The 144,179-nt window shown below is 38.5% G+C and overlaps 3 protein-coding genes across 10 annotated transcripts; 1 reads left to right on the top strand and 2 right to left on the bottom strand.

The window, feature by feature from the left end:
• Window positions 1-3,235: 3,235 nt before the first annotated feature.
• ARHGAP29 (Rho GTPase activating protein 29) lies at window positions 3,236-51,321 on the bottom strand. Of its 7 annotated transcripts, none has more exons than XM_030953126.1 (23): window positions 51,204-51,321; window positions 48,202-48,547; window positions 29,413-29,556; window positions 22,100-22,196; window positions 21,689-21,761; window positions 17,834-17,894; window positions 17,211-17,348; window positions 16,859-16,923; window positions 16,296-16,406; window positions 16,118-16,198; window positions 15,642-15,830; window positions 15,272-15,409; window positions 13,805-13,995; window positions 11,832-11,998; window positions 11,196-11,321; window positions 10,929-11,027; window positions 9,250-9,413; window positions 8,827-9,015; window positions 8,548-8,685; window positions 7,394-7,626; window positions 6,335-6,641; window positions 6,061-6,166; window positions 3,236-5,108 (listed from the first exon to the last, which is right to left on the bottom strand). In XM_030953126.1, exons 2-23 carry the CDS (start codon window positions 48,461-48,463, stop codon window positions 4,213-4,215), a joined length of 3,975 nt encoding a protein of 1,324 aa, XP_030808986.1. In that variant the 5' UTR covers window positions 48,464-48,547; window positions 51,204-51,321; the 3' UTR covers window positions 3,236-4,212. The 7 variants fall into 7 exon arrangements, with proteins under 7 accessions (XP_030808986.1, XP_030808985.1, XP_030808988.1 ...); XM_030953125.1 differs by having other exon boundaries at window positions 6,061-6,169; XM_030953128.1 differs by having other exon boundaries at window positions 6,061-6,169; window positions 9,250-9,374; window positions 11,196-11,324.
• A 22,761-nt stretch (window positions 51,322-74,082) lies between these two features.
• ABCD3 (ATP binding cassette subfamily D member 3) lies at window positions 74,083-101,379 on the top strand. Of its 2 annotated transcripts, none has more exons than XM_030953443.1 (23): window positions 74,083-74,513; window positions 84,340-84,376; window positions 85,387-85,488; window positions 86,949-87,037; window positions 87,911-87,980; window positions 88,726-88,823; window positions 89,391-89,514; window positions 90,443-90,499; window positions 91,612-91,754; window positions 92,076-92,145; window positions 92,577-92,646; window positions 92,768-92,865; window positions 92,944-93,035; window positions 93,504-93,592; window positions 93,668-93,740; window positions 94,438-94,501; window positions 94,859-94,936; window positions 95,028-95,093; window positions 95,196-95,285; window positions 95,502-95,621; window positions 96,012-96,116; window positions 97,454-97,510; window positions 98,313-101,379. In XM_030953443.1, exons 1-23 carry the CDS (start codon window positions 74,401-74,403, stop codon window positions 98,388-98,390), a joined length of 1,983 nt encoding a protein of 660 aa, XP_030809303.1. In that variant the 5' UTR covers window positions 74,083-74,400; the 3' UTR covers window positions 98,391-101,379. The 2 variants fall into 2 exon arrangements, with proteins under 2 accessions (XP_030809303.1, XP_030809304.1); XM_030953444.1 differs by having other exon boundaries at window positions 85,390-85,488.
• Window positions 101,380-109,214: 7,835 nt separating this feature from the next.
• F3 (coagulation factor III, tissue factor) lies at window positions 109,215-116,273 on the bottom strand. Its single transcript, XM_030953925.1, has 6 exons — window positions 116,086-116,273; window positions 115,093-115,207; window positions 113,090-113,274; window positions 112,517-112,698; window positions 112,252-112,411; window positions 109,215-111,155 (listed from the first exon to the last, which is right to left on the bottom strand). Exons 1-6 carry the CDS (start codon window positions 116,150-116,152, stop codon window positions 111,007-111,009), a joined length of 858 nt encoding a protein of 285 aa, XP_030809785.1. The 5' UTR covers window positions 116,153-116,273; the 3' UTR covers window positions 109,215-111,006.
• Between the last annotated feature and the right edge of the window lie 27,906 nt (window positions 116,274-144,179).

Raw genomic sequence — 144,179 nt, forward strand, 5'->3', positions numbered from 1 at the left:
AACCCAGCAATGAGTTAATCACTCCAATCTCTGGATAAACAAGCACAAAACAGTAGAAACACATGGCATACTTTCTACTTCTGGTGTAATTCAGCTCACTTCACATAAACACCGTTCTGTCATCCAGCTGCATAAGGCCTGAGAAGCAAGGATTTTCCTAGCATTCACCTTCCTCAAACATTTAACATTTTGGAAGATTTAGGATAGCTTTTTCTTCTACCTGTGAGTCAAACACTTTCTAAGGGCCCTTTGGATCTCTAAATTAGAAAAAGAATTCCTTCCTCTCTCTCTATGAATATAAACAGGCATGCAGATAAGAACATTTTATTCAGAAAGGCTTGCCTCCAAACAGTCCTCCTGTAAGACTCCCGTGAATATTCTAAATAACACCATTTGTAAATATCAGACAGTCCCTGTCCCTCCCCCCCTGCCCTTACTAATGGGAAGCAAACATTGGGTTTGCTCTATTTTCCCAACATATTATGTGTATGTGGGCAAGTGGGCTGGCCCAACAAGAGCAGCTCTACAGTGAAACTGTGGGTGCTGAGGACCAAGGATCCATGCACTATTTGCCTAAGGGTTACTTCAGGTGAGCTCCAGGCACTGATTGAAGGTGCAATAGCAGCTGCAGCACATCAGGTACGGTGCTGAAGCACACGTTCCAGTTTAGGTTCACCCAAACAGAACTAACTTTGTGTGATCTGAGCCCGCTCTGTATGGTGAGCTGCAGTGTATGTAGCGAAGTCACTCAGAAAGTACAAACACGCTCTGAGCTGGGTTACCAACGTTGCCATACGTGCACTGCCTGCGCAGAGCCTTTCGTGTCAGCTCTCAGATTATCTCCATTAGGCCTCTGCTACACGGAAGCTAAAGACTTCATGGATTTGCAAGAAAAACACAGACTTCTTACACAGAAGCAACAAAAACCTTGAAAACTTACCACAAAAGCTTACCTCATCTGTGAGAACTGCTGAAAGAGAAAGGTTTCTGAAGGAATGTTCAGCTTGGCAGCAAAGAAACACATATCCTAGGCACAGTTAGCAGTCGCAGAATAACACTGCTCAGTTGTAAGTAGATTGTTTTAATCCCCTGCTTGATACAGAACAGCTCCATCTGCGAGTTTAAGGACTCGTGAATAAAAATCCTCCCAAATATCCAATATGACCTACCCAAGCACAATCAAGCCTGTACCAGGATGCAGATATTTCTGTATTTCTTCAGTTCTGAACAAACCCCTTGTTTGAGAAGACGGTGTCAGAAGGGTAGTTCTGGTAGCCTCAGAGGCCTTACTAAACAAACAGCTGTCATGACTAATTAGGTCAGCAACTTTCAGAAGTCGGTACTCTGCCAAAGCTTTAAGAGGGATGAGGCAGTGCATCATGACTTCAGAAAATGCAATTACCAAACAAATCTGACTGCAAGAGGTTTCCTCCCCAGAGTTCAAGCTGCCGGTTTCTGGCATTTTGTGTGATCCACAGCCTGGCACCTGGGGCAGGTGGGTAGGATTGCTGCACCTCCATTGGAGTGAAGCCATTTCAAAGCAAGAGAGAGGAAAATCTGCATCTGAACCAGAAGAAACAACAGGGGCCAACCGAAACATTTCCAGTTCCAAAGGAAACCAAGTCTTTTCCACCAGGCGTATGGCTCCGCTGCCGCGGCCGCCTCCTCATCCCCTCAGGCGGCCGCCTCCTCATCCCCTCAGGCGGCCGCCGGACCCTGCTCCCTCACAGGGCGGGCGAGGCCTCAGCGTACGGGCCGAACACAACACGGCCGTGACGCCACCGCGCAAATGTTTACGGAAATTGACAAGAAGTCACAGAATGGCCTCGAAGCCGCGTGTCCCAGCCTCCCCCGCCGGCCCCGGTGTCCCGGGCTGCAGGGCAGGCTCGGAAAGAATCCCCGGCCCCAGCCCGCAGCCGCCACGCCGGGCAGCAAGGTCGTAACACTTACACAGGCTCCAGAGGTTTCCATTTCCAAAGTCGTGCCCTTGCTACTTCGCTTGTATTACATAAAAACAGTTGAAGGCATTATAAAGCTGGGACATGTAAATCATCTTCTGCAATGGATGTTTTCCCTGAAACAACATGGGTTTGTAAAACACCTACAGATGCCCACCCACAGGCACCGGGCCCTGCTCGCCCCATTTGCACCTGCGGCACTGTGGGAAACACCTTAAAAAGAGCAGAAACCCTCAGGACTAGCAAAAGAAGGAAGGAAATGTTATATAAAAAGGAGTATGGCAAGAGCCAGTAATAACTGGTATTATGACTTGAATAAGAAATGTTTGTCTGTTTCTCACAGGTCAGTATTCACTGCTGTAATTCTCTATCTCAGGAGCCTGCTCTGGGGAGTACTAGAGACCTCCATCACAGTAACTGAACAGATTATTAAATTAAGATATTGTTAAATTGAGAAGTTTCATTAATTTCTTAAGCCATTACCATATCCAGTGTTAGACATGCTGAAACAAATATAGCCAGACAATACATTTAATTGATAATTCACAGATTATTTTGCTATTTTGTGGTCCTAATTAATACTGATCCTTTCACAACTGTGCTATGAAGTTACGCTACACTGTCTTTAATAATTCATTAACCAGTTGTGTGGGGTATACACGTCCACTCCTCCACTGTCAAAGTAGGACAAATTCCCATCTATGGCAAGAAGCCTTTTCACATATTTTGTTCTGCAACTCCCAACACCAGTCTGGCCAGACAGCAGCATGTGGGGCTTTTAGCTTCTCTGTAATAAGAGGCAGATCCCCAAGAAATGACCTCAAGCACGGCCAGATCCATCCAGTGATAGAATGACCTTGCCAAGAATGCAAGTCCTGCTTCTGTGGAAATGTGACAAGGAATCAAAGTCCAGCATTGTGAGTTTTAGAAACAAAAATCAGATTATGTCCACCAAACAGAGTGTGGGATTTTATCTGTGGTGTTTTGGGAAGACTGGCAAAGGTAACGGTGTACTAAAGTCCAGTGTATTTCCTGTTGCAAAAACAGAAAAGTGATTCTTCACTGTTGCCATCCTTTGAGAGTCATCCTGGAGCTTACATCAGTAGAAAGTACCATGCTAAAACAACTGTACTCTATAGTATGCAAGAAAGGGTCGTGCTAATTGTAATCCCATAAAGAAAAGCATGCCACCCCCTAGTCCCAGAAGGCAGATGGAGGAGAGTACTACACTTGCAAAGGCCAAACATCTGTATTTTAATAAGTTAGAATAAATCCAGATATAGAAGCCATAGAGTCACTGAAATGTTAACACGTTAATATATTTTAAAGCAAATATAACACAGTGTACACATAAAAACCATTTAATACAAAGTGAAAACCATTAGATGCACCTACTAATGCTGATTTTTGGTTATTTTTATCTGTTTCATGGAAACTTGGAAACAAAGCTCTTCATTTCAGTTACACCAGGGTAAGTGGTAAAACTGATCTATAGCAAGCAAATCACTGCCTTGTCATTCACCTGGGAAAGTCAACACCAGGGCAACTGAATGTGTCCAGAATGGCACCAAAGTGAAACAGGCTGTGCACATTTGCCCCACTCACTAAGCTATACAAGAGATCAGATGTGAATTGACTGCTGCTTCTGAACAGTAAAGCTCAGTAAGTGCATCCTTGCTGTACAAAAAAAAATAAAAAGATTAAAGTGACAACATAGAAAACTGGCAACAGATAACCATGTCTGCCTAAAATATATACATATGATACATAACTATAGCCATGCTGGCCAGTATGTAAGCCTGTTCAAGAGCAAAGCTTTAATTGCACAGATTAGAAAAATAAACAAATGCTTTTACAGAGCAAAGCACAAGCTTTGGTTTATGCTTAGACAGTGAACATTAAACCTTCCATTTTTATTATAACATCTATTCAGAAAAATAGCTGTTTCTCTATGAATAAGCACTCCATTCCACACAATGAAATGAAGCTCAAGGTCTTATTCAATGAACCCATGTGTCTAGACTGGGAATGTATTACATCTTTATTGAAAGCTACTGAACTACAAAAGGTTTGACTTATTTCATTCACAGTTCCCCAGGCCTCCCCCCATTTTTAAAATGCTGCATATATAAAAATAACTCCAATATGGCACAAAAGTGGGATTCTCAAGGGAAGGCAAAGGATAAAGGGGCAAGGGGAAGCCTCCACTGGGCAACATCAAGAAATTGCATATAGTACAAGAGGAATTTGCACCCTATACAAAATGAGCTTCCCTGTGTTCCAGTTCTTGGATCCTTTTTGGTCTCAGTCTATGGTAAGCAGGCTTCAGATCTGTGGAGTGACTATCCTCTGAGCTAGATTTCTGTTCATTTGTGTTTTGTTCATCACCTGACAGAAGTGCAGAGCTCTTAGCCAGTTTCACAGTATTATCCTGGGGGAGCACAGAGCTAGCACTGGTGGGTGCACAAGCTTTAGCAGAAGAACCATCTCCATTCTCTTTTGATTTGTTAGAGGGTGGTTTATAAAATGTCCCTGGGGGTGGTTGCAATGTTCTTGGTGGCCTAAAGGCAGCAAGAGGATTAACATCAGGACCATTCTCTTCTGCTGCTGTCCTTCCTGACCCAACAACAGAATATGGCTTATTAGGAAGAATGGCTTTAGCTGGATTGTTACCAAGGCTGCTTGATGATGATAAAGCACCTACAGTTCCACTCTCGAGTGCTCGGATCTCCAGGGGCACATTAGTCACGATCATTGCTGTCCTTGCTGTGATATCATACTGTTTGTACTGCTTGTCCCAAGTTTTTCGCAGCATCTGGCTGTCATAACAAGGCAGTCTGCAGCAGGTATCAACAGCAGGGACTGCCTTCACCTCTGAGACTTCTTCAATAGTGGGGCTTCTGCCCAACTTCTCTGAACTTATTGCCCCTGCATTTCGTGAATTCCTTTCATTCAAAACACAGGGAGGCAGTATTCTGTCCACAGGCAGGCTGACCGGGCGAGATGCTGCCTTTGTCCTTGGAGCCCGCAGCGGAACTTTGCCCATCTGACGGTTGGGTTTTACGGCAACTAAGTTCATTTGACAGGGGTCTTCACCTACAGAAATGAATGGATCATTGTCTTTCTCTGAAGCTGGACTCGCAACATCACCTAGAAACACAAATAGATGTGACTGGATCTTTTCGCCAAGAGAAATCAGCAAGACTTCAATGACCCATTGCTAGTCAGTATTTTAATGGGATAACAGTTTTTACGGATATCTTGTATACATACTAGCAACAGCCTACTCTAACCAAATGTAAGCATTTCACTAGCAGTAAAACACATACTGTACAGCTGTAACTAAAGAGAAAACACAGACACTTCACTTTCTGGCTGGTGCTTTGCCATCCCTGAATATTTTCAGTTTTAGTATGTTTCAGGATGTCGCACTGTTGATGTACAGGACATGACTGAAGTGGTAACATTAGATGAAAATCAGCACAATTAAAAGGGAATATGTACAGTTACTCCTAAATGAGGTACATTAAATCATACCTACATTAAACCAAACCCCTGCAGTAGCATAGGCAGATAAACAGAGAAAAAAATTCAGAGTTAGAACAAAGTTAGCAAACCTGGGATTTTTTAAGCAAAAATACTGATATCCAAAATGCTCTGATGATTCTGTCAGATAATTACTCTTTCCAGAGCCTTCTGGTGTAGTTCCAGTGAATGGCAATGATACGTATTTTGGGGGCACAGTGGTCAAAATACATAAATTGCTGGGCATTAGCTTACAGCCTTGTAGTGGATTTCAGAAATCAGTCACAGCATAATTAGGACTGTTTTTTGTTTGCTTTTTTAAAACAAGGGAGAAACCTAACCACTGTTATACTCTCTTACCAAATACTTCAAGCTCTGATTCCATAAACACAGATTTCTTAAAAGCATTTAGAAAGATTTAATTTTCTGTTCCTATTAAAAAAATAAACAGTGTATCAAACAGCGATGAACAGGTTTTATCACTTGCTTATGTCTATACTGCAGACCTACATGCACTATAATCTAAAGCATCCACGGCTCCTTATTTACCCATACCCAGATCTAACAGTATACTAACCAGTTACAGATTTATCTGCTTCTTCTTTTGTATTCTTGCTATTCTTCGATTCCAAAAAGAGTGCAGCTGTTTCTGAAGCTCTTTCACATGGAACTATTTGCATACCCTGCTAACAAAAGTCAGAGCAGAAGTAAATGAGAAGTCAACAAAAAAGGCACTCCTTATCAAAAAAAACCCCGAAAGACTTATTAGAAAACATGCTCTGGAATGCTCCAGAATTTAACAGAAGTTAATGTGGCACAGGTAACACTGTGGCAGCAAAAGAGTCACTCACTTCCTTTACAGAAACAAATGATTTCCTCTGCTGCTGCGGCTCCCTCTCATCTGCTGATAATGCAACTCTGACCGTACCAGCTGTTTCTTCAGCATGAGAAGCACTCAGAAGTGGTTTCAATGAGACATCAAATATCTTTTCATAGTATGTTATGAGCAGCTCCACTACCCGGGCCTGATAAGGGTAGTCCACAAGTGATGACAAAGAAACTGTAGCATCAGTTTGACGTGGTCTGATCAGAGTTGGGCCAAATATTATGCCAAGGTTGCTGGCTGACATTTTATTTTCATCGCACTGTTCTGTAACTCTGCACAAAGAGGGGGAAAAACCAAACCAAAAGAAATCCCCAAGTGTTAGAGGGTTTTATTACTTTAGAAATACTTTTGATATTAAAATCTTATGTCTAAAGAGGGTAAGAGACAAAAAACAGAGTAGGTTTGGTAAGCAGGCAGAATCTTCAGTGCAGACCACATTTAACAGCGGCTTGAACTTCCCACACAGGGTGTTATGTCCTATTTGTTAAAGTTATTTGTGGCTATTTGGCATTTCTGGGATTGGGGAAAAGAATGTCTCTCATTCTAAGTAATAACACAGCTGTATCCCAGTATTACCCATTTTCATAGGCAATCACTGGTTTAGTACATCATCATACAAACCACCATTTGGAGGACAAGGAAGTGAAATGTGACTGAAGAATGGTTATTAAGAGACATGATACAAATTTCAATATTCTGTTAACAGCCATCAAATCACTGCCCTATCTTTGTTACATTGCAATTTAAATCACATTTAGATCCCTGAATGTGACACTAATTACTACTGACCCCAGTGCTAGCACAGAATCAAAAATATTGGAGACCAATGCTTTCCCTGCTTTATTTCCCTTTCATATTCTTCTCTCACTTGGGAATTCATTACATGGAAAAAACTCCAGCAACAGAACAGTCTTCAAAGGCATATGTGACTTCTTCCTCAACAGTCATCAAAAAGGAACAAGAGATTCCTAGCATGTAGCAGTTAAGTTTTCAACATCAGTTTGTATTTAAAGTATTTTCTTACCTGTGAAGGTGTCCAATAAGGTACTGAAGAGTGTTATAGTTTGGTACAGGCAGTTGTTTCAGAAGATCTTTAATTTTAATGATGATTCTATTCAGTTCAATACAGAGTGACTGTCTTGTCTTTGCTTTGGGGCTAGCTTGTTTAGCATCCAACTCCTCATTAGCATTCTGACTTTCTTTTGCAAGTCCAATGAACTCATTGTAAAGCCGAAACAAAATCAAGGGCTCTGGAAGCTGAAGAAATAAGAACATTTCAGAAACATACTTAAACCTGAATTTTAACTGTTTCCTTCCTGTTTTTCTTCAACTTTTTCTGGTCTAGCATATTTTCTTAGATGACATTGTTTAATCCTTTTTCATTAGCTCAATCCCCAATTTTCCTTTTTCCAATCCACACCTTTTTCCAGACATCATTTGCTAACCCTTTCCTACAATAGCTCCAGGACTGAGCATTTATCACAATTTATTGAAATAAGATTTCAAGAAAAAAAGTTGATTTCAAAATCGTTTAATGGTGATGATCATAGGATTGGAATGCTCATCTCTGACAGCCAGCATGAGGAGGAGGACAGGACCATCCAGCTAAAGATTATTCCTTTCAGGGTAAACATGTTTTCAGAATGACTCAATGATTTCGCTGGGCTACATCACAGCTTCATTTTTTCACATACATATTGAAATTGTTTCAGAAAATTCGATCATGAAGCTTTAAAGCTCTATTTTAGAAGAAAAAGATGGATAATCCCTCCATAATGAACACATCATGACCACTATGAGTGTTTCATGACATTTTTGTTATCAGGTATTAACAGCAATATATCAGCATCTGTCTGCATGAAGAGGCAAGAACACGAGAAACTTTTAAACTCCATGTAAGACAAGCAAATTCACTAATCAGAAAGGTTTTAGAAATAAACTCTGAGTAGACAAACAAGCTTGTTATGCACAATTTCCCTGTAGAATACATATTGTAATCCCAGCACTTTTCCCAGCCCTTGTCACAGACTCCACGTAAATAAAGAAGCCATGGCAGTTATACAAGGCACTTGTTTAATTGCTGCTGTAGGAGTGCTGAAAAGGAGTGGTTGTTTTGTACTCTACTGAAGAAATATACTACAGTACTTTGGTTTTCCATCTGACCTCTCAATTCCATACCTGGCGGAGATACAGCTTGAGAACATTGCTGATGTCATGTGCATAGAGTTCTGAGAGCTCGACCAAATCCTTTCCATTTTCAAAAGCTTGACAAAGCTTTTCAACTCTTGATTTGGCTCCATTCACACGATAGATGCCCTAAAATTAAAAGACGAGCACAACTCTATTTCAGTTTGAATGGAACTTGTAAAACACAGATGATATTGACACCATTAAAATCTTAAGAGAATTTTTTTTAAGATTGTGTCAAACTTAAGCACGAACAAAACTCGAGCATACCTTGACATTCAGTGCTCTGCTTTCAATTTCTGATGTACACTTTTTGATGATGAAAGGAATGCCATCAGGAAAACTTTTAGCAGCTTGGGCAAATTCCACTCCAAATAAGTGAAGCCTTCCATGAAGTTTTTTGTGCCCACATTGAATAGCTAAAGTCTCTAAACATTTTTTATGGCATGCAAGAGAACACTACAGGAGAAGAAACAAAAAAAGCACATGGCTTGATATAATCTGACACAATAGAAATATTTCTGCTGTTTCTCACCCCATATGTGAGCAAAACAAAAAATTTGTTAGTATGGTGTGCCTCTGCTTTAAGTTCATGGTGGTTATACGAGACACAAACTCCAGTTTTTATACAGAAACAGAACTCCCGACTTTACATAAATCCCAAGCAGCAATTAAAACTGATTTTCAACTTACCTCCTCACATTCAGCTCCATGAAATACTACTAGGCCGTCACATTCTCTGCATTTAGATGGAGCTCTCAGCTTCCGTAGTTTGTGTGTTTGTGCTGCTTTGGACATATTAGCATTTCTAAAAGGTCCTGGAGAATTTGCAGTTTCAGATGTGAGATCATTTAAACCTGAAGAGAATTTCCCTGTTATAGTCATTTTAATATCTACTACTGGGGTGGTAGTTACTCTGATTTTTTAGAATTGTGCTGCAGAACACAAGTCTGTAAGTAACGGCAACTATCAAAGTAATCAAAAACATTTTAATCACAGGGAGGCAACACTATGTTGCAGTTCACATAACAGAGACATTAACTATCAAACAATCCTATGTAAAAGCAGAATCAAACAATCTTTTTCGCCTTATTAAGTATTTAGTTTTCTCCTGTATTGTGGCAATGTGAAAATATTAGGACATTTAATTCCAACTGCCCTGCATTTCAGGCAACAATTCATGGAAGTTTAATTTTATACATTTTGAAATCCTGTACTAGAGGATGAAAGACAGCTTGTTTTGGCCTTTAGTGTTCCTGAAATGCTTTAAAAAAGGAATATTTTGCAGCAAGGAAGAATTAACACACACTCATGGCAGCAGCCTCATAAAAATAAATTTTAAAAAATCACTGATTCTGAGTTTCCTGTAACAACATAAGATATTTTCTAGAGGATTCTAAAATTAAAAAGAATAGCAACTGGTCCTTTTTGTTTCCAAATTTTTTTCAAGCAATTTACTTAAAATGCTATCAATAACTCTGTGAACCAAAGTCCTTTGTTTTACAGATAACTTAAAATGATCACATTCAGTTAATTGCCCATAAAGCTTCTTAAATGCTCAACATTGATTAAACAATACTACTCTAAGTGAAAGCTTGCATTCAGTAACACATTGCCGTGCTTTAAGTCTAGATCTGAATTAAAGCTGTTTACCACAGGTTTTTTCCTAGAATGCAAAGTATACATTTAGGAAATAAGGGCTAAGTAAACAGTTTCCTAAGGGCTTTACTTTAAGTGCCACAAATATTTCAAAATTAGTTTGTAAGTACTGTAAACATACAATAGAACTGTTTCTGATAATCCAGTTATTCAGGTTTCAATGCCTGCGGCAACATTGTCGTTATACAGTCAAAATTCACTTGAAAATTAGAAATGGCCTGGGCAAATCTGGGACAGACATCACTGAACTAATTTATCTTAGCTGAAAGGGTGAAAATCTCAGTTACTACCCTGAACATTTGGTTCTAATTTTTTTCCAAATTGCCACTTATCACCTCTATGTATTTGTGCATTTCATGTCCAAGTTCAGAAGTGATCTTACATAAATCAGTATGGAGCTAAATTTATGTGCAAATGTCTGGAGGGAATGGTTAGTGGATCATTTGCTTTACCTCAAAAGGGTGACAACACTAGAAATGTCCTGTGGTTGTCCATACAGTAACCTAAACATATAAAGGCAATTTTGCACCACTTCATTAAAATGACTTGAACATTATTCTTCATCTCTCAACCTCAAGTGGATGCATATTATATTGAAAAACAATGCTGTTGGCAATCACACCTTGTTAAAGTACTTTTCTTAAGATTACTAGAAAGAAAAGCCACACAATGTAACAAAAAGCATCTTCTGAGGACTTCAGAAACAACATTACCACAGTCTGAAGGAGATGGTGGCTCTCTTTCATCAAGATCATCTGCAGATGACATAGTCCCAGTGGAAGGTGTTCGGGGAAGTCGTCTTTTAAAATCCCCTAGCAGATGAGAAAAATTTTCAGGAAGTTGTACCAGTCCCACCCAACTGTTCATTTTTCATTACATGCTCTGCTCAATACTTGTTTATTTAACAATGATGTCTTCACTCATGTGAAATAGTGCAGGGAAAAGACTTCAGGTTAGCACAGCAGTGAGGGCAGCTGTACCTGGGCTGGCAGATGGAGAATCCATGGATCGGGACTCACTGCTCCCCCCTGCACTCTCAGAGTCACTGCACATTCCTCCACTCTGGTTGCCAACTGACCACGATCTGAACGGTGGTGGCCCTCGCACTGCTTTTGAAAAGAAAGTTCACAAATTCCAAATATCAAAGAAAAAATTTACTTTTTTTAAACTGAAAACTAACTATGAGTATATTCAAAATAGGAAAATTTGCACAAGTTACATGAACATGCAATATAGTGAAAAAACCCCAGGGCATATATTCGTGTAAAAGCTTCAGGAGCTAAGAAAATTAATTTCAGAAACTAGATAATTGTGCTTTTGCAGAGGACCTGCAATCAACATGGAATTTACAAAACCAATGGATTTCCAATTGCTAGAGTTTCAATTGGAAGAGTTTAGTCCACTGAGTTTGACAGTACTTGCTGTTTGAATTGAATCTCACCTTTCTTGTCAAAGGATCTAGGACCAGGCAGTTTTCCATTTCTCCTTATTATGCTCAAGTACATTATGTTTTATAGACTTTGAACTTTATAATACATTTTTAATCCTTCAGTGTTACATTTAAAAAAGAAAATTTATTTAGAGACTGAGCTCCAAAAGAAATATAAAAGAACTACCTGGAATATCTGTGTTGCTGGAAGATCTCTTCTCTCTAACCTTTTGTGAACGATGATAAACTGGGCTTCCCACATCATCTAATGTCTGAGCAGGAAAATCTCCTGAACACTGAGATAAGTTACCATGGGATGTATGGACACTGTTTGTTGATTGCTTATTAAAAACCCTTCAGAAAGAAAAAAAGTAATTTGAAGAATGAACAAGACAGAAATTCATGAAAAGTAACGCATTTTTTAATCCCTGGGCACAAAAAATGCTACATTTAATTACTATTCATGAACATACATTTTTGACGTGTCATTCTCATAATTAAATTTAATTCCAAAATTAAAAAACAAAAATATTAAAAGAACAGCAGCCATTTATTTTCAATTACGTATGTGAGATTTCCCAGTGTTTTCTCTCCACCCAGAGAGAATCAGCTATTCCATGTCTTCATGTATTATAAACATTATCTTGCAGACTTGGAAAATACAGCCTATTTATTCATCTGAAGGTAAGAATAATCAGAAGCCATTGTATTCTATGATTATGCTTTCCCCTCCAAAAGATTCTCTGACCAGCCATCAGGACCATCCACCTATAAACACAGGTGGTCACATACTGTGCTTTTTAAATGCACAGAAAATGTGCTGAAGCTGCCAGAGTGTCAGTCCATTTTGAAAATCCACTCTCACTGTAAGAATAATGTTAACAGTAATTACCATAAGATGCTGAAGCACCCTGGGGACAAAATAGCCTGCTGGCCAAGTTTAGCAGTCAGGAAGCTGTTCCTTAATCAGTTCTACCCTATCAAGCTTAAGGGAAACTGAAAAACATTCAAATTTGCATTTGTTCAAGGAACAGTTCCTTAAATTAATGCAGAATCAAACAATAAAAATGATCAAGTACATGATGAATCACAAGGCTGTGACAGAGAAAATAAAAGGTGGGCAGAGGAGGAGAAAAAACATGCTCCTATAAATGTCAAGCAGTAAATCGCTGGGAGAGCACACAAAGTGTTGGAAATTTCACGCTCATCAGTTTCTCAGGGAGCTACATAGTTAATTCCCCCAAAGTCAAAGTTTATGAGTATAGCCTAAATCAGTCTTAAAAGGCAGGAAATTTACAGACAAAAATTAAGAATCTCAGCTTTAACTTTGAATTTCCTGCCTTTTGTTGGTAGAAGTCTGACTCAAGCATTTGGGTTTTTGAATTTAGTTTCCTTTTGAAAAACGATGACGACGCTTTCCTGTAGAACTGTGAAACACAGATTGAAATGGATATTCTGCTGCTTTAGTGCCAAGATGACCATTTTACAACAAATTAAAGGTGGAAAAACATTTGGCATGCTGACACAAGGAGCTGTCTTTATCTTGAAGTCTTTATTTCCACATTAGCTAGATCTTTCATAGTTTAATAATAAAAACTTCCATTTCATACAGGTTGGAAAAAATAATTAAGTTGTAACATGTCCCTACAAATGGATTCTGAGCTTTTTTTAGGCACATAGCATGAGACAGAAATCGAGACATTTCCTGCCAAAAGTTGCCAAATGTAAACAGTACGAAAGAAGCTACTGTATGCAGCAGCAAGGCTTGTGGAAGAGGAAAACTACCTCTTCAGACTTTCTAAATTTCTGATTTTCAAGTACTACTGCCATACAACCCTACCAAGTCCAAAATTTACATTTTTCATATTAACCAGTATCTATATTAAAATAGTAGAAAGTCAAGTCTTGCACAACAATTGTCAATGTTTTAGCAAGTATTATTGCATGAAATTACAGTCTGCCTTAGAATTCAGAGGCAGATTTTAATGTCAAAAATTATATATAATCTACCATCTAAAAGATGAGACTAAGAAAATAGTAAAGCAGGGTAAAACACAGGATTCCTTTAGTTCCTCCAAAAATATTGTTTTATTGTTAAACACATATGCCTAAGTGTTGCATTTTAAACCAAGCACTTGCCACCTGTACTTTGGCACTTACCCATCAACCTGGGAATTCTGGGTTTCAAAACAACCTGATTCAACAGGAACACCATCCTTTGGCAAACTTTTCACAAACTCTGAATACTGCTGACCAGGGTCATAGAGTTTGGCACTCTCACAGAGGGACTGGCAGTTAACTGGCAGAGATACAACCTGAGCATGCTGCAGCTGGAACAGGTTAACTGTTGCCTGTTGGGAGAAAGATTTTCATTATTTGTAAATCATTTACTAAATATTTCACTTACACTTTGCTCAACTGAAATTAATACCCTAGCTGAAGATTATTTGAACAATAAGACTAGAAAACTTCTAGAAAATAGTAACATATTCCTTTTTACAGTCAACTTTCAGGAGATTTGCACAAGTTTCATCTGTAATAGAGACATGAGTATTTCTCTCCTCTCTGGGTTATTGAATCCTCCCACTAGCAAAGCCAATTCCAAGTTTTTCTCACTTTGAGTTGATCAAAATAAACAACAAGGGCTTTTGCTATTAGAAAGGCTTTTTTGATGTTCTGGAGTGAATATTAGTCATCACTAAAATAATGAAGTATCTGGGATTCCAAACCCAGGTGAGCACCGTATTGTCTTGTCCCAGCAGACAGATTAAGTGAACACTTTCTCCATTAAATTACCTAACACTTCTAAAAGATTTTATCACATGCCAGAGACCAGAAAAGGGGGACACTGCCTAACTGCTTTGTCAACTTTCGGGTTGCAAAGTAGTCCGCAATTTAAATACACTTGAACCGACAAGTCTGTCTCTACTTTCTACTGCTCTTACGGGTTGGTTTTAGGGTTGCTTGTGGAGCAGGGTTAAGTTTGATATTTTATTTTCCCTCCCCATGCCAGCATTAAATTTTAATTGTCTCATCTAAACAAACAAACAGAAAACCAAACAAAAATTGGTCTCTAACATCTCTTGGCATAATGAGTTCTTACATTCTTCAAGCTTTTTTTAGAACTGTGCATGTCCTATGCAGTTTTGACCATCACTTCCCTATTACACCAATAAACTAGTACATTCTACTAATCACAAAGGATCCTGCAGCATCTGAGGCTGCCAGCAAGGCTGAAGTGTGTTAATATCCATGCTGGACTTGATCCAAACGTCTTTGCTAATGCACTAATCAAAGCAGAAAGCTGTACTCTTAAGCAACAGAGGAACACTACTGCCCTCAAAATTTTGAAGAGATATTTTATAAGGATTGTGTAGTCAGGGTGCTTGCAAGGCAACAGCTTATGAAACATCCAGAAACCATCAAGACCCGCCCCCCACATGTTTGGGGTTTTTTTTAAACTCCTACTAGAAAGAGAACACAGATTGTAAGTTCTCCTACTGTTTCTGCTGGCATGACATCTGCCCTTTGAAAACTTTCAATTTAAAATGGGGCTTATGGGGCCTTCTCTTAATTCTAACAATATATAAATATCTATGCAAAATGTATTTTAAAGACCATGCTTACAGCTTTAAGAGTAAGATCACACTGGTAAATAAGCTCCCGAAGCTGTGTTAAAACATCACTTTTAAAGCTTTCCAAATAATTTCTTTTTTCTTCAACCTCTGCCATGCTTGCTTTATAGTGTTCATTGGCTTCTTCGGCCTAAAGAAAACACAAGTATAAAGAGTTGATGGATGACAGGCCTTGATACTAGAAGCATGAAAAATCTCCACTCAATATGCTTGTATTTGAGATTCTCTTTTAAGATAAAAACCCAAAGGAACATAATATGACTAAAATTAAAAATGTGAACTCAACTTACTCAAATACCCTCCTTGGGAAAGCATGAATGAAACCAGTATAGACTTTAAAAGCAAGGAACAAACCTCTTTACCTTTTGAAGAGCTTCCTCTTCTAGCCTTCGTTTTTTCTCAAGTTGCTTGCTGAAATCTTTCACAAAGCTTCCACTTGAGCTAAGCTGTTCCTCCTCAGCACGAGCAGTACAGGATTTTGCCTTTTCATACTCATCCTGACGCTGTGTATACAGCAATTTGGCTTTTCTAAGAGCAGCTTCCAGCTCTTGCTGCAGAATGCAGCCAGAGAAAAAGGAGAAGAATAAACAGCATTAATTTTTCAGTTATTTAATGTGATGTTTAAAGAGACTTACGCACAGGTCTGTATGCTGCAGTACCAAGTACACTGACATGGAAAGATAACCTATAACAAATGCCAGACTGCCATGAAATTGACAGTTACATCTACTTTCACCAAGAGACTACATGAATGTAAGTGCAGAACAGGCCAGTGTGAAAGTTTCATTCTTTTGAAGAATTTTAAACTGAACAGTTAAGATATGAAAGAATTACAAACCATTTTTTTCTGTTCTCGCTGCCAAAGGTCCTTGATATCTTTCCTTTGTCTATCCAACTCATTTTTCCTTCCAAGAAGAGGCTAGATAGGAAATATTAATGGAGTACATTAAAGGCATATAGGCTTTTTGAATATTCTACAAAATTATATATATTTTTGTCTCCTTTTTTAAACATACCTGCACAAACTTGTTAGACTGGAGAGCAGCAGCTGTTTGTTGCCAAAGTTGACTGTTCTCAATATCATTTTGAAAAGCATTAATGAATATTGACTGGAATGGCATATAATCCTAAAATTACACAAAACATGTTCTAGGTAAGAAAAAGATGTAATGACATTCTAAATGTCTATATAACTGAACCAGATTTTCAATTAAATTTAGTAAATTATTTACTAAAATAGTATGAATGTCAGGTATGAATGTAGAAAATTACTAATTTCTCATCTGTGATTCATTTTACTAGGAAAAAAGTCTACAAGTCTGAATCACAAAGCATACAAAATATTAGTCAGAAAAAAGAATATTGTGGATCTGCATATTCCACGAAAATAATATTATATATACAAATTTCCATTACATCTTTCCATTTATTAAATGAAGATCTTTTTAACCACTGCTTTATCATATAAATCAATTCTGTATCAGCTTAAAAATCCACTCCTCAACATCAGTTTTACTCCTGGGCAAGCCATCCAATAAAGATTTAAGACTAAGATAAAGCCCCTAAGGTATACACTCACCTGGTGTCCAACAACAGCTTTAGCAGTTTCAGCCATTTTTGCTAAGTTTTTAGCACACTCCACTTCTGTTAAAAAAATGTCATAGTTACTGCTTACATTATAACACAACAACAGTTGTAACACATGCTAAATGCTTTTTACAGTCTTCCTTTAACAAACAGGCTACAGAGGGGACCACCTTCACTTTGTTACAGGCCTTTAATTGTAGGAAACGCATGATAGCTCTGTCCACTTCAGCGGAACAGCTACTAATTTAGAAATCACATTATTGACAGTCTGCAGCACAGAGGCCTGACAACAGATTTAATTTCATCATGACAAAGCTGATTAAATGCCAGAAAGAGCCACTCACCCAAGCTAAGCTTTTTTTCTACCCATGCGACTACATCCTTGGTATATTTTGACCATGCTTTAGCATAGGACAGAGCCGACTCAATTCCACTGTCATTTCTTAGGAGCATGCTATCAACCTCCTCTGCTCGAAGATGTCCTGCAAATAAAGCATCCAACACAAAGAAGTGACTTTTAGACATGACCACACACTGAGAGCAAAGCCAGTATTAGCCAACTGTGAATGCTTAAGCAGCTCTGATCTTGAGTTGGTCTTTAATGCTAGTTGACTCTAAACAGGACTGACAGAGGTTTTAGAACAAATTAAAGGGTCATAGTATTTTATCTGGAGTAGTCATATGGTCAGCATAACTTTCTTCAAGAAAGTGACCCAACAAACACCGATTGTATGACAACACACAGAAGGTGCTTCAGGCCTTAGTTCTCCCCCCTGCCAAAAAACCAACCTGGGTTGGTTATTTACAAAACAATGAAACCTTGGCAATAACTTTTTTTTTCACAATGAAGTTGTAAAGGCAGCATAGGTGTAAAAAAGCGACCAAGCAACTTCCTTAGAACATTTTTTAGAAGAAAAAACCCCACAGATTACAAAACAGTGTTTACAATGTTAAATGAATGACCTACCTGGAATATCATCCCTTTCATGCAGTGAACCCCCAGACTCCACAGAAAGATTCTCAAAAGACTGGTGTACAAGAAATAAAGCATTAAGTTAGCAAAGGAAATCTCTCACTGGAACTGAAAGCTAACAAGATAAATGGCATTAGCTGCCTCTTTATTTTTTCATAGATAGAGCAGATAAAGCAAACTGCACCATCACTCCCTCTCATCTAAGGCAAAACATTTTTTAAACCCCACTGCTGGCAAATGAAAAAGATTAAATTGCAAGGAATCATTATATACCTTTACATGAACAATCTTGAAAGTCTGTGATGAAAGAGTTAAATATCAACCAGATTTGTTAAACAATTAAGTGAGCTTCAGCTTTTCTTAAACCCCTACCTATCTTTTAAAAACCTTTTCACACAGACTTAATGCCAGATAAATAAAACAGACATCATTCCACAAGCCATTAAAATCCTGTATTTCTTGCTCAAGGGAATAAAGTTTTTTGTAAATTACTTGCAGGTGGTGCACTGTAGGCACAACAGCTGACTAGTAACACTCGCTAATGAAACCCTGAGAATCAGTACAACCTGACACAAAGTAATCCAATAATAAAAGGAATTTAGCACATCATGTCATCCCTACCTTTGTCCTCACTGCATTTTGCTACCCCTTGAATTGTGCATGTTGAATTATTTGTAAGACTGTGCTGTAGACCTGACTACTCAACAAATTTAAATGAATAAGAAGTTTACTTTGTAACAACTACCCCCTTAAAAGCCAAACCAAAACAGACATCAAGCCCTACATAATTTTAAATGGATAAACTACTTTTGAAAACTTCGAAGCACAAAGCAGACAGAAAACAAAGGCTAAGAAATAGCTGCAAAGTGTCCTTATGCTTTGCAGGAACAGCTTATTTCCATTTAGACTTTGTCACTGGTTTATTTTCAGACATTCACTAAAATGGAGCACAGTTATCAATGATAAAAGTAGTTTTGGTTTGTTAGCGTTCTTTAATGTAAATAAAAACTAATCATAAATCACACAAAAATCTCACAAGAATCACTGTTTACTTCACAGCAGAAGCAGCTTTTCCAAAGACCAAAACATGCAAGGTATTAATCATCAGTGACATCAAACAGAATCAAATTGCAGCCTAAATACCCACTTTGTTACTATCACAGTGGCTGTCTAATACAAGAGAGTGTCAAGAAAATGAAAGGGTTTTTCCAGAACAGCTGGGAAATCTACCCAAAGCTGTCTCCAACTACATTGGTTAAAAACCCCTAAAATCTGAATTTAGCAATGGATCAATATTTGGTTTCAGAGAAAGCTTGAACATTCCTAGATTTAGTTCAGATTTTCTATAAAGTATTACTGTCTTCAAGATTATTTAAAAGTTGTTAGGGGAGAAAAATTAATAATTAGAAAACCTCCATACTTTATATTAACTTGGTGCATTTTTACGTTCTGGTCCTAAAAATTTTTTCCCATTTCTATAAGACCTAAATCATTGCAGTCCTGAAAACTTGTTCACTCCTTTCCAATAAATCAGGCACACTAGTTAATACAGCTAATCAAAGGTCACTCATTCTTTCACATTCATACACTGCAAATATGTAATACCACATTTTAGAAGCAAGCATGAACAAATGCTTTTATCTATGTCAGACTCTTTATCTACAAATTATCAAAACATGATCCATACAGCTTTACCCCCATAAGCAACCCAATCCCAGCAGTCCTAGCAAAATGAAAACCCTGACTTTCATTTCCAACTTCAACCTGTCTCTTCTGCCTCTTTTTCCCCTCATTACCTGACTCTCCCCCTAGCACAGGCAAATCTCTTCACACACTTTGAAAATTTGATCCTTCTTCTTTATTATGCTCTCAGATCTGCACAGCATCAAATAGCATTCAAATAGCTTGTTGAGTAATGAAAGGTCAGACATGTCTGTCTGGTCTCTTCCAGTGTATTTTAAAATGCTTTTGTTTTTAATTAAAAAATCTTTGCTTCACCTTGTACATCTGGTTGAACTACAAGAGCTAAAATGAGAGCAATTACATTTGCTAAGAGGGGGTATACATATCATTTAACTTAAGCTTCCAAGTGGAATGCCTAAAGTAAAGAATGTAGACTCCCCTGCAGTCAAGAGAAGCAACATCAGCTCTGCCCACCCCCCTCCTTGGAGCCATCCTCATCAGCTTAATTAGGGAGGTCCCTAACTAAAGAGGCAATTAAAATATTTCTCCTTAATCAACCCTCAGAGTATTTACATGTTAAATTCTACCAAAATGTTATGTCCTGTTTAAAATACAGCTAGCTGCTATGATCACTGAACACACACAACTACAGAAAAAGTTAAACAGCTATTAAATATTTTGCATTTAACTCCTGTTAACACTCAAATCCTAGCTGGCCTCCAAATTCCTCTCTGAATTGTAAATCAAAGTGAAATGATTCACCTGTTAAATGTGTATTTATTTGCCTAAATGAAAATGCATTTCAGACAGATTTCTAAGAAAATGAAGTATGTTACCCTACCTGCTCCAGAATTTATAATTGCTCACCTTCACATTAGGAAAAGCATGAGATACTACAAAAGCAAAGTTTTAAATATAAGCTGATTTCTGAAACATCTAGAATGGAATTCCTTCTTCATATCACTACATTCAAATTTTCCCTTGGCCTTCCCCTCACCCCCATGTTCAGAAGAGCAATCCTTTGGAAAATCAATCATTCACTTCACAATACAATATATAAGACCATCTCTTTCCATGAGCACATATTTTTGCAACGCAAAACCATTTCAAGATTAAGATGTTGGCAAATTCAGCAATTTCCTTCTGCTGGTGAATGAATTAGATAAACCAGTACTTCTTCAAATAATCTCATTTAATTTACATGAGATGCTGGGTTCTATGCTATTTTATTTCATATTTTTTATCAGTGACCTAAATTGAAGTTTGCTGGAACCAGTTTTCTGAGTAGCCTCCATATTGTTTATGAAGATAAGTTTTCTGGCAGCTACAGAAGTAGCATTTGTGTGGTAACACACATGAGAGAAAGACAGATTATCAAACATAGTGAAAGCCTGAAAAGACTGTTCAGCTGTAGCTGCATGGCTTGCTGCACACAAGCCTGTGCTAAGTCTTAAGTATGTTTCAACAAAGCCTTTAAAAAACCACATAATCTAACATTTTTAACCTTGCTGCAACTTAGCTTGTAATACACACTATCAATTTTATTTTCCTTACATGCAACTCTTAAATTTATTTCATTTACCTGAAATTCTGCTTCTCAAGATACAAAAAATCAAAACAGAAATTGGTACTGAGCATTTTTCAATCATACCTCCAGAGTGTTTAAAGGAAAGTTTAAAATGTTAGTGTTTTTCTTTGACTACCTGTAAGCTGACAGTTCTTTTAGTGAATTGTTGCTGAAACAGTTACAGCACAAAGTGGGCTCCGAAAGAAGAAAATGTATTTTTGTCATAAATACAAGTCTTTAAAAGCCAAAATGAAGTCCCTAACCCTTTGGTTTCCAGGTTTAACAGGTAATTGTCTGTCTACTTCAGCGAGCAATCATTCAAGTATCTTACTTTTCCCCATTTATTTTCACTTAAGCAATTTAAAAATCTCAAAAACCATGACAGCAGGTAGACCTGTCAAGTCATCACTATCATTTAGAATTGAGAATACATGCAAGCATTTGAAACGTTGAATACACATTTTTCCTGGGTTGAAGTCTTGTTTTAAACCACAGATGACTCCCAGTGTCCCAGCCCAATGATGCAGAGAGTTTCAGTGGAACTGAAGTCTCCTTTAACGGATATCATTTGACACTCAGAGAGAACGTGTTTAGCCTACCCGACTTCTCCGAGATACAGGAAGTCCCAATGACGAGCCATTGTCTACATCTCCCATAAGGAAGTCTGAAACACTGCCAGAAAAACAAAGAATTGTGTTACTTCATTACTTTACCTCATCAAGCAATTCTGTATCACTGAATTCAGAAATTCAGTCCTTGAAAAGCTCTGCAAGCCATTTTTAGTAGACATATTCTCTGCAATTTCTATACCATCCTAAATTTCCTTATTAAGGAAAAAGCCAAACTGACAAAAACCCAAAACAGTAAAATTGTTCTAGATGTAGCTAATTAAAATTACTTTATCAGAAAATAGTTGTCCAAAAGAAAACTAAAGCTTTTGTTATTGTTGCGTCTTAATTTGATTCAGCTCCATAGAGCTCTTTAAAAACTCTTTCTGGATCCCAACTTACATGTTTCCAAAGGTGAATGCCAATGTTTCAATGGAAGAAAATATTTCACTGAAGAGTTCTCTCTTATTTTCTTCATTAACTTCTTTGAAGTTCACCGCTTACAAAAGAAAAAAGAAAAATAAAAGAAAACCAAAGAGTGAGAGATGGGGTCAATTAAGCAAGAGGCCTAGAGACAGATTTTATACACAAAGTCTCCTACAGAACACGCAACATTATGCTTCTCTGAATAATTGAAAAAACATTGTTTTAAAGAAGATTAGCAAGAAAGTAAACACTAAAGGAAAAAAATTAACACAATCCAGATGCTTCCCTCAATGAAATCAGATTACTTTTGCACTTCCTGTATCTCCCCACTTAAGGAGCAGCTTTGTGTGGAAATGTTGGTAATGCATGAACAAAAACAGTCATTTACCAACCAGAGTCAAATCACACAGCAGCAGCACCACCACAAAGCAGCTCACAAATGCAGTCAGATATTGGAACAGCTGGTTTTTTTCTGAGTAGAAATTTCAGAATTCCAAACAGGAGCAGTAGTTTGTGGGGGTGCCCCCTCAACTGAACGCAATCCAGAATACAGCACTTCTGGCTTGAGTACAAGCAAGCAGAAAGTTATCAAAAGGTGGTGTCCACTGCAAAACCCTTCAATTATGAGCTCCACAGTCTGGCAAAACCCCCTCAGTTTTTCCTGTTAAAAGTGGGAAAGAAACTCAGCGTAACTATTGATGGTCCCAAATAGGAAGAAGAGTGTTGCTAGACAAATTAGATGGCTTAAAGTGGTGATCAAGTACTTAACTACTCAACACATTTAGCACACTTCTGTAACAAGCTGGAATAATGAGACAAGAAGAATGATTCATCCAGAGTTTCTATTAACAACTACTAAACAAGAAGAGGGAGAAAGGACAAGACAAAAAGCACGACCATTTTTGTCTGGTTTCAACTTAACTCCTTAATCAATGGTGACTAGGAGATTTTTTGTAGAAAAGCTGCACACATTCCTTTGAGCTGAAGCTGTATCCTCTGGAGGGAAGTTTTTCCCAGAGTTATATTGTGAGAAATGACAACTTCACGTTAGTATTTTTTTAAAGTTTTCTTTTTTTCAGTTTACTGTTTTTTATTTTTTAAGCAATGCAATATTCTTAATTGTCTAGATGTGTAAGTCACACACGCTCACACCTATTTTAGGGGTACTGCAATGACACACATACAGGTACTCAACTCACGTCACTTTTTGCAAAATCTAACAAGGTTAGTTTGTCTTCCTTATGTTCCAAGTACAAACAGAATACAATGACTTGTAGAAGCAGCAAAAATAAAATAATGTTAAAATGTTGTCCATTCTATACAAATTTTCTCAGCAAATTAACAGGCTTTAATCTTAAAAAGTATTCAAACTTCCTGCCAGGTGCCTAAATACTAATGGGTAACAAACAAAGAAAGTACAGTAATCTGCTCCCCCATTAGACTTCCTTTGTGAAAGGAAAAGTTTTTTACCAGTAAAGTAACACAGTTAAATCCATTCCTTTTTACAAAGTATGTAAACAGACTTGATCAACATTTTATAACAACAATTTCTATACAAAGCCATTACAGAAAATACATATTTTTCTCATGGGCTATTTTTACAATTGCTTGCAAATACAAAATAATGTTGTAATAAGCCTACAGCAAAAAACAATTCTTGCATATTATAATAACATTACCAGTCTCTGTTGACACAGTTCACTACTAAATTACAGCTGCTCCTACCTCTTTGTTCGGCTACACTTTGTAATTACAAAAAAAAAAGCCTCTGGCACCTTTGTTTGAAATGAGATTCAATAAAGCTCCACAGATTTTTAATTTTTTTTAAATAACTTGGTAACTATAAGTGGATTTCTTTTTTTTTTTAATTCAGGTTAGTTGAAAACTACAGCTTTCCAGAAATAATGTTGTGCGTAAGTCTAAACTTTGCATTCCAAATCATTAGGCAACAACAGTCACAAGGAGACCTATTGATTACCAGTCCCTAATGACTGGAAAAATCATTTAGAGCTGGCATGAAATGCAAACTGTTTCAAAATTAGAAGGAATTAGCAAAAACTGTCTATGTATTCAAAGCACTTACCATGGAAACATTTGTATATCCATTAGCCGCAGTGTCTTCGGAGAGAGAGCACTTCTTTCACTTAGCTAACAAGACATTAATATAGAGAGCCTTTCCCTAAAGAAATGCCGTCTGTTTCACTCTGCCTTCCTGTTCCAGGAAGAGTTTTGTTAAGCTTTACACTTTATATGCCAGAGAAATCCTTTCTTTTCAGGATCCATCACAAAAGGGATAACAAATCTCAAATTTTTCAGATTTACTTCTTTTCACTTCTCCCAAAACAGGTTAGTCTAATCTCTTAGTAATTCAGTCAGTAGAACACCACCAGCTTTTTTCTAGCTTACCACCACTGGAATGCTGATGTACTTAACGTCAACTTTAAACCACGCACTCTCTTTCCCCAGGACATCCTGACTGCACACAATAGCTACTGACAACAATGAACTGGAGTAATCTTGCCATGTCTGGAAATGACAGCTATCTATCTATAGTTCTACAGATTTCAAAGCAAGAATACAACTAGACAACTCTTTTAAGCAAGATTTCAGATGACACACAATGAACTTCAAAAAATCATATGACAGTGGTACTTTAAAATCCAAATCCAGTACCAGAAATGCAAGCCTAGCTTGCAGTAGATCTCTATTTCTAAAGCTGTCTTCAAACTGAGGTGGGTTTGGCAATCTCATTAAAATGCTGCAGTATGCTGCAGTTTCAGCTCTTGGGTCATGCCATCAAAACTTCTTTGAATCAAGCACAGATCAGGCTGGGGAGCCCAAAACAGCCACGAAGGTTTTGGAAGTGAGAATCCCAGAAGTTGAAGCATTGCCTGAGGACATCTGAGCAATGCTTCTAAAAACGAAGGAAAGGCTGCCAGCTGGGGAGACCCAAGGGCAAGCAGGGCCTTCAGAAGGTGATGGGCAGCTCCCAGTGAACTCCCAGCCCATGGGACACAGCCATGCTGGAGGCAGCACAAGTTCACTCGCTGCCCCAAGCCTGCTGCCCACACACACGTGCAGGACTGACAGCAGCAAAGCTGCCTTGCCAGCTGTCTGCAGAGCCTGGACAAGCTCGCAGAATTTGCTCTTTGCAGGTCACTTTTCTCACACATGATGGATATATATGATAGCATCACCATGTATTTTCTTAGACAGGAACACATCCTCAATCCATGCTTTGCTAGCTGACTTATAACAAGTAAGCAACCAGCCAACTTCTTATAACTGAGTACCTTTGCAACCAGTTTTGTCTTTAAACTCTCAACAATGCTTTCAAAAACCTTTCAGAACTATGTCAAAAACAAAACAACCACCCAAGCAAACAAAAAACCCAACAGAGACCAAAAGACCACTCCCTCTCTGAAAACAAAGACTTGTAATACCTCTTGTTATTACATCTCTTCTTCAAAAACATGTAAAATAAATGGGGAGAGGAACGTAAGCAAAAAGAGTAATAGTATGGAGATTAGATACAGGCCGAAGAATATTCTTGTATTCTAGAGAAGATCGGCAGACTGCCCAAGCCCTACTGTTCTACTTTTAGTTCTTAGTGCCACATCATTTCACCAGCCTGTACTTACTACCAGGTTTGGCAGCCTCCTCAACTTCAGTTGGATGCCAAAAGACAACTTCAAGGAACTGTGTCCTACTCCTTCCATAATAAATTTTGCTCTGAATGAACATCACAGATACACCAAAAAAACTGAATTACTTCAGTTTTTTTTATTTCTTGTTTGAGGTATTTCTTTTTGATGCAGAACTACTACAAAAAAAAAGCCTATGCTAAAATAGGAAACTTCTACAAGACAAGTGTAATTTTCAGCTTTACCAAGAATCAGTATTCATTCTAGTGATTAAGTCAAAGGGTGTAATTAAGAGCAGAGGAAGAGTACAAACTTGAATTCAGCATGGGATCAGGAGAACCATGTACTCTGGGGCCATCAACTATTTAAAGGCACTGAGTGGAAAAATAACAACTACGAATATGATGCTGTGCCAGAATGGGAAGTGACTTACAGAAATGGGAGCCTAAACAGGTTCCAAGCAAGATGCTTTGGTAAGTCTCAATTCTTCCAGGTCAAGCGAGGTGCCATTTAAAAGACATTTTTCATTAAGCACTCAAGTAGGCATGTAAAAGTAGTAGAGTCCAGAGAGGTCCAGTGAGGCACGTCATGTCCAAGATATAAGCAGACAAATCAAATATGTCATGTCCCACTCTTCTCACTGCCATTTTCCCTCAACCTCAGTCCAAAACAGCACACGTCTGACAAACCTGTACTGCCAAGCATGATTCTCCATAGCACGATTCAGCAACATGTTACAGCTAGCTTTTCCTTCAATCTATCTAAAAGGAAAAGCATTGAACACCCAAAGCAGAAAGAGGGGCACATTTGTATCATTCCCATTGAAGGTCCTGAAAAATGGCCAAGAAGCCAATATTTCAAAGGCTAACAAAAATTAGAGTGCATGTGATCCTCTTTCAAAGGGGGTCACATGCACTCTAACTTTTGTTAGCCTTTGAAATATTCACACATGCAGTAATCTAAAGGGGGGTAGTCCATCTGCACTGGACATTTTGATTAAAGCACAGTGCTTGTCATACTTATGAGAACACTTCACAAGACACTAGGACTTCACAAGTCACTAAGGTTCCCAAGTTATTGTAACTAATTTAACGGAGAGCAAAAGGCATTTGTTTGTTATAATAGCAGTATGTCTCTATATGAAGTTCCAAAGAAAAACTGGATTTGAAACTCTGACATTATGCAAAGACTCAAAAACCAGGAGATGGACTCATGTGTAAATCTCAGCTTGTTTCTATTTCATCCTCTCCTAAATAAACATCAGAATTTTTCCATGTCAGGTTAATTTTCTTCCTATTCATAAATCCAACTACTGAGTGCTTCCATATCTTTTTATAGTTCTGTCCTCCAATGACAAGAAACAGATGAGTCACATGAACTTTTCATAATGTCACATTAACAAAGACAGGGAAGCCAGAGGAAAAAGGATACTGGATATGTTCTACCAGCTCCTCACATTCTTGTAGCTTCCTGTTTATTCAAAAGCTGCATTACCTCTGGTGAAATAACCACAGCTGAAAACATGTGAATGCATGTGTAACACACAGGTCAAAGTAAGCAAATCTGAGTGCTGATATGCTTATAATCACCACAATGTGCTGTATTTTTATTTCCGTTTTCTCAGTACCAGCTGTCCTACACTTCAGTTTGAATATAAACTTGGAGCAGTATGATCTTCAGAAAAAGAACAGCTGTAAAAACCAAACAGGTGCTAAAGGCAAACTGCCTTCACATTTACCACAGATTATGTTGGAGGCAGGTAGTCTGCTTTCATACAGCAAAGGCTTCGCTGTTCACAGAGAAGGAAGACTGAAGTACCAGCCAGAAAGTCCTGAAGTCTTGAATCTCCCCATTTCCACCTCCAGAGGTGTTACAAGTACAGTATGCGTCTGAGCAAACACTGACAGGCATTACCAAAATCTTTGTATCAAAGTACTTGTTTGTATCAATGGCTACAAATACTGACGCAGCACTGTTTGTTTTCAGCTCTCGTAAATGGCAGTTCAACCCCCAGTGAAAGAAGATTTTCAGACAGGCTACTAAACTCTATGTAAGCCTTTTTTTTTTCCCTTTTGAGTTTTAAGAGCTAGTTTTCTCTTTTTGAGAGGTAGGGGGCTGACTCATTCCTGCAGGAGACTGCTGGAAACCAGTCACCTGAGTGAACAGCTGAGCTCAAGTGCCCAGAGAGGGCCTCCAAGTGTTGCAGGATCACTGACATGATCCTGCTTTAGACTTCTGTGGATTTTGCCTTTCATGCTGTTAAGCTTGAGAGCGGTTCTAAAACAATACGATATGATTTACTTGCATACCACAGGTCACTTTTCCTCAACATTTCTTAACTTAAATAAAGTGAACATTGTCCTGCGACCACTGAAATTAGGGCAGAGCAGAGGACACTGTCATCTTACCACAGCACTTAAGCATGGAAATAGCTTGTTGGAGGTGGAAGAATTATGTTCACTAAACAATTAACATGCTCACTGAACACTGACTACCACTGTATGTGTGTACTTCAACTCTCCCCATGATCAAGAAGCAAATAGCACCACAAGGGGCTGTGTCTCTGCTGAAATGTACAAACCTCTAAAGCAAGTTCAGGAAGTTACAGTCCTGTCCCAGGATCATCTGAAATACAGGTACAGAACTATAGGAAACTATGTGTAACACAAAGAAAATGGGAAGTAGTCTGCTACTACCTGCCAAGATCAAACAAACTGGCAAAACCGTATATCAATAGGAAGAATCCATAACAAGTTTGGAAGAATCCAATATATAGGAATCAGGAAGCTAAACACATTAGCATTTTAACTGATATTCCCACTTTACTGAATCAACAATACATTTCAGATGTACTTAGATAAATAGGAAACAAGAGGGAAGGCCTAGACAAAGAAGAAAAACTGAACTATGTGTCTCTGAAGGAAGATATCCTACATGATTTAACATAGGCAAGAGGCAGAGATTTAACCCTACTCAAAGCTGGTTCCACAGTAATATACCAGACTCCAGAGCAGGAAGAGCTGCAGTCAAAGGTTACACAGAGAAGGAACAGGTTTCTGGGGCTGGAGCATTTAAGTGCTTCATTATTTGCATTTGTCTGGCACGCTGAGAAATGCAGTAGCAAAGATCAAGAACAGAAAGTATTTACATGTCTGCAATACTTTTGTTGCTATTGACACATGGCTGCAATGCACTTGTGGAATTTATAACTCTTCAACTATGCAGATTTGGATTGCTCAGAGATTTCTTCATCTGATATAAATACAATACCATCCCTATAAATTCACAAACTTAGGCAAAGATTCTTTGCAAATCTCAAAGTAGATAAATGCCAGGTTTATTACTCTGTGACATTCTGTGATACTCCGGTAAAGAAAAGCTTAAAATCAAAGGCTTGTGCTTTTAGAATTCAATGTGGGTTTGCACTTAGCTTCCTATAAGCAGAATTTTATCACATCAATGAGAAAACAAGCTACTTAATATTACTCTTCACTTAGGGAAGGCATTTTTTTAAACAAGTATTACAGCATTATGCTTTAAAAACACCCACTTTCTTCTGTATATGTAGAATTCTATCTATAACTCTAAGCCAATCAAGTCACTAATTACAATTTTCCATGAATATGAAAGATAGTAATTCCTTACCTTTTACTTTTGCAATAACTGTTCCTGCAGCACTAAGAATATCAACTGAATTTAGAGTCTGATGTTTATTTATCACTGCTTTTAAAACACGTAGTAACTCCCCCAGGCGTTCATGTACTACTTGATGGAGGCCATCATGATTTTCTGAAAAAAGTAAAGGAGAAACTACATTAAAACAGTGAATTGACACCCAGTCACATTACAAAACACATTGAGAGTATTCAGCTGCATGGAATTCTAGGCCATATTGAAGCTGAGCCTACTTAAAATAAAAAAAATTGTTAAAAACACAGAGTTATAATAGCAGCTACCAATAGTAAACTTGCAATATTGTATATCATCCACACAAACTTATTTCTCACAAAAAGTGAAGCAAGTATACTTTAAAAAAAGGAGGGGGGGAATTGTATAACAACACCCTAAGGTTTCTAAACTAAACCATCATTTTTTCTCATGTCATTTCATCAACCACCATTTTGATAATTACTTATATGAAAAAAGGTATCAACAAAGCAGATTCTGATTGTTCATTAAGTAATTCTTCACCTGATACAAATTCAACACCATACAGATATGTTTGTAAATTAAAATTTCTGGCAAATGTTGGTTAGTTTTTAATTAAAGTATTAGCAAAACCTTAAGCATTTTTAGTATATAAGCCAAGATCTACAACGGTCTGTCTTTATGCATGTCAGTCTTGATAAGTAAGTTGAACATCTAAATTAGGCCAAATCAGAAAAATTCTCAAACACACTCCAGGATGGTGATGTTTTTTATAGCACACGCCTCTTGCTATGTGCCTTTAAATCCCAACCTCATCTAAGTTTTTACAAAATACTTATTGTTGCATGCACAGCACAGGTTAAAGCACAATCTGTTCTGTTACAGAAGAGGTGCTGGTGCATGGAATAAAGTTTCTCATGTGCTAGAGTGCTGCGTTGCAAGTTGTGGTAAAAAGCTTTCAAATTCAGGAAAGTCTAGCTTATGAAAAAGAAAAAGAGGATCTAATAGAAGCTGACTCACTTCCCCACCGAGCAGGGCAATTCTGTGTTGTCTGTGGCCATGAAGGCAAACAGGTCAATACAGACAATCACAGTACAGTGCAAATTGATCCAGTGTTGCTCAGAGAACAGTTTCAACTCAGAGCCATTTTTTTCTGGTGACAAGACATTATATTCAGGCTAGGGGCACCAAAATTTTTCTGAGGAATCCACATAGTACACAACATGACACATGAGTATAGCGGATCACTGCTGTCAGGTGTGCAGGTGGGGAGGCTACACACAAATTTTATACATTTGTATCAGGTACAATAGCAAGTCTCCCAAGGACCACCATGCTTCAGGCTTTATTCCCCTACATGCCACATACCAGATTTTTTTTCCAATTCAGATTGGCTTATACATTGTCAAAGGAATAAACCTTGACTCAGGAAGTACACAAAGGTAAACACTATCTACCATTCACAGGCACTTTTCCTGCTGGAAGGGTCAAGAAAGCTCCAGCTGCAACAGGACACACGAAAGTCTAGGAAAATCCATCTTACACAGTAGTAAATTAGGAAAGTTCTAAGTAACTTGTTAAAAAAATGACCACCCAGTTGTGGCTTCATCTTCATTTACACCTACATGTAATGATTTTGAACTGACTCAATACTATTAAAATTTGATAATATATCTTGCCAGAACAATAGCGGGAAAGGCAAAATAAGTGAGAAGGGGAAAAATGAAAGAAAAATCTTGAAGTGGACACAAGCCCCTTCAAGTGTGGAACAGAAGTAATAAGCTTCAAATGCTAACGGAAAACAACCACTGAGTTGAATTAAATGTTTATCATACCATCCAGAAGAACACTATCACTAAAATAATGCACTCAAGGAGGAGATTACTTATTTGTACTCTCAAAAGCAAAGGCTACACCCAACTGAGATTTCTTTGTATTCCATCACGGTATCATTTGTTTACAAAATATCTGAAACATTGTTTCTGTGCCTCCAGAAGACAAAAGGTCTGTGACAAGTGGTGCTTGGGGAGAGGCGGGGGCAGAAGGCATCAGGAGCCACAACTACACTGCATTCACAATAACTGAGACCAAAGAGACACTAAACCAGAGATTTCCTGTTCAGGACAGATTTAGAAACCTCAGGTAGCAAAACAGCCTAAATATGCCAGATGAACAGAAATGGAGTTTGAATGGTAAGAAGTCTGAAAATGGCTGAGATCAAAACAACAGTAGAACAAATACAGTGAAAGGATTGCACAAGGAAATGTGTCTCCAATGAGTTTCTGCAGCAATTCAATCTAACTGAAGTACTCACAAAAAAGTATTTACTTTCAGTTTTTCTTCTGTCCCTTTTATGGCTGTACACATTCATTGATGCACATGAAGTCAGCAGGAAATTCTCTACAAATGATGCCATACTGTTTTAAAAGCTTAAGAGCATGAAATGCAAAATCCACAGAAGTCTAAAGCAGGATCATGTCAGTGATCCTGCAACACTTGGAGGCCCTCTCTGGGCACTTGAGCTCAGCTGTTCACTCAGGTGACTGGTTTCCAGCAGTCTCCTGCAGGAATGAGTCAGCCCTCCACCTCTCAAAAGGAGAAAACCAGCCCTTAAAACTGAAAAGGAGGAAAAAAAAAGGCATGCATAGAGTTTAGTAGCCCAACTGAAAATCTTCTTTCACTAGGGGTTGAACTGTCATTTACACCCAAATGAAAGCATACTCTGTAGGAGAAGTGGAGAGAGAAGAACAGGGTGAAAAAGCATGTATTCAAAGCTGACAAGTCTAATACACAAGAATGACAGTACAAAGCAGCTGGAAAGTCTCTCTGCCAAGCCATCACAGTAGCACACTACTGTCACTGGCATCCCAGTCCTCAATGGTTTTGGTCACCACATTTTCTAACCGCTCACACATCTTTAATGTAGAAGTATAATCTACCTATTTTCTAATTTTACATATTTCTCAAAGGGAAGCCTTTGTTTAGTAAGTTACTAAGCAATAATGTCCTTACAGCTATGGATTCTATTCATGCAAAACAAAATCAAATTTGCTCATCAAGCTTGTCAGCACCAGTCACCCTCCCTGCCAAGTCAGGGCTGGTCACAATACACACAGTCGGGAAAGGCACTGCTGTGTCAGTTGGCTGGCATTCTTTTGTCTGACCTGATTTATTATTGGCCCAAACATTTCTGAAGTTGTTTATGTCAACAAATGTTTGCCAGGATAACTTTAAATACAGAGCAACAGTCTTTCCCCCACTACACTGCTCTTCAGACCCATACAGGAGATGTACATGCAATTCTACTTTCTGCTTCTCCACAGAGAATATTAAGGCCTTTTAATAGCAGCAGACTTTCTCTCTACTACTCAATTTCCACCAGTCCCCAAAGAAGGGAAACCACTAATACAACTATTGTTTTGCTGTGGCTAAAAGTTTGTTTAGAACAGAAGTTGGTCTCACTAAAGAAAGACAGGGTAGCAGTCTAGATAAAACAACTGAAAAGTAACACATCCCTGCAAGATTCTTTGAGTCAGAATGCATGTGAGACTGTCAAAGCAGATATTCTAGTTCACAACAAGTAAAAGTCCAGCTTTCCATTAGGAGTTTTTTACAATTAGGAAGATGTGGTTAGTTATGCCATGCATTCCAATATTTTCAAGAACATTACACGATGTGAACAACATTCTGTGCATACCCTCGACAGCCACAAGTTTATATACACAGAGCAGGCTCTTCAGACGGGGGGGGGAAGTCTACAGAAACTCACCTCACTGGTCAAAATCTTACTATAAACAAGGTAACTTGGAGTTTTGCACAGTATCTTCTGCATCTACCTTCATAAACACACTGTGCCTTCACTATGATCAGAATCTACAGAGAACGCACTCTGGACATTTCCAGTAGAATAAATGCAGTTGATGAGAACCCCTAAATGCCCATGGTAGCCATCACCCTCACTAGGTCTAGTCCTCATTTTGGGAACTCCCTTTGTAAATCTGTTCTCCTGGCATCAGCTGAAGTGTGTGTACTTCACCTCCCCTTCAAATGAAATATAATAATCTGAATTCCAATTTTAGGCACCATTTCATATCTTCTCCATGAATTCTAACCTCTTTCAGGACAAACAGTCCAGCCAAATAATCTTGCAGGATGGTGGTAAGAACAAGCACACAAACTTGGAAACAATTTCCCCAATATCTGGATCCAGAACTTTAACAAAAAGTTTCACCTTATAGGATGCAAACAGTCAGCTTCTCATCCCTTTCAGTCTTTGAAGGACTCAGAAGAAAGATCTTGAGTAACCAACATTTCAGTATTCAAGACCAATATCTTAGCTAAGAGACCATTCACTCTATTTATTAAAAAAAACTCATTTTGACCTTTAAGTAAATGATATCCTGTTTCTGTTACACTCTAGAGAAGGATTACATGGAGGCACTTCCTATGCCACCTAGGGCAAGGAAAAAAACAGTATTGGAATGAAGCTGATCCAAAGTAAAAGAGATTTTATCTAAAAATCTCATTATTATCTTCATCTATGTCCATACTGCATACTAGGACACTGTCAGCACTCAGGTCTGAACCTGATCCAGACTATGAGACTTCCCAGTGAACATCACAGATAGGCAAAACAATCACACAATAATAAACTGTGTGGAAATCACCTAATTCCTACATCTGCAGTTTGGCAAACAGTCCCAGATTAAACCATCATTTTCTTTTTGCCTGTTATCTCTGTCAGCCCCATGCTAACACAATTAACAGCCTGGCATATTTATTCGATTTAACAGAGTTCACTACTACATTCAAAAGACCACAAGAATTAATCAAACACACAGTGAAAGCAAGTTTTACATTGATTGTGGTTTGACCATAGCAAAGTTACCTATGTCCCTGCACTCTGGTCTACCATCAAAGCAGCTTTTTTTAGGCAGTAAACATATGAGTTAGACATGATTTTCATTGATTGTATGGATATAAAATGAACAAAACTTCTTCGTCTAGTGGTGGTAGAGATATTTGTTGGTGGTCATAGTTCAGAAGCGATGAGAAAGCAACAGTCTTAGCTATCATATTTCATCATTATTTGGCTACATGCTGAAGATGTAAGGAAGGAAACATTTTAATGCACTGAAAAACTCACTCAGAGAATTCCTGGAAGAATTTATTCCTGCAAAATCTCTAGCAAGCCTGGAAGTTGCAGAAGGGTCTGGGAGAGTCATCACCTTTCTACCCTGTGCACAATGCAGAACAAGAAGCCACCTACCCATCCCTCTGTCAAGAAACATAGTGCTTGAAGCTTCCAAATTAGCAAGACAGCCAGTCCCAGCCTTTTTGTTCATCAGTATCATGGCAACCCCTGTTGTCATGGCATCATTAAAACACACCACACTAAATTCATAGTCTGTAGCAGCATGTGCTCCAACCAATGTTCTAACTACATCATACTGCAGCAAAAAATTACAATTTATGGAAAATAATCAGTTAAAAAATTATTTCAATGAGGAAAATCTAGGGACACATGAAGTTTGATTAGGAATGAGGAAAAAGTAATAAAAATAGTAACCCAAATGCCTGTATTTGAAATAAAAGCATTGGACTTTTGTAAGGGTTTTTTTTGAGAAGAGCAATATTGACCCAGTTCAGTGAGAATGCATTGAGACTTCCTGCAAACAGCTCACTGAATACAGTACTGAAAGTAGCACTGTTTGATTCCAGTTATTCCATACAAATAGTGCTTTTGTAATACAAGAAAGCGTTTAACATTTGGAAAGTTAATTGTCTCTTTACTGTTAAACTACTAAATTTATTCTTAAAGTCAGGTTGCACAAAGTTAGGGTAAAATAAAAAAGCACCTGGTACTTACCTCTTCTTTAATTTTAATAGTAACAGTTTTGTCTTTACTTTTTGAAATAAGCCCCCTGTATATGCAAGCTTGCAATTTTTGCAGAAAAAATATCCCTAAACAGAACAGAAAACCATCCCACATTAGTTAATGCTTCCAGGCTAAGTTTTCTAGCATGATAACTTTTGGTTATATATCACAAATAACCCTTTCAAATTTGTCATTTGCTGTTAGGGACTGGCCAAAACACAACAATTTATCCATTTAGATTTAACCACTAACCACGCTGATCAGCCTCTGATGTGACCTTGAGCCGTGCTGGTTTTTGTTTTTCATTAAACTGGGCTAACATTCCTACCCCATTTTAGTTATGAGCCAATTCTGTGCTTGTGAATTCAAAACTTTTGTAAGAAGTCCCTCTTGACTACATATTTAGAGCAAATCCAAACTAAATTAATTTTCAAAAATTAAAGTAACAAAAATAAAGATGTCTTAAAACAATCTTTTCAAATATTAATAAAATAGGTGTATATGCAAAATAGATCAGAATAATCAAAATCTTATAATTCTGTTTACACTGAAAGCAGTTACATATTATCTTTTTGTTGGTTTGCCAACTGACATCAGCAGAAAAGCTGTTACTTCACATTTGTCTCACAGTTAGATTAATAGATGAATTCCCCATTTGTCAAAGTAGGGAAGCCTTTCAGAAAAAAACAACCACAATGCAGTTTTTATTCTATTTCAATATGATGTACACTACACACCTTTAACTTTTTTATTCTACTAGCCTTGAGATTCCAGTCAACTAACCCAAGTGTGTTCAGCCATGCAGTTTAATCTTTAGAATACTCTAATCTTTTATTAAACCAAAATTTAGACACCAGAAACCGGTAATGAATGAAAATTGCTAGTGTTTCCTTCCTTACCCATTTCTGACAAATGAGAGTGAAAACACTACATGGTCATTTTAATCACTGTTCATTTCCCTGAATCTTCCCAGAGATTAAGAATAAATCTAGGTGAGGATAATGCTTCAGAAGTTTCAAGACACATTTTAAGTTAAAATTGTAAATTGTCAAGTGGACAAACGGCTATATTCTTTAGTATGAATACATTAGCAATAAATCTGATCAGTCACAGTTCATAAAAAATCATATCCATTGGGACAGGCAACCATACATCTAATAGTGGCTAGTTACTTATTTCTTATTCAAGCATATTTCACTAAAACTTAGTCAAACAGTCACTACACTGAACAGCTGCCAATGGAAGACACTGTTAAAATAAAATGAGAACTCTTATGCTCTAAGCAACCATGTTCCTTGCATACTGGTTCAAGTTCTGAGAGTATATGAAGTAATATTTGCTCAATATTTACAGCACAAATTTTATTTAAAAAAAGAACAAATCACAAAACGAAAGAATCTCCAGCAAGTTGATCATAGCATATCAAACTGGCAAACAAAGAGTAGTATGAAAGTTACAGTTTATTAATTCTAAATAAAATTAATTTAACCTTTGGTAATCAACATCGAGAGATGATCAAACAATACTTAACCTTTAACTCATGTTAATTTCAATCTAAAATGCTGTTTGTTTTACCTGCCTGCTCCTTCCACTTTCAGCCTAAGCCACTGAGTGAAGAAGCTATGTTACTGCTGCCTGCCCACCTAGTTTTCAAAAGACCACACAAAGCCAGGATTACAAGATCATATGGTGTTAAACAAGGGGTGTGCTATTTTGTGCATTTATTTTAAAGGATTTTTTTTAACTCAACTATGGACAGCTATAGGATGTGACAGTAGTCCATTTCTGGCTTGTTGATTAAAAGAAAAAAGTTACACTTTAAAATCAACTTAGATTTAAAGTGGTATTCAAATCCCTACAGCAGCAGCTGATAACATTAGTTGTATAGAAAACTGGTGAACATAAAGGATTAAGGGCTATTTGAAGTTCCTTCACTGTGTCCTGCTGAAACAACCATCCAAGAGAGCAAAACCTGACTGCATAGCTCACACAGGTGGCAGAGCCAACTGAATGGTCCAAAGGAAATACTTTTAAAATCTTCCCATTTACTAAACTCAGGAGCAGTCAATCTCCACTGCAATATAATGTTTTGATATCAGTTAATTCACACCAAAACATTTTTGAAGATTTTTGTATAAAGAGAAAACACAGTAACATTGAGGCAGTAACTGATGTCACACAGGCACTTGCACTTCCCAAATGGCAACAGTAACTCACTGTACATCTCACCGTTAATTTTTAACAGAGTAGTATTTCTTCATAAATACCTTGCAACAGAAGGGTGAGAAACACAGCACAATGAATTTGCTTTGTGGTTCTGGATTTACCCATCTGTTTCTCCCTAGTACCACTGAAGTTGTCATTCCAGGCAGTCAATGCTAGATCAAAAATTTATATGCTTCAGACCTACTGCTTTCTTTCCAAGTTCTCAGCCACCTTCTCTAAAATCTCATGTCTAGCCATCCTCTGAAGCCAACTACAGCTAGAAGGAGTTCTCCATTGCTCGCTGAATTTGTTTGCTTGTCCTTAACACAAGGGTTTAAACATGAACAGCAGAAAACATTTAATTTGACCAGTCTGCAGTCTGAACCCTGTCAGCTTTCCCTTCAGCACGGCATCAGCTATTTATCACAGTCACTTTCTCAAAGCCCTTCACAAACTGTCTTCACTCAACTATCACAATTCATGTGTGCTGCTAAGCTTTCAGATAAACAATTTGCAGCTTACTCAACACAGAACAAAACATATAGAACTACCCCTCAAAAAAGCTGCCTCCTCAACTGCTCTTCTGTTGGGAGTGGACAACCTACTTGTGAGCTGAGACCATACTGACTGCCAATCTTCACTGCTCTGCACCTCCACCACTTCTGGGATTCCAGTAAACACTTTTTTTCCCCACTTGTCAGCACTGGACAACTTCTGGACAGACGTTTTAGTTCCATAGTTGTGGCAGAACAAAATAACTTACATACCCTGTACGCAATAAATGAATGAAATAAAAAGTCCACAGGAGAAACAAACAAAAACCCCACAGAATGCATTCTACTAAAGAATCCATTAATACCACTAGAAACACTAAAACAGCAAGATAAATCTGTGAACACTGAGCAGTCTTTAAGCTAATGCTTCAGGAATACCATGTCCATAACTATTTCAGTTACATCTGAGCTTAAAAGTAGAGCTAAGAATATAACTGCAGTCCAAAAGTAGAACATTAACTGAGATGTTACATTCCCTCACAACACAGAGCCCTAGAACAATCACACCTGGATAAACTGGGAAAATTTAAATATAATAATTAAGAAGAACTTGGAATTGCTAAGTACAATGTCAAGTCCTAAAGATATCAAAGCCTCTTTCTGAAAAGGCATTTAATTCCACCATATAAAAATACTTCCTGCAACTTACTGATCTACAACCCTGCAACTGACATTTTCCATTAATTTTTTAATTTTCATTTTTTTAATGCATCTTTGCTGAAACTTCCTCACTAGGTCTTTCCCATCTTGCAGACTTCTAAAACCAGGGAAAGACTGAGACATTACAAGATTTAGAAGAACACCTGATTCCTTCCCAAATAAGAACCTCCCCTTCCCTTCAGCAGGTACGCGCAGCAAGCTCCACAATCCCAGGGTCATTCTGTGTGTCACAGATAAGTAGCACTAACAGAACTTGTGCCAGCATCATGAACTGCTGCAACACCCCCCTGCAGGCCCTGAACCAAAGTTATACACAGCAGAGAGAATAAACATATTTGAAAAAGGGGACATGTTATATTACTAAAATAGCTTAACTATCTGAAGTAGTTCAGTAATGACAAAGAAAACAAGACTGAAGAGGTAAGCTTTGTTAACTTAAAGATTAAAACTGGTTTATCAACTAAAAATAACTGTAATTGGCAAGTAAGAATTCCTACATACTTTTAAAAATTAGTCAAAGAAATTATTCAAGCAATAAAGGAGGAAAAATGGGGAAAAGGAAAAAATCCTCTGTTCAGCTAAATCTCAGTCTCAACAAAAGAAAATTCCTCAAGTCCCAGGTTTTGCATTTACACTGTTCTGTAACAAATGCCATTAAGATAAAAGTTTAACTCACACATAAGTATTTTCTACAGCCTTACATGAGCCATGTCCGTCTTCCATTAAAAGGGGCATTTTAGGCAGACAAAGGAATAAGCCCCCATAAAATCCCTATTTTCCTGAGGAAAGGGAAACAGCAACATACAAAAATCAAGGTCCAAGCTCTGTATCAAATCTCCTACCCTGCCATGCTGTTGTAACTCTAATCCATTAGCAAGACATTAGCTCTAACAATCAAATCACTAAAACTGTCAGGTTGGATGAACATTTGCTCAGAATTAAGCAACAAGTCAGCTTCAGTTCTGCGACCTAGCCACATAAATAGGAAGAACAAACACTTCCAACAAAACTGGTGGAAAAGGAATGGTTTTGTCCATGAAACCTTCATGAAGTCAAGATCATTAAGATGACAATTACAACTGTTAACTCTATGCTGTCAGGCATACAAAAATTATTTGTATTGATGATGTTCTTTCATGTTGCAACTTTGATAAATTGATACATGAGCAAAATGAGAAAACTGAATATTTCTGTGGATCTGCTATAATACATTTTGCCAAGAATGGGAAACTCATTTATGGCAAGCGGTTTTTGTATTGTTTTGAAACACAAGAGAGCTCCTACATGTTCATGGGAATTGCTGTTTAGAACACAAGACTTATATGTGTTAATGACTGAATATGGGTCAATTCTTATCTTTCAGATGTTATGGCAGAGCTCTTTGTATCTCTCAAAGTTGTTTTTTGGTTCAAGTGCTCCTGCTCCTTAAGCTGTAAACTATATTAGAAGGATTTTTGTTGTTGAAAGGCCTAGCTTTACTTTCAAAAATTAAAATTCTACTATTCATCCTCTTCCTCACTAGCGACCTTTCATCTTTCTGTTCTTGTCATTTCAGTTCCATTAGTCTAGTTGCTGTGATGGAAAGGGAAGCTAATTCTAATTAACACTCCAGCTAAGGCTCTAAGTGTTTTGAGCTCCTTTCATACATCAGAAATGTAAAAAGGAGTAAGAATGAAGTTTTTCCTTGTGTTATGTTTTTTTGCACTTCAAAAGCAACATAAGAATGAAAAATGCCTGTGCTCTCTTATAAACAGCTCAGAGTTTTCCTAAAGAAAGATGTGCTAATTATTCAAGTCAACCAAAATATCTGACTGCACATAAGGGTTGATTTTACATTTTAAACACTCACGAGCCTTCAAGACACCCCCCCCTCCTGACTGCTGATCTTAGACACTATAGCAACAAGTGAACATTTGTTCTGAAGGAATGTGGAGTATGCAACTGGGGGAGGGGTAGTACTATCAGCCACAAACTTATCTCCCGGTCCACTAAGTTATTATTTAACTTCAATCTTCTCTGACCTGAAGAAACAGCATTTACTATCCAACATTAGCAACCAGCATTTAACAGGCAGCTTACACTTTGACTAAGAAGAACACAGATTTGCTTGAACTCAACTTCAAGAGGAGGCTGGTTTTTTCCTCTTGCTCAGAATAGTGGAAACAGAGGACTGCAGATGAATTAAGCAGTGCGCTACCATTGCAAATGTGCAAAACCAAACAAAATACCCAGCTCCTCTGGCTCTGCTCACAGAGTCTGAAAGTCCAAGACTCCCTGACTAAAGCCTGCAGCCAACAGACTCAGAACACAGGAGGCTTGGGCAAAACAGACTGCGGGATGATCTGGAGTGAAATGAAAAGGAAGGTGGGAAGTTTGCTCTCCCAGATTAAGTGCAATGTTCCTGGGGAAAACCTATGGTTCATAACTATGCCTGCCTCCCATAAACTGACCGTAAAATATCTTCTTTTGCACTGCTGAGGGTTTGCCTTCATCCAGGCTCTACATCACACTTTCTCTGCCTAGCTTCTCAACTCTGAGGAAACTGGACAGGAACATGACTCAGGGCCAGGGATCTCAGTGTTTTGTGTCGAAGAGAGGGACCAGAAAACGACAATGTGGAAGTGAAGAAAGCATGGGAAAATGACCAGGAGGTCTCTGGCTTGCTGTGGTCCTACAGCTACACTAAAAGAAGCAACCTGTCTAATTTTTTTTTCCTCTGAGTTTTGCCATTAAAAACCCAAGAAAACCACTTTTAAAAGAAGTCACTACTATTACCTTTCAGTTCTTAGCAATAGTTTTACTTGTTAAAGAAAATTTAAGGAACTATTTACTTTGTTCTTATCCTTGTTTATATCTTTCACGCTTTTAGCGTGAAAGACTATTTCAGATTTGTGAAAGGACAATTTCAGTTTCAGATTGATAGAACTTCTACTTAGTAGTGACTACTACCTGGAGGTAAGTGAAAGGGTGTACTAAGGAATTTCCAGGTCAGAAAGACTGGAAGCAGATATGACTGTGCATGTAAGAAGCAGGTTTCAGAAAGGCAAGTTTAGAAGATGACTGTCAAATTCAAGTGTGCCAAAAGCTCAGTGCTAAGGGGACTGGTTAATTTGTCATCTACAAAGGGCATCCTCTGCTTGCTGTTCTCCCCACCACCATCCCACCTTTAATAACCCCTGTCAAACTTAGCATTCAATAAAGGAGACAAAAGAATTGATACAGGTTTTAGCAGTGCATGCTGTGATGCCAGAATGGAGGGCCACACCAACTCTGCCTAGACCCTCACCGTCTTGTTCCACTTTAACCTCTGGCCCCTTGTTCGTTTGCCAGCCACCTTCTCCCTTTTTGCTGGCACCCAGTACAACCTTACACCCAGCTCATGGAACTGATCCAGCTAAAAACTAGTTCCTTTCTTCCTAGGACTAGTTTTCAGGCAGATCTGCCCCAAAACTCAGCTTGCTATGCAGTCACCAGAGAACCACCACCAGTGTCAAGGAAAACAGCGAGATCACAGCAGCTCACGTAGAAGTTTCTTTGTAAACGGCTGTGGAAATTGACTATCAGCATGTTTAAAACAAAACCCTGAACATAACAAGCTTTATAATAAGAAAACAGCAGGTTTAGATGCATCTGGAGGATTTTAAACAGTTACAGAACTGTATCAACAATTACGCTGCTGATGGAGAGAGGAAAACACAGGCAATATCTGCACAAGCACATCAGAGGTTATTCCCTGCAGCTGCCCCAGCCTGGCTTAATCCTGCCCTCCCGCTACTGAGGCTCAAACAGGCACTGCTGCTAACTCCGCCATGGGAACCATAACATCCAAAGCAGCAAACACAAGTTGTCAGAATTCACCTTTTAACATCTAATTTGGTTCAGCAAGAGGATGAACAGTCTTATTACAGGCAAATGCATTCTAAACATGCAGTAAGTTCCTTGTAGATCAAGTCTGAATAGAGCTACAAAGTACAAAAACATTTTATTTTAATAATAAATCACAAAATTATTCTTTCAGATACTGCAAGCATTATCACATTTTGGCAGATTCTGGAAGTGATAAAACTTAAAATTCCACTTTAGACTATTTCTCAACTTTCTCAACTATTTTTAATTCTCTAGTATTATTTATTAGTTACTAGACAGTTTGTTTTCCTTCTTTTTCGAGCTACATGGAATAAGAGAAACAATTACATGGATTCCTCCGCTTTTTTCTACCAGTTCTCAAAGGTAATTTAATAATTCACACAGGTTGTTTACACATTTGATAATCACTACGTTTTCACAGTTCCCAAAAGTTAGCTGCCCTGACAGCATTTTCTTTTCCCTTCTCTCATAAAAGTTTTTTTTTTTATCTATCAAACAAAATACTACCCAGTAGAAAACCAGCACCATCTTCCACAAAAAGGCCGGAGAGATCAGTCAAACTGCCCTCAAATCAAAACAAATATTAAAAACTCTCCCAAATGTTGCTTCCAGAAACTGCTGCAAAGAAAAGTAAATACTTTATCAGATCCTTGTTTAGAGCAGTTTGCCCACCTACCAAGCATTAATAGTATAAGGTGTCATTAGACAGGTAAATACATATAGTTTAAGGTGTATCAAAGACAGCACCTTTCACTGAGAAACATCAAAATTGGAATAAAGAACAAGCAGCAAAATTACACCTAGTATTAAAAATTATCATAAATTCAATCTGTAATCTTCACTGCACTAACTAATGAGCTTCAGATTTCCCTAACAAAACAGGACAAACTGACTTTCAAGAACACTGCCTTGGAAAAAAGGACAGTAGTATTTTAGACTATAAGAAAATAAGAAAATAAAAAATGAAATGCCAAAAATACTGCAGTGCCTTAATCATACTAAAAATAGGGACAATTGTAGGGACAATACACATTATCAAGCCAGGAAGGGCTGAAGAGAAATCATTCACCTTTGAGCCTCAGGCACTATATTCAGTAAATGGCTTCTGGCTTTTAGTGTAGTACGTGATTAACACCAATTTCTGTGGTGCTAAAAGAAGGTTTTGAAGTCACTAAAGATTACAAGTTCCTCGTTTTGAGGAAACTGTTTACCTTGAGACACCTTTAGAATTGTCCCATTGGGGTGAATATCTTATCCTGCAAAAATAACAAGCTGATAGGTTTCAAGTTAGGCAGCATTCCTGATGGGTTTGAAAGTACTGGCTACTGCAAAGAGAATGCAAACATTCCTGACCAGGCCATCCAGCTTCAGCAGTACTTTCACCTCTGCTTCAGTTTAAAAAAAAACCAACAAAACAAAACCACCAAACAGAAACCAAAGCCAAAAAAAGAAAACCCAAACCCCAACAAAAACAAACAAAAACCAAACCCCAAACAAAAAAATCTATCAAACTCTAAAAAATTTAGACACATTCTGATCCTCAGAGAAACTTGTAATGAAAGATAATAGCTTTCTCTTGCTACTCTGGTTCTAAGACACCTGGGAAAAAAGAGTATATTAATATTATAGAATTAACTACAATTTACATTTGTTGAAGATAGGATGAAATTGAAGCAGAAGTTTTTGCTCATTAAAAGGATGCAGAATTACCCACATGAAGGACACAATATCACACTTTGATGATTACTTCAAAGTTGGTGATAAAGTAAGCAAAAATTCCAAAGTATATTCTAAAGTACAATTAAGACGTATATTAATATTAAAACGTAATTATTCCTGCACTTTTAAACCCCATGCAAATTCTACCCTTAGAGCTATTCATAATGAAACACAGTATTTCCCACAGTCTCAAGGGCAGACCTTATGGTATATACTACATTCCTAAAAAAAAAGTAGCAGATGTCACAAAACTAGTATCTAAGTACCTTCAGAGCAGGGAAACAGGAATGCTTTCTCCCTCTCTAATGCAATACAAGCAAAAGCTGCTATGTACTGTTTAAAGATTAAATACTTAATTTCAGTTCATAATTAGAAGATATTTTACTGTGCCCTAAATATTCTTTTGCATGAGAAAATGAATCTCGTCTGAGTAAAGACCACACAGTAACATCATTTACTTGAAGCAACAGTACAATTTATTATATGCAGTAAAAGCTTGGACTGCAGTCACCAACCTCATACATAAACACCTATTAAACAGACTCTCAACTTTGCATATCAATGCAGTAAGCAATGTTTTTTTGACCTGGTAGATTCTCTAATACAAGTTTGTAAGAGTAAGATCCTGCATGTTTGGGACAAGAACTAACCCCTTCAAGTTACAGGATTTACTTTAAATATACCTCACACACTTCAAAATCTTTCATATTTTCAGTACTGTGGTCAGGTTTTTAAGGCCACAGTAGGTCTCCATGGGAAGCAAACAACTTCTCAGTTCCTAAAACTGCTTTTACCATAGGAAGTTACTTTTATCTTGAGTGCCACTACTCTGAAAATCACTGATTGGCTCCAGCCTCTATACTGTACTTCCCTGTGTGTCCTACCCTTGCAAAGAGGGGTGCAAGTTCTCACACTCTCAGCCAATAGCTGAAATGTTACTGCTGGAACTCAAAGCACAGAGAAAACTCACCAGCTTTCAAGCCATTATGTCTTAACAGTTTGTACTTGGGATGTAAACTAGAACAGAAAGAAATAAACCTGGGGCACATCAGGAAAACAATGCCACCCATACAACTGAACAGTCAAATGAACAGCACTAAGAATAGCACAAATGATAGGAAATTATCTGAGTTTTCGGCATACTAATTCAACATACACTCTCAGGTCTGGCCTTCCAGGCAGGAATTGCTAGGGAATTGTTTTCATTTTCTTCTTATCAGAAAAGAAATAAGACTTATTTTGAGATTTCTCAATAAATTTCAATTATCTCTAACTACATAAAATACAAATGCTACAACTGAAGATAACCTTCCAGTTCAAACACAAAAACACAGTGACAACAACTGTCCTTACTAGTACTAGCCACATGACAATCTTGCTCATCTGGAAATTTAGCTGAAGACTGGACCAAGAGACCGATGCACTGAACTGCATCAGTTGCACTAACCACCACTGCAGTTTCAGCCTGGCATCAAGCAGAATTAAACACAAAATTTGTGAAAGAGCACTGGATTCATTGACCTTGGTTCAAAAAATGCTCAGAGCTCTCCTCTAATGAAGACAATGATAAAGTATCTGATTTTGTAGTGATGCCCAGACTGGATCACTAATAACAGATTGTTACATCCAACGAGCACAAGGCCTAAAGGACAGCAAGAACTGAAGGGTAAGGAACATATGGTACTTCACTCAACACAAGAGACAACTGCAGCTCCCTCATGTCCACACAGCTGTCAAACTTTTAAACTCTACAGTTACATTCAGAGAGGGTTTTTTTGCTGGTTTGGGGTGCTTTGGTCAGTTGGTTGTTGGTTTAGGTTTCCCTTTGTGGATGGGTATAAAAAAATTTATTCAGCATTATGACAATGAGACCACTGTAAGAAATGAAATCATGTTAGCATAAGGAATGCAAAGAGAAGTAGCCTTGAAATCTATGGAACATTTCATTTACCAAATACTCCCCTCAAGAGTATTCAACTTATTCTTCATGCAACAAATCGATTTGCATTGGTACCTTAACAAAACACAGTTCAAGTCTGTAATCCAAGGCATTTATGCTCTAGTTTAGACACAAACACATGTTATAACCCCAAATCTCTTAGATTTGTCAGCCAAGATTCATCAGATGAATGTTAAGTGAAGCACAAGTGAGTAACTGCTGGGCTCTTCTATGATAGCTCAGGTACTACAAGCATCAGCCAGTACGAATGACACTGAAGGCACAGACCCTCGGCAATCAGCTGCCAACCACTGCAGGACCCAGCAGCAGGAGGGGGATAACTGGGAACCACACGGTCAAGCCTGAAGCTACTGTGCATCAGAGTTTAGACAAATCTGCCAGAGGCAACACAACAACTAACAGCTGATGCAGAAGCTGAGGGAATAGTAGTTAGAAGCTGAAAGACCTACAGGAGTCTCTAGGCATGCCAAGCAAAGGAGTTTCTTTCATACCAAGCAAATATAAACACTCATTGATGCAACCCTTCCAAAAAGGAAGAAATTAATTTCTTATCCCTGCAACTGATTCCATCTTCAAATAATTGATGTAACTAATTTCAGGGTGGTGATAAGCTGCAAGCATTGCAAACCACAATTTTATGTGCAAGAAGTCTGTTCAACCACCTTGGTAAGTTTTTGTTAGTTTTCGGACAGACAATTATGAATGTTTTCAAAATTAGAAAATGCAAACCAAACTGTACAGCTTCTAGGAGGTTGTCTCCAGCCAGCCGTAAGCATAGCCAGCATTACAGAGCTCACTACACTATGGGGATGAAGGTCAAAAAAGAAAAGTCCCAACTACGTAAGGGAAACATCTTTCCTTTATAAATTATAAATCCTTTAAATGGACAACACAGTTTCACAAATTAATTCTATCCTGTATTATAAAATAAGATGACAACTCCTGTTTTCCGTGTTAGTTTTTTTGGATCTGTTGAGCTCAAAATTTTAAACTAACAAGCAGTTAACTACTGCTGCATGGCAATGGGAACACTTCAGTGTTTTGACAGACCTTTCCTACAATGTCCATTTCATTCTCAGTAGGCACCAGACACCCAATCTCACAAATAACTCTGCTCATCCCGTGTGCTCAGGAAAAACTATGAGGACATAAAAGCGATCATTTGTGTCAAATTATTGATCTTTTAAGAATTGTTCACACACATTTTAGCAGTAGTATTTCAGCTGTATGCACACTCACTTGAAAACAGAGGTGACTGCAAATGTTCAGTACTCAGGACATCTTACACAAAACTGCTCTGGCTGTCAGCTCAGATAATAATCTCACAAAATTCAGATAAAAGCTTTCCTGCTGATGACCAAAACTGGACTACTGGTATTGCCCCAAAAGGAACAGGAACACAATGTGCACACACACCTCCTGCAAGCAAGAAAATTTGCAGATTCCACCTGCTGGCAGAAGACAGTAAATACTTCTCTTGCAAAGGAAGACAGTGTCATTATATTCTACCTTAAAACTCAAACTACCAGTGTGGAAGACTTTCAAAAACCAAATCAGTCTAGAAAATTGAAAGATAACCAAAATAGTAATAGAATTGTTTGGAATTACAAAAACCAATTTAACCATTTGAGTGGTTAAAAAACTAATCAGTCGATGGTCTCACAAACTTAAGCATCAGCCTAGACAGCCTGCTAAGAGCTTATTTTCCCTTGTTATGATTATGAAACAGATTGCACTGTTCTGGTGAGGAAATGCAGAACCCAAACTAAAAACCATTACTTCCTGTAATCACCATGCTTGGGGGTGGGGTGGGAAGAGGAAGGGAGGATAAATGGTGAAGGTAAGGGCACAGGGAAACAACTACAGCAAACACTAGTTAAAACACACAAATGGAGTTGTTAAGAGTTTCAGAAAAATCAAAGAATTAAGAACAACTGACACACCTTCTGAAAGAAAGGCTTCCTTCAAATATAGTAGCACATCTGCAAATTTTCTGACATCGTTCACCAGTTGCATGATATATTCTGGATCCACAACAGGATTATCATAGCAGTCAGAGTTGGAGCTAATGCTGCTCAGAGAGCTGCTCTTGGTGCTGCGCCCCATTGCCCAGTTTCCTGCAGTGGAGATGGTGAAGAAGTTGGAGGTAGACAGGCGGGCTAATCCCAAACCACGCTTGTTGCTCCCGCCGTTCTGCCGCAACATCCCAGCAGCCGCCGCGCTTGGAGAGCTCCCGCAGTCAACACTCTCTGTCACTCGGCGGCCATTGGGCAAGCCAAAGGTGAAACCCTTAAAAATTGGGGAGGAAAAAGGAGGTGAAAGAGAAGGAAAAATGCTGATTAATATAGAATTATATGTGAAGCAATACTTTTGTACCGACAAGATCCAAAACTTCTTTCAAGATGATACTGCTTTACATAAAAATGCTCAACTGAGTATTATAAAGGCTTTGACTACTTGAAGTTACTTAAATTTGTACCAAAGATAGATTGTTGCATTAAAAAAAATCAGCGGCATGCCAAAATTATTTCAAAAGCTAATCACGATGCATGCTTACTTCATGAGAAGTTTCTTCCATTAATATTTAGAAATCGCATTCTCTACATTTACCAAGACCTATTCTTTACCATGAAATGTTACTTCAACTGAATACAATCACAAAAACACTTGATGTGATACAGACTATGATCAACATCCCCTCTTGCATGAGCCACCAAGCTGTATTCAGCATCCTGTCTCTTAAGATAATACACAGCCTTGATCTAATAGGATGAATTTTCTTCATGCAGTGTGCCACGCAAGAAACCATGGCCTATCACAGTTTGTCTCAGAAAGGAAAATATCCTCAAAGAAGTTACATGGGCTTTTCAGCCTGTTATCTATTAACATGAAAGGGAATCAAAAGAAAGACGTGGAAAAATGAAGAAAATGAAAAGATATTTTAGTATCAAAGTTTAACTGCAAGTCTCAGTGCAGTTATCTTGAATGACGTTGCTCTGCTCTGAAAGTTCCACTACAAAAATGCACAAATTTGGAGGAGTATAAACTAAGAAATTACCTGCATTCCTCTCCTTTAGTGAAAAAAAAAAAACAAAGCAGAAAGCTACTGAAAATTTTGCCATGTTAGGTTAAGCAATTCATTTCAAAGCAAACTGCAGGTGGCAGAGTCAGGTACAGTTCCAGCAGCTCCCACAACGCCTGCTGTTGTTCTCTCAACACCAGGAGAAATTCCCAGTGTTTACACTATAGCGTAAACACCACAGGGGAAAAAAAACCCAAAAACCAAATTGGAACACAACGGCTAAAAAGTTAATGTGGGTTGCAGACACATCTGCAGCAAATCTTCAAATTCAATTACTTTACCTAAAATAAAAGTTGTTATAAACTAAAAAATACAGGTTGAAACGGGTTCTCCTGCATATGTTTATATTTGGTTAGACCAACTGAAGCAGTAGCACCTTTACCACTTTGAACACTCCCACTACGAATTTCAATAGGCATTACTCTAATGCACCTCAATTATTTTTCCATTATTTCTGCTTTATTTCTGTTTGCAGTTTAAAAATATCAGAGGAAACGTGGTCAAAGCAGTTGTTTTTGTAATTAATGTGCAAGCATTCCAGGGAGCGTGTGCAGGGGGAGAGGGAAGAAAACTTCAGAATTTAACACAAATTAACTGCTCTAATTTCTGTTTACTGCTTAAAGTCAGTATGCATAAGAACACTCATCACACTATACAAATAATGCAGATAATTAAGCAATTCCAAACACCTCAAGTAGATTGAAGTGAGGTTTACATTAAACATAGTGTTTAAGCAAGTTTCTTCTGTTCCCACATATAATTCTCATGGCTACAAAGGTACTTTGCAATTCTGCCTTGCAATTAGAGGCAAAACATAACCTTCTCTCCTCTTAACAAGTGTGATCTCTATTTATATCGAGAAAGATTTTCATATTATTTAAAAGACATGCCTCTTTTAAGTCTGGCCAGCTTCAGAGTCAACTTTTTAAGTAGCACGATGTGCTACTTAGACCTGTTCCAGTGGCAAGTCCATGCTTTTAAAGCTGTGTTACTTTAGAAATGTTGCCTTTTTTTGGTACAAGCAGTACAATAATGCCACCACTCTGAAAATTGTAAAAGTGATGACAAAGTGCTTCTAAGCGGGGAAAACTTGCGAAAACCAAAACCGAGCAGCTTAGCACAAGAGGCACCTTTTCCTCATAAACATTGGCCCTTACGTCTGTTCCTCCTGTGTTACAAGGCAGATGGGAAACGTTTTCCTCCCAGAACACATGCCTTTCATTACTGAGAAGTGTTTCATATTTCTTCAGGAGACTCTGGCTTTGAAAGCGAAAAGCATCCACCAGCTTTGTTACAAACGCCTCCAGACTCCTTTGGCTCACAGCGAGCCATTGCCCGTCCCGACGGAAAAAAGATGAAAAACTAAAGCCCCAGATATTTCAAAAATTTGCTCTCCCAGCACAATCTCCCCGCTAGGGAGGGGAAGAAAGGGAAAAAAAAAAGGCAAGAAAGAAAGAAAGGAAAGAAGGGGCCACGTCGCTGGCGGGCGGAGGGCAGGGCCGCTGCCGGTGCCCCGGGCGGGGGTCGGCGCTCCGCCCTGCCCCCGCCGCGCATTCCCGGCGCCCCGCGGCCGCCCCGACCCGCACGGCCCCGCGCCGGGCGCGCACTGCCCGCGGCCGCGGCAGGTACCGGGCGGCAGGGCGGAGGCGAGCGCGCGGAGAGGCGCCCGGCACCGCTCCGGGGAACCGCTGGGCGGGGCGGTGAGGGTCGCCAGGGCCAGCCTCGCACCGGGCCCCCCTCCAGCCGCCCCCGTCCCCCGGCGGCTCACCGGCGTCCTGCCCCACGCTCGGCCACGACTCCTCCCGGCGGCGACAGGCGACGCCCCCCTCCTCCCGCCGCAGCGTGCCCGCGGCCGGCGCTTACCGGAGAGCGGCGGCCGAGCGCAGGCAGCAGCCGGGCCGCCGCGGGCCCCTCGCGCGGGCCGCCCCGCTGCCCATGGAGCGCCCTCCCCTCAACGAGCCCCGCTCGCCGCCACCGCCCCCGGGGCCGCCACCGCCCCCGGCCCCGCCCGCGTTCCGCCATTGGCTGGTTGCTTCGGGGGCGGGGCTATAGCAGGACACGCCCCCACGAGCACCGCCAGCGCCGGTGCGCGGGAGCGGCGCACGGGGCGGGGCAGGTGCGGCGCGCGGGACGAGCGGCGGGAGCGGTAGCGGCAGCACCGGGAGGCACGGGAGGCACGGGAGGCACCCGAGCCACTGCCGCTCCTTGAGCCCGCTAAGCGCCGGGAAAGGAGCCGCACAGCAGCCGCTGCTGTACGCGCAACACGCTTCAAAAGGGAGGAAAAGTCCAAGTTCAGGCTACGTGGTGTTTAGCAAACAGGCTTTGCTTTTAAGGGATTTGGCCAACAAGAAACACAAACACCGTGGCAAAGCGCAGAATAAATTTCTCATGCTCAACCTCCCACGCTTTGTATTCCTGGATCCAGTTTATCTTTAATTGAACAGCTTCCAGTATTGTTGCGAGTAACGTGTGCACATACCCACACTTTCTACTAAACTCAGCCCACTTTTATTCCTGCATGAGCTCTGTTGGCTACTTATTGAAAATGAAAGCAGTAACAAAATTACTACATAACCTCAGACTATATCCCCAGCATGGGTGTGGATTCAGCTACCCAGACAGCACAAATTTTGGCATAATTTATCTTCTGAATTTAGCTGTATGTGCAGATATATGCTCTTTTTCTGGTTAAGAGGAAAGAGAAGCTGGAAAAGCAGAAATTTGCATCATCATACAGAAACTCAGACAGTTCCCAGCAACACTGCGACCTTTAGACCTGAGTACAGATTTCTGTTACATCATCTCACAGTGCTTGATGGCAGCAGTAGTTTTTCCATCTTCCAGAGGCAGGACTACAAACCAACTCTTTATTTCTTGTTATTAAAAGGCCATTAAAATTCACCAATCTTAGATCCAATGCCCGAAGTCTGGAATAGGACTTACTTTCGAAAATGTATCAAAGCCCCCAGCATCTAATTCCTAGCCCAGTTCCTTAACCCTAGCAGTTTCAGGCTTTACATCTTCCGTTTCCCCATCCTCCTTTTCCAGCCACTCCCATGCAGGATTTTGTGTTAGAGCACCAATCTTCTCCTTCCTTTTCATATTTGCCATTATTTATTCCACTGGAAGAATTTTATTAAATTTCTTCTGGAATTCATAAAAGCCGAAACTAAACAACTAAACTAAAACAAGTTGTGACATTTCTTATCTCTCGTGTCAATGTTAAGCACAATGTTCAAAAACTTTTCTTCACCTTGAAAAATTCTAAATGACATGTGATGTAAATTTAGAAATCCAGTGTTATAAATTCTTCAAGTCTTCTAAGCATGAGAAAAAAAAGTAAAAAAGAAAACAATACTCTAACCTTCAAAAGGATTTTGATCATTCAGGTAATCGATACTGCAAGTGTCAAAATCAGGCCAGAGTAAACAATTGTAAACTAATTTAATGTGAAAACAAGGAAGTATAGTAGGGAATGTGGGTTAAATAGTACAATCAACAATCACATCATCAGAAAAAGAAAGGTTTATTGTGGGAAAAGTCATTGAAACCATTAGATAAGTGTTCAAAAACAATAAAAAAGATAAACAAGAAATTCCACCTATACTTATCAATAGATAGAATACAAAGCAGTGGATACTATTTGGTGAGCCAAACCTTTGTTCAAAGGAAAAGCCTATAGCTACAGCAGAGTCTCTCTTCCTTACAGACACTCTTTTTGAAAATAGAAGTGACTTTATCTTGCCATAATTACACCATTCCCAGGCACATTTTAGAAAATGCTAGGAGGAATAAACCCAGCTGTTCCAAGTACATATATACTGCACTGAATTAGATACACACTTCATATGCTCCAACCCCTCCACAGTCTTGTTTCTCTCATGCCAGCTCCCACATAAGCCAACCTGAGTTCAACAAATTTATTGGTGAATTGTTTACTTGCCAAAAAAAAAAAAAACTGTTCTAGACGTGAAATTGAAAGTGACAAAGAAATAGAAATACTAGGATTATGTTTTTTATGCTTTTATGCTTTTGAAATATTTTTTTCAGTTACTTTTGATTTGAAACATAAAAATGTTCTACATTGTGGGAGGCCTAGCTTCAAACATCTTTTAAAAAAAGGGTTTGAGCCCACATGCTGCATTATGGAAATGTTAAGTGAAGTTTTGGGTTTTCCTCAAAGTAAAACAACAAACAATTGTCCTTTTGCATTTTCATTGTTCAGAGCTTTTTTCCCTCCCCATTTTCAGCTTGGCTGCCAAATTGAATACAGATTGTCTGCACTCCCCCTGAATGAAATCTAGCACAAACCAGTTGCAACCATCTCTCAGACTGTACAGTGCTGATTGCCTCTTAAATTGCCCTGGGAAATACTACATGAAAGAGAAATGGAAATAATAAATCTACCTTCAAGAAAATATGCCTTGCATAAAAGGCCAGGTGTGCATCACAACTTTTGCTGCAGCAGATAAACTGGGAAGAGGATTAAGGGTCTGACTGCTGCTGTGTGTTGGTCACCTCTAACTAGTCCACAGGGCAATGCCCCTCTTTAGCCAAGTGTAGTCTACAGCACCACTAATGCAGCCTTCAGGGCACTAACAGAAGTTGAGCAGGTGAAAGGTTGCTTAAAGTCATTTTTTCCTGCACTTTATCCAGCTATCCTAGTTTACTGTGAATGAACTATCAGGCAAATTATTAGGCAAATAGTGAAGACTAGGGTAATAAGAGGCCAGTGTCTCAACAATGTAGTCCCCAAGAAGAGACACGAAAATTGAATTTGTTTTCATTTAAAATGCTAAATTTTCATGAAAGCAGCCAGTGAAATGTCCAACTCTGTAAGAGCCACTTCTATGATTCTTTTAACACGTTTTTTTTTTTCCTAATAGAGCATGTGCACACAGTGAAATAAAAGCTACAGCATATCTCTGTTACAATTAAAAAAAGACAAACCAACAAAAACCCCAAACTCCAAGTCCTGGTTTGTTCCTTACTTTCCTCACACAGAAGTCTCTTTGAAATCCAAAGAAATACCTGCCTGATGAAAGCTGCTCTACATTGCAGCCTCAATCACTGTTTAGAGAAGAAACATTTCTAGATAGCAGCATTCATGTAACTAGAACTGGGAAAATAACTTCTGTTAAGAAATCAGTATCAAAATACTGCCTCTATTCTATCTATGTGCAGAAGTGACAGATTTTCTAGACTAGTTGGAAGACATAAATTATGAGCAGATAGGTAACTGCAATCAATAAACATTCAGTACAGAGCTGGATATTTGCTACTGTTGTTACCTGCCACATCTGCAAGTGAAGCAACAGCAAGAAACCCAACTCTGGCCCCATGCTGAGCATCACTTTAAATAATTTTTAACTAATTACTTAGAGAGGCTACTTGGTAGAAGTTTCTACCTTCTGCTTGCATTCCAACAAGTAACATTCTGCTCTCAAGAAGTATTTCCACAAACCATTTCTTTTCAAGAATTTATATACAGGCACCTGCAAAAAGCCAACACAATCTGTATATCAGAAAACCATTCACAACTCAGTTTCTGTTTAAGGAAATAATGTGACATTTTTAGTAAAATAAAACCTGCCCACTGGTATATTTTAAGTGAACTGTTACTGAAGAACAGCTAGAACTCAAACCTGAAAATTATTTGTTTAAAGTCTTAGAAAATTCCAAAAATTGTTCCCCCAGCCCTACTGCATCTACTGATGGTTTATAAAAGAATTTATTTTTTCTCTCACAAGATCTTTTTGGTTATAATAAATACCACCCACCTACCTGAGAACCCATCAAGATAAAAGATTCATGCACACTTCCTAGAACACCCTGCATTTCAGCCAGTGCAGCAATGCCCTTAGGGGAGCTGTGTGGGTGAAACTGCTGCAGCCACTATGGACTGGTATGAACCTGCAGAGCCAACTGATCAAGAACAGGAGCACTCCATCTCCTGCACATGTGCCACTCACACAGGGATCAGCCACCCCTCTCTTCTCAGTACTAGTCTTCAAGGCAGACCACAAAGATGAGCAAGAGAAATGAAATTCAGAGCTTTAGCATGTACTAAATAATATTTTTATTTAATGGCTCATTGTAATTCACCCCCAAGATAATCCCTCCATGCTTTTTAATGTGACAAGTGAGTTCTCTTTCTATGGGATATATTCACTCAATTACCTCTGCCCTTGCCAATAGCCCTCTTCTCCACTAATCTCGCCTCTATTTCACAATTATTATCTGGCTTTTCTCTCAGATGATCTAGCTGTTTTTTAGCTTAATGCAGAGCAGTTATTATCAGATTGATGCCCCAAACTGTTGATTTTTTCTTTTCAGTGACATCAACTGACCTAATTTAAAACTCATTCCCTGGTCTTCTCTCTTTTATATGGCATCCTGCCCTGCTCTGGATGAGCTACATAACATCCCAAACTGTTCCTCAAACATTATGCAAAGCAGGAAGCACAATGAGAGAAATGCAACTGGACACAGAACAACTCCATTTGCTAATCCTGCGGGGAAAAGGGTTGCCACTGGCATATACAGCACCCTATTTCCAAATTTTTAACAAGCAGTTTCTTAAGAAACTTCCACCTTAACTAGCAATTGCCAAGGACAACAGTGGGTGGTGAGGAATGAAAGGAAAGACTGCAGGAAGGGAACGACTTCCAGAACGTTCGCAGCTTGCCAAACACGCTATTAACCAACAGTAATTACGGCACAGCGACCTGCTGCTGTGGGAGCCAGGAGGCCTGGAGCTACCACCTCGGCCCTGTTAGCCCCACCTGCCCTACCAGTACCAGCCGGATTTAAGGCAGAGAAAGCCCAGCAATTAAGGGTTAGCAGGGAAACAGGCTGTTTCTGCAGGGACAGGAGGTTTGGCTGGCTGGGAGCTCCTTGCAGGCGGTGTCCTGCCAAAGGCTGCCAGCCGGGCGGCTCCTGCTCTGCGGCGCTCGCTCGGGGCAGCAGCACCAGCTGGGAGAGGCGGCAAGCACAGCTCTCGCTGCTGGATTTGCCTTGCAGGACAAGGGGCTTGTGGTGCAGCTTCTGGGGGCTTTGCCGTGCGAATTAAGGCTGGAAGTCGATTATAGGATGATACCCAGTTTCTGAAAGCCCTCAGGACAGCAGGCCTGCAGGGGGCTGAAGGGACTCCTGCTGTCGCTGGGTTTCTGTCTCACTGCTCTGGAGCACACAAAGTCCTTCTGCAAGCACTGGCTATTGCTGCTCTCAGCCTCAAAACAAAAATTCATTTGTATGTTCTTGACGGTATTTAGTACCTAAAGAATTTGATAAATCAGGTAAAAAAAAGTGTGACTAGAAACTTTTCCTTCCCCCAAATTTGACTAATTATTAACACAACAGTAAGTCAATTGAAATGTAGCAATAAACTCCTTAATCTTCAGTAGTTTCAGAACTATTTTTAACATACATTCCATTTTTCCTCTAACAATAGTTCTCTGCCAGGGAGAACAGTGTATTTCAGGTGGGGAGAGCACATAAGGTCCTCAAGTAGCAATCAAATGCTCTACATGTGATTAAGTGGTTTCTACTTTCAGATCTATGCTTTTGCCTCAGTTCCTTCCTTCTCCTGCCTCTCATGTTGTGTGATGATTGTTTAAATCCAGCCCTGACAAAATGATCTAGGTTAAAAGAACCCCTATGGTTAAAGGTCTTGCAGTCCACTCAGACCATTTTGCCAAGAGAGCAAGTACAGCCTGCCTTGAAGGTGGCAAACCCAAGTGGACTAGTTTGTGATGGGTAGGAGCTGTAACCTCACAACCTGCTTAAGGGGAAGCTGGAATGGTTTTTCTCATTGTGGCTCAGGTTTTCTGTGCTAGTCTTACGGACTGTACTTGGCTTCCATAGGCAGTTTTGTTGCCAGAGATCATATTTTTATTTTGGAGCCTAGACAAATAAAAGAGAGATTCAGCCTAAGATCAGCACTGCTGATACCTTGGCTGTTATGCAGCTTGTTCAGGAAGAAACTGTTTCAGATTCAGTTTTTATGACAATGTATATGTTTGAGATATAATGATGTATGTTTGCTGTGAACAACTGAATGCTGTTTAATGAGTGTAGTAAATACATAAAGCTGACCAATATTGGCTGGTAAGGACAACTGAGCTACTCATGGTGAAATTGAACTGTTGTGCCTGTATGTTGTTACAAGTTTATCTCAACCGCAGCTAGAGCTGAGTGCTTGGATATGGTGAGGGAAAGGGGATGAGCTGCATTCTCCTGTGCACTACTAATGGGCACTATTTGGTACTTCAGGAGTAAAAAGGACTGGGAAATAAAGGTTATTCTTGTTGCCACCAAGCAAGATATACTTTACCCTTTAGTAAAGCTCATAATGAAGCTCTATGCTAAAGTGATTACTCTTTCTAACTACAAAAGCAAAATCTGACCATAATGTTAACAAGGCTAGAAAAACATAATCCAGCTATAATGGCTGGATCTCAAGCTTTCCTGAATTTCCTATGCCGGTCACATTACCTGAGGAAGTATTTTTTGTACAAGGAGCTCATTCAGTAGTTTTCATCCTGGACATTGTAACCTGAATATCTAGGTCAAGTTCTTTCTAACATCTTCCTACCAAATTAAGTATTACAGTCTGCTTTGTGATACAGTCATTTTAATCACCTGTATTAAGGGAGGTCTTTAAAATGACATTACACTTTATTGAACACTGGTGTGCATATAGATGCTAGAGGGTATAATATTGTTCAATGAAGTTGCTAAAGTGATTATAATGTGTTCATAGGTTTTGAAAGTACAGTGCTATTGCCAGTGTCTTCTGTGTCAGTGAATGCAGATCAGTCTCCTGTGGCAATATTGTCATGAGAATTCTGTGGCATGTCTCTAGACTAGCATCAGGAGAGGGCTGTACTCCTAGTCCTGTATAACAATTTGCTTAATTGTGGGTGGTATTTCTCAGCTACAAAAATCCGGTCACCTCCATCAATGACAATTATGAATGCTTCTTGATCATGAATATGAGTTTCAGACAGTTTCTGGGAGAAGACTTTCTACTCTAACTGACCTTTTCCACCCATCAGTATTTCCTTTCTTTCAAAATATTGGATGTCCACTCAAGTGATTTAATTACAGAGGAAAGAAACATCTGCCATGCAGTTGTGAGACTTATTCATGTGAACAGATCTCGTATAAATAAATAGAAATATAGAAAAGATACAGGCATGGGTCCTTTAAAGCCAAGGTATTAAATGCCTCTGACATATCTCTGAGTTTGCTGATCCCTGAACTACTGTACAAAAGCTTCAGTAAAAATAGTGAACTGTGCAGTTTCTGATGGAACAATTGTGGATGCCTGGTCCTGAGGGACAATTCCTGAGTGGCTCTCAGCCTTGGTGCAGCAACTGAATTCCTGAAGGGAATTTCCTACTGACCTTAACTGCTCTTTGCCCAGGGCAGAGGTTGCTCAGCTGTCCTAAAATAAGGCTCCTAAACCTTCCTCTTAATAATAAAGGGAGTGTAGTGCCTAATGCAGAATTACCTGTAGGCCATGGGCTGAGACACCAAGTGCTATAGTTCATCAGTCTCTCACTGGACTTGTCCCAAAAATTCCTAATCCAACACCAACTCTGCTCTGTCTGTTTTGTTTTGTTTCCTGTTTTTGCTTTAAATAGTAATGATGAATCTGATTAGCTGCAAGACAGCAGATGCTATGGCAATATAATATTTGAATAAAAGATGTGAGAACAGACTCTGGACTTGTTTCATACATGTTATTTAGTATTATATAACATTTTCTTGTGCAATGGAAGCAATGCTTTCTGCTCTTCCAGAAACTCTCTACTGAATAATATGTACAAAATCAGGACCATTATTATTTAATGTGTATGTGTATATATATATATATAAACCTCAGAAACTAACATTGTATCTAAAAGAGCAGCATATCTTTTGAAATATGATACTAATCAGAGAAGGATTAAAGTAATAGGACTGATCTATTTCTGTCATTTTGCCTAGGTAAAATAATCCAATGTGATACTTACAGGTATAGGCTAACAAAATGTATGAATATCTATTACTTTTGATTATGTATATAGCATAAAAATATAGAATACAATTCACTGTATTAAAAATCACAGTATTTTAACATTTTATTCTGAGAAAAGCCATAAATGCTCACATTTACTGATAGCTATTCAAAAGAAGTTTCTTTTTAGCGAATATTATTTACAAATCTGTAGTTTTAATGAGAAATCCAAACTATATGTAACTAGAAGACTGCAGTATCAAATGCAAATAAATAGTCCTATTTGCTTGTGTCTAAGTTATGACTGGTTCATTGGCATGTTAGCAGCATGGTACTGTGTTTGATAACAGCAAGAATGAGAAATCCAAGTTGGTAATTTGCAAATCTAGTGAATGGAAAGGCTGCTGATACTGCCTGAGCTGTGGCAGAATGCACTCCAATTGGAGACCCTCCTCAGCTTTCTCCTGAATAAATTGTCTTGGTAGGAACACGTGGGGATGTCCTGTGAGTTCCCTGCTTGTGCCATGATTCACAAAGATGGGGTCTCACTGAAGGTGGGATGCCTCTGCGAGGAGACACAGCCCTTGTGTCAAGCCAGGATGACTACAGGTGGAGTCCTTGTGCTTTGGCAGACACTGCTGACAGCTGCTCTTGGAAGAGCAGTCCCAGTAGGTAAAAGCCTACAGAGATGAAGATTCCATTCTTTTAGAACCCTAGGACTTTAGCAAAGGCAGATCACAAACCTGGGCTGGTTCCTTCCTCGTCACCCTGACCCTGTTGTGTGGAACAGCTTTGGAGACTCTCCTCTTCAGACAGAGAGCCTCCAGCGCCAGATGCAGCCATGAGGCAGCATATAATCAACAAAGCCACACTGCCAATCTTCAGCATAGGAATGTGACTCCAGTGTTGCTGGAGCATTTGCCATCTAATTTCAGTAACTTCTCCCAACCAGTAGAAAAATGCCCGAGACAGGCTTGGCTGCCAAACATTACAGGCTTTGAAGTCTGATGGCAGGTAAAAGCTGTATGTCAGTGACCTACTAAAACATCAAAAGGAATGTCAGAGAATGGTCTTGCAGGGCTCAAGCTGGAAAGCCAAAAGAAAATCCTCAGAGATAATATTAAGGGACTTCAAAGGTAGGAGATATGCAGAAGTTGAACAAAACTGATCAAAATCAGATAGAGAAAAATTTTCTCTGATGAGTAGAAGTTGGAAAGGAAATAAAAGGGAGAAATATGTACTGCTTTTTATGGTCACATGTACACATACTGTACAAGAAACAGCTATCTTGTCTTCAAAGTGGATGTATTGCTATGCTCAGAATATAGGCATACACAGCTAATGCCTCAAAAGGAGACTAATAACAGATACCCCCATTTTTTTCCATACTCACAGATCTAAAGGTACTGTAAAATAGGATTTTTTTATAACATTATTTATCATGTATAGCAAGTATGTAACAGTGAAAGACACAAACATTAAAGATCAGGTCCTAATCTTACAGACTCCAAGGTGTGGGACCTAGCATACTCAAAAGTAAAGGCATTAATGTAAGAAATAGATTAAGCTATAGATTAGTCTCACTATAAGGGATTTTTAATAATCTCTGGTACTTGATCTCACAAGCAAGGATTTTTCAGCAGTAAAAACCTGAGAACACAGAATTTATGTAGGTAAGGCTTCAAAATAGGAATGACCAGGCTGGGTAAGACCAAGAGTCCAGCAGAACCAGTGTCTTGCTTCTCATAATAGCCATGAATAGATGCTTGAGAAACATATGAAACACTGGACAGGAATATTTTCCTGATCTTCCAGGCATTTGCAGCTGAGAAACTTCCTGAACCAAGCATGACTTCTGTATCTAGTAATTTTCAGTGAATTCCTCAGTGATTCCTGTAATCCTCTCCAGAAACTTAATTTTTAGCAAACACATTCTGTATCAGTGGGTGTTCCTAGCTTTACAAACAGACACTGCAAAGAATTACTCATTTTTAAAATTTTCTTTGCTGGTTGTGGTGTCTGAGAGTCAAATCTACTGTTCTGAGATTCATTCTGGGTTTCTGAATCTGTCTCCTGCCACAAAACCTGTTCTGGGAAGACAGGCTTTATCAGAACAAGCTGCAGGAACAGATTTTCCATCAATGCCACTGTGCAACAACTGAATTGAATTGGAAAAGAGAAGGAAATAGCAGCACCATATGATCTTGAACATCAAAATGACCACAGGAAGACATGTTCAAAATGCATTAGAGCACACTTGTGTGTGCTTTTTGTGGTTTACCATGGTGCCAGAGTGCACAGGGCTGTAGTTAAAATTCCATTGATTTTTTTTTTTCCCTCTTTGTGAAGTTCTGTTTTCAATTTTCAGTGTGCAGCAGCAGTGTTACCAAATATGGGAGAATCTGTGACCACTCTGGACCTATATCTCTGCACTGGGAATGCATAACATAAATGCATTTCTTTTTAAATTACTTTTTCCTTGTAATTTCAGTGGTAAATCAGTGATTTCCTGTAGCTTCCAACATGGACACAGAAGCTTATAGGCAATGATAAGGTAGATCAGATTGTTCCTACTTTTCATCCACGCAATTAAAAAAGAAAGACGGTATAAAAATGAATATTGTTGAACATATATGATACAGTGAGTGGGTTAAGCTGTTCAGATCACCTGCTTCACATGCAACATAACTTTTTTTTTAACCCCTTCAGGAGGAAAATAAACAGTTCTCTTATCCTTAGGGTGGTAGCAAGCCCTAACAAGGAAAAGCAGGACACATTCCTTTCTTCCTTCCTTTACAGCCAATCACTGAATTGCTCCCAACACATTCCACATCTGGTAGGATAGCTTAACTGTCTTCACCTGGAGGCCACGGCCTGAGTTCCTGTCAGTTAATGCAGCACCTAGGGAGTGAGGCACTGAGATTCCTTTCAGACGAAAGTGGGTTAAGCACACAGCCCGATGGCCATAAGCAGTTTCATGGGTTCATTTGCATATGAAGATTTATGAGTTTCTTGGGTGTAACTGTGCCTATAGAAGTTTGAGTCTATAAGTGTCATCACACATGATTCCTCCCTAAAGATTTAGAACAGATATGAGAAAGACGAGGTACTGTTTACTGTAATAAGTCGTGGCTATGAGTGAAATCTTTAATTGCTTCCTTACAATAAAATTCTGCATGGAGAAGGGAATGTTGCTGGTTTGCTTTCACTGGTGGTGAAATAGGGAAATTTCCGTAACAATTCATGATCAGGTGTGCAGGGCTCTTCCACAAGGCAGCTGACATTTGGCAAAGCTATTGAGACAATAATTCTTATCACAAAATGTTGTCAGCCAGTATTCTGGGTCACAATTTCTCATTTCCATAGTTACCATTCACACAGAATGTCAAGAGGAGTCTCCAGTTTCAAATCAGTACTGCTAAATCAGTAGTAAAACAACAAGCTTATCTGTTTTTCCAAATGAGTAGCTAGACAATTAGACAAAAAACCCAAAAATACTTAAATGTATGGACTCAAACCACAGTTTGCCATTGTTATGCACTTGTTCTATTTCTACAATATTTTATTAAGTATTTTGTAATAAGCTTTAAAACCTCACTTGTGTTGTCTGGTTCTTATCCAAGTGAATTGAAATATTAACAGTAATTCTGGAATAGAATTGAAAACAGTGTTTTAACTGACAACATTTTGACAGCTTGATAAAATATCAGGAATTTTGATAAGACAGCATCTTATCACAATATTGCCTAGATAGAATAAATTTCAGCAGACTACAATAAAAGTCAGAACAAACCAATGATAGCTCATCATTCACATATCCACTGCAGAAATGGAAAAAGAGTAAGCAAGACAAGAAGGCCTCTAAGGCTTGAAAATCATGATGAACAAATAAGTAAAAATGTGTAATACCACAACCAGGATGATAAGCAACAGAGTTATTAGCAATTCTATTTTCACCTGAGTGACAGAGGTGTCTTAATCATATACAGGGCTCCTACTAGAGAGAAGTTAATGATACAATTTTATTCTTAAGCTCAAAAGATAAATTTCTGTGATAAACAACAAAAAGCACATGACAATGTTAATTCACTTTGATTTTATCTCACACATCACTCTCCAGATACATCAACCACTTAGTTATATAGGCATTCTTGGGAACTTTTTTTTCTTTTAAAGAACCTTATCATACCACAGAAAAGAAATGGAATATCTGTTTCTCAGGTCTCTTGTACAAATATGCTTTTCCACTGCTCCCATAACTACTGAAATGTTACCCAAAGTAGACCAGCAGTGACTCAGAGTGGCTTAACCACCATGAGAACAGAAGGAATATGCTCATTTACTACACCTTTGGTAAATCAAATGAAAAGAGATATGTTAACTAATAGCTCAATAGCTGGGCTACTAAAATTATTTCTGCACAATGTGTTTTACAGATATGCCATAAAACCGAAGCTAGGAAGGCAAAGAGAGCTCTGCTGTTTCACCAGAGAAAAGCCTGTGCTTAGTGCACAGTCCCCCCAAATATGTACATGAGATTTGGGGATGAAGATCAGATGTGTACAGATAAAGAAAATACCCGACCTGTAGAATTTAAATTATCTGTCCAGAGCACAGCCAGTGCAGACATTGCAGTTCATAACGTGTGTATCACAATTTCCTTTAGCGCTGGGGTTTTCACAGCGCTGCACCCGGCTAAAGCTGACACTGTGGCACCATCCTGTGGCACACCTGGCACTTGCACGGCTCCAGCTGCTCTTCAGCGCTGTCCCCTGCCCGTGACTGTTCCACCAGAACGCCTGGAGCTTTAGTTCCATGGCCCTTTCTGTGGTTAAGCATCACATTGGCTACTCCAGCAGAGTTTCACCTTGTTCTTGGGAAAGTGGTTTGAAGGGAAGGGGGTTTTCCCTACTACGCTAAAATTGATCCAAATATATCCCTCAATCTACAGCTAGTATGCTACAAAAAAATATAGATTTGGGAGATAGGTATTTGAAGAAGTACTACTGAGATAGGCTGAAAATATTAATTCCAAAATTCTGAAACAAACTAGAATAAAACTGTGGGATCGGTTTGGTGGGAAGTATTTCCAACAAAGTCAGGGTGGTATGTAACTTGAGAACAGGCAATACAGTACCTCACTGTAAAAAGGAGGGAAAGGACAGAAATTACTCATGTCTGAAAAGCCCGTGAATTTGAATTAAGTTGTCTGCAAAAATTTAGGGCAAATAGCAAAGTGTTGAATAATCAGAGTAGGCAAGATTATATTTGATTTTCTAGACAAACACAATGTTGTCACACAATATGAACCGAAGTGAACATTAATAAAAGACATGGTGCTACTTAGAAATTTATTAAGTTGGGAAAGTTGATACTTTTTATAAGGATTATAGTACAGGGAAGAACTGGGTAAAAGTGGACAGCTACAGAATGATTTTTAATGATGAATCCAATGTCGTCATTAATGATGTGACACAAATGTTACCAGTGCTCTACTGACAAAATAAATTAGAAGATATCATTAATATAATGCAGAAAAAATTGTTGATTCCAAGAAATTGAGGCAAGAAATGAAGTTCTACAAGATGCACTATAACATCATACTTCTGATGAATAAAAATTATGTAGCTTTAAAGCAAACTTTAGTGCACTTTAACCCTTATTCTCACATTTGCTTCACCTTTCTAATAGCTCACTTGTGACTTGTTATTTTACTGAAATGGAGCAAATTCAAAGAGCGCAAGCGAAAATATCCTCAAAAATATTGCCACTATGTTCACTGTGAAATTGCATTTTGTGTTCAAAAGGCAGGTGATAAATCTAGAATTTTTGGAGAACCTTAGGGTTAGTTTGGATTATTATGCAAAAAGATTGGAAGATGAATTAAATTATTTTGAACTAGTGAGGTACTGCTTATCTGACTACAATTTAATCAAATAAACTTGCACACTAAGACTTGCTACTGTGTATGGGAGGTTCCATTATCCACCTCTAGAACTTCCAAGGAAAAACTATTATGACTTTAAATTACATTTGTAGACCTCCTTCCTTTTCTCTTTCCTCCTCCAGACTTTTGTTGCTCATTTTAACCTTCTCTTCTGAGATTTCAATTACTACTTTGCTTCCCTCCTTCACCCAGTGTAGGAGTCAGTGTTCTGCTTTCCCTAAGATCCTACATAATTCAGGCATGTGATCTTTTCCTCACAGATATTCTCTTAGAGCAGAGAGAGCACCAGCTATGGTTGTGCTACATAAGACTTATTTCCATTATGAAAAAATGCTTTATTTTTTTCTTACTGAGAAGATCTTGGAAAAAACAGAGACATAAGCTTCTTAAAATCTGAAGGTCCCCTGGCAACTGGAACAATTTATTTAAGCTGTGAGATAGCACAGAAGATGAGCCTGTTGGTAAAACAGCAATTGCAGTGATACCTGAAGTAAACTTTGCAAAATGTGCCTGTAAGAGCTGCTCAGTACTTGCATGTCTTGATCTCTTGCCTGCTTTTAGCAATTTTATTCACCCTCCTTCCCTGCTAGATTGCAGGGTTTCTTGGGCTGGAAGGTATTTCAACAATACAGTCCAGACAACACAATTGCTCTACTTCTCATTTACCCAGTCAAGGCCTATGATTTACAATTCCAGATTACAAAAGGAAATATATAACAATCTTCAAAATTAGGGCACAGGTGTTTCTGAAGTTAAATATTTGGCCCAACTAAGTTTAGCAAAATAATTAGGAAGATTAAATTTATATTTCTTTTTGCTTAGTTGTACACAACTACTAGAGGTTTGGTCCATAGAGTATTTGGTTACTTCTGCTGCCTGTTTATGCTATTCCCACCAAGTTAGTGTGAAATAAACTGGCATGTGAACATTCAGTACATTAACTAAGCTGTGATAATAACAAGGAAACATGTTTTTACTTGTGGTAAAAGTCACTCTCATTTCAGATAACAGTGAAATTGGCAGCTGAGTTTTGAATTGTAATGATGTAATTTGGATGATTATTTACTTCATATTTAAACTGTGTATCTTCTATTTATATGTTCTGCATTAAGATGGACTGTCTGAGTTCAGTCCTGTTGAGCTGGAGTGAAGAATCCTGCTCTACCTTATAAACTGTGCCTTAGCTGGCAGGCAGAGAGGATGAGCTTTCAGCTATGGCTTAGGGTGTAGCTCCCTGTAGGAAGGAACAGAGAATTTTCTCACGTTGTTTAGAGTCATGCAACTTTATCCCTTAAGGCTGAAGAGTAATATTTTTCTTCCTTCTGCTAGAATGAGATAAAACTTCACTATTTATGTTTTCCTATGAAATTAATTTTTTTTTCTGTACCGAAAAAGGAATAGGTGTGTCTGTGAATCTCTGTATTTTATAGATATAGATGATATAGATATTGATATACACATGCACACATATCCATATACCTACAGGAACTTCCACCATTTTTTTTAATACTTTTAAAACTGGACTTGATCCTAAAGGTCTTTTCCAACCTAAATGGTTCTATGACTCTAAGAACTGAACTTCCTGTCAAATAATTCTACCATGTTTCCCCCACCTCCTCTACCAAAAATTGGTAGCTCAGGTACCACTTGAGTGGTCCAGCCCAGCTTCTGGTCCAGCCCACTCCATCTCACACCTCATTAAGTTGCCTTCTTTCACCCTTTTTCTTCTCCAGGCAATTAGCTCTAAATCCCTCCTTTCTGTTTTGCTCAGTAGTTCTAAATGTCACCCTCTTGTTTTGCAACCCATATCCACTCGGTTTTTCTTGTCTAATCATTTAATTCCTTCCCAATGCCAGAATCACTGGCCAACCACCGTAATCTCCTTGTCCAACTGGTCTCCAGGTCCTCCTTCCTCTGCCTTCCTAACCCAACATGGCTCAGATTCCTTTCCTAAATGTCATCTTGTTAAGCCACTCCAGTTTCTGTACCCCTTCTTCACTAATTTCTTGTCAAGCCATTTCTTTCTCTTCCACTCAGTCTTGCCTCATCCTAATGCATTCCTTTCATTCCTAAGGTGGTTTTATCTGCTTGCATTTAGCTCAGTAGGATAATTCTGAAAGTCAAAAACTGTTACTATGCTCAGTCACCATTTCAAGCTGCATTTTTTGGCACAAAAAACCCATTGCAGAAAAAGCCTTGGAGCCCGCACAGTGCTTGATCAACAACAGGTTGCTCAGTCTGTCTGGAGAAAGGTTGCAGAGACGTGGATAACAGACCTGTAAGGTTGGCCAGTCTGAGCTGGGAGGAGACAGATGCTGCCTGGTTGCTTTAGTGTGGTGCAGGTTGCTGAGCTGTGGCAGCTGTGAGGGACATGAACACAACACATGATGGAATCTCCAGCGCTGCTGGTAGCCTAAGGCCAAGAACTGTTACAGAAGGCATACGAATCTATTTCTGAAAAGCCAGTAATTTGTCAGTGTGAAGGAAATGAAAAACTTACTCATTAATGCTACATGAATACCATCTGTGACCTGTTATTAGTGTATAAAAACAGACCATCAGGCTCCTAGAATGTTCAGTGTCTTGACATGGTTAATCAGAAGGGCTGCTATAATAATTGCCAACTTGTGAAATCATGGGTGGAGACAAGACTTCAGTTTTAGAAATCCATTTCAAGTTATGACACTGCTCCTTCTTTGTCTACCTTTCTTCAGCTGGTGAGTGTGGAGCAAAATGGTTATTGAGCCTGAGTGTTACTAAATGCAAATCAAGTATTGCATACAGAGGAGAAATTCAAATTTTACTTTAATTCTCAAAAAGATCTGAACTATACTGATACAAAACAATGATTAAGGACTACTGTGTTTACCAAGGACAGAACTTTATTGGGGGTCATGCACTTAATACTAAATAGTTTGAAACTTCCTGTAATAAGAGGAAGTAGGAGACAAGTTTCCAGGAATATGCCAACAGGGAGAAGAGTTCTGTGGAGTGTAAAACTGGACCCTCACTGCTGATACTAAGCAAACAGATCTGCAGATAGAATGTATTAAAATCCTTGTTCTATTAGCATTCTTTCTACATTATCAATGTTAAAAACAAATTATATTTGTCCAAAGAACATGTCATCGTGATATGTATTTGTGGTCATAACTCCTGGAAAACAGGAAGATGAGTCTGCTGAAGTTATTATGGTTTAAACCTAATGTCTGATACCTTATGACCAAATACAAGAGAGAGACAGATGATTCCCTTTTTGAACAATTTTACGAATTTAAGCTCTATCACCTGAAATAAGAAGGAACTGTGACATAAACAATGATGATGACACAGCTTTCCAAAAGCTTTCATATAAGTTAGTCTCTGCCAAACTCAATTCTGTTTCAAACCATGGTGATAAAACACAATGATCTAAAAGCTTGTTATATTCTATTAATATACTGAAAAAATCCATACTTTCCCATTGCTTCATTCTGGGAAATAATTGGACCACACTGGCATGACATCTTGTATTAAATAAGTTGATATCTAAGCTGAGACAGAAAATTTATGCAAACTTTCAGTTTGCATCATTATAAGTCATCAAATACATTAATGAACAAAGATATAATCAGTTGAGAAGCACTATTTATAAGGGAATTATGATGCAATCTTAATAAAAGAATTAGAGCTCTACCTATGAAAGAGATATTAGTTGTAAACATATTTTCAATGCCTTTCTTTTAATTACTGAATTCAGATATCAAACTTGACAGCTTGACTTTGCAAGGATCCATGATACTGTTCATGAATGCCTTTTCCATAAAATGTTCCTTAAGAATTTCTTTCTGTTTTCTTACTTTTGGATGATAAATGGAAAACTTTTTAAACCAAATATTATTCTAGGTATGATAAAGAACTTAACATCAATGACATCTGGTCTTCTATTTCTTAGGTATCTAGTAAAATATAAAACAATACAACATTTGAGATAAGCTAGAAATAAATACTGAGCAGTGAAATACCTTGGCTTTCAGATCACCAAAAGCTATCAAGATCAAACTAAGCACTGATCCACTTCAGAACAAGCTAAACAGGAACATCCAGTTTCAGTTTCCATTTTTCTACCCACTCACTCAGTCCTAACAAGGTAGGCAAGAGAAGATCAAAATCATAACTGAAACTGTTCATAAATGCAGAGTACTGTATTTTGGAGGAAAATCTAATTCTGTACTTTACACAGATTGTCCAATTAAACTAACTCACAAAAGGAATATCAGCATTCTAAGCATCAATGTGAACAGCTTAGTTGAGACATCTTTGTCTAAATGTTGAAATCAGAAGCCAATTAACAACACAAGCAAATAAAAACAGCAAGAAAATAAAACAGAGTTCTTCGTACAAATCAGGTGTTTTCTCTCTCTGCAGTACCAGTGTGTTTCCTGGACCAGCAGAATATGAGTGATTATTCTTACTGACATGAAAAATTAGAATGGGTGTCAAACACCATACTTTAGAATTAAATAATTGTGTGTTTGAAGTCAGAGTAAAATCCACTAAGAAAGCAGGTATGTGGAGTCTATACTGTCTCTAAGAGTATATGGTACTATTCCCATACAGAAAGACGACCAGATAATTTCTGAGTCTGGTATAATAACAGTAATTCCTGCGTATTTTCACCCTTTCACCCAGACTTATAAATTTATGAGCTCTGCTTATAAAAAGCAGTCTGCTGTCTTTTATATTGGAAAGGCATGAGCTATTAAGCAGAGGCAAAAGTTGCTTGTACAGAGGCTAGTCACATAAAAAAATCCAGGTATATAAAGCAAAACTACAGACAGAAATCAAGGAATTGCACTAAGGCTTATGTGTAGCAATTAAGCACTTGTGGGTTACAATGTCAGTTAATAAAGATTAGGAAAAGTACCCTTATCAGTGGGAAAGTGAAGTAGTAACAGCACAGAAGGTCTACAAGCATCAATTTAAAAGCCAATGCTCTGTACATCTTTTTTTTTTTATACACCCCTTATCTTCTTCTGCCCATGCTACTCCCAGATTTTACTCACTGCTCAGAAGAACTACCTTCTCACATCTAAAGTTCCTGTAACACCAATCATCTAAGGGGCATGCAGCAGGTGGGTAAGAAAAGGGCAAGAACAAGAAAAGAAAATAGGAGGTACAAAGGAATGGAAGTTTGTCTTCTCTCTGTGTTCTGTAGATCAAAGAAAGTTTATGTCCATTTCAATTTCACCCTGTAGGCCCCAATCTGAAGATCAAACCTGCATTATAATCAGCATTGGAGGCTTATGGGTTTTGAGTGGTTGATACCAGATCTACCCTACTTCACCTGCACTGGAGTTTGAAGTTCTAAGAAGTGACTTAACATATAATGATACCAGCTGGCAGACATAAGTTGTATTAATAATGCTTAATAAGATTATTGAGCATAATCTGTATCATTATTCATATACACCCATTTGCACATATATGAATTGATACATGATATAATGCAGCTCAACTTCAGATGTAGAACCTTCTTCTGTGAAACATCAACTTAATACTCTGTTGTAGCACTACAGCAGAAGGACAAAACCTTATCAGTGCTGATGACTGCATTAACAGAACAGTTTAATTATTTCCCTGTAAACCATGCCAGATTCTACTACTAAGTGATATATCTAGGAGATAACACAGATGTCACAAAAGAGACCACATCAATCCCTGGAACTTTCCTTCTTGCTCTACTAGTTATTAAGTTTTCAATACCACCGACTTTACTTAAAATTTAAAAAGTTAACAATCCTACTGAATTTATATACATTTGCTTAAAATTAAGCAAATGTAAGTCTGCAGAACAGAGTCCAGCACTACACAAATCACCTTCAAACTTGATGAACTTACATGATTCAGTTTGCATCTTACAGTTTACCTCATCTTACATAAATTAATCTCATTTTTCTGCCACCTTTCACAACATTTGTAAAGTGCACTCCGTGATATTTATATGTTACATTGGACCTACAATAAACAACGTGATTTTTCATTTAATTATTAGATGACATGTTGTTCTCAGAATATAGCTGGGTGTTGTATGCCAAGTGCCAACAGCAAATAATACAGGTTCTTCCTGTTCTGGGAGAAACCAAATAACGTAGACTCCATTAAGTAAAATGTATTCACATAACTATTAGTGGGACAAATATTCACTCTGTAATTTCTTATATTTCTGACTTTGACTTCTTAAAACTCAAGCGTCTAAAATCAAGAGTAGCTGAGGACATGAACTGAAAATCTGAACTGCTTAGCAAAATTGTTACTGTTTATTATTATTAGACTTTGTTTTTTAAATTGTGAAATAGGAGAACTGCTTAGGCAGATACACCTCAGACACAGGAGCCCAGCTTAACACTTCCTGTTACAAGGTCTCCTGATGTCCATTAGAGGGATTTAAGATTTCAGTAGTAAACATACATTTTTCTTCCTACATGCTTCAGTCTTCCAGTGCACTTTCTCATTTAAATAGCTTGCTTGCTATGGATGTTCCTACTTAGCTAGTAAGAAGTTTGAATGATACCATGGACTGTATTAAAAAGATGGTTGTTAATTTGACCTTGCTTTATCAGAGACACTACACACAATACTATTAGTACAGGTACAGAACTGCTACTCTTTGTTTCTTCCAAGCTACCTTTCCACCTCTAGCTCTTACATTTGAGATACATTTGAATTAACATTGCTCTTATTCGTTACTTTGGAAAAACCTCACAGTTGACTTGTACAAAGAATATCAAGACAGCAATACAGCTGCAATGTATAAAGTATTGAAATGCAGCAGATCTCAAACTGAACGGGGAAAAAAGGAGCTTTTGTCACAAACACATTTGATCAGTGTGGATGATTTTATCAAGGATATGCTTAGCCATGAGTGCTGTTGGAAACTGATGAAATAATGGATCAATAAAAATCTCATGTTTTGAACTAAATTCTCATTTGTCAATCATGTTTAAAAAGTTATTCTGAAAAAAAGCAACTTTCAAGAGTTGAGGCAGCAGAAGAAAAAGTGGAGATCTGGATGCATGAGACAAGTTTCTCAGAAAATGATAGGCATGTGTGAAATTATTTCAGGAAAAGTTAGAAGAGAAATAAAATATGTACTGGGTCATGGTATTGGCTAGTGTCAGAAAGTGGGCTAAGGACACTGAGCAGACAAACAGCAGAGCACCAGTCACACGGACATGCAAACAACAAAGGTCAGCATGGCCCCAGCTGATGGACAGTTCATGGAAACAAAGTTAGGCTGTACTTGATAGCAACTTCTGTGGAAGGGTACAACCAACTTAAGCTTAAAGAGGGAAGAGGACTTGTAAAGAAAAGCAGACAGTATCAGAACATTCCTGATATCTGTGCTGATATTGAGATTAAAAGTACCAGCAAAACTACTACAAAGATTCATAAACCTGAAAATTCACAGAATTTTCCTTTTTGCAATTATTTTAAGAAGTTTATTTTGATACCAAAAGTACGTCTTTTTTAGGTTCTCATACTCACCTACTCTCAAAGTATCTAAGATTTTAAAAACCAAAGTATTTTCACAAACATTCACCTTATAAAACATGAATTAAATTAATGCTGGGTGATTCTGCTATATACTGAGGATCTGAAATACTTCAAATAGTTGACAATTCCTCCCACCCACACCAAAACCACCAATGTACAGCATATATTTTAAAGCAGGGAGATTACTGATTTGTCTAAGGTCTCAGAACAAGTGGCAGAGAACTAATTTCAACAGTTGTGACTCTAATGCTCTAAAAGAATGCTAACAATTTGGGTGTTCAAGACTTCAGCTTTTACACCAAAACATAAATTTGCTTTAAAATGCCTGATGATACCAAGGATAGGGAAAGAGAGCAAGAAAGAAGAGTATGTGTGGTGATTCAGAATGAAGAACCAGGCATTACCTCTCAAACTGCAGCTTCAGACCTCCTATTCCAGGCAGAAATAATTGGCAGAAATAGGAGTACCTGATAAATGGACTGACCTGTGTGCACATTCTTGTGCTACACTAAAAAAGCACAACATTGACAGGTATTCACATGTTTTTAAAATCCTGTAAGAGAACATTTTTCAAGACTAAAAAGAAATACATTGATTCCACCTGCATTTTGATCTGCGTTTAAGTTGAATCAGAGAAATAGTTTTGCCATTTTAGTGTTAACCATGGCGTCAACACAGGCTTTCAATACATGACCAACCAGTTCCCACAGAAAGTAGAGACACTTAACATACATTATCAGGCATCTTTCTGAGGGATATGACCACAGGGGAAGATCCAGTGTAAATACAGTTATGCTGGCATGGGTGTTTTTGCTTTAATAGCTCAACATGCCAATCTGTTATTAACTCTGCTGGAAAAAGTACCTGTGCAAGTATAACTGGTTTTTGTGGGACAAAGCTAGCTGGTATCTCCTGCAGTACCTGGCATGGCTCTACTCACTATAGGGATTATTTTCCTGTACTTACACAGGTGACAACTCATTCCACCCTCTGCCTGACAGCCAATTTTGGCAGCTCCTCTCATGGCACTAACAAAAAAAAAAGAGAAAAGACAAGGTGTGGCAAAACCTACATCAAAGTTTTTCCGAATTTTTAAAATGTTTTATAATATATATTTTTTAAATTTTTATTTTTATTCCGACTTGTTACCACATTTACAAGCCGTTTCTAGCACACACTGAGGAACCACACTGTACCCCTACACAAAGGGCCCCGGGACAGTGCCCGCCCACTCGGCAGGAGGAGGTGCCTGGGCAGATTAACCCGCGGGCCGCGGGGGAGGCTCGGCCTCAGCCGCTCAGCCCGACCTCCGGGCGAGGGCGGCCGGCGACAGGCCCGGCCCCGCCGGCGCGGGAGGAAACGCCCCTTCCTCCCCTCCCCTGCCGTGGAGTCCGCCCGCTGCCAGGGGCTGCCAGGGAGCGGTAATTGCCGCCCCGGCCTTGCACAACCCGCTCCCGGCGCGGCCCGTCCCGCCGGCGGCGCGGGGCCGGGCGGCACCGCCCCCTCCCGGCATCCCTCGCTCGGCTGCTGGGCTCGCTGCGCTCGGTCGGCGGCTCCGCGCTGCTCTCGCCATGGCCGCCTACAGCAAGTTCCTCACCGCGCGGCACTCCGCCATCGCCGGGGCCGCCGCCGCCTGCGCGCTGCTCTGCCTGCTCAGCAAGCGGCGGGCGGCCGCGCAGCACGGGTGAGCGCGGGGCCGGGCCGGGCCGCGGGGCGGGAGGGGCCGGGCGAGCCGCGGGGCCGGCGCCGGGAGGCCGGAGCAGCGGGAGCAATGCTCGCCCTCACGGCCCTGGTCCGGCGGAGGGGCAGCCGCTCCCCTGTGCCGTACACAGGGCGCTGCCGTCGCTGCCACCGTGCCACCGCTGCCATCTGCCCGGGAGGCGGCTCCTGGGCGCAGGGGCAGCCTGATTCTCCCCACGCCTTCCCGGCGTCAGGTCTGTGCTCCTCTTGCGAGCATCCAACCACCGCCGCCTTGTTACCCGAATTATGTTGGCTTTTTCTATTTTCCGGACTAGGAATGAGTATTGACATTTCTAGGGATGACCGTGTCTGCATAGGCAGTTAATGGACTCAGCTGTTGTTTGAATGCTGCCGTGTGACAATAAGATACACGGGCAGTGATTTCAAAGGGGCCGAGTGTGGTGATGTTCTCTGTGAGGTTGCCTTACAGATATATGGTTCTAGGGTGTGTATTCGTTAATGCCTTACAAAGCACTGGTGTTGCAAAGTGTGGCAGATGAAGAATGTATCGCAGGCTCAGCCCTTTCACGGTTTTACTGTATTTGAGATTGTAAATTGTTAACTATATGCTTAAGACCTGATGTGTTGCGATATTACAGTGCCTACAGGTGTCTTGTAAGCACTACCAAATACTGAGATGGACTTACTCAACAGACTTAAGTAATAACATACCTGAGATTAAGCAAGGATCCAGTTTTATTTTACCTAAGTCCACTCATGCACAATATCTGTAGGAGTTTAATGAAGTTGGGTAACTGTCACACAACATGGCAGACATTGATACCCCGCTGACAAGTCATGCATTTGCTACCTTACATTGTTTCTTGCATGAGAATTAAAATAAGATCCTGAACTATGGCTGTGGGTTACTCTTCTATCAGACTCCTAGGGAGGAGTGATTTTTTCAAATACCTCTGCCTAAGTTAGTGAAATTCCACTTTCAAAAAGCAGAAAAGCTGTATGGAAGGGCACAAAAATGATGAGCTCAGATTTTCCTGCCTAGTATAGTGGTGTTTATAAGAAATACCGGGCCATGCAGATGTTCCAGGAGCAGTTATGTGTTAAGTCAGACCAAGAGTATTCTTTTAAAGTGAATCTCAGTTGTCCACACTTACCTTGTTTTGCCTTCACTGAGGAATGATGTTGGAGCACACAAACCAGGTTACATTCAGATTGGAGCACATCTTCATACATAGATGCAGGTCCAGTGTAGTTTTGAAGTGCGTTTAATATTTTCCCACTGTTAGTAGTATTCATTTGATAGAAATAGGCTAGAACTTGTCCAGAGTAATCTCCCTATACCTGAAATAGATATTATGTGGGTCCTGTGCTGTCCCCATTAAACTGTTTTGCTTTCATGTCTTAATGATGTTGATCTGCAGGACTTGACGATGGCAATGCATGCATTAGCTTGAGGGTCGGTGTATGAAAAGTGTCTGCCTAAATGCTGAAGACTCTTTGGGGTGTGTCTTTCCTGTGTGGATCTTCAATTTTGCTAGGTATAGTGTTAAAAATCTGAGGTATTCAGATATATTAGGTGGACCAAACATTATTACAAGATTAGTGGGAATTGGGAAAGGAGGATAACTTATGAATTACACTCCAGCTAATTCAACAGTTGCATGGGCTTGTGAGAGCCCGACTTGATCTGTCCCTTCTGCTCTCTCTGGACTGCAGTCTTTCTGGTACCTTGTCCTTTACTTCTGTAATCTCTTTAGTCATTTTAAATTCTTGAATTTATTAGAAATGCAGTTGCTAAAGTAAGTGCCGTGCTTACAAACTTGATTTTTCACTTGTGTGTATGTATTGTTTTACACTTTTGAGTCCCTCCACAGCTTAGGTCTTATTTACTGCTGGTACTGTATGGTGGCCATGGATTCCAAACTCTAACATCCAACATTCGGTTGTTTCAATAATAGCTGTGCTGCTGCTTGAATGCTATTTTGAGGATGGTTTTTGCCCACTGGTCTTCGTTCTTTTCTCCATGTTTCCCTGTGAGGCAAACCTTGCCAGGAGCCTTACAGAATGCTACCTATCAAGACTAGGCAGTAGGTAAGCTACATTGCCTATATCACCAGCCTAGACAAAAGCATCTGGTTATTATCATTGCCTCATCCTCCTTTAGTCTCATTAGTTCGTGTATCATTCATTTCTTCATGTTTTGTTGCTGATGTAAATTAGAGAATACTTTTGAAAAGGATTGTCTTCGTGCCACATCTTTACGTTTTCAGCATTCTTGTGCTGGTATATGATGCTGACATGCAGTAACAAGTGCACAACCTTTGAAATCTGCAGGGCCTAGTGTGTCCTTTAACATCTGTGTTTTATATCTCTGACTCTTTGGGAAGAGGAAGAAGTTGGGAAGGCATGGCTGTCCTAAATTTTTGTACTTATTCCTAGGGTGAAGAATTTCACTTGGCAATCTAGATAGTCTGGAAGAGGACTGGTAGTGTATCTGCTGCTTGTGGTTAACTGGCTAAAATCTGTGAGGTGATTTAGTTTTATGTGTGTGAATTCCTTTGTTAACCTTGGTGTATAATGTCTGAAAATGTTGTGCCATGTTAGTGTGAAGGGAATTTCAACTTCTTGACTTCTGGAAGGTGAAATTCTAGTTTTGAGCTTTGTAAAGGGCAAAGGTAAATGTTGCAGACCTGAATATAACCAGCAGAATGCTGGGCTTAACATTCGGGTGAATCATTGAAGTGTTCTAGTGCAACTCTGAACTTTACCTGCAAAACTTCTTCCTTCCTCACATAGTTTCAGAATACATTCTTGTACATACTTTGTGTTCAAAATAACATTTCACGTTTTCCTATTATTTAATGTATTTCTGGAGTACCTGCCATTTTTCTGTTTGATTTTTGTGTGCTTTTTAAAGTTTTGCTGAATGTCAGCAATAGGTTTGCTGCTGGTTAAACTTGGAAAGTAAAATAACATATGAATTGAGAAAAAGAAAATAATCTTTTAGCAAATCAGGTGTGTTTGAATGTGTAACAAGAAAGTTATGTGACAGGCCCGTCATGTTGTATGTGTTTCGTTTTTATATAGAATAACCAGTTTATAGGCATGATAGCAGGAAGGACAGGTAGCAGCTTTAACCTACTTTTCTGCTGTCAAACAATAGGGGCAAAGTTCAGTACAACTCATATAAAGTAGTAATGTATGAATAATTAAGCTGTATGTGTTTTGCCAACCTGCCTTACTAGGTCAAAGATCACTTAATTAGTACTGCCTGGATTAGTCACAGATGTTTTCTGTAAGAGGTATTACACTGCTCATTGATTTCACAGAACTGAGAGGTGGTGTCACTTGCAATTTACAATGCCTTATTACTACACTTTTCTGAAATCTTCTGAAGTAGAGTGATGTAGAACTGTTTGTTTAACTTGTTAGTTTTCAATCTTACTTCCTTGGAGTAAAACATGGAGAAAAATACATTGGTTCTTTTTCAAAGTTGCTCTCAAAAAGTCCGTTTCCTTACAAAAGCTTTGTGTCCTCTTGGAAGGGCTGAAGTTGTGGTATCTAAATGCAATTATGACTTCAGTTGTAGTATTTGGGTTTTTTTTAGAGTAATGAGAAGTTCTTTGAGAAACTACATTATCCTGGGTTTATAATGCAAAAAAAAAGTCTGTTTATTCTATTTCCCTAATCTTGCCTCAAACAAGAAGTTACAGAATATTTGCTTAAGATTGATTGCTTCAGAATGAAAACCTGTTACATAAAGGAGCTGGATATTTTTCATTACCCCTCTAATAAGAATTTTTCCTGAGTATCCGTTTTTCCTGAGTTTCCTGAGTACTTGTGTAAGTAATAAAGTACTTACACAAGTAGAGAATGAGCTTGGCTTACTTTCAAAAAGAAGATCTTTAACTCATACAACTTCCTGCTGGAAGGAGGGACTGAAAGAAGTAATAGAAGGTAGTTAGGGTAAAGTGTTTGAAACTGCAAGGTTACAGAAAGGGAATAAACAGTTTAGAGTAATAGAAAACCATTTGTAGTGAATGGGAAGGTGACAAAATATTTTAGAATCTGCCCGTAGGGCCTTTCCTATCACCTAGCTGCATTCATTAGAATCCAAGAAGATGCTAAGACATGGACACAATTTAATATAAACTGAACTTCTCAAACCCTTGTGATGGTATCCCCCCTCTGGGGAAAAAATGAGTAAAGCAAGAATAGGGCATGCCTGGGGCCTTAGAGGTTAGGCAAGCCTGAAGTGAGGGGAAAGCTCATTGAGTGGAGGGAGGCCGAGTTGCAGACAGTGTATATCAAATAGGGTTTTGCACAGTTCATCTTGGCTGACACTTAACCTGTGCTCCTGCCTGTCACTGCTCCTCAGCCACTGTCTTCTGACAGCACATGTGTGGCAGCACATGTCACTCGCTCAGTAGATGTCCCTGCTTGTGTCCTCAGCTGCACAGCCTGTGAACGTGCAGTGACAGTGAGTGTTGCAATCAGAGGTGACAGACACACGTCCAAATGTTCAGAGGTGCTTTCAAACATAAAATAGGAGTTTAGATATAGCAAGTGGTAGTTGTAGCTTGAAACAGATGGTGCGTTTTTATTCCATTTGAGTGTATTTAGAATGTTCTTATCTCTTGTTAGTTTGTGTAATTTCTCTAGATTCTGAATGTCCTTGGGTGGGCTTTGCCAGTGTACTTCAAATGGAGGGATCTTTTCTAGTTGAGTCATGGCTGTTTGATAGGAAGGGTGAAATTACATTGCTGCAGATTAATAGACTGCTTTTGTGTGTGTAAAAGCCTTAAAGGGAACCTGTGTTACTTGAAGGAAAGGTGGCAGGTAACAAAAACAACTTTATGCTAACTACATTGGAGTAAATTTATCCAGATGTGAATGTGACTGTTCAGTCTGCTGTGTGCAGTAAGTGCACTAGCATTGAGAAGGAAAAAAAAGACTAAATATGCAGCTAGGATTACTAGAAAATACACTGAAAATGCAGTCTTATAGAAAAACCTGCCTGGGGCTCAGGAAACCTGAATTCACCTGGAGGGTATGGAGACAGGAGAAACCAGATGACTCAGCCCTAATCCTAGCATTTAGACTGCCTTTGTTTGGGGCCTGGCTAGCTAATTAGTGGTTTCTGTCTTAATTAAGTTGCATAAAATGCTTGCTGTCAAAGGCAAGATCTAGTGTAAGTGTGTGTGACAGTATATAACTTTTTTTTAAAATATTTTTAAAATATTTTAGGAATCTAGCTAGAAATCTTTTTCCAGTGTTATCCATGAAGGAGATCTGCAGCCATAGCTCAGGCCCAAGCACAGCTTAAGACAAAATCAATAGTGCTGAGGTTTTTCTTATATGTAAGATATGTTATTGAGATGCATTCTTCTACTTAAACTTAGAATCTCCTCTCCAACAGTTCTGCTTTGTCTTCTTCTAATAGGTTTGCGGAAAACTTTTGAGCTTCAGCAATGCAGAGCTCCTGTTTGCAGTAACAGCTCTCTGTGACCTTCTGAGTCCCCTTCTTGCTTGCCTGAATACGTTCCTCTCACATTATTTTTGGTTATGCTGCAACTAGCCACCAGTCTAGAGCCAAGAAAGTTCTGTTCTTGGTTTCTGTGTGTGCTGAGAGTGTACTGTGTAAATGGGCATGCTTTTGGACTGTGCCCAGGCTTCTGAGTAGGGTTGCTGCCCTTGACCTGGAATAACTGTACTGTTGCTCTCTACCCCTCTGTGTGAGACATGCACTATGAAACTCTGCCTGTCAGCTACACCAGGTTTTTCTCACTGTAGCTGTTATTTCTTCACGCTGTTACATTTCATCTTTAGCCATTTGAATTTTATTCTCTCTTTACAATGTCTTAGTGACTCCAAAACTAACCTTAAAACTGCACAAATAATCATGAACTACTGCAAAACTGTTTATTTTGTGTGATTTTTGGAAGCTGTGAAAACTGCACAGTGCCATTCCAACCTGTAAGGTCCGCAGGATACAAAGGTTGCCTAGAGGTAACAACTCTTTGAAATGCTACACTAAATCCTAAACCAGATACTCTTTCTTTGCGCTGTATTGAGCAGATACAAGTCATCCTAACTCCACAGAAGGAAGGTGGCGTGATCTGAATGAAATTTCTGGGTTTTTTTTTCAGTTAAGTGCTTTCAGTAGCACTTAAAGCCCTTACTTCCTCATAATGTGTCATTAAACAGCAAGTCTTGCTTATCACTCTCTTCACCTGCAATTCCTTGTTGTGCTAAGCTCAGTGTAGATTGCTTCCTCTGAACTTTGTTCTGGATGGAGACAGGTACTTCTAAAGACAGTAAACCTTTAACTTTTTCAAATACCACAGAACTAGTGTGCCTGAGACCATTCAGTAAGAAGACTCAGGCCTCTTGAAGGCTTTTCACAGTTTCTCAAATCACTTTCTTCTTCAATAGTGTTGAGAATGATTCTGTTTGAGTAACCAGTATTATTGCATGTTTCTTTAGAGAGAATAGCCTCACTGGTATGTAAATAGGGTCACAAGAGCCAGTGCTCTGACCAATACTTATTTGGAGACTGGAATTGCATGATTTCTCCCTTCCTGCTGGGCTCCCATACTGCCTTTGAAGTTGGATCAGCTGTCAAATGCCTGTAAGGAGTCCCAGTACTCCATTAGTTTCTCTAAAGCATCTTGCTGGTATGGGCTGATCATGTTTCCCAGTGTAGGAGAAAGGTGTTTTGTTGTGTTGCCTCCTGCCTACTGGATAATGACTTAGTTATTTACTTCTCTTTAGAGAGTTGCTATTCAGTTACCATGCACGTAGGAATGACAAGTTTTGTGTAGTTGTGTCATCCCAGGTACTTCTGATGCCTTTCTTTGCTTTTTATATCTGTGTTTGCTGTAAAAGCCCTGTGCAGTTAAATAATGGGCTACATCTGAAATGCTGCTTTTCCTGAAACTTCTTCAGGTGATGTGTGTTCCATTTTACCTCCAGACTCCTTATGGTCTTAAAAAAATTTTACACATTGAATTCAGACTGCTTTGTTGAGGGCTTTGTGCAATTAGCTCTTGAAAATATGTGGCGACAAGTTCCACTGTTTTTTGATTCACTATAAGGAATGTTTTACCACTGTCTTTTTTCTTATTTTTTCCATATGTTTTCTGGATAACCCTTTTCAAAAACCTTTTCATTGTCATCCCCCCTTGTCTATGAAGGAACAATGGGGAGGATGTAGCAGGGGAGTTACTTGCGATGCAGAACTTTGCCAGCATGTAGCACTTAGCTTCCTCCACCACTGAGCCTTGTGATGCTCCAGCATTATGTAAATGAGAGGTCTGGAATAATGGAGAGCTTGAATCTATTCCAAGTGTTAGAGCTCTCTGCTGCAACCAGATAGTCTTGCTGTATTCTTGCTGACTAATTGAGAATGTTATTTAGTCTTTAAATTCATTGAGAATGCAACCACCATTCTCACAAAAAAGTTCTACAGTAGTACAATGGAGTCTGGAGTAGTGCCAATAGGTATTGAACTGGAAAGGTTTTATTCCAGGCAGAACTATGGCAGAGTCTTTATTTGCAAATAAAATGAGAACTATGTAGGCACATTTAATATTTTTTTTCTTCTAGACTTCATATGTAAGATTGTTTCCATACTTTTTGAAGTATTAGTCTTGTTTTGAGTTTGCACAAATTTTTTTAGGAAAAAAGAGAACAGAACACTGTTAAAGCTCTTTTTTATTAGATTTTAAATTTACAAATGCTTCATTTTTATCTTAAACTTTATAACTATAAATGCTAATTAAATGTGAGTTTATTATTAAATGTAAGATCTTGATTTCTGAACAATCCTCCTTTCTCTTTAATGGATAATCAGTTTCAGCTCAGTCAGTAATTTCAGCTGCTCAGTTTCTCTCAACAGCTACTGTAGGAAAAATGTGTCAATAAATACATCAAAGATATTGAACTAACTGACAGAATAATTCTGGGCCTTATCTACCTAATAGATTATTCTATTAATATATTCACTTCTGATCCTTTTAAAGCTGAAATAGTTGTGTATTATGAGTGTTGTGACTTCAAACACTGGCAGAACTTGAAGCAGTAAAGCTTATAGGAATTATTACAGCATATATGGAAGAGCAGCATGCTTTCATCTTGCATTATAACAAGTCATGAATCATCTAGAGGAATAACCACATAGTTTGATCACTACTTATTCATGCTTAAGAATACTGCTTTCCTCCTACTGCCGAACCAAATGTGATTGGCCTGATCCATATTCAAGTTTTGTAAAATTGGAAGATGGATTGAGAAGTTTCTTGTACCAGATAGACATTGCTCTTGCATCACCAGGATATAGTCTCCAACTAGATTGTTTCTTAGACTTTACACCCTGTTACCATTTCCACAGATTTACTGCCCTCACAGCCTGATTAAATGTTATATCTCTTCTGAACTTTTATTATTTCTCCCCCAATCTGGCCCCTGCTGCCCTTCATATTCATTCTTTATTTTGTCTTTTACACAAGTAGTCTTACAAGATTTTTATCTTCTCCCAGACTTCCGTCTCTGTTACCTTTAATTAAGTTCTTGCTGAACTGGTGGATCTCCCTTCTTTCTTTCGTGGTCTCCTCCTTCCCTCCTCCTTCTTTTCTCATGTTCCTCTGCTACCTTGCCTCTGTCTTTCATAGTAATTAAGTTATTTCTTTTTATTGGCCAGTGACATTCATAGATCTTTTTAATCATCATAAATTAAAATAGGCACAGTTTCATTCTAGATATTTTCTTGGCAGAGCTCTAAAACGCAAGTGTGGAATGGTGCTGTTGATGAAGTTGTGGGATAGCTGGTTGTGTGGCAGTCTGCTCCTGTTTTGGTGTTGTAGACTGAAGGAGTTTCTGCTTTCTTGTAGCGTCCTAGGTTCTGCCTTGAAAGTGTATGAATGTTGTAGTTTTAAGGCAGCCTGCTCTCAGTGTTATAATATCATGGTTAAGAAAGTTGTGGTTTAATATGATTGGTGGCTTCTTCTAAACTACATAAATTCTCCAAACAGCTTCATGTGCTTGTCTGATGCTTGAGTGCTCCAAAAGGAAGAAAGACAAACTATAACTGCCTTACTGTTCAGCTTTTCTTTCTTAGAAGTAGAGGAAAAGGAATAGTGTTGTGCTTTTGAATGTTTAACACCAGTTGATAAATATTTTTGTACTAACTGTACTGTTAAATGCAGAGGAAAGAAAATATACTAAAAACTAACTCCCCTTTAAATGGACATCTTTGCAGGAACTTGATTTCACAGAAGCTGGTTTTTTTTTTCCCCTGTAGCACATGTTTATGAACAAATAATCTCTCTGTGTAGTAAATGTGTTATTTTTGAAGTCAAATGCAATGCAAAACAAATCTGGTTAGCTTATGTAGATAGTGTGAAGCATCAAAGTTGGCTTGCTTGGATTGCTGGATCTGCATTCTTGTAGTTTTCATTTGTGGTCAGTGGAACCACATAGCCGTGCTTGTAAAGTATGTGTGAGAAACAGAAAAACCCTTGGAGTTCATGATACAAAGCCAAGGTAAAGCAGAACTTGGAGATGAAAGGGTGAGACTTGGTTTTCCTACGTGAAACTGGTGCTGGAATGAGTGGGGTTTCACTGGCATTACATGTGCTGTATAACAGCAGCATGTAGGTTTGATATAGGAGATAGCCCTGTTCTATTGCCCTGAAAGAAATAGGTAGCAACATAATCCCATGGTTTCTTCTATGTCTTTTGTGTGTAGAGATCAAGACAAAGAAAAGTGTGTTAATAACAAATAAATACTTTTTTTCTTTTCTCTGCAGTAAAAGAAGTGGAAAACAAGCTTTGCAGAATAATGAGGTAATTCTTTCTTCATGTCCAATATTCTTTAATAATTTTAAATAAACCTGATTTTTTAAAACTTTAAGTCCTATCACTGTAATTTAATCTTGGCTATGGTGCAAGTACAGTTTGAATGATACTTTCAGATTTGCATTGGCGAAGCAAATGGAAGAATCAGGTTAATCACAAGAGGCTGAAGTTTGACTCCATAATGATGGATTCTTGATGTGCACAATGCCCTTTTACCTCTTATTGCCCTATGAATTTGTAAGGAGCAGTGTTGTAAGATTTTCTGTATAGATAGAAACAAAGAGCTGTGTGTAGATTTGGTATAGCTTGTGTTTATTTTTTATGTAAAAGAAAAATGTATGGAACAAGATGTTGAGTCTCACAGTTTCTAAATTAGAAACGTCTTCAAACATCTGGTAGGAGGTTTGTCATTTCCCTGATCTTTTGTGTGTCTGTTAATTTGGTTATTTGAAAGGGATATACTAAATCCCTTTAAGCTCAGATTTTTGTTTCATAGTCAAATAAAATAGACCAAAAGGCAGAGTCTGTGATTCTGGTGTTGCAATGGTATGAATAGATTCCATGTACTTATATCTTTGCTGAAAACTTAAAAAAACTGGCTTGCAGTGGATAAATAGAAGGGTGTACGTGGTATTTTCTGAGACCCCCGACGAAGGGAGGAAATTATGAATCTGACTCCATGTTCTTAGAAGGCTAATTTATTATTTTATGATACTATATTATATAAAAGAATACTATACTAAACTATACTAAAGAATACAGAAAGGATACAGACAGACAGCTAGAAGTACAGGTCTGCTAGTACTGTACTATTGCAGTTTGTTTTGATAGCTCCCAATTCCTTATTTAACTTGTTCAAGCAAGTCTTAAGTTGGCAGGAAATATTGCAAATTCTGCAGAAGGAAAGTAGCTGTAAATGACTTGGGTAGGGAAAATATCACATTAACAGTTCAATAATACAAAAAATTCTCACTTTTCCTGTTTTGTTCTGTGTGAAGCAGAAAGAGGGAAAGAAGGAGCGAGCAATGGTGGACAGAGTGTTTATTGCACGGATATGTCGAATCCTGAAAATAATGGTCCCTAGAACACTTTGCAAAGAGGTAAGCATTTCTTGCAGTAATAAATAATGAAATAAAGCTGGAGCCAAGTCTCTTTTGAAATTACATCAGAATTTAAACTGCATATACATTACTTAAATTGGATAAATTGTGCTATGTATTTTAAAATAGCAATGTAATAATATAAAAGTCTACATTATGCTCAGTTGTTATATCACTAAAGGTTCTGTTTTCAATTACAAGATAGGCCATTTACTGTCAGCTGCTAACTACTGTTGCAGCATAACTTTTAAAACGGCATCTGAGTTTGTCTTGTACAAGGCAGTACACTTCTGTGTGCAAAAGCTTCCTGTCTTTAAATAGGATGCAGTTCATTCATTATTTTGATTCAGTAACTTATAGCTAGGCCGACCGGTATTAGAGAATGAAGTTGTCAAAAGTTCTCTTCAGCATCATTTCAGGAAAGCTATGCAGTGTAGAAATCAGTGCCTCCATCTCTCTCAGGCTTTCCAGGGCACTTTTAAAAGAAAAAAGATCCAGAGCATTAGTTGAGCTTAGAACTTAAGCAATGAACTGTAAGAACTTAAACATATATCACAGGCACAAGAGCAGTGAATTGTGATGTCCAGAGTGTAGACCAGGGACCTCCACCAGCCCAGCTACAAAAAGGAGGTGCATAGAAGGTAGAAGCATGGATGGAAATCCCTGTGAGAGTGCTCACAGGCTAGGCTTTATCAGCTTCAAAAAATCATGGCCATTAGAAGAGGTTACAGATAATCCCAAAAAACCTCAAACCTTGCTCCTATATTTGAAAACAAGTTTACTGGAAGCTACAGGCTGGTCAGCCTCACCGTATTCCTGGCAAGACTGTGAGCAAAACTTCCTGTAAGCTAACTCTGGCCACAAAAGGGACTAAAAAGTGATTGCAAGCAACCTAGATTTACCAGTGTCAGATCATGCCTTACTAATCTGATTGCTTTCAGTGATGAGAGAACTGGCTGTGTGGATAAGAGAAGAACAGAGGATATTGAATACATTGATATCAGGTCTCCCTTAGTACCCTAACAGCCAAACTGAATTGGCTGGATGAGTGGACAGTGAAGTGCATGGAAAACTGTCTGCACTGTTGGTCTGACTGGTTACTAGTGGCCCTGTTTTGAGTAGGGAGTTGAAGTAGATGATGTTCAGAGGTCTCTTGCAACCTTATGGCAGAAAGGTGTCTCAGAATAGCAGTAACTTCTTTATTCCCGTAATCCTCCATCTTGTAATGTGTGTCCAGTATATGTATCAACGAAATACAGCTTTTTAAAAGGCAAACTTTCACCATAAAAATGTAGTCAGTACTTTATTTAAGATATTGTATGCTAATGTGTTTCCAGCAAAGTAAATATTACATCAGCTAGGGCAGCAGTACTTTTCTGTTAGATACAGTTAGATGACTTAGTGAAAAAATGGTGAATTTTAGCCATTATTTAACTGTTACATTTCTGTGGTTGTACCAGACAGGTTATTTGCTGCTTATTGCTGTGATGCTGGTAGTCCGAACTTACTGTGATATTTGGATGATTCAAAATGGAACAGTCATTGAAAGGTACCTATACATTTGTTATTTTTAAACATTCTCTCGTGTGTTTAGCAGTGAAAGTTGTCTATCAGAATACATATTTGGACATTTTACAGCTTGCTTGTTTAAAACTGCTGGAAAACTGGTGTAGTTGCAATTTGGGAAGAGACCACTATATTTTGGTAAATATATTAAATTATTTTTGTTCATCAATAAAATTATTTGATTAAATTAATATTTTTAAACTATTTATTAAATATTCATTTGGTAACATTTTGTACACTGAAGACTCAAAATCTTGTTGATCTGAATGTCCAAGAAGGTACTTCAGAATAGTGGTTTTATGTCTTAGACTTAGACATGTTGTGTGGCTGTTACGACTTTTATTTCTTCTCGCTGAGCTGTTTGCTCTTTAGATTGATAAAAACAATGCTTTGGGTCTTAATATGTTAGAAAGTAGCTTTTAGACTTCTGATTATTCTTGCTGGTCTTGTTGCTAATTGAAGCGAGTCACAATGTGTCTTGAACTGTGAATTCAAAATGATACTGTGTTTGAGGAGAGACATTTGGTGCTTTGTAGAATGGAAGAACTGCTTTGTTTCTCTTGTGAGAATCTGTGAAAGCAGAGAAGGGAAAGGACTGATATTCTGTGACCGTGAATTTTTGAGCCGTTAATGTGGGCAGTTGCAGAGGAGCAGACAGGAGATAAGTGCTCAGTCTGCCACTTGCCACTTAGCTTACTAGAGGGTGTCAGATTGGATCCTACAGCTGATGCTACAGGTTTCCATGATGATTTTGTTTTCTATGTGTGATCCCCTGAGCGTTTCTCCACTTAAGACATGCAAGTTTATACTTTGTTATTTCTCTTGTAACTGACTCTTAGCTGGTGGTCATTTACAGTGCTATCATTGGCCGCAGCAGAAAAGATTTCAAGAAATACTTGTTCAACTTCATTGCTGCAATGCCTGCTGTAAGTGCTTTTCTTGTGCTGACCTATTAGTAGAACATATTTTAAATGTAAATTAAGATTTTGAGGAAAAGGTCTCAAATGAGTGTCTTAAAACCTATGGAAATTAATTGTTTTACATACAGGTCTGTATGAAAACACATTTAATTTTCTGGCTCCACTATAGGGAGACTTTATCAGCATATTTTCTTATTGGTAGCAACTATTTTTTTAACAGCTATGTTGAGGTTTTCAGGTTAGTTTTGTTGATGGCAGTTTTGACTATAGGTTTGGGATTCTTTTGGCACCATTTAAGATGAAAATTTCTTTTAGATTTCTGTTTTTATATTTCTTACATTTTTCACAGATTTGTTATGCTTTCTTCCATGCTTTAACTTTCCTTCAGTTTATTGACATCTCTGATCTGCACCAGATAGAAATAATTGTTGCTATCTGGTTTGCAATACTAGTTGACAAATTTAAGGCAGTGTTTGTAAAATGGTGGCTCTTTTCTGGAGTTTATCGGAAGAGCTGAAAATGTGTAATGTGAATGTATTTTATCTTAAGTGGTGAGATCCACTGGGACCTGGAGACAGAAACCTAAGCAGTGGTCCTGTAGGCACTGTCAGATTGGCCTTAGGTATCTTTATGGCATTATTGACTTTAAGGGGAGAATTGATCTGTTTTAAAGTGTTTACACAATTTATGGTGCAAATGGATGTAAGTATATTTGCTCTTGTTAGTTAAATATTATTGTCTCTTATTTTAGATCTCTTTAGTGAATAACTTCCTGAAGTATGGTCTAAATGAACTGAAGCTCTGCTTCCGAGTAAGACTTACCAGATACCTCTATGAAGAATATCTTAAGTAAGTAACACCTTGTCTACAGATTTTATAAGTTGATTCAAGTAATTTTAAGTACAGAGTAAGAAGGTTGCAATTAACTGGCAGTTGAGGGTGAGTGGCTTTTCCAGGTTGCATATGCCATAGATACAAAGCCAGTAAAGTTGGCTCAGCTGGGGGACAAAATGCACTGCACTGCTTCCATGATTGGATCAGATTCCAAAGTACTTCAGGTGCCTTCATATGGTGAGGACTGAATAGGATGCATGAGCTGGAGCAGCTCCTTCTGCACTGAATTTTGATTGTCAGATGAGCTATAGTAGAAGTGTGTGAGGGTTTTCTAAGTTCAATAGCAGCACAGCATGAGCCTGAGCTTCAGCTCAGACATCCTGGAGCCTAAATGCCTAAACAATCCTGCATCATTTAATGTGGATTTAGTCAGGTAAAAGCACAAGCTACATTGATTCCATACAGTAATTTAATGTTTGCCCTACTTAGCGTCTCAGTTGTATGAAGCGAGGGTGTTCCAGTTATTTCAGATTCCAGGTAATGATTTTTTTTTCCTGACACTTAGCAATTGTTTTGTTTCAGAACTTATACGTACTACAAAATGGGAAATCTGGACAACAGAATAGCCAATCCAGATCAACTCCTTACACAGGATGTGGAAAAATTCTGTAATAGTGTAGTGGACCTGTACTCAAACCTTAGCAAGGTAAGTCTTTTGAGAGAGAACTTTGAGTAGTAGCTGTAGGCATTTAGGATGGGGGTGTCAGCTCACAACAATTGCTTGGAGTGTGGTACTAAAAAAATTGTTTATGATGCTATAGCGTTTTACTCTTTTTGGCTTTCATAACCAAAGCACTGCTGGGAGTTGTTATAATTTGTATTACATTTTCTTTTAAAGAACATAGAGCATTCTTTTGCAGATGAGCAGTGATGACTTTGCTCTCTCAAGTAGATAGTTTTCAGAAGAAAAGCAATGGCTAATTCTCAGTTACACAAATATTTTTGTGTGTAGGGAGGTGTGGTTGAATAAGCTTTTCTCTGTTTCTGATGTGAATTTTAAGGTGATTGGGTAGTGAATGGGAATACTGTTGAAATTTGTAGACTAAATGTTTTGATGCTATGTATTTCATGCAAGCTGAGTATAAGTAAACTACAATTTACTTTGTTCAAAACCTTCTGACTACAAAACCTGTAGTTCAGCTGTTTTGGCTTCGCAAGGGAGGTTATAAAACTTGGGAATATTCCTCCTATCAGGTACATAGCCAAATATATGACATTATCTTTCCATTCGGTATTTCTCATAATTACTTCAGTTAAATTATTATGGGTTCTAGTCCACCTTTGATAAGTGAGCAGAATGTCATTACAGACCTAAAATAGCAAAGTACTCTTTTCATATGGTATGTATTTATCTGAAGATCATGATGTTTTTATGTTCAGTTCTAGAGCCAGTGTTTTCAGGGAAAAGTCATGTGGTTGAGTTTCCTTTTGTCTTAGCTTTTAGTTTGTATAATAGACTAGCCAGTATTTTAGTACAGAGCTGTAACTGTTCTTGGGGTGGTACATGGCTTCTGAACTGTTTTATATTGGTGTTGTGTTTATGTTCTAAGCATTTTTTCCTATGTTTCTTGCAGCCCTTCTTGGATATAGTTTTGTACATCTTCAAGCTAACAAGTGCAATAGGAGCACAGGTAAAATGAGTGGATTTTTTAGAACTATAAGCACATTTTCCCTTCTTTGGTTATAGCCTTGTACCTGTTTGGAATCTGAAGAACACTCTGGGTGGTAGTTGTGGATTCCTACATTAGTTGAAGGGGTATACTGAAAATAGGCATTTACATTTAATGTTTTGTGTGCTTTAGTGCCCTCTATTTTGAGGCAAGCAAAATAAAAACCAGTATTTTCAGGCAGTTTGAAGGACCAAGAAAGTTCTTTATTTTCTTGTAGTACTTATTTGGAAATCCTATTTGGTACAACACCTTTTTAATTGTTTGTCTTGCATGAATTGCATTTAAAGGTGAAAAGAAGTTTTCTGTTTCTGTGCAGCCTCTATGAAAGGGAACCATTTCTTGCACTGAGCTGTAAGACTCAATAAGCTGCATAATTGCAGAATTAATTCTTCAGATTAGTGAAATGATGCATTATCAAAAATGTTCAGGAGTTGAAAAGGAGTAGCTGTGGGTCACCTGGTGCAAGTTTTGTTGAGACAGACTTGCAGTAAGGCTTAACTGAACCTGGTAACTGTCAGTCTCAGATGTCTTTGTTCTGCTCTCTGTAGTAGTTATTGTGTGCAGTTTATGCCAAATTCAGTTTATGCCATTCCATGCTTCAGTGGTATTTAATCATCTGTCCTTCGTCTATGGAAACTTAGGATACAGGACTGCTTGAGAGAGCAGGAAACAGCAGGCAGTGGGATTGAAATATTGACTGCTGTGTGACACTTCAGCAAATGTACAGAGAAAGAAGTAGGCAGAAAGGAGGGAGAAGAAATGAGGGGGTATCAGTAAATCATTAATGAATTAATCTAGGACAGCAGGGGACAGGTCACACTGGGTGGTGGTGATAAAAACCTGAGTAGAAGGCTGGGGTGGGAAGGACATCTAGGGACAGAAAATTAGTAAAATTAGTAAAGTAGTATCTATAACACCAAAGAAGGTGACATGATGGAAATTGCAAATGTAATTGAATTGGCAACATGGGCACATAGGAGGTGACAACTAAGGGATTCATGCTTTCTGGGCACTTTGGATAAATACTGTCATTTGAGACCACCTAAGCTTTTATTCTTTTTTGATATTCACAGGGTCCAGCTAGCATGATGGCATACTTGATTATTTCAGGGTTTTTCCTTACACGTTTAAGGAGACCAATTGGCAAGATGACTATTATAGAACAGAAGTATGAAGGGGAGTACAGATATGTCAACTCACGGCTCATTACAAACAGGTATACACTTGCTTGGCTGCTAAGATACAACTGTGGGGTAAATGGAAGTTGTGTGTTAAAATATACTTGGGAAGTGTGATGTTATCAGGTCTGAGCCAAGTGTTTGCATCTTTATGTGCTGTAATTTGTACGTGCATTATATTCCGTAGTCAAGACTGAGTGGGGTACAATAATTCTGTGTTCTACTGTTGTGAAAAAGTACAAACCCTAATTTAATAAAGTAACTGAAAGTGCTATATTCCCATATTTTATGCCTGACTTTTTCGAAGACTGTCTTTAACAAAATGAAGTCGCATTATTTTTATTTGGGTTTTTTTTTAGTGAGGAAATTGCTTTTTATAATGGAAACTTGAGAGAAAAACAGACTATTCACAAGACTTTCCGTAAGCTGGTAAGCCTCTTTTATTTCTTAAAACATTTTAAGCAAAACTTAATTAATTCTGTCGTGATAATTCTTGACATGTGCTCATAAAAATTGACTTACAGTGGCTTAATGTTTTTGCTGCTAATTTCATTTGATTTAAAAAATTAGCTGGTAGGCTATAAGCGGAACTTTCTGTTAGAATGGCCTTTCTCTTGCCATTTACCTCTTTGTCACCCATCACAATTACTGTTCTCACTATTTAGTTTCATGTGTAGGTTGTTTTGATCACAAATGTAAGTTTTTGCCAGCAGGGACTTTTGTGCAGTGCTTACCACACTTAGTGGCATGTTAATTTATCTGAGATACTGAAAAATAATAGTTTGGAACCAAATGTCTAATAAAAGATAGTAAAACGGATACTGATAGAGTTTGAACTTCTTTCTTCTGTAACTTACCAGGTGGAACACTTGCACAATTTCATCCTGTTCCGGTTCTCTATGGGTTTCATTGATACTATCATTGCCAAATGTAAGTGTGTCTCAAGTTCAGCTAATGGATTCCTATAAATAACAAACTTTTTACATAAGAAATGTCTTTTTCCTTACTGTTTCAATTAATGTGCAGCTTAATATTTATTCTTAAACTGCAGACCTTGCCACTGTGGTTGGCTACCTGGTTGTTAGTCGTCCATTTTTGAACCTGTCTGATCCCCGTCATCAGAATAGCACTCATGCAGAACTTTTGGAGGTAAATAGACCAGAATTAAAACAACCTCTAAATTTTAAAGTTTGTTAGTCCACGTAAAGAAACTTTCTTCTACTCTAGGATTACTACCAAAGTGGAAGAATGCTACTGAGAATGTCTCAAGCTTTGGGCAGAATAGTCCTAGCAGGCCGTGAAATGACAAGATTGGCTGGGTAAGCTTAATAGTAAGAATCTTTCTCATCTCAATTTTAGAAACTGATTGCAGAATTAAAATAAGCTTATGTGCTTTGTTCCTTGCAGCGTGCTAAAAATTCAGCAATTAAAAACATTTTATGCTGAAAACACATCTGAAGATGTGCTGTTATGTCCACTAGAAATTTCATGTCTTGATAGTACTAGCATGCAGTTTGAATGTATGGTTGAAACCTTGTCAAATGCTCTTAAGTCAATTATGTATTGATTATTTGCAAAACTTTTTTTTTTTTACATTGTAAGAAGTAAAATTTGGCTATTACAGAAAAAGGAAAAGGAGCTTTTAAAATGTGGTGCATATTAGACAACCTGGTGCAACTCTAAAATGTAAACATTCTGCTTCTGTGCTGGGTTGAATAATTTTGTCATTTTAGCAGTTTGACAGAGTGCTTATTAGACCTTCTGTGGATTTTTTTCCTTATTTTAAGTTTCACAGCTCGAATCACGGAATTAATGCAGGTTCTGAAGGACTTGAACAGTGGCAAATATCAGCGTACAATGATATCACAAGAAAAAGGTAGATGTGATATAATATGCAATATGTCATCTCTGTGTAGCATTTCAGTCACTAATACATTTTTCTTTATTTAAGATGGAGATAAAAAGCAGCCTCTGTCTTTGATACCTGGATCTGGAGAAATTATCAACAGTGATAACCTTATCAAGTATGTTTGTGAAGTTTCCTCAAGTTCAGTAGTTCAGTATTTTTAAAGTAGACTTTTTCTTTTTCTCTGTTAATAGAGGGCTGAATACCTGTTATTACAATTTGCAGTTCCTGTTGAATTTTATTTATTAGTAATCCCGCCTCAGCATTTCTGTTCTGTAAGCCAATCCTTATCCTCTCATATTAGCAGATGACGTTATCTGCTTTCTGAACTTGGGGTTTTTGGTAACATTCCTGCTGTCCTTTAGAATGACTACTCAGACCATCTTGTTTCCTTTTAGAAATATATTAGTTATGGATTTTATTCTATTATTCAAACAGGCAGGGGAGTGGTAAGCAGAGAAGTCATTCATTGCATGTTGTAGAACTAGTGAGATACACTTCACTACTAGGTTTAAAATGCCATGCATCCTTAAATGTAGATTTATATCCACAAGATGGTCTGCTGTTTTGGAGACCAAAGGCTTAGAAGAATTCAAAAAACAAATACAGGGGATAAAACCAAGCCTGTAGGTGTAGACATTTAAAAGCTGGGGTTTCAAGAACTTCCTTAGCTGCTCATAGCTGGAAACTGGGAGAGTGAATGAAGTACTGGTGAGGTGTTTTCCAGTGCCTTAAATCTCTCAAGTAAAAATGCAGTATTAGCTTCTTTTAGACAACTGATGTTTTTTTCTTTTTTAACTTTGCAATGCATGCAGGTTTGATCATGTTCCATTGGTGACACCTAATGGAGATGTTTTGATTGAAGACCTTAACTTTGAGGTAAGTTTTTTAGTATCGTAGGAAAAAATATTAATATAAAATTCTCAAGGGAAGATGATAGCTTCAAAGGTCATCCTGTTTATAAGAAAAGTACAAACAAATTGTCGTGTTAGTTTAAAAAAAAAAGCAATAAGGTACTTTACCCAAAAAAGTTTTTATTGTTACAAGTTCATTTTCTTCCAGCTGCAGTTGGTGCTAAACCAATTGGGGAAAAAAACTAGCTTTTACTGGAAATTGCTCATTGTAATGTCAAAGTTGTGAACAAGCATATGATAATACCAGATTGTCCTATTGATTGTAGAAACTTTCAGCAATACTTTCTCACCACCCTTTCATGTGTTGAATTTGCAATTTTAGGTTCGATCTGGTGCAAATGTGCTGATTTGTGGGCCAAATGGGTGTGGGAAGAGCTCCCTGTTCCGTGTTCTTGGTGAGGTAAGGGAGCTTTATAAAACAAACAGGGGAGAGTGCAGAGCATGGTTGTAATTGGACTTTTTTGTTACATTTTAATCTTTTCCTTTTGCAGTTGTGGCCTTTGTTTGGTGGGCGTTTAACAAAACCTGTAAGAGGAAAGTTGTTCTATGTTCCTCAGGTGAGACCAAATACTTTACTCGACAATAATGTTCTCTTTCTTTGTACTTTGACTATGTTTGGAAATATTTGACATATCTTTTTGGTTCTAATTGTATCTCAGAGACCGTACATGACTCTCGGAACGCTCAGAGATCAAGTTATATATCCAGATACTTTGGAAGATCAGAAGAAGAAAGGGATTTCTGACCAGGTAATGACAATTAGTTCATTAACCCTTTGTCTTGTTCAGGATGAGTAATGCTTCCAATTCAGAAATACTGAAACTGCTATGAAAAGTACTGCATTTAACAGGACTTTAATATTTACCAGGGTTGATAATGTTATGGTATAATCCTTTATAGCTTTTTCAACCACTTGTCTCTTAAGTTCATGTAAGCTTTATTTGTCATTCCTGTTTCCATAAAAGGTGCTGAAGGAGTACTTGGATAATGTCCAGCTGGGTCCAATCTTGGAACGTGAAGGAGGCTGGGATAGTGTTCAGGACTGGATGGATGTACTCAGCGGGGGAGAAAAACAGAGAATGGCAGTATGTCTCAAAAGCATAAATGCTTAACAAATGCAGAGCATAAGTAAAAAATAAAATCTGAACTGTGAGCTATTTTTATTTGTGGAATGTTAGTATTTGACTTAGAAGAAACCCCCAAAATGTGAAATACCTAAATACTGAGGGAACAACTGGAAATAGTGGGGTTTGTACTCAAAATTTAAAAGGAAATACTGACTTTTAAACATTGTCTCAAATAAAAAAAGTATGAGATATAATGTACAACTTTTGGATTTTCAGGTTTCAGGGGTAGCAACTTAATTCCCTTTCCATAGTAGGTTTTGGACACTAATTCTTAGTTTGACTTCTAACCCTACTCCATTGCTGGTAGTTCGGTATCCACAGTATCCTTTTTTTTGGCTTGCATTCCAGATGGCAAGGCTGTTCTATCATAAGCCCCAGTTTGCAATTCTGGATGAGTGCACCAGTGCTGTTAGCGTGGATGTAGAGGGCTACATTTACAGCCACTGCCGAAAGGTGAGCTCTTTGTTTCTGGAATTATCTCTCTGTACATTAACAAGAAACCTAAAATGGTACAAGGTTGACAAGGTTCACTCTTCCTTATGCCTAGTGCAGACTAAAAATTAAAAAAAAATCTGGAAAAAAGCTTAGAGGGGCATACAACTTTAGCATGCTAGAATTCAGTAATCATTTTTAGTCCCAGGATAATTTAGATGTACATGTAGCCTCTGTGATATACACAGAACTCTTACTAACTGTTAAGTAACCTTACTTTTCCAGATAGAGTCTTAGAATGTCAAGTAGCGCCAAATAACCTAAAATTGTAGCATGCTTTCTTGTTCAAAAGGCTTCTTTTGGCCAGGGCAACAGAAGTGAAAGGTTGGAAGGTCACATTTCCATCTATTTTGAGATATGAAAAGCCAAGCACTCTAGGAAGATATGATGATAGAGCTTTGTGTTTTCTTGTCATCCTAAACTCACCATTTCAGATTCTCTGTAGTGCCATGTGAAATCAGTAAGATTCAATTTCACATCCTAGTTTGGGAAAGGGCTTGAAATGACCTTAGTTATTGAGTAGCAGTATTCCAGAATGATAAGGGAGCAAAGCTGTGCAGCCACTGAAATATGTGCTTCAAACTGAAGGAGCCCTCTGGAGTAGTGAATGGACACTAGGTGAGGACTCTGCAGGAGAAGGAGCATTACTTCATGAACTCATTTTACTACATTGGTATCAATTCCCTGATAATTTTTAAAGCCTATTTTCCATATGCTTCTTATTCTTTAAACATGAACATTCATTTGTGCTTGCCCAGTGGCTAGTGCATGTTGCTGAAAAAATAGAATTCCTGGTTAGGCTGTCCTTGCAAAAAGAAAAAATGTTATCTTGCTTTATCATTAGAGTCATTTTGTCCTTGCTCCTACTGTTGGGGATGAATAGTTGGCAAAATTGAAAGGAAACAAAGGAAGGTTATTCACTTTGAAGTGTCACTCTAAGTATGTAATTGATTACTGCTTTTGTGGGTTTGGAATTTTTTTGTTGTTAAAATTCCTTTATTCACCACCTTTATTGTTTGGCCTGCTTCCTGCCTTGCCTCTTTTACTCACTTAATTCTATGTTTGACAAGTCTTAAGGAGCAAAAGAATAGTGAAATCAATTAAAAATGATAAATCCCTTGTGATTGCTCCCCCCCCACACCCCGCAAAATCTTGTAATAAAAGCTATGTATGTATAGTGTTAATAGTTTGGAAGTTTGTGGGTACGAATTTAAGATCTTCTGATACAATTCTGAAAAATTAATAACACTTTAGCCACGAGAAGAATTAACTGTTTTGTGGGTATTTTTGTCATATAGGTTGGCATCACTCTCTTCACTGTTTCCCACAGGAAGTCACTCTGGAAGCATCATGATGTATGTAATCTTAGATTTATTAAGAATATTTCTGGTTTTTATTGACTGATTGTGGGAAATTGACTTGGTGATTTGAGGTTTTATCATTTTACATCCTAAGAGGTCATGTTCCCTTTGGGTTTTTGTAAGGTTTTACTTTTCATAATCTCATTTTACTCTTTGAAATATTCTTATGCTTTTAGTTATGAAAGAATGCTATCCAAAATTTTTTAATGTATCTATAAAATATGGGAGGCTTGCTCAAGTCTGATTTCTTAGACTCAAAAAAATCCTTGAACTAGAATTCAGTAAACAGCATAGATTTTTTTTGCTTTCATTATATCCAATACATCTCTGCTTTTAAAAGTCTCTAAGACATGGACTTTTTTATTGCAAACTAAGGTTTTACTGTTCTTTTTATGCAGACGACTGTACCTGTGGATAAAAATACTGAATTCATACATGGGGATCAATCTGTGCCCCACAAAACCCAAGAGAACAGTGTTAAGTCTAGATATGGCTGTTAGCAGACTGATGTATGACATGCAAAAATACAGTTTTACATTTTTAACGAGGCAGGTGAATTAATGACGTGTGAGGTGAGAGCAGCTTACCCTCTGAGCTTAAGTTTACCCTCTAAAACTTTTAAAACATTTTTTAAGTTTTAGAAATATTATGTTTTTAAAATTATATGTGAAAATTTTATTTATATATATAATATATTTTAAAAATATATATTTTAAATTTGTATTTTATTATAATTCATTTTGGTCTTTATAGAGCTGGTAATTTTTAGTTAATAACATATGTTGGTTTTTTTCAGTTCTACTTGCATATGGATGGCCGAGGAAACTATGAGTTCAAGAAAATAACTGAAGACACAGTTGAATTCGGATCTTAAAGTCATGAACTGAACTGCTAGAGATTGATGATTACAGGAAATGTGTAGAATGTCAGACAATGTACCATAAAATTACTCAGCTTGTTAAGCATTTGCTATTATGTAGGATATTGCTAATTGTGTATATGTTGGTGTAATTATTGATATGTACTAAGAATGTCCTTATTCTTGTGGTTTAAAAACCTGCCTAAATTAAATTGGGCTTAAATTAGTGTAACCTGATTCATCCTGGGATGCAAACCATTTGAAATCGGCTGATTTGACTTTTGTAGACCTTCTTTCCCTTCGGTGAAAAGCCCTGTTAAAATTAGGGTTGCTACCTCTCTTGTTCCTGCAAAGCAGTCTTGGATTGTTGCTCTGTTCTATGCATGTTTCAGAGAGATCTCACATGGTGCAGGACATTGTCCCATCTTCAGATCTGTGCCCTGTTCAATGAAAGAGCCTTTTCCGTGTCCAAGCCTTGTGATGTAGCCAATGTGCCCTTGGTGAAAAAGGACGAACTGAAACTAAAAGACAAAACTAGTTCCTTCTGGTGTTTAAAAAAAATTACTGTTCTTCTTTGCTGGGATTTGGATTTATCTTTAACATCTGTCTGTCCATGCAGTTCTCTCTGCAGCTCAGCTCCCATTCTCTCCCAATTTAGCAAAAGCTTCCTCCATCTTCCAGTCCAACTCTCCTTTTTCTGTCCAAGAAATATTGTGGTAATGAAGAGTTGAGAGGAGGTTGAGGGAGGAAAGGACTGACCCACAAGAAAAAAAGGGAGGGAAAGAAAAGTGATGATCCTTGTATCAAAGAAGCTTGTGAATGTTTTTAGCTCTGAAGAAATGAATGACTCCCACAAGAAGGAACAGAGAAAAGAATGTGGGTCCAGGCATTTGTCAAATCAGTAGAGGTTATAATGAGCTCAAAAATGGTAATCTGAAATAGCAGACAGTTGTCCTGTGTTCAGTCCTGTAATACAGCGGTTACTTTTCCCAAGTTCCTCCTTTTCTCTCTCTTCAAAAAAATTTGATGATCCTATAGTTTTAGCTGCCCTTCATGTCTGGATTTGAAAGCAAGTGATAATGGTACTCTGTTTGGTCTTCTGGACTGTGAAGCCTGAAACAATGCTTTCATTCTTCATGTTTATTCTCTGACTGTCATGATGTTTCTTGATTTCCATTACAAATTATTTACTAGTGATTCTCTGTGTTTTGTAAGGATTTCCAGTCCTTGCTGGTTTTTTTGTTCCAGCTTCCAAATCTCCTCAAAGGAACCAAATTATTACAATAGTTTGCTGTAGTTGTTTTTTCCATACAAATGATTACTGTGGTTGTCATTTGACTTTGACAAGCATAAATGCAGCAAGGTGTTTTTTGTGATCAGGGAGTAGGAAGGTGTAATTCAAACTGAATTGCTGTTTAGGCTTTAAAACAAAAAAAATTACAATACCTGTTGTGCAGTGAAGGTCTAGTAGTTTTTTAGTGTTCCATGTAAGATATAATATAGGAATGCACTACATGAAGGCATGCATAAAATATGCAATACATCTGTACTTTGTGCATCTTTTATCAAGGGTTTAGATTTTAAAAAGCCCTTACTTTTTATAAAATGAATACGTACTTGGATGCACTGCTGTTTGTTAATTTTTACGCAGTTTAATTAGGAAATTTCTTTCATGTTGAAATTGCTACCTGTTAATATTTTTCTTTTTATCATAGTTCTTGCCCCTACCTGTCAGTATTCTTTCAAAGTACTCAAATGCCAACAGCTGTCCCGGTACAAGAATCTAGTGACCACAGTGGAATCTGAGTATAATGCATCAATCAAGATCATAAAAGCTTCTCTCTCAAGTACAGCATATTCCAGAGAATAAGGTACCAGAATAATTTTTGTGCTTGTTTTACAGGAAGGCAGATAGGTGCCTGATTTCACTAATCTCTTGGTTCTGTTCATTCAGATTCTCACATCAGCCATAACGTAGCAGGTAGCAGCATGCTGTGTATGAGGTTGTAGTCTTTTTCGAAGTGTAACCATGGAAATAGGGATGACAGGTTGGTGTGGGATGGTTTTTTGGTTTGGGGTTTTTTTTTTTGTCAAAGTTCTCAGCACAAATGCAACTTCTTCTCTTGGAAGGGATGTTTTAGTAGCCTTTTAGCGAGACAAAGAAAATATTCTCTAAACTGAGAAAGTTGCTATGATCTTTGTGATTAGGGCAGTCTTTTGCAGTGGAGTAGTGAACTTGGGATACTTTAATGTGTTTTTAATGCTAACAAGTAAAACCATACACAGCACACTTACATTGCCCCCTGCAGCCAATCCCAATTGTACTTTACAATTTTACTGGATGTAACAGAATTTTGTGTAATCTTGTATTTATTTTTAAAACTAACAACAAGCAAACAAAAAAATCCATCTTCAAAACCAAGGAGGAATAGGCTTGCCTTTAGGTGCTGTGAAGTTTGTTGAAGCTGAGGATGCTGGTATCCCCTTAGGGCCAGGCCTTGGTGTTTCTAAATATACTGGAAGGGAAAAAAAATATTCTTCTGTGCTTGATTGTAAGGGAGGCTTATAAAGAAAATATAAAAAAGAATAATATTTTAGAATTATATTCTTGAAAGGCCTTACATTAAAGTGTTTGAGATAGACTTGATCTAATGAGAGATTGTAAAAAAAATCTAATGGAAATGATGGAAGTCTCAGTTCTATTGCAGAATTGCACTGTGATACTGTATTTTAGTTATGTTTCTTTAATAGCACAAGTTGGAAGTTCATGAAGTGGAATTCTGAACTACCTTAATAGACAACACACTGATGAATACTTTCAGTCTCAAATTGCTGGTGCTTTGAAGATGGTACTGGAAATAGTCAGATGGCTGCATTTCAACGGTGGGAAACATTCCTGTGTGTAAATACTGTAAAGTGTTTTGGAGGGGAAAATGGCGCTATGTAAATGTAAGACATTAAGTGCCTCTGAAATAATAATAATAAAAAATCTAAAGATAAAATATATCTAGGCTTTTCATGTTTCTTAATGATGTGATTAGGAATTCTGTAGTAAATGCATATGCAACAAATGCTGAGTTGCTCAATAAGCCAATTGTCTTTGTGTTCAGCTTTGAAAAGCTGCAGTGCTGTCTGAAATTTGCCCTGGAATCAGCCAGGTGATGCTGTCTGGTTTAAGCTTAACCAAGTGTATGAGCTCAGTTCTTGAAGACACATGCTTAGAGCAGTGGGGTTATAGGTGCATTAATCTGCTTTGAGTCTGCACTGCATTGGCTCAGTTGGCTGTGGCCTGGTGCCAATAATGTACGAGCCATTGACCTAAGTCCTGGACTTGATCCTTCTGGGTCCCTTCCAGCTCACAATATTCTGTGAGCCTGGCCTCTCCTTTGTCTCCTGGCCACTTCTTTTCCCTTTTGTTGATTTTAGAAGGGCCTGAATAAGATTAACATAATGTCAGTATGTAATTCTTGTGAGTGCTCCTTGATCTTTGTACTTTGAGGATAATAAGTTAATATTTTTCTACATTTATTGTATTTGTAAATTTTAATTTCTTTCCTTCATTGTGGTAGACATACCAACTATCACGATACTTGAAACACAGTAGTGTAAAAGTGCAGCCAAGATATGCTTGAATTGACTGATTTTTAAGTGATCAGTGTTTTCTAATGCTAACAAGTATGATTTTTTTTCTTTTCTTAACTGAGATTAGTTGTGCAACAAGTGTATTGTAAAGCATTCTTAAAGGGTAGACCTCCCTTTGAAGGAAAATGTCTCAACCAAGAATGCAGTCTTACAAATCAAAGTGTTGTTCAGTTAGGTTGATGATTTAGAGGAGGAAAGAAAGGTATTTCTTTGTTGTGGAGGGGATGTTTAATATATAAATTTATTTTTAGATACATTAAGATAGGAGTTAAAAATCCATTATTAAAATTTAAATTAATTATTAAAATTTAAAATTTAACTGTCGTTGGTACTATGAGATGTCCATAGAAACATCATGGTAATGATCATCTGAAATCCCACTGCAAAAAATAGTGGGGTGAAAAGGTTTGGCAAGGTTTTATAGAGAAAATAAACCACAACTTACATCTGTCAAGAAAATCAACAGTGTACAAGTTCAGATTTCTGACTACAAGGCTACTGTTCAAAGCAGTTATTTCTATGTATAATCTATTTGCTTCTTTCTTAGGTGTACATAGCCCGATGGTTTGTGCGAGTCTCTTTCCTGAGCATAGAGAGAGGTTTCTTGATTTTACTAATCAGGGATGTGCAGCTGTGTCAGGAAAAGGTGGGTTGGCTGGTTTTCCCTTCATATGTTGTGGTTCAAGGCTCTTGCCAGTGGTCTGGACACGGTCAGGTTTTTATTATGATGCTTGAAACTTCACTGGGAAGTTTAAAGTGGCTGTGCACATTGCAGGTTCCTATGTTTGTTTATATGTTCTGATGAATTCCATCCTGTCACGTGTACTCAGAGGATGAAACTGGTTTTATTCAACCCAAACCATTCTATCATTCATCTTGAAACAGAAATATAGCCAAGTTAGGTTATGATGAAAGCAGCTTGTCTTTCATGTTGAAAACCTTAGAAAAAATGTTATCTTCAAAACCTTCTTTGAACTTTGCATAATTTTCTTTCCTTGAATTCAAAAGCAGAGTCAGGTGACAAATAGCCTGGAACTTCACAGACAGAAGCTGTTTTAAGGGAGTAATTTGAAAAATACAGTAAATTCAGGGATTAATAGGAATAATATGCCTAAGCAAATTCCTTGGGGATTGACTTCGGAAACTGAAGACATTTTGCCAGTAATCCTGCAATGAATGCTACAATGCAAGAATAATCATCCAGTTGGCATTTTTATATGGGAGAGAAGGGAAACTTGGACACTCTACTTATGTGGGATATATCTTCACAAACCAGACTTAATCACAGTCTCTATTAACACTGCTTAGAAACCTCTCACTTAATGACCTTTGGCAAGTCTGAACCATAAAGATTGAACACAATTGCTTTTAGTGGTGGAAGGAGCACATTTGTTTTAATGCCCAGCCCTGTTTTCAGCTCTGCTTGTCCACAAACCAACATCCTTCATTTCCCACCCATCTCTCATTTTGGGAAACTAGTGGCATCTACACATGATGAACCAAAATAGAACAGAACTGGAAAAATGAGGTCAATTCTGTCTAGACCAAAAAAAATGCTGAACTGGTTTACTTGGGGAGAAATAGGGAACTCCACCTACATGACTAAGCAAATTTTCTCCATTAAAGTGACCCAAGAGTTTGGCCCACATCAAAGCTAATTTTTTAATGTTGATTGTTGAAAGTTTGGGGGAGGCTGCTTTGAAAGACAGTCCATGTATGCAATTGAAGAGGCATTCTATGTAACCAAATATACCCTTAATCTCTTTATCCTGATTGGTTTAGTGCAAGTAGGTCCTAAAAAACAATTGACTAGTTTTAATCACTGTGAATCATGACAAGTGTAAAGGTGCTCCCCAAAATAAGCTAATGTTTCTTTAGCTTAATTTACCTAATTATAGTATTTTACTGCAGGAATATGTTGGCACAAAAGCAACAGCTAAACACAGCTATGGGACAGATATGGTAACACACTGAAAGATGAAGTATCTGTAGAGGGGTTAATGTGTTGGGAAAAAATAATGGTTAAAAAGGAAAGCATGTGTGCCAGAGGCTTCTTAAAACTTGGATGCAATATTATATATTGCAACAAGACTTCTCTGAAAAGGTTTTTGGAGCATAGTAGGGAATTAGAGCCAAGTCAAATCACATTGACTAACTAGATTAAGAAAAAAAAACTTTCACTTTTTTTCAATTATGAAAATAGTTGTGTTGGAACTTCAGTAGGGCCATGTCTGACAGACAGTAGCTCCTGCAGGCACCATGTATTTTGCTGTCTCAGAGTTTGTTCTGTAGGGACCTGCTTGAGAGACAGGTACAGAAGAGCAGCCTCTCAGCTGAGACCTGTTTTGACTTCTTGTGCCTATCACTGGCTGTGGAATGGAAAGTCATTTTTTTCAAAAGGTGTTTTTGGGGTTGCTTTTTCAAGACAGGCTCAGCAGAACTCAAAGCACATATGGCCCAAAATAGCCCCAGTTTCAAACACAGCTGCCTTCCAGCTATTCCTACCCATGCCTTTCTTTTCCTTGCCACTGGAATAGCATGTTATCACAGTTCCAAACATAGTTTGTACTTCAGCATAATTCACAGGGCTTCTGCGGCTCAATTTATGACATGTGCAGCAGCAGTAAAACATTTTCCAATACTTCTAGAAGACTACAGTTCTTTCTGTAAGGTACTTAGTCTGTTCCTCTAAGAGTTAAAAAGGGCAGTAAGAGGACTCTGTTTTCTGTTTGAAGGATACTGAGGAAAGAAAGTCTAGTAAGAAGCTTAATAGTCAGCATGAAAATCTAAATCTGAGCTATTCCTGAGTTTCTAAGACTAAAGAAGTTTGTCAGGAGAAGGGAGTAGGGTTTTTGCAGGCTTCAAAACCAACTTGCAAACAATAGGTAAGTACTGATGGATTGTTAACTGGGGCTGTGTTTCCAGCAATGTTTGAATGTTGGACAGCACGGGGTATATTGTAGTCCAGGATTCCTGGAGAAGCCGTCCTGGGAAGCACTGTATAGGACATGGGAGGTGTTCAGGAGAAGAGAGATGTTCCTGCCCTTAATATCAGATCTTATTGAGCTGTTCAATCTCTCTGTTCCTTTTCATTATTAGAAAATAGAGGACCCAATACATTTCTCATGCCCTTTTCCTCCAAATTTTGGTGAAATCTGGATTTAAACTGGATCTCAGTGTGTTAATCATTTAGAAACATTTGGATTGTTAATGTGCTGATTATGCCCCTTTTTACCACTTGGTGTCACCTTTTCTAGGCTCACGAAGCACAGAAAGCAGACACAGGTTGCAGAATTCCTGCTGAGGCGATGGCTTAGGGTAGAAGCTGTACGTGCAGGGGCGCTGCTCCCAGGGATGGCTGCGGGGGCAGGGAGGGAGGAGCGGCTGCGGGGTGACGGTCCTGCAGCACTGACACACGCCTCTGGTGGCACCCTCGGTGCTCTCATCATGTAGGAATCAAGTGGAGAGCTGGGAAATCAGACTGAGTATTATCTCTGTGGAAATGTACATATTTGGGGTGAAGGGATGGTAAAGTATGAAGGCAACAGAGGGAAAACTCTTTCTGTTAATCAAGGATGCACTCTTTAAAATGAAAAAACTCAACTAACAAACCCACATTTTTCCCTTGAATAAGGAGTGCTTCCTATTGGAGTAGGTTTTAAAATCTCACTTGTCACTCTAGCTCTTCTAGTACATTAGCTGATTAATTGAGTTGTGTAATTACAAAATAACTAATTTAAAAATTACCATGTGATCTCACTGGGAAAATATTTCTCTGTTGAAAGGAAGGTGAGTTTTAATTAAACCTCTTTTAATGAATTTTTTTTTAATTTAACAATGCCATTACTTTGCTACTTAAATATTTCTTGAAGTAATAAGGTAGAAAACTTGAAAATAAAAATAGAAGAAAATGCATCGGGGAGTATAAATGAGATCTGGAACTGTAAAGTTCATGTTAATAATTTCATTGGTATTTTAAACAAGAAACTAAAAAAACTACACTTCAATTAGGCGCAGTGAGGTACAGTGGTAGTGAGGAGCAGTGGTAGTGAATGTTCTGAAAGTTACTGTCTCAATAATACTGACCAAGGGGAGATGTAGAAGGTAAAAAAATAATGCTTCCATGCTATTAATGTTTCTTATTGTGATTAAGAGATATGAATTTATTCAGATTCTATATTATGATTAAAATGAGATCCTGCCTACCTGTCTGAAGAAATAAGGCAGAGGGTTCATCTCTCATGAAAAATAAGTAATGGGAATGAGTAGGGGATGGAGGAGAGGAAGGGAAACATCAACAAAAGAGCCAGGGGAAGCCAGGAGCAGAAGCATTTCAAGCTCCTTACAGGAGTCAGTCACACAAATATGTCACCTTTAAAAAGATGAGAAACAGGCACAACCTCTGCAATTGGACATCTGAGACAGCCTGGCTGTCAAACCCTGGAGGCAGTCAAGGTGGCTGCATGTTTATAACCAGGTACTGGCAAGGTTTTTCTGGAAGAAACCATCCCTGAGGGAAATCTTGCTGTGAACTTGGCTAATTCAGCTACAGCTGGAGGCTGAGGAGTTACAGGGAAAGATGTTCTCTCTGGGTCCTTTGGGGGGATGCTGCAAGAGGCTCCGTGGGTTGAATGAGGGCCTGTGCCAGAAGAAGCAGAAGGATTTCGCGGTGGGAAGGTTTCTCAATATATGTTGTAAGGAAGAGATCTGTAGGACATCTTTATGTCCTGAGCTTTGCTAAATGTTCTGCTGTAGAGCACTGGAAGACACACACATCAAATAAGGGAAGGGCAGCTCTCCGTGGCAGCTTGTCTTTGTAAGGGACAGACTGGGCGTAGTCTGTGAGGGAGCATATGCCATGGTGAGTGACACCACACCTAAGGATTGTGGAAAGATTTTCAGCTGACCAGTTCCTGCTTCTGTCCTCTCCAACAGGTTGTTCTTTTCCTGTCATTCTCAAGCATGCACACCAGGACAAACATAGACTATAGAAAGCATGGTTAGTTGTATGTGGATAAATTCTGTGTAATTAGAAGATTATTCAATTGACTCTTGGATCTGGTAATGTATATTACAAGGTTTCTGAAACTGTGGCAATCACTACTAACCTGCAAAATAATCAGCTTTACAAAACTGAACTGACAGGGTAATCTATCACAGCTGTTTATTCTCACTTCATGCAGAAAACTCTTTGTCCTGAGTTGCCACATAACTAGTGGTCCAAGTTAAGCTCATAATCACGTTCTTATCATTACATGCCTCTCAGCAGCAGCCTTCTCACACTGGAAAGCTGAGTCTGCTAGAAATAGCTAAGCTGTTTGCTGCCATATCCATTCATCATACACTTATGAAGTTCTCTACAGTTGTTCATTTTAAGTAATGGCAGTAATTTTATTGTCTGTGTTGCTGTTAGGGCTGACAGAAAAGCAGCAGAGCAGCATCAGCCTTTATTTGCTTGTGTGAGGAAGAATGTGGTTTTAAAGCAGGCTTGTTAAAGTGTGCAGTATTACACATTCACTTGTACAAGGAGAGGACACAAATACTGTGTGAGGGAGCTATGTAAATGTATCCACTTGAAATAGTTGGATACCTTTTTCAGATGATGGAGCTAAGTGGAACAGGGGAATAGGGAGCATCAATAGGAACATGCTTGCTTACAGAAACCTGCTTAGAAGAGGAGCCAGGGAACTTAGGGAAGGCTTTTCCTATGCACCTTTCTCATATCCATTCCCTGCGTGTCTGCCTTCATCTTAAGTCCATACAGTGCTGAAGTGGCCACATGTGTGGGCCTAGTCTTTCTTCCTAGTGACAACACCTTTATTGGTATAACAACTTCTGCCCAACCAATACTCTGAGAAAGTCTCTGCATAAAACATTTTGTGTGGGTTCAGCCCAAGAAATAGAACTTACAGAAGTTTGCAATTAAGAAGCCCCTTTTTCAACTGTCTCCACAAACAGAAAACACCCTCTTTGAAATAGGATCTGTGAGCCCCGTGACTCTGGTTACCCAGCATTGTTGGATGATAACATACTGCAGCTAGGAAACAGAAGTGCTTCAGACTTCCAGAACTTGTACAGTCAGGGGTCTCTCTTTTACCATTTAAGGCCCTTGTTTGCATTTCTGTGGGTGTCTCTTCTCCCCTCCTTCCCTCCCCCCATATTCAGAACAATCCCAGAATCTCTTTAAGTAATGAAGTATGATTTATAGCATACTGTGTCATTTATGACAAGCAACTGCGTGGTCTAATTTAATAAATGCTGTGCTGTAATTACAGGCTTTCCTTTTCCTATTAGCTCTTCCCTTTTGTAAGTCTGGCACTGAATGAAGCTGAGGAAGCAGAGTGCCTCAGGGAAGGGAAGTAATGATGACAACTTTGGAATGTTTTTAAATTGACTCCCACGAGTTCTCATGTTTTTGATTGCTGTTGTAAGATTCCTTCTCCATACAAGGCTTATGCATCAGCAGAAAAGCAGAAAATGCATTAAGCATTTATTGCTCAACACGAAGTAAACAGGGTTTTGGGGGGGAAATTCTGGTATTTTTCTTCCCTCTGTAAAAAGAAGGATTAAAGACACCAGAAAACCCCCCATAAACCACACTTACACAGAAGTTTTAACCCATACACAGATGGTAGCTATAGTACAGCAGGGATGAAAAATAAAAATAAAATTCTGTACAAATTGTTTGATTGGGATAATAATTTTGTAAGGTATTCCTTCTCATGAGTACAGTGGATATCTTCTTTTAAGGCATGTTTAAAGTGTTGAGATCCACCAGTTAGTTCCAATTACAAGGTGATTTTTTCTATTCTCTTGAGTTTTTGTGTTTGTGTATGCTGACCACCATCATTAGCAGTTCTCATCTCTGGGGCAGGCCCATAATGCCTTGAATGGACATCAGTGGCACAAGTATAGGCAGCACTGTGGGAATGGAAGAAGCTGTGAATGCAAACCCTGACTAATTGCTCCTGTAAGTGGACAGCAGAAATGTGACTCAGGACTCTTCAAAACCTCCAATTTGTGAACTGTGGCTTCTCCTAGTTTTATCCTTGCAGGTGCCCTGGTATTCTGCTTTATACACTTGTTAGATTGTGGCAGCTTGCCTACACTGCTGTCCCAAAATAAGTTTCCTAAATGTATATTTAATTTAGTTCTGGAATGAATACTGTACATTGTTTTGAAAAGGAAAAGAAAGACTTATGTTTCCAGTCACCTTTATTTCACTAGAAAAGTATAAATTACCATCATAAATACAGATAACACCAGTATAAAAATTAGAATCTCATTTATAAAATAAATACTAAAAGTCAAAGCAACAGGTATCTCCAAATCCCATCACCAAGATGATTTGAATCTACACCACAGAAACCATTCTTCAACTGTTAATTAAAAATGATGTTCAAAATGCAGTAAATACTGCTACCTATTCAGTGCTTGCTGAAATGAGTTACTATTGACTCAAAGCCTGCAAAGTATTTGTTCTAACATTTAGTTGAAACTATCACACTCCCCTGTCTATATAACTCTAGGCGTAGTGTAACTGGATATACTTTCCAGATAAAGAGCAAGTACCTGCTTCAATAGTGTTTCTTACAAGTTGCCAGTGCAGTAGTTTCAGTTTGTTTACCTTTGTCTGCATCCAAAGATAAACAGACCAAGTTAATTTTATCCAAGAAGTGCAAAAATAATAGTAGCAGTTTTGTCGCATCTGAACTAACAGATTATTTCACCAGTTAATATTGTTAAGAGGCAGATAAATACAGGGTTTGTTTCATAGAAACAGAAAAATATTCCTTTTAGTTAGGTAAAAGACACCTATTTCTCGAAAGTAGTGTTTTTTCCCCTCACAAGTACCGTAAGTCTTCTGGCTCAATAAGGCCATGCTGATCAAGTTAAAAGTACCTCTAGTTCAGAATCCTGTTTGACAGGACAATAGAAAGAGCTTGGGAACAGTCTATGAAAAATCTCTCTGCAAAGAGACCTCGGTAATTTAGAGACAGGCAATCACCAGCCATAGGAAGTTCTACAAGGGAAAGTGCTGGGCTTGGCACCTGGCATGGGGCAGCCCTGGATGTACAGACAGGCTGGGGAATGAGAGGCTGGACAGCAGAAAGGGGCCTGGGGGACCTGGTCAAGGGAAAGTTGAACATGAGCCAGCAGTGCCCTGGCAAGCAGGAGGGACATCCCTGTCCTGGGGACATCAGGGACAGCATGACAGCCAGGCAAGGGAGGGGATTGTCCTGCTCTGCTCTGAGCTGGGGCTGCCTCACCTCAAGTGCTGGGGGCAGTTCTGGGTGCCACAATACAAAAAAGACACTGAGTGTTAGAGAGGGTCCAAAGGATGGTGAACGCTCCAGAAGGGAAGCTGTGTGAGGAGTGGCTGAGGTCACTTGGTCTGTTCAGCCTGGAGAAAAGGAAACTGAGGGGAGACACTTCAACAACCTCACCAAAGGAAGCAGAGGGGCAGGTGCCAATCTCTTCACTCGTGACCAGGGACAGGACTCAAAAATCCAGCATGAAGCTGAGTCAGGGAAGGTTTTGATTCAGTATCAGGGAAAAGATTTTCACCCAGAGGGTGTTTGGGCACTGGAACAGGGTCCCCAGGGCAGTGGTCACAGCAGCAGCCTGGCAGAGGTCACGAAGCTGACAGACAGCATCTCAGGCACAGGGTGTGACTCGTGGGGATGGTGCTGTGCTGGGCCAGGACTTGGACTCGATGATCCTGATGGGTCTCTTCCAAATCAGCACATTCTATAAATCTATGATTGTAACAGATCATCAGAAAGCTCTTCCAGCCTCTGGCCACTAATGACACAGGGCTTCCTGATATCTGGATTTTTCGTCTGTACTGTCTAGTGGATTTTTTAATCCACATAAAGTTTGGGCTTCAGAATTCCTGTTTCAGAGAGCCTAAAAGGCTCCACTCAATTACCCAATTTAGGTTTTTTTCTGGTTTGTCTCTGCCACTAGTGTCTGCAATACTTTTTCCTTAGACACCATTAAGCAGCTCCTTTTCTCTCACAGTTCTTGCTTTCTTTGCTTTCTTGCGTTTACACAGAACCACGGGAAGGACAATGGCGAGAGTGATGACTGCAACTGCTATCACTGCTAAGATGATAAAGACTTCTGTTCCATATTCTGTAGAGGAAAAAAAATCCAAGATTGAGTTATGAGAAGCCAGAATGTCACAGTGCTACAAACTCTTAGCACTCATTCCACTGAATGAAAAAATGCTTTCTATATGTTAGTCTCACAGAAGTGGAGTCACCACATCAGTTTGAACTGAATAGATTTTAACATGAATTTGTGGAACTGAAGTAAAGTTTTATTCTCCCTCGCTCACTCTAGGTTTTAATCTAGTTTAGTTAGTGCACTAAAGTACCATGCTAGCACCACAAGAATTAGTCAAACCATTCATCCTGCCTGTACATTATTTCTGTCCAAGTGAAAATCTATTCAAGTTTACAAGCTAGAAAAGACAAAGAGAAGATTTTTTCTATTTAAATTTTAATGAAATTGCAATTTTTGTGGTAAATTCTCTGGATAAGAAAGCTAATTTGAGTTCATTTGCCGTTTTAGAAGAGTTTTTTCTAGAGTGCAAATATTCTTACTCAGAAAGATACAGTACAGCAATTGATATTATTTAAGTAATATTGATGACTGTATATTGAAGAAAGTGTTATCCAAATGGCTAGTCTGAAATGCCTGGCTGTTTCACCTACACTTGCTAACTTGTTTACCAGTAAAGAAGTCTATCTGCCAACCTCTGACCTCAGAACAGGAAAGAAAGTCTTATTCTCATTATCTGCTTTTGGCATAACTAAAGGTCAGTTCATTCTACAAGTAAATGGATATTCAGGTTTCCAGCACTTCTATGTTTTAGAGGTAATCCTTCAAGCACTTCCTATGGCACCTGGTATTGGAAAGATCCAAGGAAAACAATTGGAAACAAAAATGAAGCTGAATGCTAGTGATGACATCTGGAACCTCACACACCAGTCATCAACTCAGACTTTTTAACCAAAACAGTTGGGCAAAACCCTAAAAGCAGATCCAACTAGAGGTGGTGGACTCTTACTTAAAGTGAGGTCTTCCCATGAATTTCCATGTTCCACCTGTGTATTCTAACTTACACAGTAAACAGTTTATTTCATTGCAGGCACCAGAATTTAAAGATGTGGGGCTTTTTGTTAGACTATTAAAGACTGAGTGACAAACCTCATCTGATACTTACCATCTAAGATATTCCTTCCTACACTGGTGCAGAGCACCCTGCTTTCTTGGCCATTACGATTTTCTCTGCGAGAGGGAATGATTCCCTGGACATAGAAGCAATAGTTCTTTCCACTGTCAACACTTACTTCAAAATTATGGCTTTTTGTTGTTACATCTTTCTGTAAAGGAGAAAATATTCCAAGTGTCAACTCTGAAGGTAGCACAGAAATTGTGTAACCATATAGAATGTAACAATTATTACAAAAACCAGAATTAGACCTTACCTTCCCAGAACTTTGATCTTTCCAGTAATAGAGTTTGTATTCCAGGTCATGCTGGAAAATATCTTGAATATTCATAAAGCTTCCATTAGGAAATATATATGGTGTAAGTGGATCTTTGAACACGACATTCAGTTTGGAACCTTTTTGTGAATAATCCTTTATCTCTGGTTTTCCAATAACAGCTAAACAAAGATTTTCAGAATTTAAAAAATGACATCATTTATGTATGACACGCTCTTTTTCCTTCCACCCTCCATTACCTTCCCTTCTCAAATCTATTACAAGTTTACAAAGCCAGTGAAGGCCTAAATTGTAAACAAGTATCCTCACCTAGTACATAATATTAACTAAATGTTCTACTCAGTGCAGTGAGAAACAAATGGTAACTAAAATCTTTCACCCTCCCCTATAACAGGGAAAGGTTTGTGCCTGAATATCTTTTCTGATATCAGCAGGGTGACCATAAGAATCTATAGAAAAAAACCTTTAAGCTCAATCTAAACCTTGTTTAAATCAACAGAAGTAATCTTGAAAATAAATTTATAGTAAGATTTAATTGGTAATTCTACTTACTCTGGCTATAAGGTGTAAATTTTTCAGAGACTTCAAAAGGTGGCTCTTCAAAGTTATCCATCTCTGCAGGCTTTACAGACAGTATGTGTGCTGTATAGGTCTCCTTTACATTCCTGAGTGCATCAGTAACATCACACTCTGTTTCTGATGTCAGTATGCATTTTCTCTTCACGTCAGATGTCTGTCTGAAAAGAGCAAGAAGGAAGTGTCAACACTTTTGAACCAGACATATATGTATTACATATTTAGATACGTTAAAAAATATTTTTCCCCTCAAACTGTATAGATTTCCCTCATCCAGTAGAACAGCCTTGCAGGCTAAAAGGAGAAGAGAAAAGCTCAAAAGCCACTATCCTGTACAGCTGTATTTCACAATTCAAAGCAGAATTCAGTAAATCATGTATGATCGATATTAATTACAGAAATGTGCTATAGGACACATTTCATTTTGCATTTATGCAAATGCCACTAAGAACCAGACAGTAGCAGCAAATTTCAATACAGAATTACAATTTAAAAACACTGACTAGAAGCATGAACCATGCACTTCTCCTGATTTTTAAAATATAGAAAGCAAGTCCATTTACTTGCGAAATAGCAATGAGACTATGAAAAATGTTAATTTCTCATTTTATTTCCTCACAAGAAGGAACAAAAAACCAGATTAGATATTACTCCTTCAATTCTTTTCCCTCTTTTTTCTGGTGAATTAAGGAGAGTAAAAATTGTGTGATCTCAACTGGAAGAGCGAGTGCTGCCTTGTGATTGTTCTGAATATTAACAAAGTGATTTTTTCTCAAAGTAGATCAAGTTTCCTTGTTTAGAGTCAGCTGAACTCCCTTGTCACTTCATCAGATTTCTTTTGTCACAGATCAGTAGGGGCCAGTGCCACAAGAAATGCTCTGAAACGGGATAGAGGATTGACCTTTTTGATGAAACAAATGTACTTTGTAAATATACATACACAAGAAAGCAAACATTTAATCCTACGTCCTCCATAACAGCAACTTCAGTTAAAAGAGATGCGTCTGCTGCAGAACTACACCTGATTCTATACTGAATCTCGGGTGAACAGATTTCAGTTTTTTGCAAGCAAAATGGCTGGAAAGAAACTCCAGATTCAAAAATTTCATAAATTGTGTTCTGCTAAGTGTGTGCTTTTAAGTCCGTTAATCTAATCACTCCTAAAGAATGAAAAAGAACATGAAGCCATTACACTGGTATTTCACTTTTTAGTCATGAGAGAAAACACATTTATATGCCACTTTTAGAGACAGTAGAGACTAGAGTACCACTTTTTCATTAATATGTAGGAAGTTGATGATGCGTTTTCCCTTTAGGGCACGTTTAATAATGCTCTATGTATTAAAATGGGAGCTAAAACCAGCACAGATTTATTACTGAACTTCATGGAAAGTTTTGTGCAGTTCTGAAAGAGGCATTAGGCACTTCACATAAGCTGGTTATGTTTATATCTACAATATTTTACAGCTTACATAAAACACAATATCAGAGGAAATCCTGACAGAGGTAAATGAACAAAGGTAATTTTTAGTATTACCCAGCAAGACAAAATTATTAATTACTGTGATTCACCGATTAGAATAAAATGCAGACTCATTTATTAGACACCTCCCAAGACTGAAGACACAAGTCCAGACACATTGGAAGACATAAAAAGGTAAAGTTCTGTCTAATATGTGGTATGTCAGGTTGAGTATCAACTCCTTCAAAGTATCCTGGCTGGCTCTCTCGAGCAGCACCGAACCCCAGAACTGAAATTCGGATCTAAAGCTCACCTCTCCAATTCCAAAGTGGGCAAAACTAGAAGTCTAAACCTGATATTTTTAGAGTTGGACACTAAGAAGTATTAGGCAATTTTCCTAAATCCCAGCATTTGAGCACTTTTCCTGTCACATTCCCTTTCAGAAATATTCAAACATGCTCTCTTTTCATTTTCTTCAATTGCCATTAATGAACATACCATGGTGTTATCTACTTACCCATGTATTTCTACAGTATAGAAGTAGCCTGATGGTTTTGGTTGCCACTGTAGTATAGTTTTAAAATTGATTGAAGACCAAGTTATATTGACTGCTGTTGGTAGGTTTTCATAGCCTTTAAATAAAGAAGAGAGTGCTGTCAGTCATAGTATATATAATTCCTGTTTCCCTGCAGTCATTGTTCAGTTGCCATTAATTGCAACTTGGAAACGTTTTCTTGGGGGGAAAAGGCTCAGTCCTGCCATTAGGAAAGGACTGCTCATCTTACTAAAGGAATGAGTCCAGGCAGAAGTGAAAAATGACAAGACAATTATTTTCTGTCTTGTAACTCTGAAACTGATGAGGTAATTTAGAGTTCCTTTTTGATCCAAGACCTCCGCAGAAAGTACAAAAGCTTGAACATTCTAGTGAATGAAGCACTGAACAAATGAGGCAGAGTTCAAAATCATCCCTAGCTTTATCTGCAGAAAGCGTTAGCTCCTGGATTCTCATTTACATATTTAGGAAAGATAAAGTCTCTTTAAAAATCAGTGGTTACCCTACACACCTACAGTATATGAGAGAGGCCACCCCGGGATGAGCTCGTGTCCCCCTCAAGCACATTTTTGGCCAGCCACAGCTGCTTCGGGGAAATGCCCAGGACGAAGCCGGATGGGAAAACCCCTCGCAACCCTGTACCCTCTGGAGCCCCTCGACAAGCTCGGAGCTGAGACCAACGGGAGGAAATCTTGCGACTTCACTACAGCTGCCCATCCCCGAGGCCGTCCCCGCTCCCAGCAATGCCGCGGCCAGTGAGGAGCCCGCAGCGGCGCCCGGCCCCCGGCAGCCGGAGCGCTGTGCAGGGTGGGCCCGCGTCCCTGTCCCCTGCCCGCCAGCGCGGGGCCGCTCTCCTCGGACTCCCTCAGGGACACCCTGTCCTGCGGCTCAGAGGGACCGATCACGGCGCCATCCCATCCCGTCCAGTCCCGTCGCGTCCCGCGGGCCGTCACTTACCAGCGGCCAGGTGCCACAGCAGCGCGCCGAGCAGCAGCGCCCGTGGCGGGGCGGCGGCACGCAGCATCCTGGGCGCGGTGACGGAGCTGCGGCTGGCGGCGGCCGCAGCATATATGGAGCAGGGCCGCGCAGAGGCGGGACCCAGGCCGCGCCCCGGGGCCGCCCAGCGGGGGCGAGGGGACGGAGCGCGGCGGAAGCGCTCGGGCACCGCCGGGTTGAGCAAGCACAGCGAGGGATCTTCGAGGAAAGGGAGGGAGGGGCGCTGAGGGACGGACGTGTCCCGCGGGATGCGGCCCCGCAACCGCATCCCCCGGCGCAGGCCGAGCTGGACGTGAGGGCGCACCTGGACATGCCTGCGGTCCGTGTCCCTCTGCCTGTTTGGTGTCATCAGGCCCTTGTACCACCCCTCCCTTCACCTCTTGGAATTCTGGTGAAACTGGACGCCACTGGATAGCCAGCTTCATGCTCTGCAAACATTTAGCTGGCTGTCGAGGGACACCCCAGCTCGGAAGCAGCTGCTCTGTGGGGCAGCTGGTCGTGCAGAAGCGATGTTGGGTTAATTAACTTTGATCCCTGAAGGGCTAAATATGTGAGTCCTTCCTTCGGCACACAGGACATTGGGCACAACTGCTCAGCTAGATCACATCCTCTATCCCCTCACAGCGTTCGTAGCGGACCCTGTCAAGGCTCATCGGTCACACCAGACTGAAAGTAAGTTTCAGGTGTTCAGGGCTTAGTACCTCACCTCACCTCTCCTATAAACCAGGGGCTGTTAACCCTTTTCCTGTAAGGTCACATTGGAAAGGTACGCCATTTTCAGAGCAGCAGGGAATTTCTGACAGAAGGCATTCCGAATCTCAGCCTTTCCTGTGGCTCGGGCTCCTGGGCTGTGCGTGGCGATCGCGGTGTCCCCAGGGCCTTTGCCCAGGCCGGGGCTGTGGCTCTGTGTAATACTCAAGCTCTAGAGGGAGCTGCGCTCGCAGGAGCTCAGGACTCTGCCGCAGGAAGGTGGGAAATAGACCATGCAGTAGAACCTGTGTCCTAATTCAGGGGGACATATGCATTTACAGTCTTAGACTGACTTATTTCCATTTTGATGCTGACTTGGTACCATGTACGTGGAACATGTAGGTAAGAGACAAAGACTAATGGAGAAGTTGAATATTTCATTACCTTTAATTTTCATGATTGACACATACTTGTCTGCAAGCAATCGGTTCTCTCTCATAATGCAAAATAAATGCATATGGAACAAATTACAATATCCATTCAACCAGAGTCTGCACCAGAATTCATATTATTCTAAGGCACACCTAACCCGTTGACTTTTAAGTTATTGACATACCTTCATTAAAATCCAGCCATACGCCTTCTCATTTTCCTGCTTTGTTTTTCATCAAATTTCAGCACTGTCTGTATGTAGCTGTATGCTAACATTACCTCAGCCAGAAATACTTCCCGCTTTTAACTTGGTGTAGAATATAGATCTTGTGGGGTTTCTAACTTTTCAGCATGGTGACCTTATAAGATCACAGTTGATTTTCAAAGGACTGTAAAAAGAAACAGTACACACATGTTTAAAGAAAGAGATGCTTATATGAAACTTTAAAATCACCTTTAGGCTTTAATTCCACTTAATTTCATGTAGTTCAGTCACAAAAGATGGAAAGTGGGTCAGCAGTGGTTTCCAGTTTTTATAGTGGTAATCTCAGGATTCCCTTCTCCTGCCTATTCCTTCTTATTTGCATCTCTTCTGTCAAGAGCTCCCACACTTGAGAGAGGTGAGGAACCATCCAGACCTTGTCCAGACTAACCAGTGTGACCACTGCTACCTCATTCGAAGTTTCCAGCAAGGTATTTCAGTTCACTAACAGTAGGCTCTTAGATGTTCTCCTCCTTGCTGCAGCATGAGAGAAGGAGGACACCAGTTTGCCAGAGTTGATCAGGTTGGCATGGCAAAATTGTGATGGAAAAAGGAGAAGCACTGAGGTGAGGAGCTGCTGCTGCCACATCTGGTCTTCTTTCTCTTCTTTGGCCAAGAGCAGACTTGACCACAGAACTAGGGCTGCTCAGCCCTGCCTGGCTCCAGGCACCAGCCAGCATGGGAGAGGAGAGGAACCTCACACAGCCTGACATGGGCTGAAGCCTCTGAAGTCTGCTCAGCAGCCAGTGACTTCACTGTGACATTCTGGTCACATTTCCTGCCCACTTTATGGTATTTCAACAGCTCATTTAACACAGAAAAATTGTGTCTTTTTTCAAACATATGTTGTTACATGCAGGAGAGCCTTCTGCTGATGTAAAGCTCTGGCAATTTGTCTAGAAACTTAGTATTCGGCTCCCAGAGTGCAATGCCAAATTTTAGGCATCGTCTCTGTACATGTCTCTAACCCATTTAGTCATCCTGTGCTCATTTAGAATCAGCTGAGAAAAAACTCATTCCTAAAGTGAAGTACATATTTTCTAGTATAGGCACCCAAAGCAAGTCAAATGAATCTATTTCAGTGTTGAAATAAATGGAACATTTCTATTGATGGAGATGAAGATCTTGCTGGGACTGTTTAGAATATGTAGGAGACATGCAAGAGTGCAAGCCTGGCTGCACAATTTAGTTTAGATGACCTCTTCCCCTCTGTGACATCTTCAGTCTGGTGAACTGGGTGGAATCATGGTTGTTACCCATTTGGAGGGTTTGCCAGAGGGCAAGCAGGTTCTACAGATTTTCTTTCCTTGATATGTTTGCTATGGAACCAATTGATTATGGGAAAAGTGAGGAGGAAAGCAAAACTAAATCTGTGAAACTCCATTCTTTTTTAAAGAGGTGCATGTATTTATTTTTACTGTATGACCTCCAAGTCTCTAAACTGGTTTGCTAAGAGAGAGCTACAAATCTTTGCTTAGCAAAGCAATTGCCACATCATGTTTTCTGTACAGTCATATATAATTATTGAAGTGGAATGCCTCAGGTGACATCAGTGACAGATTGGTTTCTTTACGCTGGTGGTTTTGCAAGACTGTGAGTAAAATTTTGTTATAGTTATTAATGTTTTGAAATTCTGTAGTGCTATAAAATGTTCATCACTCCGTGATGAATATCAATATCATCAATATCATTATATCTGATAGTGTCAAATGTATTTGTGTGAGCAGGATTTGAAATCACTGAGAACTTTTTCCACAATGAAATTGCTCCTGATATTTATCTTAAATTTAAATATTTGTTTAATTTGTCTTAGTGACCAATATGATTGGGTAAATAATATAATTATAAAATTAATTATATTTCATTAGAAACCCCAGAAATTTAGGTATCTACCTGTAATTTGGTACCTGCTCCCATAAATATCTTAGCATTTCTCTTGCAGACTTGCTTTATCAAATACTGCGTTATAAATGCATTCACAAATTCACAAATACCACTGAGAAGCAGTATTTGTAATTAAGAGGAATTGTATAATGTTGTAAAATTAGTTACTTCTGATGCACAGAAACTCAGTATTGTCTCCCTTTGGTGAGCAAAGTCATTGAACCAGTGTAATGGAGTGAAGAATCAACTTTTATACCTAAAAGTAGCTGTGTTTATCCCTGAAATCTCCATACCAATGAAAGTCCCAGTACCAGGATTTCCTTGTGAATCCCTGATTTTCTTATTATCTAAACTATTATAAGTTATCCTGTGATTTTAAAGCTACATTTTGATTTTATAATGCGATTGCATCTAGCTTAACAGAAAACAGTTAAGCTTCACTGGGATAGAACTAGTTAAAAATTTAAATCCAATTCTGACATTAATGGATCTTCCTTTCACTTGTTGAAAAAAAGTAATGAATAAACAAAGTTGATAGAAAATTGAAACTCACAAAAGATATTTCTTACAGGGGAATCACAGGTACAATATGAATTTCTTGTTGATAGTAGAAATCCTGAAGTGAATATTTGCATGTTTTTCTGATATTCTGCTTTCAAAATGTGTGTTTTTAACACGTTGGCTATACACACATCTCCTCACACCTTATCATATGGATATGTTAGAAAGAGACACTAGCACAGGAACAAATCTCCTGGGAGTCTTTGGGTCTGGATGGGCTCTGGGTGGAAATGATGCCTGCTTGGGAGGCAGGACAGGCATCCCAGGGAGGCAGGCTGCGAGCCTTTTCCACTCTGAAAATTCTTGTCAACATTGCTTTGGTGTTAGCTCCAAATTCCAGTTTCTCACTCACAGAATGACGTGTGATGAGTTTATTACCCTTCTCCAAATCTTGTTTTGTAGCCCTATTTCATGAAAAGAATTTGACAACTTACTTGGTGCATTTTATTTCTGTGATCCTCAGTGATGCCTTGGGATAAATAAGATCACATAAATGAAAATTTAAACCACGCTTTGGCTGATTTGGTGCGTGGAAGATTTCTGAAAGCGAGTGGCTACAGCAATAGCACAGCTGTGCTGTGAGGAGTGCCAGGGTCCTGGGAACAGCTGGGTTTGTTTACTAGAGACTCTCTCCTGCTAGAGGACAAGCGATTACAGAAGTAGTAATAAATGTCACTGAAGCACAACAGAAACTATGGAGATGGAGACACTGAATGGTATTGGTTCCTTCTGGACCCAGAGGCTTTACTTTAGCCAAACCAAGGTGTAACAAGATTGAATCTGTTGTTTGAGACTGTCTTCCCTTTATTCCAGGTGTTCTGTCCCAACTGTCAACTATCCTCTTGGGGTATTTAGCTTACCCTGTTATATCTTAATGACATAAATTAATATTGCAGTTCCTATGCATCTCCCCCATAAGATTTATTTTTCCCGAGTGTTGTTAGACACAAGTGCAACTATTAGACCTTACTTATTTAGGTTTTCTTCTCATGCCTGAGTTTGTGAGAAAGAGACAAAACTGAAAAAAGGCCAAAAAGCAACATAAATATTAAATAAATAAAATTTACTTTAAAAGAAATAGTACATTAAAAGTAACCTCCTTTCTTTTCATATTGAATCCAGTCTCGGGTCGTGTGTCTTTAAATTTCAGGACTGAAATGAATCCATTTTACTAGATAGTTGTAATTGTTAGTAAAACTTACTCCCTTTTCTTATAGATTATTAAAAAATATGGATTTGCTAATTTTAGATGTGACATATATAACTTCTCAGTGAAGGTAGTGCTAGTCAAATTCAGTGTTCTTTGAAAATGACACAAATAGTATGAGCACACCTTGAAAGGTTAGGCAATTCCATGGGTAAAGTAAACAAAGCTTCAGTTTGAACAAATGTGTTCCCTAGGCTGTCATTAAACCTATTCTTAGGAACTGTGAGAGAGGAAAAGATAAACAGCACTCCATTTGACTTTGCTATTGTAATGTTTAATCTTCGTGTAAAATGGCTTTCTCTTTTGGAGAAATTTGATACAAGAAAGACCCCATTCTGTATGAACCAGGAAAATTAAATTGAGTTTCTTTTATACCCTGCATCTCTGTTCTTTGCCATTACATTACTTTGTTGATGCTGCCTTTTTTGCTGAGGTGGGAGTCAGTAGATTAAAGATAATTGAAAAATGGATCAGATTAGCTATTGGACAATAATTCTGGGTTTGATAATGGGACATAATCATCCTGCTACTCCAGTAGGACACTATCGAAATGCTACAAGAATTATCTATTTAACTTCACATAATTGCTTACAGCTTACTGAATAATTAAATATCATTGTAAAGTGACATTTTAAAAAAACTATACAGCAATATAAACAAAACATAGCATCTACTGAAATTAGTATAATTGTGCACCCAGTGTCCAACTTGAAATTTTATTTTCAAGGAACAAAGCAAATATTAAAACACATAAAAGGCTAATGCAGCACGATTTTAGCTGAGTTCATCATCATGACAAGAAAGAGTGAATTTTACTTCACTGTAAAATGTGAAGTATTTTACTGTGAGATAAAGAGAGATTTGATTCTTACTGTTCCTTGATGCCAATTAGTGTTGACAAAATACTGGCAGAGATCATATCACTTACTAGATATTTTCTGCCACTTTGTGCTACTTGTCAACTCAAATCATAAGTCAGTGTAAACAACTTAAAATTTTAGCCCTGACAAAAAATACGTGCAAAGGGATATTACTGCTGCTAATCAGTCTCCTATCTGTCCAGTACAAAGGGAAAGAAACATCTTAGATCTAATTCAACAAGGTCTGAAGGAGTTTTCTCAAGTATCTCTGTGCTGGTTTTTATAGACATACTCATTCTTGGTCTTTGAATGTAAGAACAATTTTAACTCAGCCAGTTTAATGGCAAGATAACTACAGCATAAACTGGTGCTAGCTAAGGCATTATTCTGCATTCCTGTGTGGAGCAATCCTCCCGTAGCAGCCAGCACCCAAATACATTCTTTCACTCTACCGGGGGCACAGAGTGCACAGAGTGCACTTCGAGTGACTGCGTGTATTGATTTAGGATTAGTAAAAAGGGCTGAGGAGAAACATCCAGTAACCAGCATTTAGCTACAAAAGCTGTGTGGTTTGTAGTAAAGGGCTGAATGTTGAACGCTGAAAGTCTCAAGGATTTAAAAACAACTGTGTCATTATATTTTGTTTTTTGGTGTTTTAGGAGTCAAGTTAGGGTCTCTTGTAAAGCTTGAATGCTGGCATTCCAAACTGCTGCCTTTGAACATGTAGCTGATGGATTAGTGGTGCTTAGAGCTTTGTGAGTGTATTTGAAAAAAATGTAAAGTACGTAGAGGAAATGTGTTCTTAGATTGAGTGTTTTCCTTAGAATAAAGAAAAACTACAAAATAATAACACTGATCAGTTATTATCAGAATATGTCCTTTCAGCTTATTTTATTAACAGCGAAGTAGTCTAGGATTTTAAGTTTGAAAAAGTGATTTTATTTTAGTCCAGTTATCTTGTTCTTTCCCCATGATATTTAACTACAAAATAACATCAGCCCAGTCTTTGTTTCCTGGTATCTGTCTCCATTATCTAAACCACACTGACTCCTGCTGATACCCACAGGAACATCTTGGAACACATCTTCCCCCCACCTCTGGATTTGATTCCAAACAGCGTGGTTGGTATCTGATTGGTACAACAGTTGTTAGAATAGAAGGTAAAATACCTTTCAAATGAAGAGTAAATACCCTTTTGCAATCTAAGACATCTAGAAAGTCAAAGCCATCCTTCTGTAAGATTGCAGTTACAAACTTAGGCTCCTTGGTGCTTTGGTGAAGCAGTAGAAAGAAGTATGTCTCTTGCTGGCAGGTAACAGGTTAGTGCAAACTCTGACGTACTATTGCTTTTCCAAATGCTGTGTACTTTAGCACTTAAAGGAGCTTGATAAACTCAGAGCTAACTTACATTTAGAAAAAAAACCCAGAAGTATACACTTTAAAAATAGGATAATCTAGCATAAGACATAAGAAAAATGAAAATTCTTATTAGATTAAAGTGGTCTACTCATTCTTTCCTACAAAACACAGTCCTGTCCTCTAGGTTCATGCTTTTCCCCACAATCTTTCATGGGCTGCATTAAACTTGAAGAGTTCATTTAGGTCCCTAGAAAAAAGTATTTTTAAAATCAGTTGGAGAACTGGCTTTCAATTAATTTCCTGATCTTCTCAGCAGTCTTCTATTCTCTGCTTTTATTGCAGGCTCCTCCTTGCTATGCCTCTCATTCATTCTTTTTCTTCTTTTCTTTTTAGCAGAACATGATTTACAAGACACAAATAGGACTGGTAGACTTGTATGTCTCCTTTTCTAAGTTCTCAGGAAACCAATAATGCTAATGTTCAAAAAGTATGCAAAGCAGGGATAGTCTTCCCCTGTTAATCAGTGCAATAAACACAAGAAGGGAGAAGTAAATAAACCAAGGTTGAGACTGATAATAATGCAGAAGCATATTTACATTCACTCAGGTATATGCAGTGCAGTGTGCCTCGTGCTGAATCACATACCTGCATGTCCAGAAGTTAATCTTGTTGGAGGTAGTTTAGTTCCCATTTTCTAGTGCAAGTCCTAGATGCAAGGGGAAAAAACTGACTGTACAACTTGCATAGTTTCTGCATAGAAGATGTCTTTGTGCTGATAAGGGTCAGGGTGTGCATTGGGTCTCAACTCCATCGCAACTCCCTGTGCAGGCAGCACATTCGTTTTTGAAAGATATAGAAAGATTTGCAAAGATTTTGCTAGATATAGGTAGCTTTGCCCTTATTTGTGAATAATCTGTAGCATCTGTGCTGATCTTTTCCTTTATCAAATACAATATTGTGCAATATTGCAAAACACTGAAGGCAGATAACAGTGTACTGATTAATTGGTAGCCCCAAGAATAGTAACGAATCTTTGGACCTCCTGGTGCAGTCCTTGTTAGTGTTTCTATTTTCCTGTGTTTTTTGTGTCATGATCAGCTCTGATAAATTTTCCTGAAATGCTTTAGGAAAAAGAAGCCTGTATTATCAACTAGATTACCCAATTTCAATCATAAATATTACTTTATTTTGTTAATAGCTTTGTTGGAGCTTTAAGATTTTCAAAGTATTTCAATTAAACCTGAAACCTGGCTAGGCAAGCACAATCTTGAACTGCATTTTTCAGATGTTTCACAGGATGCTTTCCCTCCCTCTCTCCTCTTATTCTGAGAAGCAGGCTTGACATAGGCACCTCTTGACAAACAGCAGAGGCTTGAGCTGGGATTGTGTCACCTTGGAATTTTAAAATCTCAGGAGGAATTTGAACTTGAGGCGTTACCTTTTCAAACACATAGTACTGCCAGGCAGAGACAGACATTCAGTGGGAGAGGGGGAATTCCAGCACTAGAGTCCAGAATTAGCTGAATTTCAGCTTCCAAACTCTTTTAATATAGTATTTAAACTCTTACTGCACAATTCTGCTTGAATCCAGACTTTGCTATTTTGTCTTGAGTCCAAAGCTATGTCCCCAGAATCTGAAACATTGTATCCAATTCTTCTGTTCTTCTGGCTTCAATATTTCTGAATACTTTATAAATTCTTGCCCAAACCCCAAACTTGTTCAAAGTTCAGTGTTTATTCTTTGTTACTTGTTTGCAAAGACCGGATGAATTAATTGGGAAGTCATGTGTAGTGGTGTGCAAAATACATAACTAAGTTTTGATTCTTAGCAAGGCTTTTGAATTCAGCATGCACTGAGAATTTGCTTTCATTGATTGTGCTAATTCCTAAGCCTTCTTACGATGAAGATTATGCTACTTCTCTCTGGGAATGAAGGGTGGGAGCACTAAGAACTGGAACTCAAACACTTTCAGAATACAAATACGGCCTCCTTTGCCCCTGAATTGACTAATGCATTGCTCAGTGATTCACTTGAACCAGGATTCTGAGAAACATAAAATACTAGATTCACAAAGGCTTTTGTGTGCTACTTGAAAGGAAGATTGGGGTCAGACACTTTTTTGGACTAAGCCTTGATGACACAGGAGAAATTCAAAGTCAAAAGAAACTAACAGAAGTATGCAGGGAAGCATATTTTCTTGCTGCCAGGAAAGAAACAGGCAAGTTTTGTTCTGCCTCTTTGGATATTTTGCCAGCAATCAGCAGTGCAGACTCCCTTTTGAGAAAGGCAGGCAGGGGACCAGCTTTTATTGGTCTCTTTTGCTACCTCCCCCTTCACTGTCTCCTGTAACTTACATTCATAACTCGATCTAATTTAATTCTGAAGGAAAACTCTGCTTTTAAGAAGGAAAATTGCAGCTAGAAATGCTCATAAGCTAAACTGTCACTCTAGTTGGTGTCCATAACAGCTCTGTATTTTGCCTTGATCACTGGACAAATATGGCATGTTTTCCACATTTCCGTAGTTGTTGCCCAGCAACTAATTCCCCTATTAGTTGTGGGTTTTAATTGCCTTCACCCAGCTAGGTTCTCCATCTCCTTTCAGGTTGTTCCACCAACCCTCCCAGTTTGATCTCTGTCAGTAGCAAAGGGGCAAGTAGCAGAGACTGTTAAGTGTAATGGAGATATTGTTAACATTGTGTTATTTTTGTATTCTTAACTTTATTTATCCTTCAGAAAAGTAGTCCCAGGTGAAATGTTTTATAAGCACTTGTGTTCAGAGAGAGGGGTAATTATTATAGGAAAAAATATGCCAAATATATATTTATGACATATGTTTTTAACCTGTTTTTTCCTGGTATAGCTTCCTCGTGCCAGATAAGTGAACTGACCTATAACAGCAATATGGCTGGAGTATGCAGAGAATGATACAGAAATCTTTTGACCAAGAAAATGACACAGATTTAACTATATTACAAAACTTTTCATCATAAATCCAGCTTCGCAGTCAAAATATTTGTCTGTTCAGGGGCTTCATTTTCTCTTAAGGAATTTTTTTATTTGCAAAAAATATATTTGAACTGGATATACCCAGAGACCCAATTCCAACTTTATAAGTATTTTTGTCATCTGTCTTGGAATTATTCTGCAATGTATAATGGCCTTTTTTGTTTTGTTTTCATTCAAGTGTCTTTGATTTGAAGATTATTGACCCAACCCTTTATTAATTTTTACTTTATACAGCTGCCTGAATGCTAAAGTGTTTACTACTGAGGCAGATCAAAAACTACCTTCCATTAGTAAAGAAGCATTAATTCTCTCTAGATCTGAGAGAAGTTGTCAGAAGATTTTTTAATTATAACCTAGATTTATAATTTGATGGTATGTAGTTCATAACAAGTCTGAACCCGTAGAACCTGGAACGTTTAGACCATTTAGTTCTAATTATTTGTAATCTTTGTGTAGTTGTGCAACTCTATTAAAAGCACACATATTCTAATTGTGTTTACACTGTCTGTATGGTAGTTTAAGCTTTATGGATTTAATTTGATGATAGAAAGGAGAGGAAAATCAAGTTCAAAGTGTCTGACATTTAGATGTGTAAGACCTGCATTTGTCAGCAATAGTATCTGCCTTGTTAGCAGGCTTAAAGCAGACATACATAGGTTTTGTTTCCTTCTCAAGACCAGTACCTCTGTGTCAAGGGATCATCAGCTAATGTTATCTTCTGACAGCCAGCTCAGTGGATATCACATCAATCTTGCTTTAAATTTGCCAGCAAAACTTTTCTACTCATATTTACAGTTAAAATGTAAGCATGATCATTTCCATACAGGAAATAGCTGCACTCCCAACTGCTAACCCTTGTGGGGTGGCAGGGTATGACCACACAGCACAGTCTGTATCTCACAGACTTTCCAAGCCTCATGTTGTCTTGTGTGTCTCTGTGATGACACAAAAATACACAAACCTGCCTGTACATTTTCATGTTTGGTGTGACCAGTAAGGATGCACTGCTACACATGAAAAGGAAGGAAACTTTTATTCTCATTTAATATGGGCTTAATTATGAATCTGCATTTACTTTGGGATAGAACCAGCTCTTTTCTGTTTCCCAAGTGGGTACCTATATAAACATAGATTGCACTGAGATATTGCTAAGTACCACTTTCAGCTTGACAGAGGAGCTTTGTGCAAAACATCCATTTCAAATTTTCTGATATTGATACTCTGAAATTCTACAGCACATATTTTAATGTGTTTGAAGAACCAAATTATCTTGCTTTACTCTTCTCAGACTCTAGCCAACACCAATAATCAGCACCAGAACTGTGTAATAGGGTTTTGTTTCAAAACTTTGATGTTTTTCCTTGTCATTTGGTCTTTATTTGAGGCCAAGTGAACTTTCCCTTTGTGTGCCCTTTTTGGAGCTGCAGTGTTGCTTGATGTACTTCCTCATGTGCAGCAGCAGGTGAAAAGTGCATGAGAGACAGAGACAGGATTTCTGAAGAGGAGGATGTGACATCAGAAAAAGGGAAGTTTGGAAATTGTAGCTTTTCAGCACATTAACACACTCTTTGTTGTGCCTTAATGCAATGATGGATCCTAATTTAATATGATTTATGCTATGCCTGTTGCCATTTCCTCATGTAATCAACATGCTCTCAGAAACAGTAGTGCATATGCAAACTGCCGATTACTAAGTTTTGATTATAGAATTTACAAATGTTTTCATCACCTGCTTTTTAATGTATAAATGGCTCTACAAGCAGTGAGACATAGAAGAAATGGCTATGAAAATTAGTAAAAAAGTTTATCTAGCTGGTTCAGCTTGAACTATTTTATTTTTTGCTTTTCTAGGAAGAGGAATAGAAGCAGGCCATGAAGTCACAGGAATTTTTTTATTTGTGTTATATTGGTGACAGTCATTTATTTATGCTGTTATTTTATTCCTTCCTTAATTTTACTTCTGTTTACTACTAGTACTCCTTTTCTCTTAAAAAGGCAGTTGTTAAAGGACAAAAAAGGGGAACTGTCCATGAATAACATCTTGATTTATATGGGTATTTCCAGACATAAAAATAAACTGATATGATTCAAAGGCATGAATTCCCAGGAATATATCCAAAAGTGACATTATCCACATGTGTGATCAATATTATTTAGCTTAAGACTGCCAAGGCCAAACTAATCATTCTCCTTTTAGCAGCACTGTGAATACAAAGCTAAGAGCTTGAATTCTGATTTGATAAAAACAAAGAAAATGCTTTTAGTGATATGGTTCATGTCATTGTATTTTGGTGATTCTGCATTTAGTCTTGCACTCTTCTCCAGACACACACTCAACTAACAGTGTTATTAGCACAAGGCCTTCAAAACCTGGAAGCTGAGCTCATGACTGACTAGATCTGTACCTACAGTACAAGGGATACAGGGAAACCAGCCATTTTTCAGAAGTTCTTTTGCTAAAAATTTTTGATTTTGAGACAAATTTTGCATTTAAATCACGGAGCAAAGTATAGTAATTTATAAGACCTTAAAAATCTTTATGTAATATGACTTGTAAAACTCAACCCATTAATTCAGCTTTATTATAGCATACAGTTTTGAAAAACAAACTTCAAAATGAGACAAAAAGAACTCAATGGAGAATACCATCACTGGGAATTTTAACTCAGGAATGTGACCCCCTTATTAAAAAAACACATTAAACGAGAAATGTGCAAGTAATTTCAGAATATAATCCATCCAAATAATTAATTCTTGCATGTTTTTAATATTATATGAAAGCAGCAGGGACAGTTTTTCGCAATTCCAGCAAGTCTTTAGAGGAAGCAAGATGTGTGCTAAAATGAGTATCATGATTTCCCTTGTTGAGCACTTGATCTCATAGATTTTCTAGGAAACTTAAGGCATGACATGCAAATTGTAGAAGCTATGAAGGGAGCATCTTGTGTGCAAATGGAATGATGGATCTGACCCAGCTTTTGCTGACTGCTCCTTCTCAGCATTCCTGCTGCTGTGGCATACTGTAGGACTTCACATCGCTGGCAAATTTTCTTAGCTCCAAATCTACGCTGCATTTAGCATTTTTCTTTTTTTGTTTGGTTGGGGTTTTTTTTGTAAAGAATACCTATCCTATAATATCCACTAGCACTCTCCTCACCCTCAATTTACAGTTAAAATGTTAGGGCTCAGTTACACCAGTGCAAGTTTTCTTGCTTCACTGAGTAAAATGACACAAACTTAAATTCAGTGGTGACTTTAAAAATTTCACAGTATTAGGAAATAGCTTTAGTCAATGCTGCAGTTATAAGGCTTTTGATTACTTCTGATAAATCTAAATGTTATCTAGGGTAATTTGCTTTCTGATTGGCATTTGTAGTTCCAGTCTTGACATGTTGATAAAATTGAAAACAAAAATTTTCATGACTCTAACAGAAATTGTGTGTTTGTAGCAAGACACAGCCAATTGACCCAGTGATCAAAGTAGGCTGAAGCTCAAGGAATTTCTAATCACCTGAGATAAAATACTAAAGCACTATGACAAAACAATGAGATTGTGTTTCACTACGCAGCAAGACAAATAGACCAATAGGAAATGTTTCATCTTAGTAAGATAGAGAAATTATATTTATTTAATGTAATGCTGATTGGGATTCATAACTCCAGTGAGACACTTCTGGGTGTGTACTGTTATAGTAAATACACACATTCCACTGAAGAGATTAAAGCTCTTGGCACTAATAAAGAAAGTGATCAAGGTGGCATTTATTGCTTAATGACGTGTGTTTGCTGCATCTGTTCAGAGGTACTACCTTGCCCTTCAGTAAAACTTGCTACAGACACGGTAGAGATAAGTGTGGGTGGTACAGGGAGCGAGGCTCTCTCCAGTCTTACTTCATGACTCGCACAAGGACGTGTCGCAAAGCGAAGTATGGGACTGAAGAACATTCTTTTCCAGTGAACAAATAATAAAGTACTCCAGACAGACTACGGCTTGTCAAATCCAACTACCCCAGCTTCCCTCACCTTAGGGGACAAGATGAGAAGTAAGGGCTAGTTTCAGAGTCTTGAAAAGACTGTCCAACTGATGGTGTGGTGACGGCTGCTTGATAAAATGCAGCAAAGTCATACCCTCAACACAGGCCTCTATGTAAATTGTACAGTCTAGCCCAAAATGCCTGGCTGCAGTTTGGTAACATAGGTTCCTTTTAGATTTTATTTCCTGGTGGTTTGTTTGTCATGCAGCTCTCTCAGCATGTCTTTGCCTTTCTTCAGAATAATGTGTTTTGTTGCTTGCTTTGGCACTGATCTCCATAGTCAGTGGTATAATTTTTCTCTGTATCGTTATTTATTTTTTCTTGTATGTATTGCAATTGCTGTAGCTGGTCATGTGTGTACCCTTCCCCAGAACGATTTTTCCACTGGGATGAGGGTGGGAGCCAGAAATATAGCCTTATTGTGACTTTAAAAGCTTATCTTTTAATTGGTTTTCTTATACATAGTCTATAGTATTGGTACTCAGATTAACAATAGATACTATTTAGTTAGCTTCATGGTGGTATGTAAACATAAGCAGTCACACCTGCTTATACACCAAATAATCAAGTAGCAAGTAAAAAAAAAGTAGTATCTAAGTATCTCACCTCTCCTTGAAGTACCTGAAGGAGCCTGATAAAGATAGATAAAGAGTTAAAGAGAAAGCCGATGAATCTGATGACTACTGAAGCATTGGAATTACCACTAAGGCTAGTAAAAAGGAGTTACATAGAACTTGTCCTGAAATAGGCTGTCAGCAATTCAAAACTTGACTAGACTAATTGTAACAAAAGGACTTAATGTAATCCTGCTCTTGATTTAATTCCTGATGTTGCCTTCGTCTACAGCACTTTGTGAATTACCTTTCAGCTTCAAGTATTCAAATATTACCTATTCATCAGCATAGCCTAATTGTGATGGCAGACACTTAAGTTTATTAATGGCAACACTTTAAAGGCACATATTGGAAGTCTAACAAATGAGATTTTGTAATAACACCACTTTTCACTTGATTGATAATAACATTTTAATCCTATGTATATTTTCCTTAAAAGCTTTTACAAAAGGCAGCAGTAAAAGTATATTTACTATGACTATAAGCTCATGATGAATATGCTGCTATACAATGTTAGTGTGCTGGGATCTATATCAAAGAAAAGTTGGAACACAGAGCTGTGGTAATTTGTGACACCAAATTGCAGATACCAAATCATGTAATCTTTCATAAAATGCTTAATTATTTGATGAACATTTAGTTTGGAATTTTTTTTCTCACTCTAGGACTCTTCCAAAGTGTGACTAATTGTTACCTAATTCCTTTGAGAATCAGCCTAAGAGTACTGATAGTCACCTTGTACTCATTGGCTCTTGTACTCAAACTTGGTTTTAACCTGAATAGCTTTTTTAAAGCTTGTGTTTGTTTTGTCTCTGTGCAGGTGGCACAGAGATCACAGTTTGGGAGTTTCCATGTGTTACTTTTAAACAAGGTAAGCTCTCTGAGGTTTTGTTGTCAGCTGGGATCTCTGATCTCCTGGTCAAATTATTAGCTCTGTTTAGCATTTGTGGAACCTTCAGCTCTACTGTAGTTAATGTGGGTGGTGACTTGCACAAAGCCACTGATAATTCTGTGTTGGAAATAACTCTTCTCATACATCACAGTGTCTCACAAATCTCATCCAGAGTGGAATAGTCTGAGAGCTTTAGAGTCTGCTTGCCATTCTGGGATTAGTGAATATCCTAGGTCTTTTTCATCCTACAGTTTATTTCCAATAAGGCCCTCTCTTGTGCCAAAAGACTGGGCATTTGGTGGAGCAGGATTAATTAAATGTCTATTGGTGATTATGTTTGTTTATTTTTACAGGTGATTTTTTTACATTTTTTCTGTCTACTCTAAAACCTTACAAAATACTAAAGTAGGACTTAATGACCAGTACTTGTCAATTTACCATTTTATGTAGACATAGTGAAACTATAGTGAAACCCAATAGGTTTGCTAAAACTGCTAAAAAGAAGTGAGATATATTAGATTGCTTTGTCACAACACTTTTTTAACCTTATTTACTCTACATTACCTGAACTCAGAACAATATTTCTGGAGTTAAAAGCCAGTGTTTCTGACAAGGTAATGACAACATACAAACATATAAAACTCTGTGACCCTCTTCAATCTAATTTGAGTATCTTCAATTGCTGTTGAAATGCAGTGTATACTTTGAATAAAAGATGAAGAACAAATGTGTGTTTAAAATGAAGTGGATCAGGACAGATATGAGTAACAATACTCAATGTAACAGTCATGAGGAGCAGAGAATATTCACATGGTTTGTCTTTATACTTTTAACTTTCAATGTTGAGATTAGGACTTTTACCTCAGCCCTTTTTCAGTCAGTGGAGGTAGAACACACCTGTGCTCTCAATGGCCCTCCAGAGTAGCCCAACTTAATTTTAATGGTTATACAGGAAAATGAAAGAGAGAAGCCTCATAATTTAGGCTAAAGTTGAATGCTAATTAATCTAAATACACACATCTGTTAAATCCACTGGTTAGTACTTTAATATTGACTTTCTAATGTAAGGCAGGACAGAGGAGGAGGGAGTTATGATTGCTATTTTTTGTGTGCAAATCAACAGACTTGACTAGACATGTAAGGCATGTAGAAAAGAGTGTGATAAGAATTCAGAAGTTTGGTCCAAAGCTTTCAATGTTAAAATTCAAATACATAGGTCTTTATGAAATAGCTAAATTTTATCTACAGCAAGAAGGAGTTTATTTAGGTAAGATACAAAAAGATACTATCACTATATTGCTGGAGTTGCATTTGTCTTAGAGAGGTATTTATTGTTACTCTCTTAGGTATTCTGGGGAATGTCCATAGAAATTACCTGGAGAGCAGACAGAACATGGCAGGATTTGAAACTGAAAGGGACTAGTTCTTTAGTGTTAGAATTTGCAGTTTGCAATCTGCCATTACTGGGGAAATTACATCACTTCAGAAATGAGGGAAAGAGAAAAAATTGCAAGTTTCAGGAAGTTTGCACGGAAAACAGCTCTTCCTTTACTTGTGATGACATGACACTGTGAGTGGGGTCCTTCTGCAGAGAAATTGGTTTGATTCTGAAGTTTTTCATTTCAGGCAGTGAGGAACATGCACTAGAAGATTTCTTCACTAATGCTGTCAACTGATTATAGTTACTGGTGTGAAAAGCACTGTGGAAATACTGCAATTGTTTGTCAAGCATCTTAGGTAGACTTGCTGCAAGATGCAGTCTGCTATAAGGGCACTTGTTATAGACAGGATTCTCTACTGTAAGTGGTGAATACTATACTGTAACTGGTATATTTCATTGTCTACTTATAAGGAGAGAGTCAGAAGACAAAATTTCACTGACTCCTCAGTCTTGGAATATATTAAGAAAGAGGGGTAGTACTAAAATGTGAAGTGAAATAGAAATGGGGCTGTGGATATGACTACATGTGCTAAGTGGACTGGGGTTAACTGTGAAAAGTCATATGCAGCTGCTGTCTAGTGAGCACAGTGGGCTTAGAGTAGAGGAAACAAAACCAGGGATTTAGCAACTGCACAAAAACCTCCTCAACTACTGAACTTGTGACCCTGCAGCTTACACTGGACAACTTTATTTTGGTGATTTAATGCGGCAAAGAGAGAAAGCTGTTCAAATATTTAAATTAAAAATGTCAAGATACCTTTTTTTTAAACTCTACTAACACTGGGAGAAGGAGGCTTGTTGAGAGAGGTTAGTATGCCTGTAATATTGATCAATTTTCCCTCTAATTAAAAAATCTGAGGCCTTAGAAGTTATTTTCTAAAGAAATAGATATACAAACTTTTTGATTTTTCCACTTGAAAATAGTAATATTGCTGAAGGAATATGCTGATCCTCAGATTCCTTTGTTTAGAATTAGAAAATAGATTCTTACATGAAGTATAAACTGTGCAACTGCATACATTAGACAAAGACAATGATGAGACTGCCTGGGAGCGCTGAGAGTGCTTCCTCTGGGGTTAGCTTTCCAAGACCAAACTGAAGACAATAATTTGCTTTCCTGAAAATGATGTCATAGGGATGGCCAGATGAGTGAAGTCACATCTCCAAACAGAAGAACTGTCAGTTTGACACATAGATTTCTAAATGGGGAAGACTGCGCAATATCTTTAGAAATATGCAAATACATCTTCATTTAAACAGTGATCTTTTACTTTCTTGCAATATTCTGTTACATAAAAGCAAAGTATGCAAAAATATGTCAAGATTTTGAAATTTCAAATTTTTTAAAAAAAATTTCCCCAATTTCAAAGCATCACCAGAGTAAAAAATTACATAAAATCTAAATTGGTTATTTCCCCATATCATTATCATCTTGATCCCCAGATGAAATAAATTCATGGTAGTTCCATTGTATTCTGCAGTTATACAACTTCACGTGAGCTGAAAATTTAATTCAATATTTTAATATTTAAATGTCTCTAGAATTTTCAAATGGGTATGTAGTTGTGTAGTCCTTTGACGTTCTTGTTATAAAAACAATGTTATTAAAACACTGGCCACTATTTCTCTTTAGACCTTCCAACTGTCTCAAACACTTGTAATTACTGCTGCTAATACATAAGGTATTATGTATTAACATAATGCATAATATAAGTGTATAAGGAAAAATACTAAAAAAATGTTTAAATCAAAACACAGAGAATTTTAGTAAAAGAGATAGATTTATTTACCTATGAGTGAACAGATGCATATTAAATGGAGCAGTTAAAAACTAATTGTGTTAAGCACTTGTAGCCTTCCACTACTTTGATCTGTTCCATAAATGTTCCAGATTAAGGGATGTGTTATGTAAAAACACTGTGTGTAGTGAGTATTTTGTTTAGTTTGGGTCAAAGTCCAGTCTGACATAACATAAAAATTCTGTGCAGAATGATTTTATGATATTTTCTTTAGTAGATAGTTTGGGCAGAAATCCAAACTGGGTCAGAAAAAGCCAATGCCAGCCAAGCTTGGTTTTGCTTTTCCCTGTTTTTCTGTGATTTGTGTTGAGGCTATAATCTCCCTGTGAGACTTAGAAAGGCTCTTTTGGGCTGCAAGAATTCCCCTGGCTTGGGCACTCAGAGCTTTCAGAAACTAGAATAGAATGCTGTAAACAAAAGAGCACTGAAACAAATTGCCCCTGCTCTGTTTTCTGTCCCTGGGTCTTTCACCGGGCTGAGCAGCTGTTGACATGTGGCATGTGAGGACAGGAGGCCTCTGAAAGGGAGCAGGAGAGCCCGCTGGGGGGTTTTGAGAGGCACAAGAGGGACCCCCGGGCCTGTGCTGTGCCTCCCGTTCTCCTGATGGAGTTATACGACCCCTCTCTGAGCTGGTTGCACTGCACATTGCATACAGAACCATTTTTAATATAATCCCAAGCTTTAATGTTGCTGGAAGAGTTCCTTGCTTCCCTTGGTGTCTCACATGCTGTGAGTGGCGGAAGGAGCCAGAGGAGGAAATGCAGCAGAGCTGAGCCAGGCATGGGCACCAAGGAGAGAAGTGCTAGAGGGCTGAGATGGGGGAGGATAAGACAGCAGGCTGGGCAGGGGGATGGTCCTCTACTGAGGTCTGGAGAGGAGGAAGAGGATGAGGAAAGTGCTGGGAGACAGCAAGGTAGGGTGGGAATCCCTATTCAGTCCACAGCCACCTCCACAGTCACACAGTTCATTGTGAGTCTAAGGCAACATCTGAACCTCCCACTCCTGGAGAAGCTTTGTCAACCTTTGTCAACCCTGTGACAACCCCTAGCATGCCCCAAAGACTCAATTTACTGCACCAAGACTGTTCACCAAGGCTAGCCCCTCACTGATTCATTCTTGGAATCTTCTGCCACTGCAAAGCTGAACGTTGCTTTTCACCCCCAAGGCCATAAAAGTGATTTTGATGTAGCCTTTTTTCCTAAAGTTTTGAACTTTCCTAATATGTTATGTTTCTTTAGTTTCTATAACATCACTGCTACAAGTACACCAAGAAGCAAGGTTACAGTTAACTCACACATCTCTAGCTGTTTGCTGGCTTTGTCTTGCTGGAAAGAACCTAGACCATAAATCATTGTCCTCTGCAAGGGCATTCTTGTTGCACAGAGTAAATAGATTCATAAGAGATGCTTTCATTTGCAGATGTTAGATCAATCCTACAGTGAAACTGCAGCTCCAGAATTACTTCAGCCAAGTCAATTTAGTTTTGCCACAGCCCTATTTACTTACGTGTTTTGACATAAACACTTGGTGTAACAATTTTGACAGATAAACTGCCAGGAAACTGATAATATAAAATAGTAATTTTCTACCAGGTTAGCTCCTAGAGCTGACTCACCATAGATCAGAGCATGATACCACCATACATTTAAAACATTTTGGTACTGCACTAGAGGCACAATTAATGCAAGTGATTACAAGAGAAATAATAGTAGTCCTTCCTTCCAGCCAAAGCGTAAAAGAAAAAAGAGCAAAGCATTATGTTTTGTAATAATTTCTGTCTCTTTCCTGGCTAGACAGATGGGCTGATTTGAGTCATAGAATCAGAAAAATAATGATCTCTTCCAATTGTTTTACTTTTTCTAATTACTCAATTATCCCAATTGTTTTTAGTCACTATCCACTGTCACTTTTAGAAACAATGAGCAATAAATGGAGAGTTTAACTGTTTCCTTTTAGTGTAATAAAAATAATTAGTATAATAACAAAAAATTTTTGAATAGGAAACTATGCCTTCCTTTGATAGTAACTTCAATTGATAATAACTTCTACTTGTTTACTTGTTGATATGAAGAACAAGAAACAGCTGCTGCTAACCTAAAAGAAACTGCCTGCAGAAGATGTGGCTCTTTTAAGTCACAGATACACTTATGATGCCAGATAGTGCTTGAAAATTAAAGCTAGACAATCTAGAGATCAGTAATAAGATGCAATTTTTCAACGGCCACTGCAAAGCAGAACATTAAATATTACTATGGGATTTTTAATGTTTGAGATTATTCAAAATGGCAAAATATCTTTATGATGTAGATGCTGTTACTTAGACACTTCCTTAAGCTGCAAGTTTAAAACCTCTAGGACTGGTCCAGGCTGCTTCCTTCACAGAAATGGCTTTAGGGACATGTAAGTTAATCTCAGATAAATGAAAAGAAAAATCTGATCATGCATCTTTGCATCTCCTCTATGCACCTAATGAAACCTTTGTTGTTTGGGCAAAGGTGCCATATACAAATAACAAAGCTTCACAGTTTATGGGAAAATCACTCAAAATGTTGTAGAAAGGCAGATTGTAAAAACAACTTATTTGTCATGAAATCTTCATGACAAATACTGAGATCTTGGAAATGTAATTTAGTAGTTAGTCTATTTTAATCAGGAAGACTAATTGTGAAAGGCTTAGTGCTGAGCTAAGATGGCTTAACAAGTTAGTGAATTATAATCATAAATCCCTATGGCATCCCAGCTGTTTCCTATGGTAAAGTCCATTAAGCTATAGGCTTTCATCAGTACCTCTTTTTCCTCAGAGTTTCATCTTCTCTAAATGGGGGTCATTTGTTCAGTCTTGGGCAGCCTGAATCTCACCAACTAAGAGGAAGGACAAGTCATTGGAAATCTTCTCTTTGCACCATCCTTAAGAGAAAGCTTAAGGCCTGATCATGCTTTGCTGCCTTCTTGTTGCTCATTTTTCCTCTACACTTTGGGAAATGTCCCAGTGCACGTTTCTGTGCCTTCTCACAGGTGGGTACAGTTTGTTCCTTTTGCATAAATGCTTCTGTGGAATTCTCCTTGACCTCTGATGGGTTTCGTTTACCCACACAGATGAGCTCACATCAGTTCATTTTTCAAGGGATTATCCAATCCAGCTGCATTTGAAGTTGTTTGCTGTATCAAGTTCCTGTACTGATGACTGATGTATGTATTGACATATTAAATGCCACTCCTCTTGGCATGATCAAGTTTCTTGTCCTTGGCCACATTAAATCTTTGTGTAACTCCAATGTTGAAAATCTCTGGAGTGAATGCATCACAACGTGTCCTGTTCACAAGGAGTTCTTCCAATTACTTAATTTCTGCTGAAATTACTCATTGGGGCTTTAGTTGTTATTTGTGCTACTACATCTCTCCTAAGATCAAATGTGCTTCATTAGAGTAAGCAGAAATCAATTGAATTAATTTTTTCTTCCTGTAGCCTGTGCAGTGACAAGGTGGAAAAAAGAGAAAAGAACCAACTATAAAAAAACTCCCAAACTATAAATTTTTGTGTTCCTGTGATCAAATTGGCCCATTCAAGGGCAATAAGGCTCAGAGCTGACACAGTTTAGGAGGAGACCGAATCTGGGTGTTAGCAGTCCAGCTGATGAAGTTTTGTATTACTGATGACAATGACTTTTAAACTGAAATACAATTTGCTTCTCTTTTCTTCAAAAGTGATCAAGATCTAAAAGAAAGCCATAGTAAAGGAGCCAAAGCGGTTTCGCTGTAAAAATGAAATCAAATAAACACATGCCAATTTAAAAAGTTTTATAAAATGCATTTGTATTTTTCTGATTAAATAAATTAGTTCACATTTTGTGCTATTACAAAGAATATAAGGTGAAAACTCTCTTATCCTCAGATATGAATTCATGGAGAAGATTTTTGACACTGCTTTCCTGTAATGCACCTCTTCAATGATCAGTCTGTAGAGATACTTCCTTTTCATTCTGCTGTGAGCTTGTCTGTTAGTGCCAGAATTTCCATTTCTCATTTCCTTCTTTTATCATTGCACCACAGAATGAATGGTGAAAGGCTGACTGCACAAAAAAAAGGTCTGGAATTTATTATTAATGCTAAAAAAAATGTCTTCATGTTTGTGAGTTTAGTAATGCAATGGAATTATCTTGAATATTGTTACATATGCAGCAGCTCAAAATTCCTGGGGTACTGCTTCATTAAGGGAAGGAAAAGATGGCTCTTCAGGGGATTGGCAAATCCACTTTGACAGGTACAGTCTCTAGTCTTATCTTTTCAGTAAGCCACAGAACATCCTCCTGGGTATAGAAAATAGGAAAACACAATATTGAGCTGTGCCAGTCAGAAAGGTGAGGAGGACCTGAGGCCCTTCTATGCCGTATCTGCCTTTTCCTTTAAGATAGGTTGTACATCAATAGAATTGTATATCACTGGCTATACAAATAACAAACCAGAAAAGTGTAAATCGGTAATAATAGAAAAACACCGTTCTGCTGTGTTTTGCTCCTGGACACTCTGTATCTGCACAAATATAGTTGGCCTTTTTGGTAACAGGACTATTCTAGAACTTGTCTGCAAAACCACTGTAGATACCTGGTCTGCAGGACCAACTGAACAGGTCTGCTCCTGCCTCGTGTTATTAAAGCTGCCTTCTACTCATCACTGGTCATACTGGCCCTAGAGCTGCCCCCTGCAGCAGGTAAATGCCCTTCTCACAGCAGTCTCCTGGTCTACACTTGTCTTGACTTACTGTCTCCCTCTCGCTGCCCCAGGCTGTACCCCAGCAGCTTTTCCACTCTGAGCGTGCCCAGTTGCTGTCAGGATGAAGTGCTCTCCTTTCCCAGGCATACAGGCAGCTGTTTTTCATCTGCTCACAGGACTTATTTAACAGAATGCTCGATATGCCTCTCCTGAAGTGAACCCGGAATTCAAATGTTACTGCCCTGGAAGCACTGGTAGCTTTTTGGCACTGAATGTAGTTCATAAACATGGCCAGCAGATACCCTGGTGTTAAGGGGAAAAGTCTGATTTTGCATGCACCTGTGTCTAGGCATGGCTGGAATGGGAATAATGGAGCCTTCTTTGCAAAAACTTTTTGGTATGAAGGGGGATTTTGGACCTATACAGCTGTCTTCCAAAAGATGGCATTACTATAAACTAGCTTGGCAACACCCCTGAACAGAACAGTGGGGAGCAATGACTAACACCTCTGCCTATAATGAAATGGACTGGAAATTAGTCAGCCTGAAAGGTTAGAAGCTGCTGGCTTTTCTTATACCAGCTTCCATAAAATAACATTAGATCAGAAGATTTATTGGGCAACTTGGATATTTCATTGTATCTGGGGAAATGAACGAGCAGCTGAGAAGAAAAGCACATCTGAACAAACAGAGGATTGCACAGTTGGATCCTTTAGGACAAGGATCCAAACTGTAGCTTTAAGTTACATGCCTCTTCTGTGAAGTTCAGTTTTGATGTTGGTGGGAAGTGACTGATCAAAAGTAGAACTGGTATAGGGGATATAATTTGCATCAACAGCAAGGAAATAAATAAAGTCAGGAGATACTATGCCTGACCCCACTGATGTCATTGGCATCCTCATCCTAAGTGACTTTCTGTCTCAGATGCTAGAATAACATTCTCATTATCTTGTTTACTGAAACAAATTGAATCATTGATGAAGATACAGTTTTCCTTTCTAATTCAGTATTTAAAATTTCAGGATTAAAATTCCTTGAAGCCAACAGTAGAGGACAAGAAGTGTCCTGGCAACATAGAAAACATGCTGGCAATGGCAAAGTGGTGAACTGTTAAAACTGTCACAGGTACAAGGCTTTTTTCATACTAAGGTGTTGCCACATGAAGGGTAATTTCCTGCTTTTCGAATTCCTAGCAAGGACTGTCTCATTTACCAGAGGGTGTGCCTGCTAGCTCTTTTCTGGAAACGATGGTTTTGTACAACTACATGGAAAACTGTTCCTGAAAACAGTGCGGCCCACAGACATTTCATGTTCCCCATTGTCTGGCTGCCAGTGCCCCTGAAGAACTTCAGTGAATGTTATAAGTGCAGCTGCTTTTGCTGACTGTGGAACCAGGGTAGAAAAATATATTGGTGTTTCTTTTTTTTTTTTTTTTTGATAAAAGTTTGCTTGGCTTGTTCTTAAGAGGAGCATTGAAGGTAACTGAAAAATAGGTATGAGGTCTTTGGACCGCAGCACTAAATCTGAAAGTATTTGAAGTACAAGTTTTCCTGGTAGTTACAATAAGGCCATTCTAGAAGCAGCTTTATGTAGATTCCTATTAGAGAGAAAGGGAGCAGGTTAAAAAAGAGTGCGAGAAATCAAGGACTGTTGGGGGGAAGAGAGAGGTGGCTCATGAATGCTTAGGAGTAGGGGTGAAATTCTACTCAGAGGGGAAGTACTCAAAAGGAGACACAGTAAAGGAGAAGGAGGAACACTGAATGGAACGGACAAGAGAGACTGGAGGGCAGAGGGAATGATCTTAGAACCCAGAGACTAGAGGGGAGAAGATGAACAGGGGTCCAGCTGAACAGCCCTAATCAGCAAAAGGGCAAGAATATTCAAAGTATAAATGTGAAAAATTGTTAAGCATTGAAGGGGATTTATGAACTCTGGCATATTTCTGTGTTCCACATAAAGCCCAAGTCCAAAAAACAAGGCCACCATTGTCCTGCATCTCATGTCTCCTTCCTCCGCACTGTCTCATCTATACAGCTTTTTATAGCTGAGGCATCTTTTTATAGCTGGTGTGAAGGCACCACACTGAGGTCTTGGTGTTCATGAGGATAATTAGGCATTTTGAAAAAAAAGTAGAAATTATATAGAGAGGGATAGTGTATGATCAGATGAACCTATGTATGTATATAGTATAGATAAGATATTTTTAGTTATCCACCAGTTATTTACAATGAGATATTACCATGATCTTTCAATATTTCACACCATAGACTGGATGAAGCAACTCTTCAGAAGAACTGAAAAATATACTTATATAGGGGTATAATTAAAGTATCTTAAAGCAACATGACTAATATAGAATATATTAGGGAGTACAGGCTTTGTGAAAGTAGTTTTTTTTACCTTCTGCATTTTATCTGTAGTTACTACTACATACAGCTAAAATCTATAAGCCATGTATTTGTGCTTCTTCAAATGGGGGTTGTTCCCCATTTTGAAGGGTATTTTTATTTGGATTATGCAGACTCTAAAATGAAGCAGAAAGTGGAATGAAGCTTTCATAGAATCCCAGAATATGCTGGGTTAAAAGGGATCCATTGCAACCATCGAGTTTAACTGCTGGCCCTGCGCAGGACTCCCCCAGAGTCACACCCTGTGCCTGAGAGCGTTGTCCAGGCGCTTCTTGAGCTCCCTCAGGCTGGAGCTGTGACCACTGCCCTGGGCAGCCTGTTCCAGTGCTGGGCCACCCATGGGGTGAAGAACCTTTTCCTGATACCAGCCTAAACCTCCCCTGACACAGTTTTAGGCCATTGCCTTGGGTTCTGTCACTGGTCAAGAGAGTGAAGAGATCAGTGTGTCTGCCCCTCTGCTTCCCCTCATGTTGAAGGATGTTGAAGACCGCAATGCTGTCTCCCCTCAGTCTCCTTGTCTAGGCTGAACCTATGACTCTGTTTATTCTCCAAAATCTTTATTATTCTCATTAAGTGAAAAGATAAAGACTCAAGAATCTCTCATAACAAACCAAATTAAGCCATGTCACTGGAGACTACTGATAGCTGGTTTTTTAGTTTATATGTTTAAAACCCTACATCACTTAATCCCTGTGAGTCTTTTCCTCATTATACATCTGCAGGTTTTGGATTACTTAACTTTTTATTGTGTGCAAATCATGCAAAACCATCTCAGAAAAATATGCTGAAGAGCCAGCCAGGGCAATACCTTATAAGGCATTGCATAGCAGTTCCAACATGTGTCACAGAACACAGCTGTGAGCACAGAGTGCTTTCTGCTCATCATCACAGTATGTGAGTCAAATCTGCAATGCCATGGGAGAGGAGCTGCTTCTTAGTACGTGTATGAAATGAAAAGGTATTTGAGAGAAACTATCCTCTAAAAATGGAGTTATTTCTTTGTCACTATGAAGATCATTTTAGAAGTTTCATTTGTAGCAAAACCAAAAACCATACAGAAAATTCAAACTGATGTTTAAACATTAGCAAAATATATTCAGATATTTTGTTATGCTACCTGTCTAGGAATATACTTTTTCTTACTTAAAAAGAAAGGGAATGAAGAGATGTCCAATTTTTTCTAAACCTGAGGGTTTCATTTAAACAAATGGAAACCAAATAATGTATAGTTCCATAATAACAAATTTTGGTTTAGTCAACCAGAATTGGAATGTTACAGACTTGGATTTTCTGCTTTTAATTGCAGGCAAACCATTGGTTAAACCTTTTAGTTTCCATGTGACCTTTCCCCTTCCCCCTCCTTCAGCGCATTATATGTAAGGCAATCAAATAGATTAAGCTTTTAAAGAGGCACAAATAACCTACACCCTTAAGGTGCCTGTTAACTGAGGTGATTGATTTAGCCATTAGTGTGGGGTCAGCTGAACAATTCAGACCTCAGTTAGTACATCCTCAAAATATGTGAAGAATTTTAGACTGGAATTTAAATTTCAGTCCCTTTCAAATTCACAGCTTTTCAGAAAAGTGAGGAAGGAATCATGCACCACAGGGTGAAAAGAACACTTTGGAACTGGAAACCTCTGAAGTTAACATTAGTCTTTTTCCAGTTATTTCTTCAATGAGCTTTAGATGTGACCATTTTGTAGTCTTTTGACTATGAAATTTTTCATGGTTTTCCGGTAAAACCACAATATAACAAAAATGTGATATCATTGGCAACACACTGAGAATAATGCAGTAAGCACAGGGTTAGGAAAGGCTCCTTTCTGCTGTTTTAAGAACCATTCCCAGCAGAAATCATGGGAATCCAGAGTTCTGCAGAAACTAGAGTGCT

This window comes from Camarhynchus parvulus, chromosome 8 (assembly GCF_901933205.1).
Source record: "Camarhynchus parvulus chromosome 8, STF_HiC, whole genome shotgun sequence".
In the NCBI taxonomy this organism is placed as follows: domain Eukaryota; kingdom Metazoa; phylum Chordata; class Aves; order Passeriformes; family Thraupidae; genus Camarhynchus; species Camarhynchus parvulus.

Excerpts from the sequence above, each read along its gene's own strand:
- ARHGAP29 (XM_030953122.1), bottom strand. The coding sequence starts at position 48,463 with ATGTTGCGGCAGAACGGCGGGAGCAACAAGCGTGGTTTGGGATTAGCC. Across the intron at positions 17,895-21,688 it reads CTGTATCTCGGAGAAGTCGG|TCTTTTGAGAATCTTTCTGT; the intron begins GTAGGCTAAACA and ends CTTGTACACCAG. Across the intron at positions 11,999-13,804 it reads CAGAATTCCCAGGTTGATGG|GGTTTTTAATAAGCAATCAA; the intron begins GTAAGTGCCAAA and ends TTCTTTCTGAAG.
- F3 (XM_030953925.1), bottom strand. The coding sequence starts at position 116,152 with ATGCTGCGTGCCGCCGCCCCGCCACGGGCGCTGCTGCTCGGCGCGCTG. Across the intron at positions 115,208-116,085 it reads GCTGTGGCACCTGGCCGCTG|GCTATGAAAACCTACCAACA; the intron begins GTAAGTGACGGC and ends CTTTATTTAAAG. Across the intron at positions 112,699-113,089 it reads ATTTACACCTTATAGCCAGA|CTGTTATTGGAAAACCAGAG; the intron begins GTAAGTAGAATT and ends ATCTTTGTTTAG.
- ABCD3 (XM_030953443.1), top strand. The coding sequence starts at position 74,401 with ATGGCCGCCTACAGCAAGTTCCTCACCGCGCGGCACTCCGCCATCGCC. Across the intron at positions 92,146-92,576 it reads ACAAGACTTTCCGTAAGCTG|GTGGAACACTTGCACAATTT; the intron begins GTAAGCCTCTTT and ends GTAACTTACCAG. Across the intron at positions 97,511-98,312 it reads CACTCTGGAAGCATCATGAT|TTCTACTTGCATATGGATGG; the intron begins GTATGTAATCTT and ends GGTTTTTTTCAG.